Here is a 141,138-nt window from a genome sequence, read left to right on the forward strand (position 1 = left end):
ACAGCAGGGCAGGGTCACACTGAAGTGTAGGAAGAGTAGGCGGGGACTGATAAGGGAAGTCCTACAGCCTGAGAGCCAAGGGACCAGGGAAACCATCTTGCTCCCCACTTTATAGGTAAAGCCACTCGGCCTCGGGAAGCTCTGGGAGAGTTGCCCAGTGTCACACAAGTTAGTGTCAGAACTGAGACCAGAATCCAGGTTCCCCAATGCCTGATAGGGTATTTGTCCCTCTCATCACCCTACTTAACACTAACTCTTGGGTCAGCATGTTCATGCAACAAAAGTGTATTGTACACTGACTGTGTTCCAGCTTGGTGGGCATGAGAGTGAGTGACACAGGTGTGGCTCCATCTGCATGAAGCATGCAGTCCATTCTGGTTGCTACTGCTGTGTAACAAATATCCCCCAAATTTAGTGGCATAAAACAGGGTATTATGGACTGAATATTTGTTTCCCCCCCAGTTCATATATTGAAGCCCTACCCCCCAGGGTGGCTGTATTTGTAGACAGGGCCTCTAATGAAGTAATTAAAGTTAAATGAGGTCATAAGGGTGGGGCTCTGATCCCTTAGGATTAGTGTCCTTATAAGAAAAGACACCAGAGAGCTCTCTCTCTTTCTCTTTCTTGCTCTCTCTCTGCCTTGTGAGGACCCATGAGGAGGCAGCCATCTGCAAGTCAGGAAGGGGCCGTCTCTAGGACCTGACCATGCTGGCACCGTGATCTAGGACTTCCAGCCTCCAGAAAATAAATTTTCATTGTGTAAGCCACTCAGTCTCTGTTATTCTGTAATGGCAGCCTCAACAGACTAATACACAGGGCTTGGCAAACTTTTTCTGTAAAGGGCAAGATGGTAAATATTTTAGGCTTTATGGCCATGTGGTTTCTGTCCAAATTATTCAACTCTGCCATTGAGCATAAAAGCAGCTGTAGCCATGTGTAATAAGTGGGCATGGTGTGTTCCAATCAAACTTTGTTTATAAAAACAGGCAGTGGCCCCTGAGCTGTGGTTGACATGACCTCTGCCTGGCTTCACAAAGCAATAATCATCTATTTTGTTCAGAAATTGAAATTATGATGGAAACAACCTAAGTGTCCGTTGATGGATGAATGAATAAAGAAAATGTGAGACAGATATAGAAATAATGGAATATCATTCAGCCATAAAAATGAATGAAATCCTGCCGTTTGCAACAACCTAGGTGGACCCTGAGGGCATTATGCTAAGTGAAATAAGTCAGACAGAGAAAGACAAATGTAATTTCATCTCTCTTACGTGTGAAATCTAAAAAAAAAAAAAAAGCCCACAGATACAGAGAACAGATTGCACTGGAGGTTGCAGGGGAGGGGGGTAGGCGAAATGGGTGAAGGGGGTCAAAAGGTACAAACTTCCACGTATAAAGTAAATAAGTCACAGGATGTAATGCACAGCATGGTGACTTTAGTTAACAATACTGTGTTGCAGATTTGAAAGCTGCTAAGAGAGATCTTTTTTTTTTTCCTTAATAGATTTATTTTATTTTTAGCTGCGTTGGGTCTTCGTTGCTGTGCACGGGCTTTTCTCTAGTTGCGGCGAGCAGGGGCTACTCTTGGTTGCGGTGCGCGGGCTTCTCATTGCAGTGGTTTCTCTTGTTGTAGAGCACGGGCTGTAGGCACGCAAGCTTCAGTAGTTGTGGCACGCGGACTCAGTAGTTGTGGCTCGCGGGCTCTAGGCGCTCAGGCTCAGTAGTTGTGGCATGTGGGTTCAGTAGTTGTGGCTCGCAGGCTCTAGAGCGCAGGCTCAGTAGTTGTGGTGCACAGGCTTAGCTGCTCCATGGCACGTGGGATCTTCCCGAACCAGGGCTCGAACCCATGTCTCCTGCATCGGCAGGTGGATTCTTAACCACTGCGCCACCAGGGAAGCCCTAAGAGAGTAAATCTTAAATGTTCTCATCACAAGAAAAAAATAATTCTGTAACTCTGCATGGTGATGGATGTTAATTAGACTTATTGTGGTGATCATTTTGCAATATATACAAATATCAAATCATTGTTGTACATCTGAAACTAGTATAATGTTGTGTGTCAATTACACCTCAAAAAGGAGAAAGAAATTGGAATTATGACAAGGCATGGTGGGGAAAGCCCCGTGGGTGGTGTGCTTACAGAGCTGTCAGCTGGGGCTGGCTGTTGGCTGGGAGTCCAGCTGGGGCTGAGGGCTGGAGGGCCCATTTCCCTCCTGGTGAACCTCTTCACGGGCTGCTTGGGCTTCCTGACAGCATGGTGAGATGGGCCCATGCTCCCAGATCTCAAGAGAGTGAGGCAGAAGCTGTGTCACCGTTTACACCCTAACCTTCAAAATCACATTGTGCCACTTCTGCTATACTCACCAGCCGGCCCACCTCCCAGCAGGAGGAGCGTCAGTATCACGTTAGAAGAGAGCATGAAGAAAGGGAGCTCTGGATGCAGATGTCTCACTGTGTAGGGTAAACACAGGCACATTCAAGGAGACAAACGGGAAACTATAGATTGCAGCTCAGGTCTCTGAAGGAAACACATGGGCTTCTGTGGAGGTGAGAGGGAGGCGTTCTTTATATAGGGAAACCAGGAAGGCTTTCTAGAGCTGAAACCGGAAAACTTCCCGGTCCCAGGAAGAGGGAGTGGGCATGGGAAATGGCAGTGCACACCCTGGAGGCTGGCAAAGCAGACAGCTTGGGCTGGAATCCTGCTCAATCAATATCTTCCCTTTGGCCGGGCACTTCCCAGAGCGGGCTTTAACCTGGTCTTTGTGGAAGCCCAGGTCACCTGAGGAGTTGCCGTGGAGTCACTAACGTGTTCACCCCAGAGCCTGGTGCACAGAACCGTGAAATTCCTCATGGTGGTCTGGCTTTTTGTTCTTTCTCCCTGGTTTGTGTTTTGCGATTGCTGGGTGGTACTATGTTTATAGCCTTGGACAGTTTCCTCCAAAATGAAATCAATACCGCCAGCCCTACTTTATGGGAGAATGATTTCCAAATTGCACAAAATGAATGCCTCTAATATCTGCATTTCAGGGAAGAGAGTCTGTCACTGTTGGAGCTAATCTGAGAGGAGGGAGGGTCATGGGGGGGGGCGTGTATTGGAATTGCCTGGGGGAAGGGTGTGCATTAGCCAGAGGTGGAAGGTGCTGACCAGTAATTGCTAGGAACCAATCACCATTTCCCAACGAGATCTCAGTTGCAATCCACTGCTTGTGTGAGGAAGGGCTGCTGAATCAGCAAAAGAGAGCTTGGAAATAAAATGAAAGAAAGTGCAGACTGTCCAAGAGAAACAGCAATTTTACATCAGCAGTGTTGAGGGGAGCAGGCTGAAGGCTGGGCATCCCATGTAGAAAGCTGTGACCTTTGCCGGCGGCTGGGCTTCTAATAACACCACTTCCCATTTCTTGAGCGCCTACCAGGCACTGGGCACCCAGCTGAGCTGAGTTCTCACAGCAAACTGATGGGAATTGCCCAAGCCACACAGCTGCTGGGCCATGGAGGCAGGATTTGAATCTGAATCTTGAGGAAAGTCTGCAGCCCTTTCCCTTACACATTCATGATACCTAATTTTCATTTACACCCAACAGCCATGAGATACTATTTTATATCCATTTAGAGAGACAAAATAAAATAAATGCAGACCTAAGTCTGATAACACCGAGTTTTAGCCAGGGAAGTGGAGAACCAGAAGTGCAGTGCACTGCAGGGTGAGAAGGAAATTGCTCCAGGTGTTCCGGAGAGCCATTTGGCAACTTCCATTAAGTACAAGATGTGCTCAACCCAAGAATTCCACCCCTAGGAGTTTAGAAAAACCTTCCAGAGAGCACAGGGAGGCGCCACCTAGAAGGTGCATTGCATCACTGTAACTGCAAGTCACAAAGCAAAACTGAAAACTCCCTAATTGTCCCTCTGCAGGGGGGTGGTAAAGAGAGGACTGCCCTGCAGGCTGGTGGTCCTTTAGGGAGGGGGCTTTGGTGCTCAAGTCAAGACAAGAAGTTGAGCGTGAACTCTGGGAGAAGGAGGAGAGGCTAGTTTTCCAGTGAGAGCCGGTTTGGCCAAAGGTGGGAACAGTGCTGGCAGGTGGTGTGAGCAGGGCCCCTGGCTAGTGGAGACTTCAAAGTGTAGCTCTTTTGGCGTCCTAAATCTCAGCTCCAAGGCCTGTCTTGCAATTCCTGACTCTGCTCGGCCCGAGTCACCCGCTGTACTCCAACGAGCCCCGACCCTGTGCAGTCTACCCCCGCAGCACTGGGGTGCTGCCATTTGCCCAACACGTTCTGGGAGAGCTGGGAACTCGGGCTCCTGCCTACAGATTTATGGTCCAGGAAATGCATTTCAAATTGGTCCCAGGATACTCGGATCCAGGAATCAGACACCATCTCTTGGGGGTGGGAGGTGGGAGTATGTGTGGACAGAGACCTAATAACGCCCGAGTGGCGATGCCACTTTGCTCCCCCAAAGCGCGACCGCTCCCGGGATGGGGGACTACCTGTTGGCCAGGGCGCGGGGGAGGGACGGAATATGGGTGTCTTTACTCCAAGGTATGTGCGTGTAGCCAGACTTTCTCTTAATTTATGGGGCGGGGCTGATCTCCAAATACCAGTTTTCTAAGGCGAGCATCACCCTTCCCCCAAATGTGGATCCGAACTGCCTGTAAGGAAAAAGGACGGATCATTTGTCGTAGAGAAAACCACCTGTGGTCCGCCAAAAGCCTCTTCAGTCAAGTCAGGGCCAGGCGTCGCAGGCGGGAACCGGGAGCGAGGGGCGAGGCTCGGGGTCGGGGAGCCGAAACATGCGGGGCGCCCCCGGCCCGCCCTGGGCCTGCTGTGCAGGGCTTCACCTCGCGGCTCCCGGGAGGGGGCAGAGAGCGCCCTGGGTGCTGGGCGCCTTCCCGTTACGCAGTTCCTGTCCCTTTAAATCCAAGTCCCGGGAAAGGGGGGCTGGGGCGCCCCGGCTGGACCCCTATTTCCAGGCCGGCCGGAGCAAGAGGGGACGGCGGGCGGGCGGGGCGCCCGGGGCCTCCGCCTGCGCCACGCGCCCTGGACCAGGCGGACCAGCTCCCCTCTCCAGGCAGCCGGCGCGCCGGGGGCTGGGGGCCGGGCGGGGGCGCGCGGGCGGCGGGGTGCGGGGGCGCGCGCGGGCGGGGCGCGGGCTGCGGGCGCGCGCCGCGCCGGCCCGAGCGCGCGAGGCAGGCCCGGAGCGCACGCCGCCGCTGCCGCCCGCCGCCTGCCGCCCGCCGCCGCCGCCGCCGCCGCCCGACCAGCCGCATTGCTGCTGCCGCCGCCGCCCGGCCCGGCCCGCGGCCCCCAATATGGTGCAGCTGCCCGCGCCGCCGCCCGTGCCGCCGCCGCCCGCGGGCCCCGCCGCCGCCCTCGGGCGCCCGCAGCGCGGCAGCTGCAGGTGGGGGACTGCGCCCCAGGCCTGAGCGCCGCTGTCCCCGCCCGGCCTGCGCGGCCAGCCCGGCGGGCTCGCCTCCGAGGGGCACTTGCCTCTGAGGTGGAGCCGTTTGCACCAGACGCTCCTGCTCCTGCCCCCTCCCTCCCCCTCCCCTCCCCTCCCCTCCCCCGCCCTCCTCCCCTCCGGTCCTGTCTCCAGCGGGAGCGCGAGACGCTGGTCAGGCTCCGCGGCGCAGCTCGAAAATGAATAATCGCCCCCAACTGACTTAAATTCCACCGAAGCCGGCGCCGCGGCCGCCCGCCGCCCGGGACCTGCTCGCTGTGTTTTTTGCTTTCTCCATTCTTCCTTAAAAAAAAAAAAAAACAAACCAAAACAAAACCAGCCAGCCAGCCAACCAAGACTCCGGTTTGTTGATCGCCTTTTTTTTTTTTTTTTTTCACCGTTTGCGGGATTTGCAAACCGAGTTACATGCATGTCCAGTGGGGGTAGGTTTAATTTTGACGATGGAGGGTCCTACTGTGGAGGCTGGGAGGACGGCAAGGCGCACGGCCATGGCGTCTGCACCGGCCCCAAGGGCCAAGGCGAATACACCGGCTCGTGGAGCCACGGCTTCGAGGTACTGGGCGTCTACACCTGGCCCAGCGGCAACACGTACCAGGGCACTTGGGCGCAGGGCAAGCGCCACGGCATCGGCCTGGAGAGCAAGGGGAAGTGGGTGTACAAGGGCGAGTGGACGCACGGATTTAAGGGGCGCTACGGGGTGCGGGAGTGCACGGGCAACGGGGCCAAGTACGAAGGGACCTGGAGCAACGGGCTGCAGGACGGCTACGGCACCGAGACCTACTCCGATGGAGGTAGGTGCGCCGGGCGCGCGGGGGCTGGCGGAGGAGGGACCTTCTTCTCTTGCCTCTTCTGTTTATCTCTGGGGAAGTCCAGCTTTTCCCTCCAGAGGGCCGTGGGCACCTGGGGCATTTCCTGGGGCTCCCTGGAGGCCACAGCGGCCTTGGCTACAGGTTGCCCCACTGCCTGGCGGGGGACGGTGCCCCTGTGCTAGCTAAAGGGTGTTGGGGGCTTTCCAGGAGCAGTGCCAGGCCCGGGAGCCGCGGAGCTGAGCCGAGTGTCAGTGCATCGTCCAGGAGCAGGCCGGAAAGGCCAGACTGGGCCCGCGGCCTCCTCCGGTACCCGGCAAGGGCGCAGGGGGGCTGGGAGAGGGCCCCCTCCCCTTGTTGGCAAAGCTCCCTGGGTGTCGGCCTCTGGGAGTCAGGCCCCAGCTCTGCTGCTTGTTTTCCTGCGGTGCCGACGGGCCTCCCTTAGTCCTGATCAACCCAAGCCAATGGAAAGAGAGCGGCTGGGAGAGCTAGAGGCGGGGGCTGCGAACCCAAACCATCACAACAAGGCAATAAACTTCTAGGTGGTTGGACGCGGGCTAGCACTGCCGGAGCAGGCTGCTGGGGGGAGGGAGGGAGGGAGGGAGGCCCATCTGTGTAGCGCGAGCCCAGGAAGCTCGCCTGTCAGTGGCTGAATCATTTTCACCACTAGTTTAGGGGTGCTCTGTGCCTTCATTCTAAGATGCCACCACATTCCCGGCTGGAAGCCAGAGTGCTGCCCGCCTGCTCACCCGCCGCCGCGGCTGTAAGATGGTTTCTGTGCAGGGAGCGCTGGCCAGCTTTGCGGCTGTCCCCCCCTCCCCTCGTCCCAGACAGTCCGGTGTCCACTCCTCAGGGCGTCTGAGAGGCGTGGAGCACTTACTGTTTCTGGAAGCCAGACCCCAAACAAGCCTGCTCTCCGGAGGCTCCCTCCCGCACCTAGGAGCTCATCCTCAGAAGTGGCTCCATGCCTCCCCAGTGATTTTTCAGGCATGCGTGCCTGGGAAAGGAGTGGGGCACAGCGGGGACTTGGGTGCTTCGGCACAGAAATCACGAGCGTACGTGTGGCCTCCTGCTCGCTGCCTCCGAGTGCTACACACCTGCTCCCCGGCCACATCCACAAGTGACGGAGGGCTGGAGAGTAATTATTATTTTGGCTTATACAACCGAGAGGCAGGGTTCGTTTTTCCCCCGAGGGGAGGAGGCGTGGGGGGCAGTTACTTATATAACGCTCTTGCCTGTCGAAGCCGTGGCGCCCCGTCCCAGGCGGCCTCTTCTGTGCTGTTGTTGTTTTCCTGGAGTGGGTTGGAGAGCCTCCCTGACCCTGGCGCTCTGGGGCAGGCTGAGCAGACGGCCCTCCCTGGGTTCTAGGCCGCGGGTGTGTGTGTGTGTGTGTGCACGCGCGCACGCACACGTGCACGCGCAGGCACGGCAAGGCCCAGGCGCAGGTGTGGGTGGCTGAGGTGGGTGGCTGAGCAGCTTGGCGCTCCCAGCTGGGCTCTTTGGGAGCCCGGGGACCGTCGTCACCCAGGGGCTCTGGTCTGGCCGCTAGGCAGATCCGTCCCTCCAGAGGTGCTCCCGGCTGTGCCTGCACCTACAGACTGGAGCCTGGGAGGAGAAGAGCCCCGGTCCCTCTGGAGCTCAGCAGAGTGTCTGAGAGTGAGGTCCAGCGCCCCAGTCGGCCCACCTTCCCCAGAAATCTTCAGTGGCCCACAGAATTCCATGCTCCGTTCCACAGACATCTACTGAGTGCCTAGTCTGAGCAGGTGCTCGGGGCTCTGGGAAAACAGCAGACAGAAAGCTGTGCCCTCAGGGAACTTCCATTTCAGAGGGAAGGGTGGTAATTTCGCTGTGATGACTGGGAGGAGAGGGTCTGATTCTGTGGCTGGGCATGAGCGTGGGAGCAGATGCGTCGTCGTGAGGCGTGCTGCTGTCGCTGGGCGGACATCCTTGGGTCTCTACCCGCCATTCAACCGGCTACGCCGTGTCCACTCCCTAAGGCACTTCCCTCTGCGCCGTCTTGCTTGGGTCTCACACGTTGGAGGGGAAAGGGTCACATCCATCACAGACAGAGCCAGGGAGGCTGCGGAGCCCACGAGACAGGATAGAGCCCCCAGCCTTTGGAGGCAGAATCGAGGGTTTGAACCCCTGATCTGCCCAGGGTGGGGCCCTCTTTCCTCACATCACACCACCTGTATGCCAGCCGAGGCAGGCACGCAGATGCAGGGCGCCAGGCCGACTGCTGCCTTTGGTTGGCAACAGGGCATGATGGAAAGTCGAATTGACCTTTCTGGCCTGGAATAATCAGGCCCAGACATCTGGGTCCACTTTTCTGGAACGTGGTCCCCGCTCCTCATTAGGAAGGTGAGTGTTGAGTGTGTTTGCCCTCAAGCAGTGCGTGGGGTGAGCAGGGCCAACGTGGGGTGTCGCAATCCGCCAGAACAGAGCAGTGGGTCTCCACGCCTGCTCGCAAGTCAGCTGGTGGGCGGGGGTGGGCCACGTTTTGGAGAGGGCAAGTAGAGCCTTCATGAGTTCGTGGTCCTGACTCCAATCCTGCTTTTCCTTTGCACTGGGAATGGGAATATTGGGCAGGCGTCAGCAAAGCTCCCGAACTTCAGCCCAGCTCCCGGTGCTGACTTGGGGAAGTGGTGATTTTCATGAATAATGCACCAACGGCAAATGTAGTCTACATTTGGCTGGAATTGGTGTGGAATCCATTTCAGCTGGGGGCACTTCTGCCAACTCCTCCTCCTCCTCCAGGTTCATCCTCCCCCGGGCGCAAGGCAGGCATTGGCTCACTAAAGTGATCTGAGCGGGCTTCACTGTCTGTCGGGTGACCGCACATGGACGGTGAGGCCTGGGGGGCCTAGGGTGGCAAGAGCACATGCTGTGGAGTTGACATCCATTGGGCTTGAATCCCAGGTGTGCCTTTGCTCTGCTCTGTGACCTTGGGCAAGTTACTTAACTTCTCTGAGCTTCTGTTTCTGAAGCTGTACAAAGGGCTGATAATAACTGTAAAGTAGGTGGAGATTAATTGAGGCGGTGTACACGTCAATGCCAGGAATAGAGTAAGCATTCATTATTATTTAACACTGTTTTATTATTACAGTTCGTATGTGGTGAATGTCATTTACAATGATCATTATTAGAACCAGTAGCCAGACATGATAATGATGATAATGAAAATGATAATAAATGGCAATGTTCAGCACTTACTGTGTGCCGAGCATGTGGCTAGTGTATGTATAATTACAGCACTCAATTCCTGTACCTCTCCGGGCTTGGTTTTCTCCATCCTCCCATTTCCCACATTGGGAAGCTGAGGCTCAGAGGAGCCAGATGAGTTGGCTGATGAACACTGGGCGGCACCAGGATTCACGCTCGGGGCAGCGATTCCGGATCCCATGCTTCTGTGTGGAACACCTCTCTCTAAACTCCCTCGTGCAAAACTACCTCCTTGTTCCTTCCTCTTCCTCCGTACCCGTTCTTCTCCTCTGGGTGCAGCAGAGGAGTTGTAGGCAGACGCACATGGGCAGACACCACACCCAGGCCCTCTTCTCCGCTCGCTGGACCCCTGCTTTGCTGTACAGGTAAATATTTCCTGCTGGGTGCCATGCACACAGGATCCCTCGGACCAAAAGTTACCCCCCCACAAATAAAACCCTCCCACAGCCAGAAAGATATGAGTCATTGCACACACCCGGCCGCTCCCCCTCAGTTACAGATTCCGTTCACCGGCCCAGATCCCTCAGCCCACACGAATCACACACGCCCACAGTCAAAATTCAGATTCCCCGGTGCCTGCGCGCACACACAGTACACCTGTCACCCAGAGATGGTTTCCACCCTGTCTTCCAAAACACAGCCATGTGCACCCTCCGCCTTTGTTCCATTGCCAGGTACTCCAGATTTCTACCAACTCCTGCTCCTGAGAAGCGGCTCTCCCGGTAAAGGGAGGGTGCCAGCCGCAGAGCAGGGCTCAGATACAGATGGGTTGCGGCTTTGTTTCCACTTTAAATACACGTTTAGGCAGTTAATGCCCCCTTTAAGGGGGAAAAACCCTCATCCAAACAAAGTCAATGACCATTGGTCCTGTTTTTTGGTGCTTGGCCAGTAATATGTGAAAAGTAAACTGTTTTGTTTTTTTTTTTTAATCCAAATGCTCAATTTAGGAGGAAGCAGGTCCATGGACACGGGTATTACGCCAGTAGGAACTCATTTCAGAAACAAAAGGCAATTGGAGATAAAAGCGTCTCCTCAGAGAGCCTTTCAGCCCCTCTGGGGAGGGAAAAGTCTCCATGAGGTGAAAGGAGAGGGGAAAGCAAATAACTAGTTCTTTGTTGCCAATAATAGCTGAGAAAGGAGTGTAGCTGAGAACTCCCCCCATCCAGCGCAGCCCTGGAGCGATCTAACGAGCTTTATATTAGGAACCCTGACTGGGCTGGTGAGGAAGTGAGGATCAGCACCCTCCGAAAATAGCCACCCGCCGCCTGGCTAGTGAGTAGCCCTAGCTGACGCTGACGGTGCGTGCAGCAAAGCCGAGGAGAGGGGGCCGTGGGCCCTTCTTTCCTGAGGATGCCATGGAGAGAGGAAGCCCCTGGGGGAAAACGGTGATGGTGGCAGTAGGGTAGGGCCAGGAATGTCTGCCCTTTTGCTTCAAGACTTTTTCTTCCTCATCTTCTGCCAGGCCTCCACAGCTCTAAAGACAGCTAGCTATCAACCATGAGCTGATAATTCTGTATAAAACATTCCTTAGGTCCTTATATGTCAGCAAGATATTAGATTTGTGAGCCCTGGAAGAGAGGATGGTGTTTGTCTGAAATTTCTGCAGTGGTCCATCCCTTCTTGGATTAGCCACTCCCCAGTGTGTAGTTTCCTGGCTTGTGGAAGGTCACGTGGTCGATGAAGGTGGCACTGCAAGGGGTCCTGGCCTCGCCAGACAGGCTCTGTGGGCTGGAGGAAGGGACCGGCTCTCCCATCATTCAGGAGAGGAGCTGCCCCTTCAGCACCTTGGAGAGCGCCCCCAGCAAACTGCCTGGGCTGCCAGGGAGCTCGCCTTGCTCTAATTCCTTCCGGGCATCTCTTCCAGCCAGACCGCGTCTACCGGCCAGTGCCCACCTGGCCCTGACCCCTCCACACTCGGCCACCAGAAGTTTTCCTGCTCCCACTCTGTCAGTGTGTGGGTTCCATGCTCCATGAAACACCACTACTGGGGGTGTTTGTTTTTCACCCAAATCCTATCAGTCTTTTCTGAAAAAGTTGAGTGCCTTCTAGATGTCTCCTGGTGAACCAAGAGAGCATTTCCCAGCTAACAAAGGCAGCTTTGGGGTGGGGTCCTTTAGTAGGACTCATGGAAATAAAACCTGAGGTTTATTTCTGCCTTGGGTTGTGTATGCTCAGTTCCTGTGGGTGTACAGGGGTTATAAGTGCACACCAGGGACTTCCCTGGTGGTCCAGTGGTTAAGACTTCGTGCTTCCACTTCAGGGGGCATGGGTTCGACCCCTGGTCAGAGAACTAAGATCCCACATGCCACTCAGTGTGGCCAAAAAAAAAAAAAAGTGCACACCATAGGCAGCAAAGGAACGATTTTGTCTGTAGCAACCAATGAAAGACTGTTTTGCTTCCGTTCTCTTTAAATGGGCATCATCGGATTAGTCATCTACACCAACCCTGCTCAATCTGTATGCGGCTATTTGAATTTGAATTTAAAATAATTACAATGAAATGAAATTTAGAGACTCGGTGCTTCCGTCACACTAAGCCACATTGCAAGTGCTCAAGTGCCACCTGTGACTCGTGACCACCACACGGGACAGTGCGGAGACAGAATGTTTCTATCATCACACAAAGTCCTCTTGGACAGCGCTGGTGTGGAGTGTAAGAGTCATGCAGAAGGGGCTGTGTGTCTGTGCCGGTCGCTGTTGAGTGTCCAGTCACTAAAATAGTGCCAGCATACAGTGGTCACTCAATAAACACTTGTGGAACGAATCAACTGTGCAAATGCAGTCGTGTTTGGTGATTTCATCCACTGTCATCATTTCACACATCCATGTTGTTGCAAGAACTTAGAACCGGATGTAGACAGTTAAAGCGGAATTTTAAAGCTCTTTAAAGCATTGCTATTATAATTCCCTGGTCGGTTTTGTTTTGTTATCATCTCTGTCGTTGCTCATAGAGACTGCCAGTGTGTTACATGAGTAAGGTGGATGGTGTTGAATATAGTGCATAATAGAGATAATGTCCTAATGCTGCGAGGCATTCATGGCCAGAGACATTTTTGGAGCACTGTCTAATGAGCAGCTTTCGTTGTAAAGTGCTAGGAAAGACAAGCAGAAAAATAAGTACCCTTTCATCTGCACACTTTCTAATGATCCCTTTTCCTCAGCTTGATTCATTCATTCATTGAGAAGCATTTACTAGTTCCTACTATGTTCAAGGCATAAAGACTGAAAAGCTCAGGTCCACTTTTGATGAATCCACCTGGCAATCTTTGCTGAGCCTGACTCTGTGTCTTAGTTCATTTGGGCTGCTGTAACGGAATACCATGGACGGGGCAGGGGTTGGGGGGTTTTAAACAACAACATTCATTTCTCACAGTTCTGGAGGCTGAGAAGTCCCAGATCAAGGCACTGGCAGATTTGGTGTTTGGTGAGGACCTTCTGGGTTGCAGACTGCCACCTTCTCTGTGTCCTTATGTGAGGGGAGGGACAAAGGAGGCTGTGGGGTCTCTTTCATAAAGGCACTAATCCCATCATGAGGGCTCCACCCTCATGACCTAATCACCTCCCAAAGCCTGTACCTCCTAACTCCATCACTTTGGGGTTTAGGATTTCAACGTATGGTTTGGTGGGGAGGGGGGGACACAAAACTGCAGTCTATAGCACTACGTATACAGTACATAGTTTGCAGTAATGTAGGCTGTTGGAAAAAAATAAGCAAATGAAAAATAAAACACAAGAAACAGGAGGACATGACTTTTACCAAGAAGAATATGTAGCCTGTATGCAAAACTAAACTATGTAAGATAATTAGGGGTTTCTTATGCCAGACTTTGGGCATCCCCAATGGAAGTACCACAGGTGAGAGTTCTGAGAAGAGGAGGGAGAGACGTGTGTTTCCTTGAGTGAGCAGCAGAGACGTCCCTGGAGGGGCCCCTGAGCTGTGTCTGAATGACGGTGGGCAGTGTGGCCATTACCCCACGACTGAAGTTGCTGACTTTGCAGGAGGCTTGTTCTCGGCCTCGGCTTTCTCATCTCTGCGATGGAGTCATAATAATTTTTTCCATTTCCATCTCCCACCTTCCCGGGAATGTCAGAGGTGTTGATTGGGATGCAGGGAGGGCTCCCTGGTGCTTTTGGAGACCTCTGAACGAATCGAGGGTCAGTCTCCGCTGCTGGTGCTGTCCTGCCACTGTCTGTTACTCAGGCCGGTGCGTCCCACACGTGAGTGTGTGTGAGGGTCGCCTGGGAGGTGTGCTAAAACAGATTGCTGGCCCCCCGCTGAATTTCTGGGTCTGAGGTGTCGCCCAAGACTTTACATTTCTTACAAGTTTCAGTTGATGCGGATACTGCTGGCCCGAGGACCCCACCTTTAGAACCACAGTGCTGGGCAGTGCCTCTGAACCCCGGCTGCACAGTGGGACCACCAGGGATGGTGTCCCTGGAGACTGTTAGAAATGCAGAAGCTCAGGCACCCCGCAGACCTGCAGGGTTAGAATCCGCATGCTTGCAAGACGCCGGGGTGGTTCTCACGCGGGCAGCTCCGTTTTAGCGCACTTGTCCCGATCTTGGCTGCTCACGGAGTCATCTTGGGTGCTTTGGAAAATGCTAGTGCCTGGGCCCCACCCAGAGACGCTGATGAGGTGGTCTGGGTGTGGCCTGAGTGTTGAGATTCTTTTTTTTTTTTTTTTTAATTATTTATTTATTTATTTTTGGCTGTGTTGGGTCTTCATTTCTATGCGAGGGCTTTCTCTAGTTGCGGCAAGTGGGGGCCACTCTTCATCGCGGTGCGCGGGCCTCTCACTATCGCGGCCTCTCTTGTTGCGGAGCACAGGCTCCAGATGCGCAGGCTCAGTAGTTGTGGCTCACGGGCCTAGTTGCTCCGCGGCCTGTGGGATCTTCCCAGGCCAGGGCTCGAACCCGTGTCCCCTGCATTGGCAGGCAGATTCTCAACCACTGCGCCACCAGGGAAGCCCGAGATTCTTTTTCAAAGTGTCCAGGTGATGCTGACATGTGTCTCGGGTTGACGGCCTCTTGTCCAGAGCAGCCTCAGCCACGTGTCGGAATCACCGGGACGGCTTCAGGGGGGGATCCGTCTGGGTTCCACGCAGCGCTGCTCCAGCCAGGATCTCGGACGGTGGCATCTGGCTTGGGGATGTGATAAAAGTAGGCAGGGCTGAGAGTCGCTGCTCTGGACAGAGTTTTCTAAAACTCTGGGCGAAGTGGCTCATGAAAACGAAAGAGACTGTAGCGTTCCCAAGCACCACATGTAAGTGCTGTTACGTTTCCGCTCTGTCAGCAGTGGCTTCCTTCTCTGTGTCTGTGTCTCCCCTTTGTTTCTTTTTTTTTTTTTAATATTTATTTATTTGGTTGCACTAGGTCTTAGTTGTGGCAGGCGGGCTCCTTAATTGCAGCTCCAGGGCTCCTTAGTTGCAGCTCGCCAGCTCCCTAGTTGTGGCACGTGGGCTCCTCAGTTGTGGCATGCGAACTCCCAGTTGTGGCATGCATGTGGGATCTAGTTCCCTGACCAGGGATCGAACCCGGGCCCCCTCCATTGGGAGCACGGAGTCTTATCTACTGCGCCACCAGGGAAGTCCCTCCCCTTTGTTTCTTGTAAGGATGGCTCTCATTGGATTTTGGGCCCAGCCAAAATCCAGCGTGATCTCATCTCAAGAACTTTAAGTTCATTGAATCTGCAGAGACCCTTTTTCTAAACAAGGGCACATTCCCAGGTACCAGGGTTTAGGACATGGACGTATCTTTTGGGGGACACTCTTCAACCCACTACAATGCCCTACAGGCTTCGGTTTGAACGTGCTCCGAGGTGCATACATGTTAACTAGAATCCTAAAGCGAGGAGATTCCTTTGGAAGAAGGATAATCACTGTTTTTCACATCCACTTTGTCCCAACTACTGGACTGTGCACTTACCATAGATGTTACTTCTTTTAGTCCTTAAATCAGTGCTTTGGGGTAAAGCACGTGCTGCCATTTAAGGGATGATGAGAAAGTAAAGCGTGCAGGGTTCCGTGGCTTGGCGAGGTCGCATGGCCGGGGGCAGTGGGCCTCGGCTGGCCCAGAGCCGCCCTTGGCACCTAGCGATGGCATTTCCCAATGGAGCGATCATTTCAGCGCCCACCCCCGACCCCACCCCATACCTTACTGTTGAGGAAGCTGAGGCCCAGAGGAGCCCAAGGTCTAACAGTGAAGCAGAGAAAGGGAAGGATGACACAGTCTTCTGGACCTGAGCCTCTGCTGGGCCTTTGCCCAGCCACGCATAAACTTGTGGGGTCTCCCAGACCCCTCTGAGAGCATTTGGTAGCTGTGGTCCTCTCCCAGGAGGCAGGCAAGTCCCTGTACTCATGCGATGTTTTGTGGGCACCTCTGGGGGTCGAAGACTCCCTGAGACTTCTGCATGGACCCCGGATAAGAGCCCTTCCATCCTCCACGGCTGTCCAGACGTGCCGAGATCCCACAGCCAGCGGGAAGTGGGAGGAGGGCCTGCGGCGTCCCATAGGCTTGAGTGCAAGGCCAAGGCCCGGAGCGGGCAGCGGGCCTCTCCCCGTCCCTCCTCTCCTGTGAGGGCGCTCCATAGCTTCTCCTGGAGGACTCCTGGGTCCGCCCTTGCCGCCACCATCTGACGCTCTGCCCTTCCTCCCGTCCTGCTCCCCCCCGGCTCACGGCTGTCACTCTCAGGCCTGGCGAGTGTCTGGCCTTGAGCTGGGAGCTGCGCAGCCTTCTTTCGTGTGGTCTCCCTGTGAGAGAAGCGTGACTCCCCCGATTTACAGGTGGGGAGCTGAGGCTCAGGCACGCAGTGGAGACGGGAAATGCTGAAACAGGGCTGCCCTTGCAGTCTCTGGGCTGATCGCCTAACTCCGGCCACCTGGACAGGCTCCCAGGGGAGAGCCCAGGGGCCTGCCGTGGGGCCACCTGACGCAGGTGGTCCCGGGGACCACGCCTTGAGAAGCACCTGTCCCTCCCCCCCCCCACCCCCCGCGAGCCAGCCTCTGCATCAGGGCTGAGGACGGCAGATGGAGGAGGGGAGGCATCTCCAGGGGGGGTGGGCGGCAGCCACACCCTGGGGAGGCTGGGAGGGTTTTCAGCGGGGGAGGGTTTCAGGAACCAAGGGAGGCCAGGGGACCCCTCCCAGGAGTACCAGGCGGGATCTTACCTGGCAGGCCGGTGTCACAAACCCGGGCAGGCTTTGTCGGAGGCTGGATGTAGAAGCAAAGCCAAGGGGCTGTGGGCCGTGCAGCCAACCTGTGTGCATAGCCTTTTCACGGCCCCACCCCTGGCCATTGGGCTGCTTCCTGCTGAGTTCAGAGACGTAGCTGCAGTGGTTGAAGTCCACTTTGGTGAGGACGGTGTGGGGTCTGTGGCTTTGCCAGGCGTGGCGCCCCCCTGCTGGCCCCTCCGGGCCCTCCGTGTGCACACGCGCCTGTGCGCTGGCTCCCGTGGCCCCCACGCTCCAGAGGGCAGAGGCCCGTCTGTCAGGTTCCTGACTGTGGCCCCCGGTACGGCCGCAGCGCCTGCAGCAGGGGGAGGCTGGGGGACCATGGCTGGACGATGAATGAATGACACACCAGCAGAGAGCTGAGGATGTGAAGGGGCAGTCGTGTGGAGAGCGGGAGAACGAGCATGTGGGGAGAACAACACGTGCAAAGGCCCAGAGGCAGAGGCGTGGGCTGCAGCAGAGTGAGGGCAGAGGGTGAGGGGTCTGACACAGCTTCCGGGCCATGGGAAGGACGTTGGATTTTGTCCAGAGGCCAGGGAAGGGCTCTGAAAGGTTTAAGCAGGACAGCAATTCGATCTGATGTTTGTCCTTTTGTAATTAAACGTTTTGTTTCCAGATAATTGTAGATTCACGTCCAGTTGTAAGAATAATACAGGGACATCCCCGAGCCCTCCACCGTGTCCGCCCCAAGGGTAACATCTTGCAAAACTCTGGTACAGTGTTACAGCCCGAATGCCAACATTGATACAGTCCGATACAGAATATCCCATCACCACAGGGACCCCGGCCCTCCTTCCATGACCGCACCCACTCCCCCTCACCCCTGTGTCTCCTCAGCCTCCGGCAACCACTGACGTGCTCTCCATTCCTCATTTCAAGAGTGTTCTACAAATGTGGCCTTCTGGGAGCAGCCTTTGTCACTCGCCGTGGTTCTCTGGAGCCCGTCCAGGCCATTGTTCCCGTCGACAGTTGGTTCCTTTCACTGCTAGCTGTGTTCCAGAGTGGATGGAGCGCTGCCCCGTCACCGTCCAGGGCCGTCTGGGGTAGTTCCCACGTGGGGCTGCTGTGAATACCCGCCGCTGCTAACTTTGACGTAGAGGCTTTGTGTGAACCTGAGTCTTCGTTTCTCTGGGATAAATGCCCAGGAGTACGTTTGCTGGGCCGTGTGGCAGTTGTACGGTTGTGTTTGGATAATCACTCTGGCTGCCGGGTGGGGAAGGAAAGGGGGGCCAGAGAGGAAGCTGGGGGCCCCTGGGAGGCGGTGCAGGTGTCCAGTGGGGAAGGGATGATGGCCTGGGTCCAGGTGGGGACAGTGGGCTGGAGAGAACCAGAACCCTGAGAGTTCAGAGGTGAGCAGAGCAGGCGGGCAGAGTCCGGGACGGTCAGCACCCAGGCACCGGGGACAGAGGGGCCCCTGGGGGAGGGGTGGGTGTGGAGCCAGGTGAGGATGGCGAGGCTGCGGTGGAGGTTGTGAGTCTGGATCTCAATGGGGCATCATACTCTGGGAGGCGGTAGCAAAAGGCAGGAGAGAGGTTGTCCCTGGAGGGGCCCCAGGACTCAGAATCGGCTGAGGGGGAGGAGGGCAGGGAGGGGAGGAGGGTGGAGACAGGCCCAGGGGGTGGGGGTGGGACAGTAGGAGCAGAGGTGGGATGGGGACCCAGCCCTCACTTGTCCCGGCCACGTGGCCAGCATTTTCGTCCGTTAGGACATCTGATTGCCCCACACTCCGTGAGGCCAGGCCCACACAGTTACTATGCCCATTTTACAGACGAGGAAACCAAGGCCAGGGGATAGAGCGACTTGCCAAAGTCATGTGGGAGATTTGGGTTCTGGAAGCCACAGAATCACACAGCACAGGGCTGAGTTCAGACCCCAGATCCTTGGTTACGAGCCTGCGTGGGGCATCTTGAATGTTGTATGCGAGCCCAGGCGAAGATTTCTGAGCTGGCGCCTGGTATGCACAGGTGCTCCATAAGTAAGCTAGTATTACTGTTGTAAACCATTTACAGACACCAGTGGTGGGTGATAGTCCCGGTTCCACGCTTCCTGTTTTCCCCACCTATCCTTATTACATCCTAGAGGTGGTATCAAGCCTGCACCCTGAGGGAAGACAAATGGTATTGTTTTACTGAGACATAATTTACATAAAATCCCTCCTTTTTTTTTTTTTTTTAAATTTTAATTTATTTATTTATGGCTGTGTTGGGTCTTCGTTTCTGTGCGAGGGCTTTCTCCAGTTGCGGTAAGCGGGGGCCACTCTTCATCGCGGTGCGCGGGCCTCTCACTATCGCGGCCTCTCTTGTTGTGGAGCACAGGCTCCAGACGCGCAGGCTCAGTAATTGTGGCTCACGGGCCCAGCTGCTCCGCGACATGTGGGATCCTCCCGGACCAGGGCTGGAACCCGTGTCCCCTGCATTGGCAGGCAGATTCTCAACCACTGCGCCACCAGGGAAGCCCCAAAATCCATCCTTTTAAAGTGTACAATTCACTGCTTTTAGAAGTTCACAAGGGTGTGCAGCTATCACCACAACCTAGTTTTAGAACTTTTTTTTTTGTCACCCACAAGAGAAACCTCGTTATGCATTAAGCAGTCACTCCCCATTGCCCCGCCCCCGCCCCGACCTTGACAACCCCTAATTTGCTCTCTTTCTCTGGATTTGCCTGTTCTGGACATGTCAAATAGATGAAATCCTACACTATGTGGTCTTCCTTGGCTGGCTTCTTTCACTCAATGTCTTCAAGGTTCATCCACGTCCCATGTATCAGAACTTCATTCGTTTTTAAGACTGAATAACATTCCACTGTAGGGATAGACCTCAGTTTGTTTATCCATCCATTCGTTGATGGACGTTTGGGGTGGTTCCACCTTTTGACTCTCGTGAATAGTGCTGCTGTGAACATTTGTGGACACAGTTTTGTGTGGAAATATGTTTTCCATTCTCTTGGGTAAATACCCACGAGTGGAATTGCGGGGTCATATTGTGACTCTTGTGTTTCACCTTTTGAGGAGCTGCCGGCCTCTTTTCCAGAGCAGCTGCACCGTTTTACATTCCCGTCAACATGGTTTGAGGGCTCCAGTTTCTCCACATCCTCTCCACACCTGTTATTATCTGCCTTTTTGATTATAGCCATCCTGGTGGGTGTGAAGTAGTATCTCACTGTGGTTTCAATTTGCGTTTCCCTAATAACCAATGATATTGAGCATCTTTTCATGCGCTTCTTGGCCATTTGTGTGCTTTTGGAGAAATGTCCGTTCAGGTCCTTGCCCACATCAAGACTGTGTTATTTGTCCTCTTACTGCTGAGTTCTGAAGCTTTTCTATGTGTTGCAGATAACCACGGTGACTTAAACTGCAGCGCCTGACTCCTAGCCATCCCCAGGGTGGGCGTTGACATGCTGCCCCCCCCCATTGGATGGTGGATTCCTTGAAATAAATCGTGGGTGCCTTTCTCTTGCCCCCAGAGTACCTAGCACAGTGCCAGGCACACAGCAGGGGCTCAGTAAACGTCGGGACCTCAGCCCACCAGCTAAGCGGCCAGGTGGTCCTGTCCAGTTCTCAACGAGGTGGCTTTGATGGGCTGCATTTAGGGTCTGTTTTACCAGCAGCGAGAGAACAGCAGTGGTATCTGCAGGGAAGCTGGGACCCACACAGGTATTTATTGAGCATGGACTGTGCCGGACAATGAGCTGGCCCCAGGGAGATCAGGGAACCAAGAGCCCCAGGGCGGTGCGTGCATTTGCACAGGCTGGGGACCGTGTCAGTGAGTCCTTTACGTTTAACACTGATGGGATGGAGGAAGCTGGGCCCAGGCTAACAGCTTGGGGCTGGCGGGTGTCTGGGGCATCTGGGAAAGCCTTCTAGGGGAGCGACTTTCCCGCAGAGACCCGAGGATGGCAGGAGTGAGGCGGGTGTCCGAGGCGCTCCAGGAGGAGCATTTTTAAGCACCCAGAGGCAGAGGGAACAGGGCCGCCCCGGAAGCACGGGGGGACCAGCATGGCTGAGGTCAGAGCACAAGGGGCCATGTCTGGGGACTAGACCCCCCGGGCCGTGGGGGCCACGGCCTGACCCTTTGGGTCTGCACAGAACCAACCTGATTGTCCGGAGAAACAAGAGCCAGGAGGTAACCCACCAGGGACCGAGGTCCCAGGCAACAGCTGGGCCGGAGTCTCCCTGGGCCCTGGTGTGCCACGCTGCCCGGACAGCGGCTGTGTCCACAGTGCAGGGCTCAATGTAGAAGAAATTAATCGTGGGTCCCTGAGAGAATGCGGCAGAAATATAGCAGAAGTCAGGGTTTTCTCGGGGCTGGATCCAGGCTGCCGTGTTGACAGTGACCGTGAATTGACAGGCGCAGAGTGTCCTGCTAGCTCGAGGCCAAGCAGGAGGAGGAAAGGACAGGAGTGTTAGTGGAGAGACAGAGAGGGAGGGCAGGGGACAGAGACAGAGACAGAGGAGACAGAGACAGAGGAGGGAGAGAGACAGAGACAGGGACGGGGAGAGGCAGGGCTGGGGAGGAAGAGACAGAGTTGGGGGTGGGTTATGGGGGGGAGGGGAGGGAGAATGAGCCCTTCCTTGCTGTCAGGGGCACACATGTGTTATTTCTCACTCCGCCCCTTGTTTCTAAGCCCAGAGCCCAGCCCCTTCCACACACCTTCCCACAAAATCCCAGCAGCAGCCCCTGAGGATGGCTGTCCTCTAGCCCAGAGCGGCCCGAACCCACCCAGAGCAGGGCCACCCCGGCTGTTCCTGTGCCCCAGGCAGGAACCCCTGCCCCAGCGTCCAGCCCTGTGCCCCCGTCTCGGGACGGTGAGGGGCGCTAAGTAGAACTGGGTCCCCAGGGCACGGGGGTCTCTAGGTGATGCCCGGCAATGCTGCCCATTCACCCGGCAGCCCAGGGCTTGATCCCACTTCACCTGATCTCGGTTTGGCCCAAAGTCCTGAGATGAAAATGCGGGTCTGCCTCAGCTGCCCATGGAGCAGGACCCCCAGCCTGGGGACAGCTCTCCATCTGCTGGGAGACGCCCCCTGCGTCGTCCTGCAGGAGGGGCCCAGGCCCAAGCCCCCTGCGCAGCCAGCTGCGGGAGGGTTGTCAGGGCTGATTCTGAGCCGGAGCCAGTCAGGCCGCAGGGCCAGCCTGGGGGCTTCTGAGTCCCCTCAGCACCCCTGCCCCTCGGGAAGGCAGAGCCGTGCCTCCAAGCCTCCCCGCCCACCCACAGTGGCCAGCAGGGAGGAGTTCCTGTGGAAACGCCCAGAACTCCCTCAGGGTGCAGAGGCCAGCCCCCCAGGAGCACCTGCTTGGATCAATGGGGAGCCCTGGAGCGAGAGGGTGTTAGAAAGAGCCTGCTGTGGGAGTGGGCTTTGGGCGGGCCGTTTGGGGAGGGTCTGAGGAAGGGGGTTCACGCTGGAGTGGGTGTTGTCGGAAAGGGGGGCAGTCCTCTGATGGGGGTCTGACTCATCTACGGAGGGGGGCGAGGATGGAGCTGAAATGGTGAAGGGTGCTTTGGCCTCCTTGAGAATTTGGCACTGTGTGGGTGGCCGGGTGACCTGTGTCACTCCGTGGTGGTCAGAGCAGCCTCGTCTGAGGTCCTGTTTGTGCCCAGCGGAAGGACAGCATAGCCTGGCCGGCCGGGAGCCAGGCCGGTGCCCAGGTGTCCGGGGGCCTTTTGGGGGAGGGATGGGAACTCCTCAGGTCTTCTCACCATCGGACCGCCTCTCCCAGCCACCTTCTGCCCTCAGAGCCACTGTTCTGGCTGCCGTGCCTCAAGGACCCTGGGTGATGGCTGAGGGAAGTTTACGGAAAACCCAACCTCAGGGGCCTGTCTGCCAGGGGCGCAGGCCCTCCTGCCTGTGTGGCCGGGGACCGTGCAGGGCCTAGAAGGAGCGTGGGCCCTGGGCGGAAGCGACGGGGGCGGGGTCTGGCCAGGTTCCCTGAGGCACGGGGTGCTGGGACCTGAAGGAGCCGGGTGAGGGGGTTGCTGGGGGCACCCAGAGACTCTAGTCAGGGTCCCCGCCCTCTCTCAGAGCCCGCCTGGAGATGCCCAGCCCAGCTGCAGCCCCGGGGCTGACCAGGAGTCAGGGTGGGGCTGGGGCAGACGGTTTGGCCAGAGCCCTGCCCTTCCCCAGGCCCCCTGAACGTTGAGTCCTCCCGGGCGGTGGAGGGCGGCGAGGTCTGCTGGCCCGTGGGCCCCGTGTCGGCCCTCCTGCTCCTCCCTCTGCGCTCGGGGTCCCTTCTCAGAGCCGCTCCCTCCAGAGACGCCTGTAGAGCCCGCGATGTCCCTCCTTACCCTGGGGCAGCGGGGTGCAGGGCCAGCTGTCCCCCCACTGGGCCCAGCACAGCTTGGAGCTGCGTCCGTGGGGGCCGCAGGGGCAGCGTGGGGCCCTGGCACGGTGTGTCCTGGGCCCGGTCCACCCCTCGGCTGGCCGCTCTGGCGTCCGGCAGGGTGGGCGTGAGCTTCATTCTCAGCTCTCTGGCCGGCAGGCCTGGGTGTAACGCTGTCCCAGGGCGTCTGCAGCCACCCTCACTGGACGTGCTGTTTCCATGGGTGACAGGGTCACGGGTTTGGCGAACGCCACCGTGGTTTGCTGCCTGCCTCAATCCCAGGCGGAGGCTGGTGAATATAAGGATGTAATTTCTTCCCTCACAATCCCCAAGTCTATCCTACCCTTGGGAGTCCGCAGACCCCAGGCTGGGGGGCCCCTGCACCGGCCCCGCCCCTTGGGAGCAAATGTCACGTCTGAAATCAGAGTCTCCTTCTCCGTGTCCTGGGTGAGGTCCTGATGGGAGCCTTCTCCACCCCATGGGCCACCGGAGCCTCTGGGTGGACTTGGGGGTGTCCTGTGGAGGTTCAGGGCACAGCTTGGAAGCACTCCCCAGCTGTGCGGTCCCCCCTGGGCTGCAGAGCAGTCTTTCTGGGAAGTCCTCATCTGTGGGGTCCCCGTGGAGCCCCGTAATCGTGGGGATTGTTTCTGGCCTTCACAGGAAGTGGAGGTATCCCCACTGGGGTGGTCAGGGTAGCTGTGATGTCTGTCAGGAGGGGGCAGAGACCCCCAGACCCCTCCCCGGGGCAAAGGAAGGGTGGGCCCGCCTCACCCCCAGGCCCACTCAGACTGCAGGGGCTCCACTAACCCGAGGCTCTGTTTTTAATAGTTTGAGGTACAGTTCGCACACCATACAATTCACCCACTTAAAGCATACAATTCCGTGATTTCTAGTATATTCACAGAGCTGTGCAGCCTCACCAGTCAATTTTAGAACATTTTCATCACCTCAGAAAGAAGCCCTGTCATCCATCCCCCCTCCCCCTCCCCCAGCCCCTGGCAACCACGAATCTGGTTTCTGTCTTGCGGATCTGTCCATCGTGGACATTTCATGTAGATGGAATCCTTCACTGTCTGGCTTCTTTCACTCTCTGTAATGTTTTCGAGGTTCATCCATGTTGTAGCTTGACTACGTGCCATGTGAATATTAAGACAGTAATATTCCAGCATACGGATGGACCATATTTGGTTTATCCATCATCCGTTGATGGACCTTTGGGTTGTTTCCCCCTTTCGGCTGTGGTGAACAATACTGCTGTGAACATTCGTGTACAGGTTGGTGTATGGACGTGTGTTTTCATTTCATTCTTTTCATTTTTGAGTATAAACCGAGGAGTGGAATTGCTGGGTCAGGCGGGACCTCTAGGTTTAATTGAGGAACTGCTGGACTGTTTTCCAGAATGTCTGCACCATTTTACATTTCCATTCAGCTTCTTTTTAAGGAATCTCCTGGAAGTTGAGATGTCCTTACAGGCCCTCTACCCCTCACCCAAACCTGGATATTTATTCCTGGACGCGGTGAAGTCTATGTTTGGAGAAACTCCTAATTTCTCAAGCACACCATCTGTGCAGGGCCCAGGACCTGCTCAGTTTCGCCCCCTGCAGGTGGCCCTGCCCACGTTCCTGCCCCTTCCCACCAAGCCCTGCTCTAGTTTCCTTCATGGTGGGGTTCACCTAGTGTCTCTCTGTCCCCCTACATCTCGGGTCCAGGAGGTTTTTTGCTCTCTGTACCCTCAGCCCCTGGCGCTCGGAAGGTACCTGGTAGATAAACAGTCATTTAGAGTAGGGGGGTGTCCCCACGCCGCGGGAAGCGGGCGCTCGGGGAGGTGGTGAGGTGCAGCCCAGACTGCAGGGGCTCCACTAACCTGAGGCTCTGTTTTTTTTTGTTTTTTTTTTTAAATCAATCAATGTACTTTACTTTTTTTTTTTTAATTTTATTTATTTATTTATTTATTTTAATGCTATTCTTCTCTGCTTACATTCTTTTTATGTATGTATGTATGTATGTATGGCTTTGTTGGGTCTTCGTTTCTGTGCGAGGGCTTTCTCTAGTTGTGGCAAGCGGGGACCACTCTTCATCGCGGCGCGGGGGCCACTCTTCATCGCGGCGCGGGGGCCACTCTTCATTGCGGTGCGCGGGCCTCTCACTATCGCGGCCTCTCGTTGCCGAGCACAGGCTCCAGACGCGCAGGCTCAGTAATTGTGGCTCACGGGCCGAGTTGTTCCGCGGCATGTGGGATCTTCCCAGACCAGGGCTCGAACCCGTGTCCCCTGCATTGGCAGGCAGATTCTCAACCACTGCGCCACCAGGGAAGCCCTGAGGCTCTGTTTTTAATAGTTTGAGGTACAGTTCACACACCATACAATTCACCCATTTAAAGCGTTTAAAGAGAGTGACCAGCGGTCCTGCTCTCTGCGTTTCAGGGCTTTGGAAAAAGAGGTGGTGCAGGACCAGCTAGTCCCCAGGCACGCTGTCATTCTTCTCAGAGAGGGTGGACTTGGGGGGGAGGACGTCCATGAGGAGATACAGAGACCCGAGGACGCATCAGGCACCTGGGAGGGGGCTCCATGGGGATGCATCAGGCACCTGGGGGAAGGGCTGCGGGGGGAAGGGCTGCGGGGGGGGGGGGGGAAGGGCTGCGGGGGGAAGGGCTGCGGGGGGGGAAGGGCTGCGGGGGGAAGGGCTGCGGGGGGGGAAGGGCTGCGGGGGGAAGGGCTGCGGGGGGGGAAGGGCTGCGGGGGGAAGGACTGCGGCGGGGGGGGGGGGAAGGGCTGCGGGGGGAAGGGCTGCGGGGGGGGGAGGGCTGCGGGGGGAAGGACTGCGGCGGGGGGGGGAAGGGCTGCGGGGGGAAGGGCTGCGGGGGGGGGAAGGGCTGCGGGGGGAAGGGCTGCGAGGAGACGGCTCAGGCACCTCGGCGGCCTCTGTGGAGCTATAACACGCACCTGGACGGCCTCCTCAGGGATAAAAGAGCTCACAGGCGCCTGGCGTTCATGCCAGGCTGGAGCTGCTCCCGGTGCTGGTACCCGGTCGGTTAGGAGCTGCAGCCCAGCGCGTTAGGAGCTGTTTTACCCCCATTTTACAGACGTGGAAGCTGCAGATAAGTAACTTGCCTGGCCTCACGGCTTAGTGGCGGAGCTGGACTTGAACCCGGGGTCCGGCGGGTGTCCTGCCCACCCCTCTTGCTCCCTCTGCCTGTCCCCTGGAGCAGGAGCCCCACGTGGGCCTCAGCCCTCCCCTCTCCCCCCCGGGGTCCTGCGCTCCAGGAACTGAGGCCTGTGGGGGGTCTCACGGGGGCCCAGGCGGGCCGGTGGTGTGGAACCCCTGCGTGCGGTTGTGGGTGTTAGTGTTTTCCTGCGATAACGGCTCATAGCTCATGTCACATCTCGGAGGGCTCGGTGACCCACCTGGGCCCAAATCCTCCGTCTTAACCTGGGTGCTCGGCCTGCGGCCTGGGCCGCCTTCCTGGCGTGTTTGGTGTGTGTGTATAGCGCGCCTGCCCCTGGGAAGAGCCGGCGGGGGCTCCCCGGAGAGTGTGAGACAGAGGCTGCTGCCTGGGCTGAAGCTGGGAGCTTGACCGTCGCGCAGCTTTTCAGCAACAAGATCGTTGGTCCTCAAAAGACATACCATAAAAAAGAAAACGATTGTTGGTCCTGAAATAAGAATCACCTGCGAGCTGTTAAAACCCTCTGCTGCTCAGGCCTCGCCTCTGACCCACTGAACCGGTGTCTCTGGGTGGAGTGGGTCTCAGTCACTAGTTTTCAAGGTCCTGCGGGTGGTTCTAACAGGACAACCTGGGTTCTTGATCTTGAGTGGCATCTGAGTCACCTGGAGGGCGTTACAGCCCCAGTGGTCCGCCCACGCCCAGAGTTTCTGCTTCAGTGGGCCCGGGGGAGCCCGAGAATCTGCATCTCATCAAGGTCCCAAGTGAGGCCGACGCTGCCGGAGAGCTGCAGCACAGAGCAGCCGTGGCCACCCCTGCCCATCGCGGCCCCCCAGGTCCTCCGCCCGGTCATGGGCTAGACCGTCGCGGCTTCTGATGTGATGCACTTAACGCCGCGCCTGCCGCGTGCCCTGCACCGTCCTGAGGTGCTTTGCAAGTGTGAGCCCTCACTCCCCACAAGCATCCCACGGGGTGGATATTGTCACTGTCACTCTTCACAGAAGGGGACACGGAGACCCAGCAAAGTTAGGTGACTCGGGCCAGCTCTGAAGGCAGTGCAGTGTCGGTCTGACCCCAGGTCCTGGCTCTTCGCCCCCAGGCTGTGCTCCTCTTCTGTGGCTCCGAGAGAGAAGTAACTTTGACCCCATTTTGCAGATAGGTAAGTAGAGGCTCAGGTCAGGTCACCTGTCCAAGGTCCGAGCTCAGACCTGCCTGACTTCCGGCCACTCTGGTCAAGCACCCTCTCCCGTGAGGGGGCTCCCTCGATTCTTCCTCCCATCCCTGCCCTACACCCCCTGCTGCCCCACCTCACAATTATGTCCATGAACCCCTGGCCTGTGAGAGGCCAGCCCTGCAGGCCTCGGGCAGCTGAGTCTCAGCGCCCGCTGGGTGACCAGAGAGGGGAGCATGGGTCCGGGAAGGGTGCTCCCCGGATGGCGGGATTGGGAACCCTGCGTTCTATTCCTGACTCCCCTGTTCAGGCCCAGAGGGAGGGGCATGAAGGGTGAACAAGGGTGGTCCCTGCTCACTGAGGCCCGACAGGATATAGGGCTGAAACTTGGAAGCTGGAGGGAGGGATGCCCAGGTCTCCAGAGCCTGCACCTCGAAACCGTTCACACCAGAGAGAAGACAGTGCTTGACATCAGTGGGGTCCAAAGGAGCAGCCGGCCTCCTCTGAGCAAAACCCAGGGTTCTCCCGACGCCCGGGGCCAGCTCCTGGGTGTTGGGTGCAGAGCTGCGTCCTGAAGGGACCCTCCTTCAGGATGAGTCACCCTGCCATTCTGAGTGAGGACCCCCAGGCCAGCGGGACCTGGTGTAGTTGGAACTGCAGGCTGCGTTCTTGGGTGCTGACCCCTTTGTTTTTCGGTGGGCAGTGGAGAGGGATAGTCCCAAACGTGGGCCTGGGAATCTGGCACACATGGCGGGGGTCCTAGCTGAGCCGCTTCCGTCAGGACTTTGGGCAAGTGACTTAACCTCATCACGCCTCAGTTTGTTTCTATCTGTAAAAGGGGTACAGTGTCTCCCTCATGGGCTCTCTGTGGGAACTGACTGGCTTGGACCTGCTGTGAGCACTTGGCAGGGGGGAGAGGAGCCTCTGCCCTCCCCGGGAGGTCAGGGCGACAGGCGAGCAGAGGGGGTCTCCTCAGGGAGTGCAGCTCAGAGGGAACCAGGCTCCCAGGGGAGAGGACGCTGACTTGGGGTCTACAGACCAGCCACTTCTCCGACTCATCCTTGATGTGTACCCATCAGCCGACGGTGCCAGGTGTGGGCCTCCCCTCTGATGGGGACCAGGGGGCATTGGGGCTGGCCCCCACATCCCCGTGGCTCCTTCCAGCTCTGGGGACAGCTGAGTGGGGAGGTTCAGATCTTCGCCCCTTCCTGCTGTGTGGCCTTGGACAAGTCACCTTACCTCTCTGAGCCCCCTGTTGTGATGACAGCTCCTGGCCCTCCGTGGATGGTGAGAGCTCAGCAGATGTCAGCCGATGGTGTCCCTGGACACCGTGGCTGTGGTTTCTGATTGCGCTGCCCTGGAAGGTTTTCCGGGTGCCTGCAACTGAGAAGGCAGCCAGTGTGGGGAAATTCTCAAGATAAACTTTAAAGGGTTCATTCTTCGGAAGTTAGGTCTGTCTCTTTTTTTTTTTTTTTCTGATGTGGAAAAGACCTTCCCTTTATTCATAATCACCAAAACTTAAGCAACAGGGCTTCCCTGGTGGCGCAGTGGTTGAGAATCTGCCTGCCAATGCAGGAGACACGGGTTCGGGCCCTGGTCTGGGAAGATCCCACATGCCACGGAGCAACTAAGCCTGTGAGCCACTATTACTGATAAATAAATTAAAAAAAAAAAAAAAAAACTTAAGCAACAAAGATGCTCTTGAGTAGGAGTGGATGACAGTATGGTTCAGGTCCACAGAAGACGCAGAGGCCTTAAGTGCGTATTACAAAGTCAAAGAAGCCAACCTGAAAAGGCTTCATACTATATGAGTCCAACTCTATGACTTTCTGGAAAAGGCAAAACTATGGAGACAGTAAAAGAACACTGGTCGCCAGGGGTTGGGGGAAGGAAGGATGAATAGGTGGAGTGCAGAGGATTTGTAGGGCAGTGAAACTCTTCTGTGTGACACAGTCATTGTAGGTACAGGTCATTACATTTGTCCAGAATCACAGGATGGGCAACACCAAGAGTGATGATGTATCAGCGTTGGCTTATCGACTGTAACAAATGCACCGCACTCATGTGTGTCTGTACCTGCACTCAATTTTTCTGTAAACCTAAAGCTATAAAGTCTAATCTTAAAAAAAACAAAACAAAACAAAAAAAACCCACTAAACCTTCCCAGGATGAACGGATGAGGAGAGCAGAATGCCACCGTGGAGGTGGGCATACCTGGATGGCACCCTGGTTTGAGGCCAGCTGCGCCTGAATCCCCTCCCCTCTGGGCAGCACAAGGATGAATGTGGGGCCCGTATTTGCTGGTCTCCATGGTGTCTGCTTTTGCTCTCGACCCCTCCCGGCTTTGGGGTGGCTTCCTGGCTGGTGACCTGGTCTCAGCGCGGGAATGGCCATCATCTGCGTGCGATGCTCATGGCCTCTCCGGTCACTTTCCTGCCTCCAATCTAACATGTCTGATGCCTTCTCAGGGAAGCTTGTCCCCTCCGTCCCCCCAAGAAGGCCACCGACCTGCCACTTGGGCCCCCTTTCTGGCTTTGCCACCAACCTGCTAAATACTCGGGCTGGGCATCTACCAGACCAGCGTCCTCTGTGAGGAGCAGGGCTTTCCCTCAACACCCAGGTTCGGACCCCGGCCCCCATGACGCACAAATCCTGAGTCTTAGTTGCTACAGCTGGAAAAGCAAGCATAACATCACTATCGTGAGAATTTTCTCATGAAAGTGTTTCTTCCCATCCCTCTTGAAAATTTTTAATTTTTATCAAGATGATGTGCCCACAGTTTAAGATGTCAATTAATGCTAAAAACAACAGTGTTTAGAACAAAGCCCCCTCCCTCTACTGCTTCCAGAACTACAACTTTAAACTCCTTCAGCTGTGTCTTCAGAGACTTAACTCCAAGTTTCTACATCTGTGTGCTTACTGCTTTCTTGGTTTACGATCACTTTTAGCTGTTATGTACTGACTTCCTACTATGGTAGGTGAAGATTCTCAGTCTTTTAGAACCACCTTTGTCTTCCCTTTCTTAACCATTCCAGCATTGTTAGGTCAATTCTTCTGTTAAATCCATAGCTCTCATTATTAAAAGACTGGAGTATTGCTTACTGCTGAGGCAAGCAATGCACTGATTCTGTATACACGCAAGTATTGATACTTTACACGTGCAGCTTGAGTTAGTAATCACCTCATTTTTTCAAATACATAGTTCTCTTTAAAACAGTGGTTAATTCGTTGCCCAACTTCCAAATGCTCAGAAAAATCTCTCTCAATGCTGCGTTTTGCATGAAACATCCACCAGATTCTCTCTCTATATATACAGTGTATACACATTTTTTAGATTTATGTATTTTCCTTCAGTGTTTGCTGGAAGATATATACAGTTGACCCTTGATCGGTGTTGGGATTAGGGGCTCCGACCCTCCATGCATTTGAAAATCCATGTGTAATTGATGGTCAGCCCTGAGTATGTGTGGTTCTACTGTATCTGTGGATACATCTGTGGATTCAACCATGAGTCATGTAGTACTGTAGTCTTTACTATGGAAAAAATCCATGTGTAAGCGGACCCTCACAGTTCAAATCCGTGGTATTTTTGTGTAAACATATACAAAATTGCTCCTGGAAATTCCCTTTGCCACCTCATGTTTGTTGGACAACCCCCCCGCCCATGTCTTTCCTCTTCTGTGATTTTCTCCCTTATTTTGGTGGAGTACATCCTGCAGTAGCTTCCTGAGAAAGGATGCATGGAAGATAGTTTTTGTGGCTTAATGACTTGATAAATTGGTTGTATATGTAATTCTAGATTGAAAGTCATTTTTGTTCAGAATTTGGGTGGGGGCCATTTCCCCCTGAGGTCTAGGTCTCGGTGTTGCTGTCAAGAGGTCTCATGCCCTGCTGACTCTCAGTCCTTCGTGTGAAGTCTGTCTTCTCTGGAAGCATTTGGGATTTTTGCTCACTGAGGTTCTGAAGTTTCTCTTGACTTTGTATGAGAATCTTTCCTTCATCGTGCAGGGTGTCTGTGAGCCCCTTCAGCCTGGACGCTCACATCCTTCAATTCTGGGACGCTTTCCCATTTTACATCTTTGGTAATTTTCCTTCCTTGCTTTCTGGAACTCCTAATTTATAGATTTGGGGCCTTCTGGATGACTCATGAATGACTCTAATTTTCTTCTCACTATTTCTCACTACTTTGCCCACCTCTTTTTGTTCTAGTTTCTGAAAGGTTTCCTTGGATTTATCTTCCAACTCACTTATCAAAATTTTTATTTTACCCATCACACTTTTAACTTCCAGGAGCTCTTTTTCTTTTTTTTTTCCTTTTTTATTGCCTTTGATTCTCATTTTGAGGATACACTACCTTATCTCTATGAGGATTTAATGTTTGGCATCTATGTCTTCCACACCCTGCATTTTTCATGATTCCCTCCAATTTTTTCCACATTTATTTGTATGTTTTGGTCTCTTTCCTCTTGGAGGCTTTCTCCAAGTGTCTGATGACCCTGGGCTGTTCACTTATTGCAGTAAGGTACCAGAAAGCTGACTGAAAGTTCTTTGCAGGCTTCACTGCTGGCCTGATCCTGTTTCTCCAGAGAAATTCTCCCCATCCTGCCTGGGTGTAGGAATTCCAGCCGCCAGCACCTGGGTGGGCCGGGGAAGCGGGCAGGGTCTCTGTTCCAAATGAAGACTTCCTCCTAATAGTCCCAGGTCTGGTCTCATGCCTCCCCCCATGCTCCTCACCTGCCTGGGTCCCCTGGGGCATGGTTTCCTGGTTCACGCAGAAACTTCCTGTGTCACGCAGGAGGGGAGAAGGCTCTCTTTTTAATTCACGGTTGATATGTTCTCGGCACCTGGCTTTCTATCTTTTCTCTAGATTTGTTCTTCTAACTTTTAGTTCTTATTTATGTAGTTGGTAGGTCGCCTGGCTGGAGACTGAGAATCCTGTATTAGTTTGCTAGGGCTGCCATAACATAATGTCACAGACGGGGGCGCTTAACCAGCAGCTACTTATTCTCTAGCAGCTCTGGAGGCTGGGTTCGGGCTCTTCTGAGGCCTCTCTCCTTGGCTTGCAGACGGCCGCCCTCTTGCTGCTTCTGCACGTGACTGTCCCTCTGAGTGCACTCCTGGTGTCACTTACAGGAACACCAGTCATACTGGATTAAGCTTTCCCACCCCGCCCCACCATGGCCTCATTTTTTTAAATATGGTAAAATACACGTAACATAAAACTTATTATATTAACTGTTTTTAAGGATGTGGCTCACTGATATTCAGTATATTTATAATGTTGTGCAACCACCATCACCACCATCCATCTCCAGAAAGCTTTTCATCTTGTAAAACTGTACCTCTCCACACCTGTTAAGCAATAACCGCCCTGCCCCCCAGCACCCACCATTGTGCTTTCTGTCCGATTTTTAACTACTCCAAGAATCTCATCTGTAGAATCATACAGTATCTGTCGTTTTATGACTGACTTAATCTCACTTAGCATAAGGTCTTCAAGTTTCATCCAGGTTGTAGCCTGCGTCAGAATCTCCTCCCTTTATTTAAAAAAATTTTTATTTATTTAATTTATTTTTATTTTTGGCTGCATTGGGTCTCCGTTGCTGCGTGCGGGCTTTCTCTAGTTGTGGTGAGCGGGGGCTACTCTTCGTTGTGGCGTGCGGGCTTCTCATTGCGGTGGCTTCTCTTGTTGCAGAGCACAGGCTCTAGGTGCGTGGGCTTCAGCAGTTGTGGTGCATGGGCTTCAGTAGTTGTGGCTCACGGGCTCTAGAGCGCAGGCTCAGTAGTTGTGGCACACGGGCTTAGTTGCTTCGCGGCACGTGGGATCTTCCCGGACCAGGGCTTGAACCCGTGTCCCCTGCGTTGGCAGGTGGATTCTTAACCACTGCACCACCAGGGAAGCCGCCTCCTCCTTTTTAAGGCTGAGTAATATTCCATTGTGTGGATGGACCGCATTTGGTTTATCCATCATCTGTTGATGGACACTTGGGTTGCTTCCACCTCTTGGCTATTTTGAGTAATGCTGCTGTGAACGTGGGTGTACAAGTATCTTCTTGAGACCCTGCTTTCAGTTCATATGGGTACATACATGCCCAGAAGCAGCCGTCAAGTGACAGATGGGTTCAGGGAAGGAGGGAGGGGTGTATCGGGTGCCAGGAGCCGAGGAGCAGCGACCTTGTCCTTGCTGAGGGAGGAGGCCCAGCTGCTTCTGTCCGCGGCTCCTCTCTCGTTTCTTTCTCTGCATCTTCGGGCAGGTAGTAGTCACGTGAGCTTCACCTTCTCCCTCCTGGGAGTCCAATGGCATCACCTTGTCAGGGTCCCAGCGACCCGGGGGGAGAGCATGCTGGCCAGGGGCAGAGTCTGACCAGGGCCTAGTCACCTGTGCCCCCAGGCCAAGCCAGCTCAGTCCAGTTGGGTGGGAGGTTTCTGGACGGGAAGACTTGGGCCATGGCATCGGCACCTGGGCGTGTGAGCGCCGTGTAGGGCCAACCAGGAGAAGGGGTGGTTCAGCCACCTCCAGCCTGAGCCCCCGTCTGCTGCGGGCTCCAAGCCGCTCCCAGGAAGAGCTCCCCCATCCAGGGCTTGCTCTCTGGAGGTCACCGCATCTGGCCACACTGACCTGGCCCTCTCCGGGACGTATGGCAGAGGCTGCATTGTCCCCAGGCTGGTCCCCTGGGCTCTGTGGTGAACGCGTTGGAATAACTTCAGCGGGCGGGCGGGGGCTTCAGAGGAAGAAAATAAAAGCGTGCGAGAGGCGTGCGGGGCCCTGGGGAGGCACGAGGGACTTGGCTAGAGCCAACTGTCCACATTGCCCAGGATGCCGGCTCCCGGGGCCGAGGCCCAGATCTCCGCTGGCTGAGGGGTGCGGGGCGGAGTCGGCTTTCGGACTTGGACCCGGTGGTGTCCCGAGCCAGACAGCGTCGGTGCCCACAGTGTGCCTGGAGCAATGGTCTCGGTGGCCCTCAGAGTGGGTCCCCGAGCACAGTGTTGGCCTCACCGGGGAGCTTGTCAGGAATGCAGAGGCTCTGGCCATTCCCACCCGGCTGGGTCAGGAGTTCGGGGGGGTGTTAACTCGCCCTGCGATCAGGGACACTGCCACCACCCAAGCCTGAGACCCGCTGGTGGTCACATCTCGTTTGCTCTTCCCTACGAGCCTGGGTCACTCCAGTTGGCATCTTACAGGCCATGTTTAGGGAGGTCGGGCCTCCCTAAGGCCCACTCAGATCTCCTGATTCTGGGTTCCGGGTGATGGGGACAGAGGGGTCGCCCCTCATCTTCATGGCGATGGACACGTGAGGTGGCAGTGGAAGTGGCAGAGTCCCTGAGAGGGTCACCTGCGTGCAACCCTGCCCTCCCAAGCTTACCTGGAAAGAAGCAGGGGCGCCCCCTTGACGGTCTGTCTGCGTCTGGGCGTCTCCCGGAGAGGGGCAGCCACGGCTGCGGGGCCCGGGGTCGGCGGGGTGCAGAGTGCAGACAGGAAGTTGCCCCTGCCCTGGGGGCTGCACCAGCCCGGACAGACCCCACAGCACTGCAAGGCTGGTGCCCTGTCGGGGCCGTGCGTAGTCTTCTCTTTGCGCAAGGCTGGCTTCTGTCTTTCCACATACAAGCTGCTTGGGGTATAAAACAAAACAGTGGATTTAGTCTTTTGCAAATAACCAGCCGGATTCAATGGAACCACCATGGGGAATCAGGGCCTTGAATTCAACCCTTTGTCTGGTGGCCCCAAACAAGAAAGAAAGAGGGGAGGAGAAAAGACTCTGGCCCAGTGGAGGCCGGCCCAGAGCCTCCCTTTGGGAGAAGCTGTCTCCTCGCTGAGGGCCTGCGTTCTTTCTCCTGCTCTGTACCAGCCCTTTGCTATCAAGCGGCGGGGCCCAGCTACCCCGGCAAGTCACAGCAGAGCTGATCTGGAGCGTATTTCTGTAATATCAAAATCCATTTTTCTTACTGACTTCAGCTCTAAAATCAGAGGTGTGTTCTGACTGGGAGGAAAAGTGCAAATACAATAAAACTGCAAGCTGCAAGCAAGGACAGCACAGCTGCCCCGTCATGCCATGTGCAGGAGGCCATGCCCACTGCTTTATGTGCCTGGGGGGTGGGTACAGTTATCACCCCCATTTCACAGGTGAATAAACTGAGATCTGAGAGGTGGAGTGAGGTCCCCCAGGTCGTGGGTGAGTGGAAAGGCCCAGCTCTGGACTCAGGGCTCCTGACTTCTGGCTCACACGCTGCAAGCTCTACTCTCCCGAGACTCCAGAACTGCCAGGCAGGCTGGCCCAGCAGGGCCCCGTTGGCCTCAGGAGTTTGTTTCGAAGCCCTGTGTCCCTCACGCTACTCTCAAACCGCCTGGAACTGGACCAGCTCGTCTTCTAGCTTGCTTTGGGATTTGAAATTATATATTTCTCGCCGCTTCCATTCATTTTTGTGTACCAACCATTAACCAGCTTGTCTTTTGTAAGGGACCTGAAATTCACATAACATACAACTGGCCATTTTAAAGTGAACAGCTCAGTGGGAGATAGCACATTCACAACGTTGTGCAACCACCACTTCTATCTAATTCCAGACCGTCATCTTCATCACCCCAAAAGGAAACCCCGACCCCGTTAGTGGTGACTCCTGTTCCCCCTCCCCCAGCCCCTGGCAGCTGCCAACCTGCTTTCTGTCTCCATGGATCTATCTGTTGAGGACATGGAGTGATGTATGTATTTTGAAGCAAAGACTGGCTGTGTAGCTAGCTCCTTTTCCTCACCATTCGCTCTTGCCTGGGCACACCTTGTGTGCACATTTCTGACCCTCTCCAGCCTCTGCTAATCTGTTCAGGGACCTCTGGAGTCACGGAATTCAGGAATAATATGCCGAGCAGTTCTTTTCGCGGATGTGGAAACAGACAGACTCGGAGGCCGTGGTTGGTTCTGGTCACTCAGGTCTGCAGGGGCGCGGTGTCGAGGCTTGTGGAAGGCCAGGGTGGCAGGACCCGGGAGCTCGGAGTGGGAGGGAGGCTCCAGCCCCCATCTGGGACCCTTGTTCTGCCTGCTGCATCTCTCAGAGAAAGCTGGTGCTTGCCTTTGTCTCCGTGTATGTGATAGACTCTGCGTTCACGTCTGGAAGGTGGGAACGATGCTGTCCAGCTTGTAGGGACGTGGTGTGGTTTCCGTGATTGGGCACGGGGTGGCCTGCTTCCCAGCACCTCCCCGTGATCACCCCTTTATCTGACGGAGGGAACGTGGGCTCTCATTTTCTCAGGGGTGGGGTCCGCCGCACCTCGCAGGATGCCAGCTGTGGCTCCCAGCCTGGCACCCTCGGGACGAGGTGGGCAGGAGCTCACTGGGTGCAGAGCCCGGGTACGGGGAGGACCGCGAGCCCTGGGTTTGAATCCCGCCCCTTTGGCTTCCTGGCCGCTCTCTGAGCCGCAGTTTCCTCACCTGGGGGGTAAAATGCTGTTCACCCCTAAGGGTTTTTTTTGTTTTTTTTTAATTACTTATTTATTTTTGGTTGCGTTGGGTCTTTGTTGCTGCGCGCGGGCTTTCTCTAGTTGCGGCGAGCGGGGGCTACTGTTTGTTGCGGTGCACGGGCTTCTCATTGCGGTGGCTTCTCTTGTTGTGGAGCACGGGCTCTACACGTGTGGGCTTCAGTAGTCGTGGCAGGCAGGCTCAGTAGTTGTGGCTCACGGGCTCTAGAGCACAGGCTCATTAGTTGTGGCACACGGGCATGTGGGATCTTCCCGGACCAGGGCTCGAACCCGTGTCCCCTGCATTAGCAGGCAGATTCTCCACCACTGCGCCACCAGGGAAGTCCTATCCCTAAGGTTTTGATGATGATGATGAATATTAGTTACCGGTAACTGAGCATTAACGACCTTCCAGCACTTTACACGGATTACATGGATTACCACGTTTAAGCAGCACAGCCACCTTCCCTGTTTTACAGATGAGGAAACCGAGGCACAGAGAGTTAAAGCAGATATTCCCAAGGGCACAGATCCAGAAGGGGTCTAGCTGGGATTTGAACCCATGTCTGCTCCACTCCTAACTCTTCCCCGTGCCCCCATACCCACGGCCTCCACCAGGCTGTCTGTGGAGCTCCTGTGCGTCCTTAGCTGAAAGCCCAGCCTGCCTTGAAGGGATGCAGGGGTGCTGGCAGGGCGGTGGGCTGAGTCTCTTCATGCAGGAGCGTCCTCAGCTTTGGTCGGGGGGGCACCAGTGAAACCCAGGGTGACATCTTGGGAGGTCCCAGCTGGGGCATCTGGATCCATTCAGCAAATAAACATGGGACACCCAGTTAAACTTGAATTTCAGATCATCAGTCAGATCATTTCTAGTATAAGTATGTCCCATGTAATATGTCTCTAAAAATTACTTGCTGTTCATGTGAAATTCAGATTGAACTGGGCGTCCCGTGTTTTGTCTGACAGCCCTGTCGCCAGCCCACAAGTGGGAGTGGCAGTAAGCTGGGGGTGAGAGGTCCCTGTAACAGCAGCCCACGCCCAGCTCGCACTGGCCACAGGGAGACCACTGTCCAGACAGACGGGTCTGGCCTTAAAGGGCCAGCTTCCCACAGGCCACCCACCCCAGGCAGGGGAGGGGCCGTCCAGGACCGAGAGGCTAGTCTAGGTTCCTTCTCACAACCCCAAGTGCAAGCCCTGGGTCTCTGCCCCAGCGTGGGCAGCTGCAGCCTGAGGCAAGAAAAGCTGTAGGTTGGGGGGGGGGGGTGAGGAGGGAAGAGGGTGGGGAGCCCCGCTCTGCGGAGTGTCATTTAATTTGCATAACTACCTATGGCAGGAGAAATTTAGACCCATCCCATGAGAGTCACACAGCCTATACGTAGAGCAAGAATATGGGCCCAGTGCTGCTGCTTTTGTTTTATTATGGTAAAATACATAGATAACTGGACTTCCCTGGTGGCACAGTGGTTAAGAATCCGCCTGCCAACGCAGGGGACATGGGTTCGAGCCCTGGTCTGGGAGGATCCCACATGCCGCGGAGCAGCTAAGCCCGTGTACCACAACTACTGAGCCTGCGTGCCACATCTACTGAAGCCCGTGCGCCTAGAGCCCGTGCTCCACAACAAGAGAAGCCACCACGATGAGAAGACTGTGCACCGCAACAAAGAGTAGTCCTCGCTCGCCACAACTAGAGAAAGCCCGTGCGTAGCAACGAAGACCCAACGCAGACAAAAATAAAATAAAATAAATAAATGTATTTTTTTAAAAAGATACATAGATAACATAAAACTTGCCACTTAAACCATTTTTCGGTGCACGGTTCAGTGGCATTAGTCATACTCATAATGTACAACCATCACCTCTATCTATTTTCAAGACTTTCCCGTCACTGCAGACAGAAACTCTGTACCCATTAAGCAATTATTCCCTGCTCCCCTCCCCCTGCCCCAGCCCCACCGTCTACTACCAGTGTCTCTGAGTTTGACTCCTAGGTATCTCATATAAGTGAAATCAAATAGGGTGTGTCCTTTTGTGACTGGTTTATCTCACCTAGCAGAGTGTCCTCGAGGTTCATCCACATTGTAGCAAATTGCGGAACTGCCGTCAGTTTGAAGGCTGAATAATGTTTCATTGTTTGGATGGACCACATTGTCTTTGGCTGTTGTGACTAATGCTGCTGTGCACGTGGGTGTGCAATGTTGATTCTTTTGGAGATACCAGGCCTGCCAGTTTTCATGCCTTAAGGTGTCCTTGCTGAGTGGTCTTCTCAGCTCTTCTTGGATGCCTCCAGCAATGGGGATCTCACTACCTCACAAGGCAGCCTCGTCAGTAGCCAATTTGTAGCCCGGATCTGTGTCCTTGTAGCTGCCCCTCATGGGCCCCATGAGCCCTGTTTGGAGCTGCTCACCCAGGATGTGTTTCTTCCTTCTTCTCTTCCACACCCCTCCCTGTCTTCCCAGGTTGGGCCTGCTGCCCACATGGCCTGGGGAGCTCTGCAGGTCACTCCTGACTGCATCAGACTCTGACTCCTCCCTTCCCCCTCCCCGACCTCTAAGAGAGAGAGAACAAAATCCAACCGTGGGAAGCAGGAGGGAAGGGTCTATAAAAACACTATCAGTGGCAGGAATCATAAAAGCACCTGTGGTCTGATGGTCTGTCTGCCTCGATGTAAACCTCGCCGAGTTGCCCCAAGACAGGGCAGACCGTGGCGGCTGCGTTGCCCTCCCGCCCTCAAGCTCACCCTCTCCTGTGTCTCCGCAGGGACCTACCAGGGCCAGTGGGTCGGCGGCATGCGTCAGGGCTACGGCGTGCGGCAGAGCGTCCCCTACGGCATGGCAGCGGTCATCCGCTCGCCCCTGAGGACCTCCATCAACTCCCTGCGCAGCGAGCACACCAACGGCGCCGCGCTGCACCCCGACGCCTGCCCCACTGTGGCCAGCAGCCCGGCCGTGTCCCGGGGGGGCTTCGTGCTCGTGGTGCACAGCGACTCCGAGATCCTCAAGAGCAAGAAGAAGGGGCTGTTCCGGCGCTCGCTGCTGAGCGGGCTGAAGCTGCGCAAGTCGGAGTCCAAGAGCAGCCTGGCCAGCCAGCGCAGCAAGCAGAGCTCCTTCCGCAGCGAGGCCGGCATGAGCACCGTCAGCTCCACGGCCAGCGACATCCACTCCACCATCAGCCTGGGTGAGGGCGAGGCCGAGCCGTCAGCCATCGAGGACGACACCGACGCCACCACCACCGAGACCTACGTGGGCGAGTGGAAGAGCGACAAGCGCTCGGGCTTCGGCGTGAGCCAGCGCTCGGACGGGCTCAAGTACGAGGGCGAGTGGGCTGGCAACCGGCGGCACGGCTACGGCTGCATGACCTTCCCCGACGGCACCAAGGAGGAGGGCAAGTACAAGCAGAACATCCTCGTGAGCGGCAAGCGCAAGAATCTCATCCCGCTGCGTGCCAGCAAGATCCGCGAGAAGGTGGACCGGGCCGTGGAGGCGGCCGAGCGGGCGGCCACCATCGCCAAGCAGAAGGCGGAGATCGCGGCCTCCAGGTAGGAGGGCAGGGGGCGGCGTGGGGCGGCGTGGGGTGGTTCTGCGTCACGGGGCCTGGTTTGGTTGGTTGTGCTGCCCAGGTTGAGGCCTACACTGGTGTTTCTCAAACTGTGTGCCCTGTGGAACCCTGGGGTTCCTCAGAGGTTCCCAGAGGTGGGGCAAGGAAATGGTTGATCTGAGGGGGTTCTGGGTCTTACAGCCTCCCCTCAAAGGGAGCAGACCTCCCTTCCTCTCTTTTACTTGTTGTATATGCTGGTGTTTAATGTAAAACATTGATGGATAAAGATGGTGGCCATTCTGCTTGGTAACATGCATAGGACAGCTGCGGGCTGAGGGAAAGATGTGCTGCCTCCACGGCCGCACTCCCAGGTGGGCATGGAGTGCCCAGTGCTGCAGGGACGTGGGAGCAGGGTGGAAGCTGTCCCGGCCACCCCAGCCCGAGGCCCAGATTCTCCATGGGCCCTGGAGTTGGCACCAGCTGGACAGACCGGCTGTGGGCACTGGCCCGGGGGCTCACTTGAGGCTTGGCGCTGTAGGCCGATAGCTGTCCTGAATGGGATGCAGGACTTACTGCGTTCAGGGTTCAGCGGGGCCACCAGGCCCTAAGTGGTGGGTCCAGAGCTGACCATTGGCGGGCTCCGTGTTGGATGTTGAGGTGTCTTTGGTGTTGGTACAGGGGTGGGGGCTTCAGAGCTGGAAGAAGGGGCCCTGGGTCCCCCTGGGAAGCACAGAGGTAAGTGTGTGAGCCTGGGTCTGCCCCACTCGGCTGTGGGCAGCAGGAACCGCCAGCCACAGCTTGAAGGAAGCTGCCCTATTGCAAGCCAAGGCCCCCAGGTGGCCATGCTCCTGGGTTCTAAGGAAACAGTTCCTGACTTGAGTTCATCGAGAGCTTCCCACCGCTCTCCACTTTCCTGGGTCAGGGTAAGGCCCTCGGGTCCGCCCTGAGAGTCGTGGGGCCTGGGACGGGGACCTGGGGTTGCTTTAAATGCCTTAGGCTGCCCGGGCAGGAGGTGTTCAGGAGGACAGACGCTGAGTCTTTCTGGATGATTCTGTATTCCCGGCCAGGGGCAGGCCTGGAGTCATTCCAGGGAGACACCCGGCTCAGTTACAGCTCAGGCCTTCCCAGCCTTGTCACTAATAAAACTTTAGCTCGTTTGGTTCTGGTTTCCAGTGACCTTTGATCCACACTGAAAGAACAGAAAAGGTGGCTGTGGTTTGCCGGCAGAATATCTGCGGCTCCCATCTGAGGTCTTGGAAACGAAACCCATTCCAAGAAGCTGAAGGGGAGATGGAATTACTACCTTGAATGTCGGGGTCCTGCACCGCTCTGTTCACCCCTTCCTACTCCCCCAGAAGTGGTCAGGCCCGCGATGAATAGGAGCAGCGTTTATGACTACTCATCTGGTATTTTAAGATCAAATTTGGTTCCATAGTTCCTTCTTCCGTTACCAATGTAACGCTTGCTCCGTGTGGAAAAGGCGGGGACCAGCAGCCTGAGGGCGGGTCTCACGCGTCATCCAGAGACTCCAGCTGGCGTTTGGCGTATTTCCTTCCTTCCAGTAGTGCATCTGTTTGTCACCTTTGTGTCTGGTTGCCTCATTGACCTCAGTGGACCCAAGGCACTTGACAGGGCGGGGGGACAGTGTCGTCAGAAATTTAGGTGCTCATGAGGCAGAAGCACAAGGATATCATGGACAGTATTCCCCGGAATTGACTTTAAAGTCCGACACCCAGGCGAATTTCTTGGGACTGGGGACATGGGACACATCTGTGAGAGGTGTTTTCTGACACCTCCCACAGAAACTGCAGGGGGCTGGTCTTCATGAGAGAGTCCGTGGAGGTGGTGGTGTGGGTGGAGCTCAGCGCCAGCTCCCTAAGGAGCCCCACCTGGGCCAGGCTTCCCATCTCTCACCTGTGAGATGAGAGTGACGGCTGCCCGCCCGCCGCAGAGGCCTGGGAACTTCCCTGACAGCGGCTCCGTGTGCTGGGTGCTGGCTCGCTGAGACGTCCAGCCTGGGGCCGTCACTGCTGAGCAGCCCGGGGCAGGTGCTCACTCTCTCTGGGCCAGGTTCCCTGTGGAAGGATGGGATGGAGCGACGTGCAGTGCCCTCAGCGTGTGTGGGGCCTGGCGTGCGCCGCTGTCACCCTCCCGGGCGTCCCCTGAGCTGGGCCGGCCCCTCCCCTCCCGCCCCTGGCCTTGTGGGGAGGTGGGTGTGATCCCAGCCTCGCGGCTTCGTGGTGCCCGGGGTCAGCCCTCGGAGGTGGGAGGGGACAGTGTCCTCGGTCACCACGGCAGGGATGAGGACGAGCCTCCACTCCAGGCTGTGGTGGGAGCTGCACTTCCTGTGTTTTCTCGATGAGCTTAGATTTGAGAAAAAGAGAAGAAGAAAGGAGGAGGAGAACCAGAGGGGGCTGTCCTGGAGAGTGAAGCCAGTGGATGCAGGCGGGTCAGTGCTCCGGGAGCCCCGAGGCCCACCCTCCACCGCAGTGTGAAAGTGGCCACGGCAGCCGCCTGGGGCTGTGGAGCGGCTGGCCCCGGGCGGGCTGCGGTCACTGTCACAGCCAGGTTCTGGCCAGGCGCGGGGAGCTGCGTCCTCGGGCCCCAGCCGCGCTCGGTCGCTAAGCCGAGTCAGTGAGAGACGGTTTGGTGTGTGCTCGTCATGATGCCTGGGACCCTCCCTGGAGGGCGGCTGCTGTGAGGACAGGGACACAGGCTTTCCTGGGAACCGGGGGTGGCACGGAGCTCGGGGCCTGAGAGGGGGACCCGATACCTCCGTTTCAGGGCGGACCGCACCCGTAGCTTCCAAGGGCCGGGGCTGCAGCCTGGTTCCCAGCATCCCTGCCCCCAGTGTGCGCCGGGATCACCTGGGGGCAGACGCACAGGCAGCGCCCCCCAGAGATGCTGAGCTCCTTGCTGGGGATGCCACCTGGGCTTCAGAGCCCTTTGAAAGCTCTCCAGGTGATTCTCAGGTGCCCTCGGCACCCTCAGGAGGTGTGTAAAATGCAGATGGCCGGGCCCCACCCCCAGAGCTGCTGCCTCAGCAGAGCTGGGCGGGGCCTGAGAACCTGCATTCCTGAGGAGCCCCCGGGATGCTGGTCCGGCAGGCCTGCCACTCTTGTATCTCCCAGGAGGCCCCAGGGAAGAGGAGACGCGCGCAGACATGCCCGTGAGCAAAGGCGGGAGGAGGAGGAGGGTCCTGCCCCGTCAGGGGCAAAAGTGGGAGCCGGGCCGGAGGGGAAGGTGTGCCAGGTGGGTCGGTCTGGGCGAGGCAGACGGCCTCAGAGCCCCTGCTGTGCCCCAGCTGTGACTTCCTCTCAGCATCGTGTCTGTGCAGGAGCTGGTTTTGAATGAATGAGTGAATAACTGCTTAGGCCCCACCCCCTCTCGTTGTCAGGGGCCCCGGCCACCTCCTTTGGTTCTGGGTCCTGGAGGCATGGCCGTGGCCACCGCGGGGCAGGGGACGATCAGGCCAGGATCCCGAGAGGGCTGAGGGTCCCTTCTTGCTTCTTGGTGTGCCCGCAGATTCTCCAGGGTGCGAGGCACACCCCGCCGGGGTCCAGCAAGGCAGCGTCTCCTGGCAAAGTTCACGGGAGAGAACTGCGAGTTCCTGTGGGTTTAGTGTGTCTCGGGGCCGGGCCCGACCTCCCGCAAACATGGGCCAGTCCTGAGCCGGGCACGCTGTCGCGCCTCGTGGGTCACCTGGCTGCACGGAGGGGAGGAGAGGCAAACCCCCCGCCCCAGGGTCCTGCGTCGTGGGGATTATGTGACAACTCGCTGCCCCAGCTGGACACCCTGCAGGTACCAGGTTTGCGCCCGAACGTGCCCTTTCAGGGGGGCAGGGGCTGGATGGTGGAACAGAGGCTCATGTCCCCCCCGCCTCTTGGCCTGGTGCCCTCTGGCGCTACACCCGCAGCCTGGAGCTGGGAGCCAACTCTGCTTCCCGGGAGTGACCTCTGTGCTTGGGGCTGAGTGGGGAGCAGGTGCAGGCAGGGCGGCCGCGCTGCTCCAGGATCTCTTGCTCCCCGAGGGGCGGGCAGCCCTGGACGGGCCGGGGTACGGGGGCAGGAGGTGGGGGCAGCGGGGCACCCGCTTCTGCGCGTTGAGGCCGCTGGGCGGTCGGCGCGGTCGACGGCGTCGTGGCCCCAGGCCCGCGTGCGGCCGTCAGCTGACGCCCTGCTTGTGATGCTTTGCTGAGTGACCAGAACGGCGGCGGGTGGAGCTGGGAGGGACCTTGAGCAGGCGTTTAGGTGTGGAAGATGACAGCTGTTGGCACGTGCGCAGCCGTTCCTCTCTGCCGCACCCACGGCGGACGTGGCTAATTGACGGCTCAGAATCCTCACGCCAGGCAGTCCAGCCCTTCTGAAGGTCGGAGGTCATCCCTGCCAGCACGGTGGGAGAGGGGACCCCGCGGGCCGCGCGCCTGAGAGCCGGGCCCCCGTGCCAGCAAGGCAGCGCCCGGGTCCCAGAGCCAGGCCGTGGCCCAGGCGGGACCAGAACTCACATCTCGGGCGCTGCCTACCGCCCTGTTCCTGTTCTTGGCCCCTTAGACCTGCGCCGGATTCTGGGGACCCTAACTGTGAATGGGGGGTGCTGGCTGGCTTCCTTAAAGTGCTCTCCAGATACAGCCCCGCCCCTGGGACAGGCAGGGCTTGGCGTGTGAAACCTCGGGTGAGGCCTACTCGGGGAAGGGCTTCCAAATCCGCAGTCGCTTTTTTGGGTTTTTTTCCCCCAATTATTCCACATAAATGTATTGAATGTCAGGAACTACCTGAAGCATTAAATACAAAGATAAGTAAGACATGGTTCCAGACGTTTAGGGAACTTACAGTCTACAAGTTTAACATTTATATTAGCAAATATTCTGCTGACTTCAAGAAGGTCTGGTCTTGGTTTTAAAAAAAAAGAAAGAAAAAGGATGTCATTCTTTTTCTTATTGTAATGTTGCTCTCGGCAGTCGCTTTTTTTATGCCCGGCCCTGAGTTGGCATCTGTCTGGGCCTCAGGGCGACCTGTTTGCTTTAAGCTTTCTGCTGTGGCTTCTCTGCTCCTGTGAATGATGGCTCTTCACCAGGCTGTCCCCAGAGCCCTGGGTGCAGGGGGACAGCGCACAAGACCCCCTGTGGGGTCTCCCAGACCGGGAGGGTGGATTATTGCCCGGAGATTGCCTGGGGCTCTCTAACTGGGGCATCTTTCCATCTTAAAGGAAACAAAATATTGGAGGAACTGAAAGTCGGGGGGGGTGGTAGTGGTGTATTATTGTTTTAAAATATGTACCTATCATTCCTTGTTAAAACGTTGAGTCATATATCCCTGTAAAAAATGTTAACGCAACAAGGCAGCCCGGTATCAAGTGACCGTGTCCCACAGTGGGCTGTCCATCTCCTTAGAGGGAATCACGGTTTTTTCCACACGTGTACAGGTAAGTGTGTCACACCTACATGATTACCGGTTACAGTGATGGAATTGTACTCGACTTGTTTCATAGCTTGTTTTTCTTTTCCCCTCACTTTTATCCGGGACCGCTTTCCATGTCAGGTATGTTTCCTTAGCAGCTGCGTCATATTCCATGGTGTGGATGCACCACAGTGGTCCAGCTTATTCTGCTAACAGACGTTTCGGATGCGTCCCATCTCTCAGTCTTACAAACAAGGCTGCAAAGCCTGTCCCTGTCCTCCGCGCCCCCCCCACCCCCCGTGCTGCTGGCAGGGGTCTTTCTCACCACGATGCCCCAGAGCAGGCATGGCTGAGTGACATGTGCATTTAAAGATTGTAGAAGCTGCTGCCACATTGCCTGGCAAAAGGCTGCACCCGTTTACCTTGGCTGGGAGGGAGGGCTCCAGGAGGAGGAGGTGGGGTGACCTTGAGTGACTGCTGTGTCATCGAGGGCTTTCTCCCTGCAGTAGGCCAATAACAGCCCCCCAAAGCATCCACATCCTGAGAACCCCTGGAACCTGTGGGTGTGTGACCGTCTGTGGCAAAGGGGACTTGGCAGATATTATGTTAGGATCTTGAGATGAAGAGATTCTGCAGGATTATCTGGGTGGGGGGCCCAGTATCATCACAGGGGTCCTTAGTAGCGGGTGGCGGGAGCTCAGAGTCAGGGCTGTGATGATGGAAGTGGAGGTTGGGGTGATGTGGCCACGAGCCAAGGGGTGCAGGCGCATCCAGACTCTGGAAGAGGCCGGGAAACATCTCCTCTGGAGCCTCCAGAGGGAACCAGCCCTGCGACACCTTGATTTCGGCCCATAAGGCAGGCTCGTATTGGACTTCTGACCCCCAGATCTATGAGATAGTAAATGCATGGTGGTTCTCAGCCACTGCGTATGTGGTGAGTTGCCACAGCTCCGGAGGAAACCCATAGGCTCCCGGCTGTAGCCGAGGGTGGGGTAGATCCCCGGTGTCCCCCTTCTAGACCGGGCACGCCTGTCCCCTTCTCGCTCCCACCAGGCAGCCTGCTCCGCAGCCGCGCTTCCAGGTCCTGCAGATCTGGGCTCTCTGCGGCTTCCTGCCTCCGGGGGAGGGCCGGCCATGTGCCAGGAGAGGCCTTCTGGTGGGCGACAGCCATCTGTTCCGGCTCTGCCCTCCCAACATTAAAAAAAAAAAAGGAACAGGAGAGACTGGGGGAGTGGGGTGCTAGGTCCTGAGAAATGCCTGCGTTGGGGACCAGCCCGAGGGCTTCCTGGGGGTGAGAGCCTGCTGCCTCTGGGGCCACGTGTGCCCCAAACTCGGGCTCCATCCCGGAGATCCGGGAACCCTTGGCCTTGGGCCTGTGTCTCGCGTCTGTAAGGTGCTTCCCGGGGCCTGGCAGGTGTCGGCTTGGGGTGCCAGCTTCTGCCCACACCTCTGTCACCTCCGGTCTGCACGCGTGGGCCTGGGGATTCGGGCTGTCAGATGGGATTAGGATCGTTGCCCGCTTTGCTCTGTGCCACTTGTCAGACAGAACGCACAGAGCCTCTCACTCACCTGCAGGCAGCTTTCCCACCTGGCATCAGAAGGGCACCTGGGGTGACATGCCGTGGCCCTGGCCCGGGGTTCTGGGGCTGTTGAACCTACCTTCCACTGAACTCACCCCTTCACAAGAGAAGCTGTTGTCTCTCACACGGCCCTGGAGAAAGGGGTTCCCAAATGGTCTTGGTGAGCTGTCCCCAGGCTTGGTGACAGCAGGGATTTTTTCCTCTAAATCTAAACCCAAACCCTCCTGTTACAGCCGGAGCCTCTTTCTTTCCCATCTTTGAGGGAAATGGTAAATGATTCCACTGTTAGTAGTGCTGTGGCCTCAGGCAAGGTGCATAAACTCCCTGGGCCTTCACTTTCAACTCTGTAAAATGGGTTGAAGAGAGAGTGTGCCTGGCAGGGTCATTGTGAAGAGTGACACATCACCAGGAAAGACGGGACACCAGGCTGCCTTTGTTAGAGCAGGCGGGGGTGGGGGATACAGGGAAGACTCCCCTGCCCTTGACTCCTGGACAGCCGTGGAGCCTCAGTTTCCCCACCTGAGTGAAGGGGCTCCCTAGGTGCAGGGACTGCCATATCCACACTGGTCAGATCTGAGGAGTTTAATTTGAGGGTTTTTTTTTTTTTTTTTTTTGGCTGCGTCGGGTCTTAGTTGCGGCACGCGGGATCTTCATTGAGGCACGCGGGATCTTTCTTTGCGGCGCATGCGCTTCTCTCTAGTTGTGGTGTGCGGGTTTCCTCTTGTTGCGGTGCGTGGGCTCCAGGGCGCGTGAGCTCTGTAGTTGTGGCGTGCGGGCTCCGGAACGCGTGGGCTCTGTAGCTGGCGGCACGTGGGCTCTAGTTGTCCCGTGGCATGTGAGGTCTTAGTTCCCTGACCAGGGATTGAACCTGCGTCCCCTGCATTGGAAGGCGGATTCTTTACCACTGGACCACCAGGGAAACCCCTAATTTGAGTTTAAACTGAGGCGTTTCATCAGATGGAAGTTCAGTCCAGCCTGTGGTAGGTTACCTGTTTGTTCCGCATTCCCCATGCCCTTGGCCATGTGACTGTGGTCCCTTCCCACTGGAGGCTCGGCCCCGGGCTTTGTTTGGCCCGTGGGACCGGCCTGGAGTGACGGAGGGCCCGTGGGACCGGCCTGGAGTGACGGAGGGCCCATCCCAGGCTGAGGCCCTGGGACGCTCGGTGTGTTTCTGCTCACCCCCCTTGTACTTCTGCCATCGCCATGACAACACACCCTGGGAGCCCCCATCCCTGGGGGTGAGGGACACTTGGGAAGACCTGATGCACGAGCAAGAATAAGTGATTATTTTAAGCCACCTACTTTGAGGGGGCGAGGTTGTTAAACAGCGTTGTTTGGCATCACTGACTGCCACAGCCTTCAGTGGGTGGTTCTGGAGGGAAGAAAGGAGTGTCTTCACTGGGCTTATCTGCACACACCATGGGCTCTGGGCCACACTGGACCATTGGTCCTTTTTGGAAACACTCGTGGTCCTTTATATGAGTGTCCTGGGGCTGCCGTATCAAAGTGCCTCAAACTGGGTGGCCTAAAGCCACAGAAATGTTCTCTCACAGTCCTGGAGCCAGAAGTCCAAAGTCAGGGTGTTGCAGGGTTGCAGGCCCTCTGGAGGCTCTGGGGGAGGGTCCTTCCTGCCTCTTCCAGCTCCTGGGGCTCCAGGTGTCCTTGGCTGGTGTCCGCATCCCTCCAATCCCTGCCTCTGTGTCTGTCCTCCCTTCTTAGAAGGACACGTCATTGGATTTAGGGACACCTTCATCCAGTGTGACCTTATCCTAATTACATCTACCAAGACCCCATTGCAGATAAGGTCGCACTCTGAGCTTCCAAGTGGATGTGAACCTGGGGCATCTGTGCTCTGCACAGCTGCACCACGGCCGCTGCTCCTGTGGTCATGGATGCCTTTCTTCCTGCTGCTTCACCTCGACTCCTGTAAATCACACCTCCTGCCTCTGGAGTCAGGCCTGCCCTCCAGAGGGCTTGGAGCAGAACTTACTACTCTCCTGGGTAGCCCCTCCCCCGCCCCCAGTAGTTGTGTCTTTGGGTCTCAGGGTCTTACGTGCTCGTGGGTCATGCCCCAAGCTCAGAGGCACTGCTTTTGCTTTCCCAACTTTTTCTAACCATGAACGTCTTCCGTGAGAGGCTACCTTATCCTCATCTAAGACGTGTGTGTGTGTGTGTGTGTGTGTGTGTGTGTGTGTGTGTGTATGTGGACTTTGCAGATGGTTTGGCGGGATGGAAGGGGGTTTCTTTGGTCCCTGCTTGCTGACCAGGCTGTTCGCACAGTGCCCAGCCTCTGCTCCAGCAGGAGCTTCAGGCTTTGTCTGCTGTCAGCTTCCCCCACCCCCGCCGCCACCCCAGACTCTGCCCTGGCCTCCCTTTGCCTCTCCCAAGACCCATTGATGGGCTCTGCCAGGTGGGGGGTCATCTTCTCCCAGCCCGTCTGGTACCCGGAGAAGTCATACCACGTGAGCATGGAAGTTACGGAGTTGATCGTAACAGCAATGAGTCAGGAGGGAGAAACGGAGGGAGAAACGGAGGGAGGAACGGAACAGGATCGGAAATGGGAACATCTCATGCGTAAGCACCTCTCTGAACTTAGTTTCCATTGTTAAAAGACCTATATATTATGCATAATGGAGCCCCTAAATGTATATATTTTAGGGGATTTTGAAGAGTCATCTTGACCACCTGAGGTTTTCTCCAAACCTAAAGTCTGTGTAAAATGCAACTTGGCTCTGTTAATCAGGACTCTGCTGCAAGCTATAGAATCGTAGCTCAAATTAGCTCAAGCAGAAAGGGACTGTAGGGGGCTTCCCTGGTGGCGCAGTGGTGAAGAATCCACCTGCCAATGCAGTGGACACGGGTTCGAGCCCTGGTCTGGAAAGATTCCACGTGCCGTGGAGCAACTAAGCCCGTGCGCCACAACTACTGAGCCTGTACTCTAGAGCCCGCGGGCCACAACTACTGAGCCCGTGCACCACAACTACTGAAGCCCACGTGCCTAGAGCCCATGCTCCACACAAGAGAAGCCACTGCAGTGAGAAGCCCACGCACTGCAACAAAGAGTAGACCCTGCTCACCACAACTAGAGAAAGCCCACGTGCAGCAACAAAGACCCAACGCAGCCATAAATAAATAAATAAATAAAATAAATTTGTATGAAAAAAAAAGAAAGGGACTCTATTGGCTCCCATTTCCTGGGTTGGCTTCAGGCACAGGTGGATCCAGGAGTTCAGATAATGTCAGGGCTCTGTCTTTCGTTCCCTCTCTTGGTTCTGCTTTCCTCTGTGTGATAATTTCACTCTCCAGCAGGTTTTCTGCATGTGGTGGGAAAGGCCACCAGGTGTGCGTTCACATAACCCTTAGAGTTCTCGATCCCGGCGGGAAAGAGAGACTGTTTTCTCCCAGGGTCCATATAGCGATGATGTGGAAAGGCTCGGATTGGCTCTGCTGGAGTCACCTGCCTACTTACTACCCATGAGGGATGGAATTTCCTGATTGGCCAGGCTGGGTCATGTGCCCACCTCAAATGTGAGGACGGTGGTCAGAGGATGGACATCCTGATACCCCACCAGGACGTGCAGTGGGGGAGGGATGGTCCCTAATGGGGGGCGCTGGGCAAACCATCCAACTTCAGCAGGGAGCAGTACCGGTTCATGTTCTCACGTCCGTGTGGAAAGTAGCAGTGTCTCAACCACTCTTCTTTCTACGGAGACATATTCACATACCATAAAAATCCCCCTTTTAAGGTGCACAACTCAGTGGTTTCCAGTGTGTTCAGAGTTGTACAACCGTCACTGCTGCTTTCAGAACGTTTCCATCACCCCAAAGGAAACCTGCACCCCTGTGCCAGCCTCCCCCAGCCCCCGGCAGCCACAAATCTACAATCTGTCTGTGGGTTGCCTATTCTGGACACTTCATATAAGTGGAATAATACAATATGTAGAATACGTGGTCTTCCATTTCTGGCTTCTTCATTCAGTGCAGTGTTGTCAAGGTTCATCCCTGTTGTCGTCTGTGTCTGAGCTTCATTCTTTCTACGGCTGAGTAATAGTCATGGTACAGATGGACCCCATTTTGTCGATCCACTCACACGTTGATGGACATTTGGGTTGTTTCTACTTTTGTCTATTATGAATAGTGCTGCTGTGAACGTTTGTGCACAAATTTTGGGGTGGAGGTATGTTTTCAGTTCTCGTGGGTGGATACCTGGGAGAGGAGTTGCTGGGTCGTATGGCGATTCTCGGTCTAGCTTTCTGAGGAGCTGCCCCACTGCTGCACGCGGGTTGCCCCTTTTACATTCCCGTCAGCACCGCACGAGGGGTCCCACGTCTCCGCATCCTCGCTGACACTCGTTACCATGCGTCTCTGATGCTCGCCGTGATGCTGGGTGTGGAGCGGACCTCCTCGTGGTTCGGATTGCATTTCAAGCATCTTTCCCTCCGCTTGTCGGCCATCTGTGCATCTTCCCGGGAGAGCTGTCAGCAGCTTGGATTTTTAATAAATATTTGTGTCGTCTTCCCTGTGGGCTGTGTTTGTTAGCTGGAGGCACCCGCCCCGTGGGGCTGAGCTGCCCTGTGCCCTGGCGGGGCCTCTGCAGGGCGGTGCTCGGGAGAGCTCTGGGTTGGGTTCGGCCGGCACTGGGGGAGGGACCCCTTCCCCAGCAGGCTGCTCTGCACTGACCCGCCCGACTCGGAGCCCTCGGCCGTCAGTGCTGTCCTGGGGGAGCAGCGGGGCCACCCTGGGGACAGACCTGACTCTTCTGCAGTTGTCACCAGGGAGACCAGGTCCCTCCTGCCCCGAGGCCCTGGTGAGCTTATCTTCTAGAGGAAGCAGGGCCCTATCCCCACCCCCGCCCAGCTTGGGTCCCTCGGGGACGAGACTGAAGCTGCTCAAGACCCTGCCCCCTCCCTGAACTTCAGGTGCCGCCGAGCTCCTGGGACCTCGCAGGAGCATCAGGGACGCTGGAGGGTGTTTGTCGCTTGGCCTCTTTGGCTCCCACACCCTCTCCCTTGAGCCCCCATCCCTGCCCTGGGCTCCTGGGATGGGGAGGCAGTAGAGCCCCAGCTCTGCGTCTCAGGCCTCAGTGCCACACCCCAACCCCAGGGACTGGTGAGAGGCCACGTGTATGGAAAGTGTAGCACAGTACCTATTGTGGGGGGCTTGTGCTGGGGTGAACGGTGCCCCCCAGAATCCATGTCCACCCAGAACCTCAGATGTGAGCTTGTCTGGAAATAGGGTCTTTGCAGGTGTAGTTTAAGATAAGGTCACACTGGATAAGGGTGGGCCCTAAATCCAATGGCACGTGTCCTTATAGGAGGCCATGTGAGGACAGAGGCAGAGATGGAGGGACACAGCCACAAACCAAGTGTCACCTGGACCCCCAGGAGCTGGAGGGGCAGGAAGGACCCTCCCCCAGAGCCTCCGGAGGGAGCGTGGCCTTGTGACCCCTGGGTTTCAGATTCTGGCCTCCAGACTGTGAGAGAGTAAATCCTACTGTTTTGACCCACACGGCATGTGCAGCAGCCCAGGACACTGTACCTGCCCATACGACCTGTGTGTCGTCTCCTCGGCTGTAAGGGGAGCTGTCACACCTTCGCGGGGACCCAGGGGCTGCCCGGCAGCCTTTCCCTTTTGACTTGGGCACATTCATCACTTCTTCTCCGTTTGGAAAACTGCCTTGAGTGGAATTTTCCTGAGGAAATGAGGAAACGTGAACAAAACACGGCTTCGTTCCCTCCCCATCCTGCTGCTACTTGTGCCGCCTGACTGTGCAGGGCTGGCTCTCGGCCCTCCACCGAGGTCCCCTCCTTCCTGGGTGCACAGCTGGGGGCGTCTCTGGGCTCCCCCTGCAGTGGGGTGGCCGCAAGCCAGGCGGGAGCCGGAGAGCAGGTGCAAATGAGCCTCCGCTCTGGGCCCTTGGCTCCGTCCCTATCACTCACTCGGCTTCACCACAGTGTGGCCCAGAGCCGGTGTTGACCTGAACTCTGACCCACCCCTCCCCCAAGGTTACTTTTGAAGAGAATTCCGGACATCATACCCTTTCATCTATGAAAATTAAAATAATTTAAAAAAACATAACCTCACTATCATCCCCCCCAAAAAATAACACCGATACCTAATATTAAAATCCAGCCGCGGTTCTCATTCTGCTGGCTGCCTCATTCTTAATTAGTTTATTTATTTAAATCAGGACTGAAATAATATCATACGTTATAATTGGCTGATATGTCCCTGGTCTCTTAAGCTGCAGGTTCCCTCGCTGCCTTTTTTTTTTTTTAATTTTTAATTTTTATTGGAGTATAGTTGATTTATAATGTCGTGTTAGTCCTCGCTGCATTTTTTCCCTTGCAGTTTGTTTGTTGAGAAAACCAAGTTGTTTGTCCTGTAGAATTTCCCACAGTCTGGGCTTTGCTGAGTGCCTCTGGGGGTGGGCTTAATAGGTCCCTCCGTCCCGAGGATTTCTGAAACTGTCCTGAGGATTTCTGAAACCGGTAGTTAGACCGAGGGGTGTGATCTGGTTCTGCTTGCTTGTTTGTGTAAGAATGTTTGCTGGGTGCTCTGAGCAGCTCTGAAGATAGCAGGACATAAAGGCCGTCCTGCCTCTGGGTGAGGTCGCTGGTCAGTTGTGGCCATTGGCGGGTCATGTTTCAGGAACACCTGGTTTTGGCTCTACATGAACAAGAAATAAGCATGGGTTGCGTCTGAGCTGTTACCCATCGTTGGGCCTGTTTGTTACAGCACTTAGCCCAGCCTGACTGATACACTGACTGCTGAGCTGATGCCTCTCCTGCTGTAGCATGTGTGTGTGGGAGGGTGGTTCCATCCCTGCCCAGGCAGCTGGCTGGACCCCAGAGCCCCAGGCAGTGAGGGCCCCTCCCCGTGTGGCTCATCTCCAGGCAAGCCTGGTGCTGGTCCCTCTGCAGCCCTGCAGCCCTGCGCGTGGGCGAAGTGGTGATTGCCTGGCTTCCGCCTGCCCAGAGAGGCAGCTGCTGGGAGGAGGGAGGTGGGGCTCTGCGCCCCCAGACTCTGAGACAAGACTCCCCTCCCGCTCCAGCGTGGGGGAGCCTTCCCTCACTCTTCCCTCAGCCACTTGTGATGTTACGATACACTTTCTTCCTCTTTTTACTCAATTAATGAGTCAGATCGAAACACTGCCTCTAAGCCCCACCGCCCACGGGGGCCACTGCCCAGGGTCTTTTTTCCCGTTCACACAATGCACGTGCGTGCGTAGAGGAGGCATGTCACGTCGCTTCTGTAATTCCAGAGTCACTCTTTATTCACAGACCCTTTTTGAACATTTCTGTGTGATACACACACCAGCTAGAGGTACTCCTTCCCCGGAACAAGCTGCCTTCTAGGGTGTTCTTGATGTAGGCTTTAAAATCGCGTGTGGATAGTATCCTATCTTTGCAAAGAAAAAAAGACTAAAAGTATACATTCATGAATGTATACTGAAAGTATACATTTAGATGCTTGGCTCTTGGCCGTGTGGCTTGATGCCTGTGACTTTGACGAGCCCCTTACCGCCCCTGGGACTCCCCTGAGGCGGGGGTGGGGCGGAGACCTGCCGGCTGACGGCTCAGAGCAGGTGATGCGGAGCAGGGGCGGGGTCCCTGCAGCAGGGGTCACGGGCCCTGCTGTCCTCCCCTATCCTCCTGGCACAGGTAGGGACCCAGGAAGCCCATAGGGAGGGCTGGAGTCTGCAGCCACAAGCCCCCTTGAGTTGGCCACCCGTCCCCTCCCGGGACCTCGAGGCTGTGACGCTGGCACCAGCTCCCCAGTGAGGCTTTGATGTGGGGTCTGTGGGGCCTGCGCTTCTCGAAGCTCATCGTGGGGAGCAGAGGGGTCTGGCAGTCGGGTCCAAGCCCCTGCGGTATCCTCTGTAACCTCAGGCTTGGTTGTCAGACGGGCCCCCCGATACCCACAGAGGTCCCGCTCGACCAGCCAGGAGGCTGGTCTTGTGGGACCAAGTGTGGTGGCAAGTGTCGCCTGCGTGGAGACTGACCCAGCTCCGTGGAAGGTCTCCACCAGTGCAGAGAGGGGATATCGGGACGGGGGCGCAGGACCCCTGCTCCACCACGCCTGCCTCCGGGACCGGGCACAGCGGCCTGTCCCTAGTGCCTCGTGTTGGGTCACCTCTGCAGTGGGCAGAGGGGCACGTCAGCAGCTGTAGGCTCAGCAGCCTGTTCTCTCTGCCCCAGTGCTTCCAAGCCTCGGGATAAAGTCCAGATCCCCAGCTGGATGACAGCCCTCCTTGTATGCTGGCCCTGTGACCCACCGCCCCGGCTGCAGTCCTGCGCTGCCGCCCCACCACCCTCTGGGCAGCCTTCCTCTTTGCACACGCTGTTCCTTCTGCTTGGAATGCCTTAGCTCCACCCAGCCACCTCCTATGCATCCCTCAAGACCCAGTTCAGACGCACCTTTCTGAACTCATCCCCAACTCTGAGAGGGGGTCAGCTGCCCCCTTTCTGTGATCCCCAAACACTTTCTCTTCCCCTCTGTGTTGGCATCTGTCTGGTGGTGCAGGAGTTTTTAATCTATTTGTTGGAATTGTGAGTTCCCTGAAGTTATGACTGTTTCCTTCTCAGTACCCAGTAGGTACAGGAGCGAGGAGGGGAAGGAGGGGATCTCTCTAATAAAGAGGAACGCGTCTCAGTAATACATGTTGGGGGCTGTAGGGTCGGACCAGCCGTGGTAGTCCGACCTCATGTGAGCCTTCACTCTGAGCTTGTTTCCCCATCTGTACGTCAGGCATGATGATAGACCCACTCCTGGGGCAGCTGGGATGGACCGGGAGGATGCCTGTGGAATGCTCAGCACATCCTTGCCCCCAGGAAGCCCTCAGGGATTGCTTTTCCACCTTGGGATCCTCGGGGCAGTGGGAACTCACAACAAGCTCGCTGAACACTAACTCAGGAGTCAGAGGAATTCTCCTGCCAGGCTCTGGTCCTCTCACCGCCCACAGACACTGTTCCTCGGGTCCTGGTCACTGCCCCGCCCTCTCCTTGTGGAAGGGTGACCACACACGTGGACTGGTCACCTGGGACATTCCAGCAAGGATTTCAGATAAATCCCTGCCCTGGTTTGGCTCCAGGAGAACCCTGTCACTGCAGGCGAGCTGTTCTTTGTTGCCGAGCACCCAAAGGGCGTGGCGAGTGGGTTCCTGTCGCCCACCTTGGACAAAGGCTGTGTGCCACCAGTTTGCCTCGGGGGTCAGAGGGGTGGCGCCTTGGGGATAGGAAGGGCTTGTGGCCTCGTGTCTCCGGCCTCGTTGTGGCCCTGCTCCTTCTCCTTCAAAGTCTCACTATTCCGTACGAGGCAGGAGGTGGGGACCCCCATCGCAACATCCCCTGCCCATCACCCCTGCCGAGCGCGTGAGCTTCGACACAAACCCATCACGCACAGGTGCAGACCTGGCCTCAGGCCCGCCAGCCACCTTAGCAATGTTACCTCTCCTTGCTGAGCTAGTTTCTCTGTCCGTAGGACAGGAATCATTTGCTATTTTTGTTTTGATTTTCATTTCCCATTTCTCTTCAACAATCATAACAATTCCCAGGGGTGATAGTCAAAATACTTGTCAACCAATCAGCACAGCGCCAACCAGCATCCCGACAGCTGCACGGAGAACCAGGCACCGGTCCCTGTCCACACTGCTGCTCGGCCCGCCTCCGAGGCGGTTCTGGGTTAAATGAGGAGGGAGGCAAGTGCACACAGTACGCTGGCCCAAGCGCACCTGGAACCTCGGCTGCTCTTCTGCCGTCACCGCCCCCCACGCGTTCCCTTCTACCACCGCCTGGCCAACCTCTGCAAGTTGACCTGAGTAGGGGCCGCCATGGTCGGGGTGTCACCCATGACAGTGGAGCCTGGATAGTGGGTCTCTCCAGGGTTGCCAGCAATACCAAGTTAACCTGTCAGGGTGCCCTGACCATGAACTTGCTTCCCCGAGCTGGTCAGCTGAGCGGGACACAGCCAGGTGCCCTGGGGTCTCTATGCCCCGTCCTCACAGGCCCTCAGGGTAGCACAGGAGCCCGTGCGCCTGTTTCACAGCTGAGGAAACCGAGCAGCTTCCGTGCTTTGTGCCTCTCTCCCCACTCCTGGCATCTTTGTCCTCCTCTTTGCCTGGTGTCTTAGCTCAGAATGTGTGACAAAATCTCACAGACCGAGGGTTTACGCAAGACGCAGTTTCTCCCAGTTCTGGAGCCTGCAGAGTGCAAGGTCAAGGTGCCTGCGGGGTTGGCTCTGAGCCTCTCTCCTTGGAGCGGGCGGTACTGTCTCACTGTGTCCTTACGTGGCCCGCCCTCCACGCATGCAGAGAGCTGTCTCTCTTCCCCTCATCATAAGGACACCAGTTCTATTGGATTGGGGCCCCACCCTTATGACCTCATTTATCCTTAGGTACCTCCTATAAGTCCTGTTTCCAAATATAGTCACATTTGGGGGGTAGGGCGGCTTCACATTTAAATATCAGGGGGTACAAAGTTCTGTCCATGGCACCTGGTGTGTTAGGAAGGAGGCCAGATTGACAAGACCCCAAATAACAGTAATTTAAGGTCTAATACAGGCTGCAACATGGATGAACCCCGAGGACATGGTGCTGAGTGACAGAAGCCAGACACGAAAGGACAAATCCTGTCTGACTCCATTCATGTGAAATACCTAGAAGAGGCGAATTCATAGAGACAGAAAGGAGAGTAGAGGTTCCCAGGGGCCATGCAGGGGGGTGGGCAGTGACTGCCTGTTACTGGTACAGGGTTTCTGTGTGGGGCGGTGAAAAGGGGTTTGAAATAGATCGTGGTGGCAGTCGCACGACACTGCGGATGACACCACCGCCGCTGAGCTGCACGCTTCAGACGGTTGACGTAGCAGATGTTACGTATAGTTTGCTACAATAAAGAAGCTCACAGCGGCGCAAAGGAGATGCTTATTTCTTGCGTGTAACATCCGTGCTGTCCCCTCCAAGGTGCACATGGCACTGTGCTCACACCCCATTGGCCAGAATGTAGTCACATGGCCACCCAGCTGCAAGGGAGGCTGGGAAATGTAGTCCTTATTCCAGGTGGCCATGCACTGCTACAGGGGAGTGGGGCCAGTGGTTACTGGAAGGGCAGCAGCTGTTCCTGCCACACCTGGCCACAGAACGGCCATTCTTGAGGACCTAGGTGAGCCCTGGGGGCCAGGGTCCTGCGGCGTGTCCTGTGCTGCCCTGTCTTGGGGCTGTGGGACCTGGCTTTGTCCACCCCACCTGCCCTAGACCCCTCACTCTTTGGGTGCAGGGTGCTGCCCGTTTGTTGACTGGTGTCTCCGGGGCCAGACGAGAGCCTGGCACCTTGGAGACGCTCAGCAAATACTTTACGAATGAGTGAGAGCAAGTGAAAGTCCGCTCCTGGGGTCATAGCCGTTCAATAGCCGAGCCAGGATTTGAACCCCAAATGCAGCATCCGGGTGGAGACTTCTGTGTTTGCCTTTTGGGAAGAGCATTAGGACAAGGGTTCCATCTCTATGTCTCCGTCTCTCCACCTGTGGACTCTGACACAGACCCAGGGCGTAACGGGCAAGGGAGGACAGTGAGAAGGAAGACTTGCAGCTGACCCCACGTGTGGGCAGTGGTGGCGGGGAGGTGGGGTGCAGGGCTGTGCTCCCGCCGTGGGGAAGTTGAACAAGCAGCCGGCCTTCCTGACTGTCTTCCTTCTCAGGCCCTCTGCATGGGGCCTGCTGGCGGGGTTTATGTAAGGGAGTCTGAACCCCAGCCTGGTGGGCGGGGCGGGGAGGGGTGGCTGGGGGCCGGGCTGGGTGAGGGCCTGGAGCCACAGCGTCTGCCCCCTCAGCCCGGCTCCTGCCTTCCCGGCTCCTGCCTTTCCGACTGAATGCGCCCTTGTTAGCTCTTCCCGGCAGGAGGCCTGACTGCGGAATAATTACATGAAGTGGCGGAACAAGGGCACGATCACCGGCAGGGTGCCACCGTGTCTGCGACCTCGGTCATCACTGGTGCTGGCCGAGACACCCGGCCAGTCGGGGGACCCCAGCCCAGGCTGGAGACAGCCCGCCCTGCGTCTGGGGCCTGGCGCTGGTTTGCAGGACCCCTAGCCCTCCTCTCCCTCCCCCAGCCCCTCCTCCTCCCCCTTCCCCAGCCCCTCCTCCTCCCCCTTCCCCAGCCCCTCCTCCTCCCCCTTCCCCAGCCCCTCCTCCTCCCCCTCCCCAGCCCCTCCTCCTCTCCTTCCCCAGCCCCTCCTCCTCTCTTTCCCCCAGCCCCTCCTCCTCCCCCTCCTCCAGCCCCTCCTCCTCCCCAGCCCCTCCTCCTCCCCCTCCCCAGCCCCTCCTCCTCCCCCTTCCCCAGCCCTTCCTCCTCCCCAGCCCCTCCTCTCCCTCCCCCAGCCTCTCCTCCTCCCCCTCCCCAGCCCCTCCTCCTCTCTTTCCCCCAGCCCCTCCTCCTCCCCCTCTTCCAGCCCCTCCTCCTCCCCCTCCTCCAGCCCCTCCTCCTCCTCTCTTTCCCCCAGCCCCTCCTCCTCCCCCTCTTCCAGCCCCTCCTCCTCCCCCTTCCCCAGCCCCTCCTCCTTCCCCAGCCCCTCCTCCTCCCCAGCCCCTCCTCCTCTCCCTCCCCCAGCCTCTCCTCCTCCCCTCCCCCAGCCCCTCCTCCTCTCCTTCCCCCAGCCCCTCCTCCTCCCCCTCTTCCAGCCCCTCCTCCTCCCCCTCCCCAGCCCCTCCTCCTCTCTTTCCCCCAGCCCCTCCTCCTCCCCCTCTTCCAGCCCCTCCTCCTCCCCAAGCCCCTCCTCCCTGGGTCCCGTCGGGTCCCAAAGGTGGCAGCCCCATCCAGCTCTCCCAGGTCTCTTCTCCTGACACCCCCTTCCCCCCCCACCTCCCCGCCCCCCGCCAGCCACACTGGCCCCTGCAGCCAGGCTCTCGGGTTCTGCGCCTCCAGCTGCAGGGCCCCTGCCTGCTGTCCTTTACCTGAGCCCCGGCGCCCCTTCTCCAGGGCCTTCGGGACCCTCTCCAGGCCGAATGAGGTGCCCCCTCTCAGAGTCGCCACTGCCCGTCCCTCCTGGTGTGTGAATGGCCTTGGGTGGGGATCAAGTCTTGGCGTCTTGGGTAGGACAGGGTCCCCCATACTTCACGCCGTAGGGTGTCAGCCAGGCTGGCCTGGTGAGAGGTCACGGGTGTGCCGTGGCCCCTGTGGAGGAGAGGCCTTCCCGAGACCCCCAGGGGTGTGTGGGCGCCCAGGCCCCGGTCCTGCGCTCACTGCTCTGAGACACGGGGCAAGCGCCCGCACATCTCTGAGCCTCGGTTTCCCCGTCTGTGAAGTGAAGCTGCCACAGGACCCGTCCCGAGGCAGTGGTAGGGGCCGAGGGGGTGGTGCCACGGTGCTGGCCGAGCCCTCAGCTCCCAGGAGGTTGGGGGCTGGGTTGTTAGTGTTGCCCGGGAGAACTTTCTAGACCAGCGAGTTCCCTCCTAGGAGGCCTCTCCCTGGAGCCTGACTCGGGGGACTGAGCCTTTCCCCAGAGCAGCCCTGGGTGCCTTCTCGGCTGGATGGAGGTCTTCAGGGTCGAAGGGGGCCCCGGGAGTCGCTCCCAGGACTCTGCTCTGCAGGTGGCTGGATGTCCACTCGCCCGTCCCCGGGCTCCCTGCAGAACTGGCCCCTCGGCCCTGCACTTGTCCTCCTGTTTCCCGGCAGCCCTCAGTCTCCCCGGGTCCTGGAGGGGAGGCCACCAGCTCCCAGGAGGGTCTCCACGCCCCCTGCAGACACCTCTTCCTGGATGCGCCCATGATCACATGTCAGGTCACCTCCTGAGCCTCGCTGTCCTCGCCCACAGGATGGGACGGCGGAACCCCCCCCACGGGGCGTCCTGGGCACTCAATGGCGAGTCCTCATAAAGCTGGAGGGAGACGTCTGGTCTGGGGTCGCCCGGCTGGATGTCAGCTTCGGGGGAAGCCCACGTCCTCCTGGGACACACCCGATGGATCTCCTGGAACTCACCGTAGTTTATCTGAGCCTAGTTTTCCCATCTGTCGAATGGGATAATAATAGTACCTGCCTTTCAGAGCTTAGAACAGTGCCGGGCACGGAGCGGACTGACAAAAATGCTGTCTCATCCCCCCGCCCCTCATCAGCACAACAGCTCAGAGTGCGATGGGATGGGGACAGTTACATCTGCGTTGCGCTGGCTTCTAGAGAAGATGAGCGTTTCCCCATTTCCCCATGTATGAACGTAGGCTCCTGGCCCCCGAGGCGGCAGAGCCCGGACTTTGCTGCCAGGGGAGCCTCAGATGGTTCATCACGTGTGGAGGTTTCAGATGCCTAAATTCTGGTGGTTTTAGGCCTTGACCTGTCACGTGCTCACCAAGGAGCTGGCAGGACATGTGACTGTCACAAACGTAACGTAAATAACTTTACACCGCAGAACAATCGGTTTCTTCGTAACATCACGTCTTTAACTTTGTGTGTTTAAAACCATCCTGAAACAGGCCGTGGGCTTCCCCTGCCCACCGCTGGCCCAGAGGAGTTGCAGACGGCCACACCCTGTCACTGGGAGGTGCCTGGCCTTGAAGTGCTCCGTCCACCTTCGAGGACCCCGGGGGCCAGTGGGTTTTGTTGGCAGTGGACTCTGCATCCCCGTGAAACACAAACCAGGGGAAGAGTTAGATTTTTGCCCCTCTATCTGATTTTGCCAGGCTCGTGTCTGATTTCTGATACTGTCGGCTAACAGGCCTGGGTTAATTTTACGGCTGTTGGTGGTGGAATTGGGCACTGGCGTCTTTGGGGGTTTGTTTTAGGGCTGAGCTCCTGTGGGGTGGGTACAGCAGGAGACTCGGGGGCCTCAGACCCTCCTTTGCTGACCCCCCCAGCGGCCTCTCTGTGGTCCACCTGGGTCTGGCCCAGGGTGCGCCGAGCCCACTGAGGGTTGGGCCGTGTACAGCTGTCTCCAGGGTCAAGGTCGGCTAGTGGGTGAAGAGTATTTGTACATTCAGCCCTGCCCCCAGCGTTTGCTATGAAAACATGAATTTGCTTAACATGACTGATATATTAGGGAACAGTCTGAACATAAGACAAATCACCTGTTTTCTCACAGTTTCATCCGCTAGAAGCCCTGGTGAATGCGGACATCCCGCTGAACCGAGCCACAAGGGAACGCAAAAGCGTAGACACCCCAAGCCCACTGTGTCGGTGCTCCCGGGTGTAAAGCCCCTGGCCCCGCGTCGGGCACACCCACCCCACCCGCGCCCCGTCCAAACTCCGCGTTTGTCACGTGCAGAGGCACTGTGGTGGGTGTGTGTTTGCCCACTGAACGTGGGAAGCGGTGCCGTGTGTACTGCTCCCATCTTTACGTGCTCCCCAAGCCGGGTCTGGCAGAAGCCCCTCCTCCATCCTCACTCTGTGGCCCCGGACGTCTGGGTATAACTGCCTCGGTCTCACCGAGCCTGGCTGTGTCCCAGGGCCTCGTGTGGGTGACTCACCTACCCGGTAACCGGCCCACTTCACAGATGGGAAGACGGTGGGCGGTGCTCGGTGGCTGAAGGCCAGGCCTGAGTCTCCTTCACCGTCTGTCCCCAGGTGTCTGGCTCGGTGCCACCACCTGAAGACACAACAAGATCGGACCAGCAGGTCCTTCCTGAGGGCCCCGGGTAGGGCTAGAGACAAGTCACCGGAGCCAGTGGTTCAGAGCTGCAGGTGCAGCAGGATGAGACTCTGTCGCCTCTGGGGCCGCCTAGTGGACAGACGGCCGTCACTGAATAAGTGACCTCGGCGGAGGCTGGTGGCAGGCGGAGAGGGAACGCCAGACTCAAACCCCCTAAGCGAGGGCCGCCTGCCCTTGCTGTCCTCACGGTGCCTTGGTGACAGGGGTGTCATGGGCCGTGCTTCACACGTGGGGAAACTGAGGCCCCGGGGGCCCTGTGATTTGTCCAGGGTCCCACCTGGTAGCCAGCATAGCTCTGTGAGGCCCAGGTCACGGCAGGGTCCGCCTCGCCCCCTGCCCGGCTCGGATGTCTGTCCCCAAGCCTCCACTGCTCAGAATTTGAACACCTCATGAGCGGGAACCGTCCCATCTCTGCTCACCTAGGTCCCGCCTGCAAACAGCCAGCATGCAGTGGTTGTTTCTTGCAAGATAAACCTGGGAGCTGTCGCCCCAAGCTCATGCCTTTGACGTGTGGGCGCGTGAGGAGCCGACAGGAAGTAACGGGCTCACTGCAATTGGCTGCACTAGAACCTTCTTCCCTGGGGAGCGCTCAGGGACCCCCGCCCCGGACCCCGGGCCAGCGCTGCCTGGGACCTCCTGTCTCATCCTGGGTGCTGGTCCCGCAGGCCGGGGCCGGCGGGGCTTTGGTATCTCCCACCTGCCCGTCTGTGTGGAGACCCCTTTCTCCCTGCAGGCTGTGGGAGACCCCTTTCCCCCTGCAGGCTGTGTGGAGACCCCTTTCTCCCTGCAGGCTGTGTGGAGACCCCTTTCCCCCTGCAGGCTGTGTGGAGACCCCTTTCCCCCTGCAGGCTGTGTGGAGACCCCTTTCTCCCTGCAGGCTGTGTGGAGACCCCTTTCTCCCTGCAGGCTGTGGGAGACCCCTTTCTCCCTGCAGGCTGTGTGGAGACCCCTTTCCCCCTGCAGGCTGTGGGAGACCCCTTTCTCCCTGCAGGCTGTGTGGAGACCCCTTTCCCCTGCAGGCTGTGTGGAGACCCCTTTCCCCTGCAGGCTGTGGGAGACCCCTTTGCCCTGCAGACCCCTTTCTCCCTGCAGGCTGTGTGGAGACCCCTTTCCCCTGCAGACCCCTTTTCCCCTGCAGGCTGTGTGGAGACCCCTTTCCCCTGCAGACCCCTTTCTCCCTGCAGGCTGTGTGGAGACCCCTTTCTCCCTGCAGACCCCTTTCTCCCTGCAGACCCCTTTCTCCCTGCAGGCTGTGGGAGACCCCTTTCCCCCTGCAGGCTGTGGGAGACCCCTTTCTCCCTGCAGGCTGTGTGGAGACCCCTTTCCCCTGCAGGCTGTGGGAGACCCCTTTCCCCCTGCAGGCTGTGGGAGACCCCTTTCTCCCTGCAGGCTGTGTGGAGACCCCTTTCCCCTGCAGGCTGTGTGGAGACCCCTTTCCCCTGCAGGCTGTGGGAGACCCCTTTCTCCCTGCAGGCTGTGGGAGACCCCTTTCCCCTGCAGACCCCTTTCTCCCTGCAGGCTGTGTGGAGACCCCTTTCCCCTGCAGGCTGTGGGAGACCCCTTTCTCCCTGCAGGCTGTGTGGAGACCCCTTTCTCCCTGCAGGCTGTGGGAGACCCCTTTCTCCCTGCAGGCTGTGGGAGACCCCTTTCTCCCTGCAGGCTGTGGGAGACCCCTTTCCCCTGCAGGCTGTGGGAGACCCCTTTCTCCCTGCAGGCTGTGGGAGACCCCTTTCTCCCTGCAGGCTGTGGGAATGGTCTCCCGTGAGCCCCTGGCATGGAGCCTTCACCACGCCTTCCCCTGTGGCTCTGAGGCCTGGACCCCACCCACGGGCTGGTGGCGGCGGGGGCAGGAAGCTGGGGGCGGAGGGCAGGGGCGGGCGAGGCTCACCGGGCGGGACTCGGGGCCCCCCGCAGCTCGCTGACCTCTAAAACTGTCCCCTGCCCGAGTCCAGCTTGCGCACATGTCCCGCCCAGCCCAGCTGGCGCCTGCCCACCACATCCACGTCCCTCCCTTTGATGAGGCCGTTTAGACAAAGCACCTCGTCTGTTCTCCAGAATGTCCCGTCCCCAGTTGGCATGTTGGTCATCATCGGCTCCGTCCTCGGCTTTGAAGTCGGATCTAATGGCTGACCCTGACCCCAGGCAGCCTGTGCAGCACCAGTGTCCCGACACCTGCGTGGAGAACCGGGTCCTAGCCCTTGGTGGTGACAGCTGGGGGTCTAGGACCAGGTACCCCCATCTCAGGGCCTCGGAGATAAAGGGGTGAGACTTTGACCCACAAAGTTCCCCTAGATCAGTGTCAGCACGCTTTTCCTGTAAAGAACAAGACAGTAAGTATCTTGGGCTTTGCCGGCCCTGTGGTCTCTGTCATAGAATCTTCTCTTTTTTGTAAAATCCTTAAAAATGCAAAAGCCACTCTCAGCTCCAGGCGTCGGCCACATTTGGCGGTGGGCTGTAGGTGGCAGCCCCCTGCCCTAGGCCAGCCCTCTGACTCTGTCTGTAGGCGTCGTGCTGTACTCCAGCTCGACAGGCACTGGGCCACAAGTGGAGTTTTCGGGCTCCATCCGTCCTGCTTTGGGGGTTTCTTTTCTTCGGCTGTGCATCAGCGAGCAGAGCATGCCGGCCCCCTGTTTCCTCCGACATTGGTTCCTTGTCCTTCCTCCGTCCGCTCCAGGCCCCTCTGCCTTCAGCTGCACTTCCTCCGGGAAGTCCTCCTGATCTCCGTCCCAGCCTCAGCACGTTTGCTGCCTGAATGCTTGAGAGCTTGGCCTCAGGTGGAGCTGACCTGGCACTTGGAGCTGGCCTTGCTTCTGCAGTGTTGCCTTCTCCGGTGTGGAGCTGACCTGGACTTGCGGTTCCACCGAGGCCCGTCCCCCATACAAGCACTTGAAGGCGGGTCCCACGCTCACACACTTTTCAGGAACACCCTTTCCGGTTCTTCTCAAGTGGTGGGTGAGCACGGCTGAGCCTTCATCCCACTCGGATACACAGAGGAGGCGATAACATCTCCCGTCTGTCGTGCGAGGGTCGGGGGAGCTTGACTCCGTGCAGAGTGCCCCGTCAGGCTGGCCCTGCCCGGTGTCCAGGGAGAGTCGGAGCTGCTGATCGAGGCGGGCGCTGCTCGAGACAGGACGGCCCCGTCCCCTCCCTCCCTGGCGCGATGGATGCTCAGTCTTCTACAGAGGTCTTTCCGTGGCTGGCGCTGAGCCCCCCGTGCCCTCAACAGTACTGACCAAGGAGCTGGACTCCAGTGCCACCTCCTTGCCCTCCTCCGCAAGGAACGCCGGCCGGGACCGGGACCTGTACGCCTCCAGCGGGCTCCGTGCACTCGCCCAGATCGGGCCTCCAGGGAGCTCCAGACACCTTACAGACATCTCGTAATCCTCTCTGAGGTCCCGTGAGGTTAAGCTCGTGCAGCTCTGCCTTCGGAGAACCGAAGGAAATTAGTAAGGCAATCTCTCCCAGCTTCTCCAGCTGGACACAGGAGTGTTGAGACGCTGCTGGCCGCTGCCATCTCGTGCCAGATGGGACAAGGGGTATCCGTAGTCGGGGGAGGTCTGCTCTGGGCCCTCCCGGGGGTGCCATCGTCTGCAGCGGGGGGTGCGGGAAGCAGGAGGTGCAGGGGTGGAGTCGGCTGAAAGCCCCTGGTCTCCCCTCCACACCTGCGGGAAACCTGGTCAGGTCCGTGGGTAGAGGATTCCTGATCCACAATGCCCCCTGCAGAGTGGGGCTCAGCGCCCAGAGCGGGTGTCTCGTCTCCCCAACACCTGACTCGGGAGGGGCTGAGAAAAGGAGAGACTGGTTACCGTCAGGCTAAAGCTTGCGCCCAGACTGGTGCCGCATCCGAGTGGGAAGGCGGGCACCTGAGCTGGGTGGGCAGGATCTCTTCTCCCCGCTCCCCACCGCCCACCCCCCCCCGCCCCCCGCCCAGCTGCTTGTCTGTCACCTGAGGCAGGTTGTTGAACCTCCCCTGTGCCTCGGCGTCCTCGTCTGTAAAGTGGGTCATCCTAGCACCGGGCGCTGGGAGGGGGAAGTGCGGGGCGTTGGGCTGCTGGCGCCAGGAGGCAGGATGTGTGAGAGCCACCCGCCCGGGTGGAGGGGAAGCCAAGCTGGGTCAGGCAGAGGGAAAGCAACAACGGTCGTGGCGATAACAGCAGCTCATCCGGGGCACGGCTCTGGCGCCTGGCCCCGCGGAGGGCCTGCCTGTGCTCCCTCTCTGGATGAGGATCTTACATTTAGGGGCTCTGGGGCTCGGAGAGGCTGGAGCCACGTGCCGGCGTCCCACAGCAAGGGTCCGGCTGCACGTGGAACTCAGCCCCGTGTCCTCTGGCCCAAGCGCCCGTGTCCAGGAGGCCATGGGAGTTGTCCCTTTAGCCCATCTCAGCCCTTCCGGGGTGGAGATGGGGAGGCTTTCTGCAGCGGGTCAGGGAGGGAGCGAGGCCCATCCCATCGCCAGCAGCTGGTTCCTAGGAGCCCGAGGCCCTGACCCAGCTCGCCCTCACTCTGCGGGACCAGAAGGAATGACAGGACAGGGTTGTGAGGAGGGGTGTGAACGGGCACGGGTGGGTGACTGCTGCACCCACGCGTACCCAGCTGCAGGGTGGTGGCCTCGGGGGATCTGCCAGGAAGATGGCACTGCCTCTGAGTGGCCTTTGTCTCCACTCCTCCAGTTACTGCGGCCCTGGTAGAAGTGAGCCCGTGTGGAGCGTCCGCGGGGTGTCGGCAGTGGAGGGCCCTCCCCGCAGGCCTGGGGGCACGGAGCACGGCCCCTGACCAACATCCTGCTGCTCTCCAAGGCCCCCCAGGGCCCGGCCTGGCCTGATTTTGTTTATTCTATCGATCAGCGCCTGTTGCTTCTGCTGTGTGAACAGCCAGGTGCTGGGATCCGCGGGCGGACCCCGGGTGAGGGTCCGTCCCTCACACACGGCGCCGTCCCCCGGCCAGCCTCCCCCCGTATTCCTCCTATGGCTCATGACCCCTGAGCCGGCCGGGTCACGGCAGTTTGGTGGGAGATGGGGCAGGCCACCTCGAGGTTCCTGAAGAGCCTAGGCGGCCAGCAGTCCTGGGCCCAGTCCAGACGTCGTGGACAGACTGGTGCCTTATTAAACTGAATACAACTGAGTTATTTCAAAGTCCAGGTTTCAAGCAGGGCATTAAGTAGGCAAACCAGAGAACAGGGACACACTTCCAACTGGCTTCTAAGTAACATGGACTCGATGGGGAGGGGCCTTTCATGCTGGAGAGCGAGACAGCGCCCACCCCTGCCCCGGCCCCTCGCGACACCCACCCTGTCTGGGCGCGCAGACAACCCCTGGGAAACGCGGTGCTGGGATAGGCCGTCTCCCACTCGCTCAGTGGGTATATAGGCTACTTGTGGGGCGGCAGCTCGCCTGCTATTCCTGGTGTGCGGGGGCTTGGGGTGTGGGGTGAGGGAGGAGGAGGGGGGCGCTCGGTCTAAACATAGACCACAGCCTGGGGGGAGGCGGCAGGAGGGAGGGAGAAATGATGTTGGAAAGTCGACTCTTTAAGAGACTTGCGTTTCTAATGAGCGGGAGCCTGTGGGTTGCCTTGGCAACTGGGGCGTGCCTCTCCCCATGCCCACGCCCACCCCCCTGATCACAGGCCCTTCTCTGTGGGCTTGCCCGGCTCAGACTGTGGCTGGGCTTCTGGCTGGAGGTGGTCAACGCACCAGCCGTGCCCCTGGCAGGGCCCTGCCTGCAGAGGCCTCAGTGTTCTCACCTGCAAAATGGGGTGGGGGATGGCTGTGGCAGCCTCAGAGTTTCCTTATGAACAGTGCTACAGATCAACAAGGAAACCCACTCCCGAAGTGCAAATTAAAACTACAAGGATATATACATTTTTTTAAATATTTTCTTCTTAATAAGTTTATTTATTTGTTTATGGCTGCGTTGGGTCTTTGTTGCTGCGTGCGGGCTTTCTCTAGTTGTGGCGAGCGGGGGCTACTCTTCGTTGCGGTGCGCAGGCTTCTCATTGCGGTGGCTTCTCTTGTTGCGGAGCACGGGCTCTAGGCTTGCGGGCTTCAGTAGTTGTGGCTCGTGGGCTCAGTAGTTGTGGTGCTCGGGCTTCGTTGCTCTGCGGCATGTGGGATCTTCCCGGACCAGGGCTTGAACCCGTGTTCCCTGCATTGGCAGGCGGATTCCTAATCACTACGCCACCAGGAAAGTCCCAAAACTACAAGGATGTTTAACGAAAGAGAGAGGAAACTACACGGATATAATACTGTTTCACCTGTCAGCTTGGGAAGGAACAAAAAAAAGGATTCCCGCTGAATTGGAGATGTGGGGAAACGGGCACCCGCAATTCTGGAAACGTGTCCTGAAGATGGATTTGTGTGTGAGATACCAAATGCACAAGGATGTCATTGGACCTTGATTTGTAAAAGCAGAAAATGGAGAACAGCCTACATGTCTGTCAGCAGGGCAGGCTCAATGTATTTTGGCACAAAATCCATTAAAAAGAACAAGAAAGGCCTGTTTGCTGGTGTGGAACAATCTCCAAGGTACAGTGTTAGGTGAAAACGACAACAGAGAAGGCAAGAGGCAGAGCCGAGTGGGGCGAGCTGACGTCTGCGTCCAAACTTTCTAGCGTGTGTGAGTGTGTGAGGACCGGTGTCGTACACGCAGTGCAGGTTCGTGCAGCCATTGGAAACAGTATGGAAAACAGTGGGGAAGTCATAAGCAGAGGTGTTCAGGATATACTAAAGGCAAAAACGAGTCACAGGAAGAAGTATGTAGAGTGTGACCCCGTTCGTACTTCAGAAATCAGATGAGCATGCCTGTCAGTACAAGCCTCCCCCACTACCCGAAAGCAGAGCGCTTCTGTGAAACTTCTCCTGAGCCAGAATGGCATAAGGCGAAGAAGCCATGACCTCAGGACACGTCTGGCTGTCGGATGCCCAAAAAAGTCTGGACACAGCACAGATACTGACACGCTTCACAGCTCTGGCGGCCTGACGCTGAGATGCTGAACGTGGGCCCCTGGGAAGGGGCTTGACGGGGCCCCTCTCGCTGCAAAGCAAACACTGAACGCTGTTTTCGATTTTCTCTTCTTCTCATAAGCACGAAAATCGTCTTTCAGTTATGGAAAACAGGGATGAGCGTAGGTCTTTTGTAAAAGCAAAGTGGCATAAAGTGAACTTTTGAGAAGCAAAGGATTCCCGTATGTAGAAAAAGAGCTGGAAGGGCGTCGACCAGAATTAAGAGTAGCTACTGTGGGGTGTTGAGTAGATGGGGAAAAGGTTGGAAGGGGAATTTACATTCATTCTCCACAGTTTTTATTTAAACCTTTTTTTTAAAAAAATAAACCTATTTATTTATTTTTGGCTGCGTTGGGTCTTCATTGCTGCACGCGGGCTTTCTCTAGTTGGGGCGAGCAGGGGCTACTCTTCATTGTGGTGCGGTGGCTTCTTGTTGCAGAGCACGGGCTCTAGGCATGTGGGCTCAGTAGTTGTGGTGTGCGGGCTCAGTAGTTGTGGCTCGTGGGCTCTAGAGCACAGGCTCAGTAGTTGTGGTGCACGGGCTTAGTTGCTGCACGGCATGTGGGATCTTCCCGGACCGGGGCTCAAACCCGTGTCCCCTGCATTGGAAGGCAGATTCTGAACCACTGGACCACCAGAGAAGTCCCCATCATATCTATTTTTAATGGTCCGTTTAGCAGGGTATATATCTCTCTCCTTCCTTCCTCCCTTCCTCTCTCTTTCTTTATGGCTGCGTAGGGTCTTCGTTGCCGCGCGCGGGCTCTCTCTAGTTGCGGCGAGCTGGGACTACTCTTCATTGTGGTGCGTGGGCTTCTCATTGCGGTGGCTTCTCTTGTTGGGAGCACGGGCTCTAGGAGCATGGGCTTCGGTAGTTGTGGCACGCGGGCTCAGTAGTTGTGGCACGCGGGCTTAGTTGCTCCGTGGCATGTGGGATCTTCCCGGAACAGGGCTCCAACCCGTGTCCCCTGCATCGGTAGGCGGATTCTCAACCACTGCGCCACCAGAGAAGCCCCTAAACCTTCTTTGAAAGAACACACGTGTACACACATGCATGCGTGTATATGTATAGTATATATTTTTTGAAAGCCACACTAGCCGGACGGTGGCAGGCTTGAAGCCCACCTCCTCAGGGTCGTCCCCAGCGCCGCCCCAGCGCCCCTGCACGCTGCTCGGCCCCCCGCCCTGGGCCTCGGCGCTCGCTGCCTCTTCATCCCGGGACTCTTGGCCGGGCCAGCTCCTCCTCGCCTCTCAGGCCTCAGGGAGGCCCGTGTCCCCTCCAGAGCGTGGCCAGTGCCCACTGCTCCGTGGTCGTGTCCAGACCGGCCTCCTCATCAGGACTTCCGCCTGGTCGGGGCAGGACCTGCCCCTGTGTGCTGAGTCCGTGGTGTCCCCGCGTGTCTGGCACGTGGTCGCACCAGGTCAGGACGCCAGGAGCAAGTGGACAAGTGAGCCCAACAGACCTGCTCTCCCAGCGGGTGTCGGTGGTGACTGAGCCCTGCTGTGGGAAGGCGTTTCCGTGTCTGGGTTGAGTTTTCTACCCTCGTCTCTGTCGTTTTCTGTTTTGTTCCAGGAGGGTGGTTTTCTAGACTTTTATGTATTTTCATGGCAAAGGGTTTCTTTTAACTCGGAAAAGAACAGCACAGCAAAGGAAGTTCAGAGATGGCCAGGGCACCGCGGAGAGCAGGGAGGGGGCTGCGGTGCTGGCCCTGCCCCCAGGTCACCCGTCCCACCTTTCCCAGCACCCACCCCCGCTGCACCCGATTCACATGCAGCTGCCTCTCCCCTGCCAGCCCTTGGCCCTTAATTCCTCCTTGAAATACTTCCATCAGAACAGCAACGAAACAGAAAGCAGACTGGCAGCAGGCTGGCAGTTGCCGGGAGCCGGGGAACAGGGAGGGAGTGACGCTAATGGATATGAGGTGTCTTAAAGGTGATGAAAATGTAAAATGGGAGTCATGCGGCCATCGCCATAACCTAAATATACTAAATACCCCTGAGCTGCACCCTTAAATAGGAGGATGTCATGGTATGTGAATTACACCTCAGTAAAGCTGCTCTTTAAAAAGCCTCATCTACAGAGCAGCCACTAATAAGGAAAACTGGGCTGTGTGCTGTCCACGCCTTATCTCAGGAGTCTCTACCGAGATCCCACAAGGATCCTTGTTACTATAGCTTCTTCAGTTGAGGAGACTAAGGCCCAAAGAGGCATGGCCTGCCCCAGACGAAGCAGCCAGTGGGCAGGAGGCTGGATGTCAACACTCACCCCTTCACCCCCATCACACCTTCCTGGGCCATGACGCCGGTCCTGGGAAGCCCGGAATGCTCCTGGGGGTGGGAGGGGGTCAGGACTGCTTCCTGGGAGTGATATTTGGCCTGGGATCAAAGGTCCCACAGAAATGGAGCATTAATACCCCATAGTAGGTTAAACGGTGGACCCCAAAAGATCTGTCCAGCTGGAACCTCAGACTATGCCCTTATTTGGAGTAAGAGTCTTTGCAGATGTAATTAAAGCTCTTGACATGAGATCATCCTGGATCAGGGTGCCCTAAATGCAGTGATGAGTGTCCTTATAAGAGACAGAAGAGGAAAGACAAAGAGACACAGGGAGAGGCCACAGGAAGACGGCGGCAGAGGCTGGCTGCAGCCCCACAAGGAATGCCAAGGACTGCCAGCCCCGCCGGAGCTGGGAGGCAGGCCCGGCACAGAGTCTCCCCTGGGCCTTTGGGGTGGGGGGGAGGGTTGGACTTCCCACCTCCGGAGCTGGGAGCGAATAAGTTTCTCTTTACGCCCCCAGTTTGCGGTCATTCGTTACGGCAGCCCCAGGACCCTTCTACAGATCCCGAGGCTGCTCCCTGGGCAGGGTCTCGGTGTCGGGCACAGGTGCCTCCTGGCCTCAGATCCTGCCCCACGCCCCTGGCAGCCGGGGCCTTGCTCATCTGCAGCTGGTGTGCGGGGCACTGGCGCTGCACGTCCCTCTGTGACGGCCTTTTGACCCCCATCTGTTTCTGTGCTTGTGAGTGAGCCTCGCTGGACCCGCCGGTACACTGGACACCATTTCCTTCTTCACTTTGAGTTTTTCTTCCTCTGTCTTTGAAGATGTTTTAGTAGGAAAAGAAAAGGGGGGAGGAGGTGGGGGAGACCTGGCAGGAGGCAGAGAGGCTGGCTGTCCTGGTTTGATCCAGAATGTTCTCCGGCTCTCTGGGCTGCTCCAGTCTTTGATGTTCAAACTGGGTCTGACCAAATGAAATACCCTTTTCAGGGACTCAGGTGGGGTTCAGGCACTACAGACCCCTTTCCCCCGACCCCGAGTTTCCTGGCTCCGGTAGAAAACCCCATTGAAATAGTTGCAACAAGGGACTTGTTTTGTATTATACTGTTCTTTTTTGACTTTAATCATTTTGGAAGATATTGCCAGTCGCCTGCCTTACTTGTGTGGATCGGCTGAGGCAGTGGACGGGGGCGCGGACAACAGATTTATTTCCTCCCAGCCCTGGAGGCTGGATGGCTGACATCAAGGTGTCGCCAGGTTGGTCTCAGAGACTCTCTCACCGGCACGTACACGGCTCTCTCCTCCCTGTGTCCTCATGTGGTCGCCCCCCTGTGTGTCTGTGTCCTGGTCTGTCTTCTTCCGAGGTCACTGGTCATAGTGGATCAGGGCCCACCCAAGTGACCTCATTTTAACTTGATTACCTCCATAAGGAGACTCTACTTCCAAATAAGGTCATGTTCAGGGGTACCGGGGTTAGAACTCCAATGTGTGTATTTGGGGGAACACAAATCAGCCTGTAACATACATATATTCTCGGTAATGCTTAAAGATCTTCCCAGGATTGAGAAAGAAAGAACCACACTTTTCAGGCAGGAAGAGAGTCCACCTGCCCTTGGGGGCCGAAAGCCCCGCATTCCCTGGGGCGATGCTGGGTCTGTCCCTTCGTTTCCTTGGGCCTCGGTTCTCTCACCTGTGAATTGGGTCACGTGGCGATTTGACCCCCCGCTCCGGTGCTCACCGCAGCCCCCTCCTGTCCTGCGTCACCAACGTCCCCATCGGCCAGCGGGCTCTGGTCGGCGCCTCTCCTAGTGAAAAAGCCTTGATTCCACAGCTGCCCATTTCCTGCCCCATCTCTGCTCTCCTCCACGGCCCGAAGGTGTGGACAGGGAGAGATGACATGGCGGTGGGGGGGGGGGACATGAGGTCCTGAATGGGGAACCCAGGGAGCAGCTGACGGGGCCACACGAGGCCCTGATATGCAGCTCCTGTTCGGTGGTGTCAGGAGTCTGTGTCCTCCCCCGCCGACCTGTCCCAAGAGCCCTGGGCTCTGCCACCACCTCCCAGGGCCCCGGGCAAGTCGCTCCACCCCTTGGGCCCCAAGTTGTCTTGTCTGCAAGATGGGGGCCTTGTCCACCTCGTGGGGCCCTGGGGCTGAAGGGAGGGTGCACATGAGGCCGATTTCCGGTGGCCACAGTGTGCGGTGGCTTGAAGTGGGGTCTTAGTTCCCTGACCGGGAATTGAACCCAGGCTACTGCGGTGAGAGCACCAAATCCTACTCACTAGACAAGCAGGGGCTAGTGGCTGCAAGTGGGACCCCGGTTCTTGTCTTCTTTGAAGAAAGAAGTCAGCAAAGAGACAGAAAATTTGTGAAACAGAATGTTTATTAGAAGCAAAGTACACACAGAAATACACAAGGGTGGGCTCGGAGAGAGAGTCGCGTGCTTTTGGGGTGGTTCAAATTGCTCATATGGGGGCAGTTTTCCGGGTTTTCTCTGGCCAGTCATCTTGCTTTGTCTGGCTTCATGTCCATATTTGGTCTGACCAACGGCCCTGCCAGATGTGCACCCATCTTTTACCCAAGACGGATTCCAGCGTGAGGGTTTCTGGGAGGTTGGCAGGACATGTTATGGGCTGGCACCCCCTCCCTCCTCTGACCCCTGAGGAAGGTCTCTGCACATGTGTAGTGGGGGAGGTCTCCTTGACCCTAAGAATGAGCCCAGCTCCTCCCTCCTGCCTGCCTTACCATTATCTTGCAGTGTCAATAGGAGACAAAGCCCAGCTGCTCACCTGGGGCCCAGCTATCTCCTGTCTCAAGGCGAGACAGCGCAGGGGTCCCACTCTGCCACTGCTGCCCATGTGAGGGGCTCGGGGCTGACCGGGTTGCCTTTAGCCTTGTCACTGGGGGAGCCGCCGTGACCATGACCGTACTCTCTCACTCACTCACACGGTGGTCTCGCGCATCTCCGTTTATGCACCGTTTATTGGGACGCACGGCTCCTCGGCTGGAAGGCAGCCCTTCGTGAGGATCTAACGATGTGAAAGCAAAGGGCTAACACACGAGCCCTGCCTGCGACAGGAAGGCTTGTGTGCTTTTCCCGCCTCTGTTCCCCTCAGTCCTGGCTCTGACCCCTCAGCTTCTCCTCAAGGGAAGCACAGCTCTCGAGTCTGCCCTGGACACGCCTGCCCGCCACAAGCCCCATGCAGGGTCGGGGACAGTAACAGGCCTGGCACTGCCCTCGAGGCAGCCTTGCCAACAACAGTTAGAATGAAAGGACCCTTCAGCAGGCGTGGCCGGGGCTGGGGCTGCCCCTCAGCCCAAGCAGTGCCCGCCTCCATCCCCCCGCAAGTGGGCTGAACGGTACCATCTAGAGGACACGTCCACCCGGAAACTGAGAGCAGCCCTCCTGGGAAGACGGTCTTTGCAGATGGAAGTGAATGAAGGATCTGGAGATGCAGTCGTCCTGGATGAGGGTGGCCCTGAGTCCAACAACTGGTGCCCTTACAGAGGTCAGGGGACCACTGTACCAGAGAAGATGGCCACGTGAAGACGGGGTCTTAGAGCAGTGTGGATCAACCTCAATTAAGCTGTTATAAAAACAGAGGGAACAGGTGGTGGTTACGAGGTCCAGACACCATCGCCAGCATGACCTGCCAGGAAGACAGCATGAGCGCCGGAGGACAGAGGCCGGCATCCCCTTTGTCCGGGGGCTGTGGGGACGAGAGATGGACGTGGAGCCGGGTCACGGCCGCGGGCAGCACGGGCAGGGCCGCGGGCTGTCGGGCAGACTGGGCCTCGTCCCTCCTTCCTTGGGGCCCCAAGAACCTCTGGGCCTGTCGAGGAGACCTTGGCACCGAGTGCTTCACGCCCAGCCTGACGGCCCCAGCTGGAATCACACGTGGGGTTCCTGAGGCTGCTGCGGGACCCTGCAGGGCCGTCAGGAGGAGGAACAGGGCAGGTGGGACCCCGTGACACCTGACTTCCGTTTGGAGCCTTTCCCCCTAAATGTGCCCAAAGCACATCTGCACCTGTGAAAGACGGTCGTTCACGTGGCCAGAGAAACGTGTGTACCTGTCCCATCCTCAGCCCCAGCCCTGGCCCTACAGCGCACCCAGGCAGGCGTGCAAAACCGCTGCTTCCCGAGCAGAGGAAACCTCCCCAGCTGTGCCCAGGTGTGCCTGTACCTGCTGCTCCCTGGGAGCCCCGTCCCCGCAGCGCAAGCACGACCTCTCGCTGCCTGCGGTAGTAACCTGGGGCTGCTGTAACTAACAGCCGCAAGCTGGGGTCCTGAAAGCAGCTGTTTATTCTCGCAGTCTGGAGGTTAGGAGTCTGAGGCCTAGGTGTGGGCGGGGCCGTGCTCCCTGCCGAGACCCCGGGGGAGGGTCCTTCCTGCCTCTTCCAGCTCCTGGGCGCCCCGGTGTATCCCCCCCAATCTCTGCCTCTGCCTTCATATGGCCTCTTCCCTATGGAAGGACGTGTGTCATTGGATTCAGGGCCACTCTTATCCAGCGTGACCCCATCTTAACTAATTACATCTGCACAGACCCTATTTCCAGATAAGGCCACGTTCACAGGCTCTGGGTGGACGTGAACTTGCTGGGGATGCTATTCACCCCAGTACAGGCCCTTCCCAGGCAGATGCTCACAACAGCCTGTGTCACTCACCCTCTGGATCGATCACTTATTGTGGACTCGGGGCACCTTTTTGAGCTGGAAGAGAACTTGGATCCTCGATTGGGCCGAACCAGCGAAGGGACGTGGATGCCCAGACCCTGTGCCTCGGTTTCCTCACTTGTCAGCAAGGAGCGATCCCCACACCGACCTCAGGGTCGTCACGGACGTGGAAACGAGCCGGACTGCTGGCCGCCAACAGGTGTCACGACGCAGCGTGTGGACAACTCCTCACCCCGGGCGTCCCAGCACGCACACAGTAGGCGCTCAACAAGTGCTGAATTGAATCTGGATGTGAATGGCCGGGAAGGGGGCCTCTCTTCGGAGATCCCCAGGCCTGTTTTAGCCCCTTGGCGACCAGCACTGGTGACAGCTGCCTGGAGGCTGCGTCCCCTGAAAACCAGGATGGGGTATCACACACCCGGCTGGAGGAGGGGGCTCAGGTTGGAGGAGAAACAAGGAACAGGGCTAGCGGAGAAAGTCAGGTGTGGATTGGGTGGGGGAAGGTGGCGGCCACGAGTGGGACGGCACGCCCCGACTTGGGCAGAAGAGAGCTGGAGGGCCCGGGGCGGCACTGGGGGCGGGCACACCTCCATCCGGTGCAGGAGCGCGTTGAGTGGGTTCACCACGTGTCGGCAGAGTGCAGAGGGCTGGCTGCAGACGTGCAGTAGCCGCTGGGCAGGAGCGGTCAGGGCAGACCTAGGCTCCCACTTTCCTGCAGTGGTTCTCAGAGTGGGGCCCCCAGACCACCAGCAGCTTCACCCAGGGGTGCTAGGAATGCAAGTTCCCGGGCCCCGCCCCAGACCTGCTGAGTCAGACACTTGGAGGGGCCAGGCCATCTAGGGTTTTATCACACCCGTTGCCAAATAAGGTCACATTCCCAGGTTCCCAGATGGACAAAGTTTGGGAGGGACACAGGCAGGTCACTGCACACCCCGCCCGTCCACCCATCTGACACGCCTGTGGCTTTGTCTCATGCAGCCCTGTGGTTGGCTGTCCATCCCCTGCACTGTCTATGGGAGACGGTGTCCCACGTTGGAGGGGGCTCTGCCCGCCTTGCCCCCTGGTCGGCAGGAACGCAGGGCCCTCCTCTCAGGGAGCCGGGGGTGCAGGCGCTGCCGGGCATGTGGGTGGAGCTGCCGTCAGGAGGTGGGGGCCCGGGGGCTCGCAGGCCGGCTCACAAAGCTGGCCCGGCCCTCCTTGGTGTCCCCGGAGGGACCGGTGCCCACGGGAGCCGTTACCTGGCTGCCGGCCGAGTCCTGCAAGTCTCACTTCAGGGGAGCCTTCGCGATGCCTTGGGAGGTTTCTTCTCTATTAAATGCAGTCGCCTTGATTTAATTTTATTTTAGGGTTGCCGCAGCATGTTCTTTTTATATACGTGTGAACGTATATGTGTAAATATACGTATGATGTTGGGGAATTAACGTCCGTGTGTTTTTACTAAGCAAAGCTGCAGGAACCAGATCATGGCCCCTTCGATCCCTCTGGCTGTGTGTGTGTGTGTGTGTGTGTGTGTGTGTGAGGGGGCGTCCTGAGCAGGCGGGCGCAGCGGGCCCTCCTCTCTGGGAGCCAACAGTCAAGGGTCGTCCAAATGGGGACCAGATCTGGGGGGTGGGGCTCAGCCACACCCACCGCGCTGGCTTTGGGGCCCGGGCCCAAGTCAGGTGTCCACGCAGCCACCTGAGGGCGGCGACCGGCTCTCACTGTCCAGCAGGGAGGGCCTCCCTAGGAGCAGACCAGCCCCGCCCGGAGCAGTCGGCTGGGCAGGAGGTGCTTTTGTTTTTACTTCCGAGGGTTCGGGACAAACAGGGAAGCACATACTGTGAAAGCTGGGCCTCTGTCGGCCTTTTGGTCAAACCCCTCCCCGGAGAGGCTGTTGTGTCTGAGCCACGTGTCCATCAGGGACAGAGGGGACAGCACACGTGTGTTTACATGCGTGCCACTGGGACGTGTGTGCAGAAATGCGCTGGAATGATGCCTGTTAGCCTGACCTTTGAAGGGATTTAAGCTGGGTTCTTCGACGTGGGCGCTTATTTAGGGAATGTTCGTGTCCTTCCTCTGAGCGAGGAGCCATCAAACCCACTGCTTCCAAATACACAGACCCTCGCTCACGTCCCTGTCCCCGTAACTCTGTCCGGCGCGCTGCACTTGGCCGTCGCTCTGAAGGCTCTGACCACCCGCCGCCCCCCCAGCGTCCCCGCAGTCCGGCCCCGCCTCTGTCGGTTGTGTTCCTGCCGCCCCATCCCTCGGGGGGGCGGGGTCGGTCCTACCTCTTGGTCCAGAGCCCCGTCTGGGCTCCACAACCATCGGCACTTGTCGCTTTCAGAACAGTAGCCGTCAGGCGTAGGGACCTGCTGTTAGCAGGCGCCAGGCAATGGTCCTCGGGGGGGCGAGGGGGGGGTGTCGGCCCCAAGCCACCCAACCTACACGGACCCGCGCGGGCCCCTCCCAGGCCCACAGTGCTGGTCTCTGGGTCATTCCAGCCTTTTGCACTTGGCACTGAACTCACCCTGCAGGGCCCCACGTCCTGCACTGGGGGTCTTTACAGGAAGCCCCCCCACACCCCGGAAACCTTGAGGCCCAGAAACTTCCTCCAGGCCCAGAGCCCGGCCCGGCCACCTCTCTCCTGAGCCAAGGGTTTGACTTTGTCTGGCAAGTGCCCTGAACGGCATCAACGCCGTTCCGTGCTTGCCCTGGCCCCTGGGGAGCTCAGAGCCCTCTAGTGCCCACTCTGTACTCACCCCCGGCTTCCATCCTCCCTCCTGACCTTAAGATGCTCCGCCATCAGTGCACGCGTCGGGCTGCTCTTGGAACCGCTAGGTGGCGCTGGGGGCTCTGAGCAGCTCCTGCTGCTTATGTCTCAGCACAGAAAGAATTCAGCCAGAGGCAAAGCGACAGATAAGAAGTGATTTACCAGAATAAGGCACTTGTGAGGCTTACAGGTGGGCGGGCGGGAGGGTGCTGTACCCAGAACTTAGTGGGCTAGTTTTATAATCAAAGGAAAAGTGAGGGAGGCGGCAGGGAGGGTAAGGACCACCTTCTTCCTCATTCTTGAGTAGACGTCACAGTTCCATCCTCTCCGACGTCCGGCAGGGGAGTTTTCTTGTCTCTACGTGGTCAAGCCAGGACTGTCATGGCACAGTGGAAATGAGCGAAAAGGTGGTAACATATGCTAAAAATGGTAAATCATCTCAGGTTTTAGTACGTCACCTTTTCCTTATATTTTTGTTTTCAGTGCCCACACAGGAGCGTGTCCTAGGAATCATTAACTTACTGAGCTCACTGGGCAGGATGTGGGTCTCGTGGCGCCATTGTTTTATTGTTTGGGGGCATGTCTCATGCTCCTGTTGCATAGTTTTGTTGCTAAGTAAGCCTGCTTGGTTTTGTGGTTAAGCAAACCTGCTTTCTTGAGTGATCATTAACTCACAGGGTCTCCCATACTTTTTTCTTTACTTATAATCCCCTAGTGGGATTAACTATTTAATCACCTACTTTGTCCCTTTACTCTGTCCCTATCGCTCTTAGGGCTACGAGACAACTGCTTCGATGATGGGGGTGCCTGGGGACGCGACAGCCCTGTCCCCCTCAGCCACCCCGGACCTCCCGTCCTCACAGCCTCCTCACTCGGGGCGCCTCCACCACTAGGTACACGGCCCTGACACGTTTACTTCTCGGGGTTCTGTTGTCTGTGACGGAAGCACACTGCACCCCAAGGGCTGGGCCCGTCCCAGACACGGTCTCCGAGGGCCTGCAGGAGGCTCAGGGTGGATGTCACCAACTTTAGGGGCGCCCCGTCTGGTCAGCCGTGATGCTCATTTGCCAGCTGACGACCCCTGGTCCCCAGGATCAGGGGCAGCACAGCGTGGCGGGGCGCTTGGCTCAGACCCCAGGAGCAGCCCAGGACTGGCCCCGCCGCGTGGCTGGGAAGTGGGGTGGGCGCCATCTGTGCAGCAATGGGAGGGGCTTTGTCAACGCTGAATTGTGGCTCAGACCCCTGGTGCTGGGGGTGCAGGAGGGAGTGACTGCCCTGGGGATGGGGCTCTCTCTGGGGTGGTGGGAAGGTGCAAGAATTAGAGATGGTAGCTGCATGGCCTGTGGACGTGCTGGACGCCCCTGACCCGGGACCTCCCAGGTGGTGCACCTTGTGACGTGCGTTTCACCCCAGTCCACTCAGTCGTGCGTGAAACGTCCACAACAGGCAACTCTACTGATTGCCTAGGGCTGTTGGGGAGGCTTTGGGGGAAACGGGGTGATTAATAAAGGTAATGGGGTCCTTTGGGGGTGGTGGAAAGTTCTAAAATCGGCTGGGGTGATGGCTGTACAGCTCCGCGAACAGACTAAAAACCACTGAATTTATGCTTATGCTTTAGAGGGGCGAGCTGTACACTCTGAGTTATATCTCAATAAACCGTTACTACCAAAGCCAAACCCATGGTACGTTCTGGAGAAACCACATCATCCAGCAGAGGCGAGCTCGGGCCCACGAGCTGGTTCTGGGCTGAGCTGGGGCCGTGCCGTGACAGAGTGCTTCTTGGCTACGGAAGCCGCCCTGCGGGAAGGGAACCAGGTCGACCCGTCCGGGGCTGGCCATGTCCAGACCAGCGTGTTTAGGCTTTGGGACCTCATGGGATCTAATGAAAGCCGTGGACCCCCTGCTTGCGGGGGAAGGAGAAAGCACGCAGAGCACCTTGGGTACAATTTCAGGGGATGCCCTGGGTCTCCGAGTCGGGGTGTCTGTGCTGGGGCTGCTCACCGGGGTCCCAGCCCAGCAGATGGGGCAGGAGTGGGAGAAGTGGTGGGGAGTAGGCTCACCCGATGGGACCCCCACGCAGCCGGACACCCTGCCATCTGTCCTTTCCTCTCTGTCCCCGATGTTCTGGCCCCCAGATGGGCCTTGGATGACCGTGGCCTCACACTGGCCATCACCAGGTCTGACCTGCACCCTCATTTCTGACGTGACACTGCCGGTGCTTGAGATATGTACGTGCCTCTACCAGCCTCCAACTCAGGGCTGGACAGGAAAGCCCCTCTGTGCCGTAAACTCGTGGATGTGCCGTTAGGGACGCAGCGGAATGCACTGGCCACGGGGGGGGGGGCACCGTGTGGGAGCCTGTGGGCTGCAGCCACGGTTTATCAACTTATGTGTTAACAACTGATAAACTAAGTATTCATAATTTGTGTTTTATTCCTGGCTTTGCCCCCCTGAGGTTCCTGCCCCTCTTCTGCTGGAATTATAACCGCGGAGTTCCCAAGGAATCTTCTACAAGGCGGTGCTTCTCAGCTTTCACTCCGAGGGGCACGGGATGCAGCCACACTGACAGTTGTCTTTCCCTATTTCTAGGAAACCACGCAAAGGATAGGATTTGCTCAACGCTGCGCGTTTGCACATAGGTTTCTTCCGACTTTGGGTCCTGCTCCCAGGCGATGCGGCGGGTGGCGGGTGGCAGAAGCCTGGAGCCCACTTGCTGCTCCGCGTGCTGGACTCACGTTCGCGTGATGATGTACATGTTGTACGTGTGTGTACGTCATACGTTGGTTTTCTTCTTGTAAACTCTGCCTGGTTAGCACAGTGGCATTTTGAAAAAACAGAAGCCAGTGGCTCACGAGGAGTGAGGGGCCTCCAGGTCAAGCCCGTGGAGTGGGTGACAGGGGCAGGGGGGCAGGCTGCCCTCGTCTCGGGGGAATCAGTCGTCGTCGCCTCGGCTTCCCCGGGGGGAAGCAGGGCCTCTGGAGCCAGGACACCCAGCAGGAAGAAATGGAAACCGCAGGCAGGTGAGACCCTCAGATGCTGGGTGCTGTCCTGCTTCAGGCACCCAGTCCTGCCCCCTGAAGGGTCTCACACGGACTCAGCTGGGGAGGGGCAGCTGAGCGCTGGGCGGGAGGTTGTGCTGCTGGAAGTGTCAGGGCGGTGTCGTCGGCTCATTTGGGTTCGCGGCCCCCATGTCCACCCTGGGGTATGCGCCCCACCCGAGGGCAGTGGCGTCACTAGCTGTGTCCATCGCCCCCACCCCCAGCTGCCAAGGGGTGTCGGGCCTCATCCCGGGCCACAGACTTGCCTTCTCTCGGCACCTGGAGACCAGGGCTCAGACTCCTCCACGCGCACGGGGCTAGTGACGCCAGCTTCCAGGGGACAGGGTTTGGGGGGAAGGACTGCTTGGCCGGGGGCCCAGGTGCAGGGCGCTGGGACGAGCGAGGCCCCTTCACGCAGGACGGGGGAGGCCAAGCAGGCACCAGGGGCAGGCCAGGGCGGGACGTGCGGGCCGTACTCCTCCTGCCCTGCGCCCTCTCCTGAGGGCTGGCTGGTCTTGCCGTCGAGCCTGCCCCTTCCTGCCCAAGGCTGGCCAGCTGCTCACCCTGGAGTGTGGCCCGCTCTGCCCACGGGTGGGTGGGGGGGGGGCGCACAGCTGCCCCCAGACCGTCATCTCTAGTCGGGTCCACACGGAGCACCTGCCCGTCCCTGGAGGTTCAGAGATGAGTCAGTCATGGGCTGCGGTCTCTAGCCTGTAGCCGGACCAGGGGAAGGAGGGAGCCTCCTCACGGCAGGACCTGGGCTCACCTGGATGAAGACTCATCCCAGGCTAGGTAGGTCCAGCTCTCGCTCGGGTGCGGTCTGCTCCGTGCCCAGAGCAGCTGGTGGGCACCCTGGCCTGGCTGGTGCCTGGGGACGTTTGCCGAGTGAGTGAGGTCTCGGGCACCCTGTCCTGGCCCCTCTGCTGCAGCCGCCCCCCCACCCCGTGCCTTCACCGCCCTCCCTGTCTCTCCTGCCCAGGACCTCCCACTCCCGGGCCAAGGCCGAGGCGGCCCTCACCGCGGCTCAGAAGGCCCAGGAGGAAGCGCGCATCGCCAGGATCACTGCCAAAGAGTTCTCCCCTTCCTTCCAGCACAGGGAAAACGGTGAGTCCCGGTGCCGCTGGGGGCAGGGCAGCCGGGGGGGTGCCAAGTAACCTCCGACGGTTCTGCCCACGGCCGCCATCAGCCCGCTGCATCCCCCCCGAGACTCTGTGTGCGCTCCTCCCCCCAGGGTTATGCTAGAACCTTCTGTGACTGCTGTCCGACGAGGCTGCTGCCCGCCATGCAGGGACTGCGGCCACGGGTCTGCATCTTTAGCTGCACCTCGCCTCACCTAATCCATCAGTAGCCACGCGTGACTGGCAGTGGCCGAGTTGGTCAGCACAGCTCTGGGGCGCGGGGGGGCTCCCGCCTGTCCTCGGGGGGGGCTGGGGGGGCTGGAAGGAGCTAGGAGCCACTGCGCGTCAGCCAGATCCGAGACCCTCGTCCCCCCTTGGCGGACGGGCCTGAGGGAGGCAGGGAGGCTGGAGCAGGGGGAGTACTGATCGGAGAGGCCCGCTGAGGCCGCGATCCTCCCAGCCCGACGCACCACCCCACCTGGGTCAGGCTCACTCCTCTCAGACTCACGCTTCCCAGAGCGAGTGGAAGCCTCTCGAGGTTTTGGGGTGGAATGTGTTCTGGGCCCACCCCCTGAGCTCTCCTCCCAGAGCCTGCAGTTCTTGGTCCTGCTGGTAGGATTCCTGCCCTTTGGCGCAGCCTTGAGAACCCCAGGACCCAACATAGGGAACAGAAGCATTGGAATTCAGCCACAAACAATCCAAGTCCTGCCTTGTAGAACGTCACCTAGCAGGAGATGTTTCTTTTATTGTCAGGAGGGGTCTGCAGGGGTGGGACCTCAGACTCCCCGAGCAGGCCAGGCCAGCATGCTCTCGGGCCTTGGGTCACCCCTGCAGCTGGGGGCGTGGACCAGAACGACTGTCCACCCCGCCCGTCCTAATCTGGTCATCCTTGAAGTGCCCACAGAGGGGAGCTGGGGGGTCTGTTAGGGGCCTTGGGAACACTGTCCTCCCACTTCCTTCGCCCCACAGCCTGCTGGTGGGCAGTGAGTGCCCTGGCTACCTGCCACCATAGCCCAGTCCTGGTCCCCTGCCATCCTCAGGTGAGACTGGGCCTCCACCCAGAAGGTCCGAGTAACCCACCTCTGTGCTCCCCGTCTCCTCCCTGATCCAGGGCTCGAGTACCAGCGGCCAAAGCGTCAGCGTTCCAGTGACGACATCGAGGTCATCTCCACCGGGACACCCTTACAGCAGGAGAGCCCAGAGCTGTACCGCAAGGGCACCACCCCCGACGACAGCCCCCTGCAGAGCTTCCCCGCCAGCCCCACGGCCACCCCTCCACCGGCCCCCGCCTCGAGGAACAAGGTGGCCCACTTCTCCCGGCAGGTCTCGGTGGACGAGGAGCGGGGCGGGGACATCCAGATGCTCCTGGAGGGCCGGGGAGGGGACTGCGCCCGGAACAGCTGGGGAGAGGAGAAGGCCGGGGGCTCCAGGGGCGTCCGCAGCGGCGCCCTCCGCAGCGGCCAGCCCGCAGAAGCCTTCCGGGCCCGGGGCCCAGGCCACAGGCAGCCCAGCAACCCCAAGCCCCGGGAGCGGCGGACGGGGTCCCCCACCACGTTCTCCTGGACTTCCCACCACCGGGCCGGCAACCCCGGCCCGGGGAGCAGCAAGCTGCTGGAGCTGGACGAGGAGAAGCTGAGCAGCTACGAGATGGAGATGAAGCCCCTACTGCGGATGGACTCCTACGCGCAGGAGGTGCACCCCCCGAAAGGACGCTACAGCAAGGGGGGCGCCGAGGACCGGGGCTTCGGGGCCCAGAGGCTGCGCTCCACGGCCCAGAACAAGGAGCACGCCAGGCCGGCCTCGTGCGCAGAGCCCGCCGTTCAGAGGCTGGAGAGCCTGCGGCTGGGGGACCGGGCGGAGCCCCGGCTGCTGCGCTGGGACTTGACCTTCTCTCCGCCCCAGAGGTCCTCACCGGTGGCGCTGGAATCAGACGAGGAGAACGGGGATGAGCTCAAGGCCGGCACGGTGAGTGGACGCCAGCGGTCTGGGGGCTGAGAGCCCGTCCCCCTGGGTCTCCCCCGACCCTCCAGCTCTCAGGACCCTCCTCTGCAGGAAGCCCACACAGGTGCGGGCTGCACTGCTTCTGATGGGTCCACGTGAGGGCTACTCCCAGGTGCCATCTTTTCAGCAAATGCACTTGGGTGGTTTTGGAAGCTCCCCAAAAGAAACGGGACAGCATGAGACCCCACCTTTGCCCCCAGACCTCCCCCTGCTGCCTAGGACGGTCCTCACCTTGGAGGGACGTCCTGTGTCCTGGAGGGAAACACAGAGACCAGAGCAGGCAGGACACACACGGGTCTGGCTCCCACGTGGGTGAGAGGGACAGAGTCCGCCAGGCCTGTGGGATCAGATGCGCGGGGTGGGGCCGTGACTCGGTTTCCTCAGGCCCCGTGGCGGGCGCTGGGTCTCGCTCACGGGTGAGGACCACGCCTCATGGGTGAGACCCGCCCTAAGCACACTCCTCCAGTGGAGGGCGGGCAGTGTTGAGGAAAGAACAGAGGTCCTGGGCCAGGCTGAGGGCTGGGGCACTCGCACCCAGGAGGGACCTCCTGGCCGGCCCTTGGCCCACCAGCTCCCACTCCCCGCTCCCTTGACCGAATGGCAGCGGGAATGGCCCGTGAAACGCCTTCTCAGCCCCACGGCCCAGCACTGACGCCCTGTGCAAATGGCCATCAGGCCCCTCACCCGCTGGTGGGGCACAGCGTGCTCAGCCCCATCTGAACACGAGGAAACCGAGAGCCTGCCTTGCGGGGCATCCCCACGGGGCCCTCTGGGACTCAGTACCTGCCAGGCGGACCCCGGGGCCGAGAAGCTTTCTGTTGGAAGGCGGCTCTCGAGGCCACTGTGAGCATCCGCCTGGGCGGTGGGCTAGCTCCTGTGACGCGCCTGCCCTCTCTGAACCCAGGTGCTCCCGCTGGGACCTAGATACCAGCTCTATTCCAGAAACGCATGTGGTGCGCGTGTGGGTATTTTAGGAAGCCGAATGATGGGCAGGGTGGGAGATGCAGGAAGGGGTTCTATATTTAGCCCACTGAACCGTGTTGTGGCTTTAAAACCTCTTCAAGCGCGTCTTGGGTGCTTTAAAACAATGCTGCTTTGGGCAGCGGCACGAGCACGTGGCCACCTCCAGCCGGGCATGTACTCACCGCTGAGTGGTTCCACGGGAGGGGGCTTCCAGCAGAGGCCCGGGGTGGTCGGGGCGGCTGGCGCCCCTCATCCTTGTCCAGCACCATGGCCTTGGCACCGTCACTGCAGAGGCTCAAGGACGGCAGGTCTGGGGGGGAGAGGCTGTGGTCTAAGCACCAGGTGGGCTCGTGCCCCAGGAGAGCGAGGGGCTCCTGGCGGCTGCGCAGCTCCTGGGCAGTTGTTCACTGAACTGAGAGAGCTCTCCCGTCGCCAGGTCTGGGGCCACGCTGGGCGGGCTGCCCCTGGCGTCCCAGGTGTGCAGAGCTCGGGTGGTTATGCTGGGACCCAGGCGCGCAGGTCTGAAAGGGTCAAAGCCCCAAGGACTCCACACTGAGAAGCTCGTGGGAGCCTCTGACCGCTGCCTGAGCCTTCTGTTCCCCCGGCCCTCTGGGAAGCCCTAGTTTCGCTCAGGAGGAGGGGGTGTGGCCTTGGGCTCACCTCCCCTCTTCTGCTTCCGTTCCAGGGCTCGGCGCCTATCCTGGTCGCCATGGTGATCTTGCTAAACATCGGAGTCGCCATTTTGTTTATTAACTTTTTCATCTGAGGAGATTGTCGCATTAGCAAAAGCAGCTGGTGTACAAACGGGGGACATTAAAAGCAGAACGACAGAAGGGAAGGCTCGTAGCTCGGACACCCAACGACAACTTCCTGGTCTTCTCACAGAACCACGTGATTGGGTATTCCTCACAGTTTGCCTTTTTTTCTGGGTCATGTTTTTTGGATTTGCTTGTGTAACAACGCTCCGCTGCGTGGCGTGGCAGAAGGAGGCCGGCACGCCGACCCCCCAGCTTGACGTGGAAAGAGAAGGGGTCCCGGCAAACCAATGGCAGAAGATAGTCACCACCGTCGTCACACCCCCGTCTGGGACGTGGAAAAGGAGGCAACCAGAGGCAGAGCCCCTGGAGCGTCCGGCGGCTTGCGAGGTGGCTAGCGGGTGGGAAGCCCGGGCGTGAGGCACGGGAGAGGGCGCCCGCTCCGGCTGGCAGCGGCCTGGGCCTTTTTCTACTTTAAATCTGTGCTGCACACTTACTTAGGGAAGCAGAGACCTGCTTTCTCTTCTGCCCATGAAACGATCACAACCCAGCCCTCTGGCGCTGCCCCGACACTGCGTCTTAAGGCAAAGTCCTTCTTTTCCCCAGTCTCCCCCCACCCCCAGACCCCAGGGCTGCTGTGCTGTGGGCATCCAGGGGGCTGGCGCCAGGGCCAGGGGGCCAGGGAGCAGCGCGGGCGTGGGGGAAGGCCTCACTTGGACAGCCTGCCGTTGGGCCTGGGCTTGGAGCACGTGGCGTTTCTGCGCTGAGGATGCAGGATGTGCGGCCAGGCTGTCAGATGTCCGCGGCCCTGACGGCCCTCACACGATGTCGTCCTCCCTCAGTGTCACTGAGCCCACGGGTTTTCACATTCTTGTCCTGTGCCTGCCTCGACTTCCCTCACAGATATGCATATTTCTTCCAGATGCCTCATCCATACTCTGGAGCTGGTCGGGTCCCAGGACAGGAATGTGGTTGAAACCCAAGTGGCTTGACAATTCCTGAGAAATCATGACATATCCATCTCCAAAATATGCAACATACCTTGTTTCAACCCAAACCAGGTTCCTGGTGTGTCTGCCCTCCCTGCCAGCGTTGTCCCACTGTCCAAACAAAAGAATAAGGTCCCGGACTGTCTGGATGCCCCGTGGTCCCCGCCATGGAGCAGCCCCAGCCACGTGCATGGATGTGTCTGTGGGGCCCGGGCCCGTCCAGACGGGGCCCCTGCACCCACGCCTGGGAAGGTCCTGGGCACGGCCGTCCGTGGACCCTGCCTTGCTTTGCTTATGTTCAGCTGTTTCTCTGCTACCTTTGAAGCAGATTTCTTTACTACACTGCACTGGATTGCTATATTTTTAACCAGAAATAAACTAAAGATTAGAGCATGTTCCCGTTAAATTCAGTTTTTTTTTTCTGTTACATACCCCCTGTTCCTTCTCACAGCTTGGTTGCGCTTGGGGGTCTTCTTTCAGGGCGTGGGGACACAGGAGAGGGAGGGAGGATCCATAGGAAACACATGGCTGATGATGTTACTTTCTAAAAGGATATTTCACGTTTTTGTACATCTTACTCTCCGTTCCTTTTTTACAACCGCGTGGCTGCCGCAGCCCTGGAGGGAACCAAATAAACATGCCTGCTCTTCGCAGCTCTCTGCGTCGTCCATGCTGGGGTGTGTGTCTGGTGATTCCATCTGCAACGCTTTGTGAAGATGAGAAAGACTTCTGTGCATTCCAGTAACTGCATGACACAAAATGGTACCTACACAGGCAGGTTACATACTCACATGCACACACCCTGAGGTAACATAGCTACATAGAAAAGCAACAGCACAAATGCCCGTCATCTGAGGCAAGCAGTGGCTTCAGGGCTGGGGGCTCCCATGGGGCTGGCCGGCGCCCCATCACTTGTCCGGCTGCCAGTAACACAACTGAGAACCAGAGCAGCACCCACGTTACTGCCATTTCCCTACACCCGGGTGAATTCTGAGTGGATTCCGCGGAGACCACGACGTACTGCGTCTGAGAGGCCCTAAAAGCTAGTTTTTACCTGGTTTCCAGACCAGGCTGCCCCGCAGACAGGCCTAAAGCTTTCGCTCAGCCTGGCCAGCCTTTCCTACCTGCCGGAGGCCCGGGTTACTGACAGGTGCGCCTGTGAGCTCCCTCTGGGCCAGGCTGGCTGACCCCGCTCCTGCCGGGCGCGTTCCTGGTGGACACACGGGACAGGGCAGGAACAGATGCTGGCGCGAGGCCCTAGTGGCGCAGAGCGCTGACAGGTTTTAATTAATCCCAGAGCAACCTCGTGAGAGTCATCTTCTCCCCTAACAGCTGCTTCCGTGCTTGAGATGTGAAAACCAGAGGCTGAGATTGAGTTACCTGCACTGAGCCGGGGAGTGGGGGACAGGCCGCCCCCCCGCCGCCCGGCCATCCCCCACCCCCAGGCTGGGAAGCTGCACCCGCACCTCACCTGCGAGAGCGGGAGAGGACGCTGCACAGGGTATGCGACACCTGCACCCGAACGACTGACGAGGAAGATGGTGTCCATGCAGAAAAGCTCAGCATGGCCACAAAAACGCAATGCCCGTGGCTGAAGCCGTTCCAGGGGAGGGCTGAGAGGGCTCCAAATACAAGGACTGTCCACACCCCGTCTAACAACCATAAGCCCATTTCTGTTAGACGCCCTCCGTGTGGGGCGTGTGGGAGGATGACAGGTGCTTTCCTACACGCACGAAGCCCACGGCTCCCCCGGGGTGCACCGAGAACGCAGTGCGGGTCCCACAGACTCCCGCCGGGCCCGGCGAACATCCAACATCCAGCCTGGTCATCAGAGTGCTGCCTTTCATCTCAAGAGTCCCACTTTGGACAGTAAGTTATACAGCCGCCCCACTTAAAAACCGAAGGGCGTTCCCGAGAGCCCAGGGGAGAGACCCAGGTAACAAGCCCAAGACGCTATGGACCGCTGGAGCAGACGAATATTCGGGAGAGTGAATGAAATGAACTGTTTCTGTTTTTCACCCTTTTTTTTAGCTTGGGTACCATCCCCCGGGTCCTCCAGGCGTCCTGGGTGGAGCCCCCCCCCCCCCCGGACCGAGCTCAGCTCAGCCTTCCAGGTCTCGTCTCCAACGCTCCGTGCCTTCCGTCCCAGAAACTTACCGTAAAGGTGCCTCCCAGACGTCACGACCTCTCTTCTCACTGCCACACGGGCCGCCCACCCGCAGTCCACCGACAGCCTCCAGCTTGTCCTGTCGTGACATCGAGTCAGCACCACGACAGAGTCACTGTTAATCTTGCCAGGGACGAGGATGTGCTGCTGGTCAGTTACGTAGGGGGACCGAGAGTCCAGAGGAGGGCGCAGGAGGGAGCGGGAGCCAGGCTCGGGGCCTGGTCAGTCTCGCTCTCCTGCCCAGGGCTGTCCAGGTGTCAGGAAACGGGCAGGAAGCAAAGACTGAAAAACCACCAGTCCCAAGTGCCGACTAGTGTCACTAACTCAGCCTTCAAAGAAGAAAAAGTGCAGTTGCCTTTGTGTAAAACCAGAGAACGAAGCTGCTCTTGTACAGCATGTCCACGAGCCCGGACAACATGACCTCAAGGACGTGGACCACCCTCGACGGTGGGTACGAGGCGCCGGGCACCGAGATGCTGGGGCCCGTCCTCCAGCAGGGGCTGCCGGGCACCCAGGGGAACAGCAGGAAGGAGACGGCCGCACGGAGGGGGGCCCAAAGCAGGTGGACACCCCTGAGGACGATGGAAGCAATGCCAAACGCTCCCCAGAACCGGCACACGCGTTAGCACAGACGCAGCTTCTGGAGTGTGCTTCCACCCCAACGTGGAAGCGCCTGGGATGCAAACAGGCAACACGTTTTGTCCCAGGTCGTCCCACACCTCCGGGAAGCGGGCGCCCCCGGGGGTGGGCCACGGTGCGGACGCAGCCAGCCCCGGGCGAGCCTCGGTGAGCAGGCTCGGGCCTGGGCCCGGGGCAGCACCCCTCTCGCACCCCCCAACACACACCCCTCACGGCAAGCCGGGGCTCACACGGCTACCACATGTGCACACCCTTCCCGTCCTGCCTGTCACAGGTGGGTGCAGGTCTCCAGGTGCGCAGCCACTGCCTGGCAACACGGCGACAGCACAATCCCAACCCTGGAGGCCCCAAGAAGTGGCCGAGACGGGCCTCGGCTGGACCCTGCCCTCCACCCGCTGGCGGTTCCTCGTTCAGCCCATTTCAGTAACTCACTCCACGCCTGCCAGGACGGTCAGACAGGCACCAGGCTCCTCCTGAGAGGTCAGCGCTTGACACACCCAAGGCAGGCGTGAGAATTCCTGGTCCCTTCAGAGCAGAGCACGCTGGTATCCCAGGGCCTCCTGCGTGTGGACCACAGAACAGACCGAGGGTTTTCCGGCAGGTATTGTGTTCAACCGTGACCAAGAGACGGGCCTGGCCCAAGGGTCCCCCCTCTGAACGCCGTCAACAGGACCATCAGGCAGCCGACTGCCGCTCAGTGAGTGACTCCCACCCCACACCAGGCCCGCAGAGGGCAGGGACGGGGCAGGAAGGGCCGCGCTCCACTGCCCCAGCAAGGGCTTCCCAACACTGGGGGCAGGTACAGCGAGGAGACGGGCGTGAATGCAGGGGGCAGGGGCCCGCCTCCCCCCGTGCTGCTCCTGCACCCCTGGGACCCCCAGCTCTTCCCACTGGGCCTCTCGGGAGCCCAGCTCCAGTGACAGCAATGCGGCCTGCACTCACCGCCGGGCCTGCTGCGTGGCGGTCCGCCCCGCGCTGCAGAACTGTGGCTCACGTGTGGGCAGATGTGCCCCTGATGCTGATCTCATGCTTCCCTGACAATGTCCTCCAGCGGGACCCTACTTATGGGTACCATCCGCCATCTCCAAAGAAATGCCCCCTGACGTAGCCTGGCTGAAGTAAACCCACACGGTCCGTTCCGTGCAGGTGGGCCCTCACTCCAGAGGCGAAGCCACTAACCTGACACAGATGCCCTCCTGTGCATTCTCTCACACATCGGTCTCAACCTGCACTTTCTTTTCTTCCTCCTTATGTCCTGGTACATGTAAACTGTCTGTTAATACAGGCAATCGTTTTGCACATTGACAAAAAGGCAATGTCGACTGTGTTCTGATTTTTCTCACTGATGAAGCGGTTAAAACGTTACCTTTGCCTTTCTTCCCTTGTTTTAGCTGGAAAAATGGCTTGGTTGCTTCCAAAATGAAAATAACTTTCCTTAACGAATATAACTGTTTAAATCATACCATTACTACATTCTTCACTATCCGCAAGTGAGGGACACTGTCGAGATTAAAGAAAAATTTCGCTCCTTTTAGTAATAAACGTCACCATTATGGAAGTTTGGTAACTTGCCTCATCTCGTTATAAGTCAGTGTCTTCACTGCAAATTCCTTCTATTGCCCACGTTTTGAGATGAACACACACAAATTCCTTCTCACGGAACCAGGTTTATGTTACCCGACAGCGTCCGTCTATCGTATTTGGAGGGTCTTACGACCCTGAGCAGCAGAGCTCCGAGAGCAGGGATCTGAAATGCACCCCCTTCCCTCGCCAGCGCTGCCCCACTGGGCGCCGGCCCCTCACCGACCCGGGAGCCCACCTCGCGCCTGCTCCCCTCCGCCAGCGAACGGAGGACACAGAGGCGACTCGCAGAGGCACGCTCTGCCGAGGGACCGCCCAGCAGCGTTGCTCCAAACCTACCTTAACTTTCTTAAACTTCGACAGCCATGTGTCTCTTGGGGCGGTTACTCTTTCTTCCCAACTGGAGTCTCTCTGACCTCCACACCCTCCCGACACACGGGGGTCTTTCCAGGCCCAGCTCCGCAGATGAGAGCCCCCTCTCCGCACCCCCATCCCTGCCCCAAGGCCCAGCTCCGCAGACGAGAGCCCCCTCCCCGCACCCCCATCCCTGCCCCGAGGCCCAGCTCCGCAGACGAGAGCCCCCTCCCCGCACCCCCATCCCTGCCCCGAGGCCCAGCTCCGCAGACGAGAGCCCCCTCCCCGCACCCCCATCCCTGCCCCGAGGCCCAGCTCCGCAGACGAGAGCCCCCTCCCCGCACCCCCATCCCTGCCCCGAGGCCCAGCTCCGCAGACGAGAGCCCCCTCCCCGCCCCCCCATCCCTGCCCCGAGGCCCAGCTCCGCAGACGAGAGCCCCCTCCCCGCACCCCCATCCCTGCCCCGAGGCCGGGAGCAGCCCGCCCCTCCAGAGTTCTCGGCTCAGGGCCCCTGCGCTCCACGCGCTGCCGTGGTCCCGGTCCTGACCCAGGTCCAGGAACAGAGAGCGCCCCCGCTCTGCTCCTGCACAGCCTGCCGGCCAGGCCTGGCACTGGCTGCACCCGCGTGGCTCCTCGGCCCCAGACGGCTCACGTCCAGGGGGCTCCGAGGTGAATGGCTGGGCCGACCAGAGCCTAGGTCACCTCGGCCCCAGCCCCGTGGCCACCAGCTGCGCCGGTCGGTGCCTCAGCTTCCACTGGAGCCCGTGTTCAGAGCCCCGACGACCAGGCCTGGCCTCGGACGGATCTTCCACAGAAGTGCAGGTGACCGTGCTCTACACTCTGGACCCACGGCCTCCACACAGCTTTGCTCTCCGACCTAAGACGCCCGGGAAGGCAGCAGCGAGCAGAGGCGTCGCACGCCCACCCGAGCTGCAGCCACCGCGCTCCTCCCAGGCAGGACCTGCTGTCCCCCCCGGGCCACACTCCTCCAGCGGAAGCTCCGGGCACACTGTCACACTCTCATCCCCCACACACGGCGGGGGGCGGGGGGGGGGTGTCTGGTGGGGGCGTTCCCTAAGCGCAAGTCTCTCTCGTGTCACCTGGCCGGTGCCTGAGCGGGGCCTCAGGAGGGCCTCCTCTACCCCGCGAGGACAGCGAAGCAGCCGTCTCCCCGGCAGCCCCGCCCAGCGTCGGGTCCCCCAGCGCGTTTCTACTGTCACGGAGCACTGACTTCCTGCCTGCACCCACTTGGTACAAAAACCGGATGTCACACTGAAACAAACACCACTGTCACATGCTAACAAACACGCCACAGACGCCTCTGTGAACGGCAAGGATTTCCGAGCTCGCTAGGTGTTTCCCTTGATTTCTGCTCAATTCAGTCCAACCCCAAGGAATCACCGCCTTAGACCAACCCTGTCAAATTATCTGACTAAGCCTGACGCCGTCAGCCAGCTGAGCTGCTCCTGGGAAGCGGGGAGAAGGCACAGCTATTCACACTCAAACCCCACAAAGCCCTCCAGGGGCTCTGGTGTGGTGTCCGCAGGAGTGACGGGGCCAGCTGGTGGGCACCAGCGAGACAGGGGCAGAACCCGTCCAAAGGGGGGCAGTGAGGGGGTCTTACCAACAGGTCAGCAAACCAAGGAGCAGGCAAGACGGACGTCCACTCAAGGCCCTCGCTGACCCTGAATACAGCTGTCACCCTGCTGTTTTGGCTCCAGCAATGCAGGGAACAGAGGCCTGGGGCTCTGTGCCGGCCGTCCAGGCGCCAGGAGCGTTCGGTTCAGCAAACCAGCTGCCGGCAGGCAGAAGCGGGGGCAGTGCACTGGCCGCTGCCCGCCCTGGGCACCCCGCAGTCCTGCAGCGTACGCCCACCTCTCCCTGCCACTGTCCCACTGAAGGGATGCTTTAATCACGGGGGTGACACAGCAGAGGCAGCTCCTTGTGTGGAGCTTGGGCTTTTCTTCCTCTGTCACTCAAACGGCGTCCTCAGCAACAACCCCGTGGACAGGACAGCAAAGCAGAGAGCAAAACAGAAGTTTCTTCAGGGGGTTGTCATTTCTTTTTCAACTTGTTTGATTCCAAACCACCCTCCTTGGAGTCTCACCTGCTTGCAGGCTCCTCTGTAATAAGAGCGGCCCCGGCAACAGAAGCCTGCGTTGGGGCCGACACTCTCCCAACCACCTCCTCCCAAGGCGGCAGCCGAGAGAGCGGGAGCTGTACGCCTGGGCCTCGCATCGCGAGCACGCAGGGCAGGTACCGGGAGGGCTCTGGGGCCCCCGCGGGCCTGCCGTGGCACCCGGCCTGGCTTTGAGCCCTGCCACCCTGCCCCAGCACCCACGGGGAGCCGCAAGATGCTGAAGCTGGAGCGCCTGCCCTTCCACCTCACACAGGCTGCGTCTGCCCAACCCCAGTGACTGGCACCCCCACGGGCTCTGCCAGGCCCCGTACCAGAGGGAGGCTCTGGTGGGCAGGGGCAAGGAGAGAGCTTCCTATTTCTGATCCGCGTGCAGTCAAGCGGGAGAAGTCTGACGAGTGAGGTCACACGGCCAGAGGTGCGGGGGCCGAGCACGGCGAGAAAGTAAGTGCTGGTTGGGGTGAGGGGCTGCTTCTGGGCAAGTTGGCCTCAACCTTCCACTGAAGCCTTCCCGGGCCCGGGCCCGCTCTGCTGGGGTGGGTGCGCCTACTCTTCACTTCTAACTTCCAGGTAACGAGCAGGATGACCCGCCCAAGGTAATGATGGGTCGTTCGGCCCGTCACTGAAAACTAAGAATCCTGCCTTCTTGTTATTGATGGTATTTTAGATGAAGATGAATTCACCTGGTGTGAATTCAAAGCCCAAGCTCTGCCCCAATTACATAAATGAAGAGCGGCCTCCTGCCATTAACCCTGGAGCAGGCACCAGGGAGCGCGCCCACGCACTGCAGACCCAGACGTGCCCGGCACGGGACGGCGAGGCCGCGTGGGGACAGTGGGGCCCGCCCTCTGGCTGCTTGTCCTCTTCTGTTGCTGTCCGAATGACGACCTTGAGCCTGAAGGGGAGAGGGGCAGAGCACAGCTCCACCACCTCCTCCCCAAAGGCGGCGAGCGGCCAGAGGAGCTGGGCACACGGCACTGCAAGAGACCCCAGGCAAAGCCACGTGGCAGAGCGAGCAGACCAGCCCACAACAGGTGCTTTATTCTCCAGAGAACCAAGAAAATGCGTACAGGAGGCGGTGGGCGGCTACCGATAATTTTTAAAAATCAAAGAGTCAGCTGAACATGCAGGCGGGCAGAACCTGTCTCCTAGTTTTGCAGACGGGAACCCCACAAAGCCCGCAGCGTTCCACTTCACGATCAAGGTGCCGCCTGCCGTGGAGGCAGCTCCCCTCGCCCTCATCTTGGCCCCGACCCAGCCAGAGGCCCCGCCAGAACCACCAGGGCCCGGTGGCTGCACGGAAGACCACCTTGGCGGCGGCAGCCCCCTGCCAAGTCCAGTTTATTTTAAACCGCACGCAGCACACTGCGGTTAGACTGGGGAACCCGACCCCCGCAGTCTAAGCTCTGGCTGGTGTGCGGCTCAGGCCGAGGCAGCAGAGAAAGCCGTGGCCACAGCCCGGGCGGCTCTCAGCACTCTCCTTCCGGGGCCCGGCGTCGTCCCGCGCCAGCTTCGCCCACTACTGCTCAGTCCTGGGCAGGGAGTCTGCGAACGGCTCACCGGGTGCCGCCGAGGGGCGTTGCTCTTTCGTGGGGAAGGAGGGGAATAAGAAAGAAACGCGTTCAGTCGCGGAAGGAGGCCTGAGTCCTGACGGAACGAACGCGCTGTGAGCACCCGGATTTACACGGAGGACGTCACGAGGCCGTTACGACCCTGCTTAAACAGCAAGCGCGCAAACGTACTCCAGACACAGTTAGAAAAAACACTTCAGCTGGCCTCAGGAGCACACCCACAGCAAAGTCAAATTTTAACAGAAGCTTGGTAAAATTGTACATTCCCTCATCACCGATAAAAACGAGGGCTCCGGCAGAGAAGGGACCTGAGCTGCGCGCCCTGGGGGGCCCGGGCCCGGCCCCGCGGCACACTCACCCCCGGCCTCCGCGCCGCCGGCCTCGTCCTCCTCGTCCTCCTCATCCTCCTCGTCCTCCCCGCCGCCCTCCGCGCCCCTGACCTCGTCGCTGTCCTCCTCCGAGTCCGTCTCTTCCAGCCACTCCTGAGATTCTTTAGGCAAAAGCGAAAACCACAGAGTGTCAGCACGGCCAGGGCACCGGGGAAACTGCACACGAGCCGCGGCCGCCCCGAGGAGCCCACCTTCCGCCTGGACACGCGGATGTGAGTGCGGGGGCCCCGCCCCCAGCGCGTCTGGAGCTCGCGGCAAACATCACATCCCCACACGTCGAGGCAGAGACAGGCAGAGTGAGAAGCTGCGCTCCAAGACAGCAGCCGTCTCGCACAGCCGCTCAGGGCCTCTGCCCAAACGTGTGGATTTTAAGGGATTTCAGCCTCAGACCCAAGGACTGAGCAGTGAGCGAGTCGGGTGCAGCCTGTGGTGCGACACGGCAGCGGAGACGGGTGGGCCGCGTGTCTGCTCCCGGGCGCACACGCGCACACACGCACCGCGGGGAAAACGTGCGTCCAGTCCGCTTTGCCGGGGCAGGTCCGAGGCTCACGGGCGGTGTCGGGGTGAGCCCGCTCCCTCCCCCAGGCCCCCTGCAGGGACGGCCATGCACAGACAGGCCCCCGGGCAGCAGGGCCCTACCCCCTGGACTGAGGGCATGGGAGGGGGCAGAGCCGTGCAGCACTCTCGGCGGGCGCAGGGCGGACAAGCTGGGGGCTCCCGAGGCAACTGCAGAGGTGCCACCCCCTCACCTGGATCCACCTCCACCAAGACCGTCCACTCCTCCATCTTGTGAAGGTCGAGGCAGTACAAGTCGCTGAGGGTGACCTGGCGGTCGCCAGCCTCAAACATGCCCCCATAGAGGTAAAGGCGCCCGTGCTTCGCGGCCAGCATGGCGTTGGAGCGGGGGCTGGGCTCCACCGCAGGGACACCCGCCTCGTCGGGGCCGTCGTCATCGTCCTCGTCGTTGTCGGACTCAGGCCGTCCTGCCGGGCCCAGGGCAGCGAGCACCTGCTTGATGGTGACCACGGTCCCGTCCTCTGCCACCACCTCTCTGACCACCTCCAGGGGCTCCTGGGCCCCAGTCCCCTTCATTTCCTGCTGGTTGGCACCCCCGGGCTCCCCTTTTTTGCCCCGCCTGCGCCTCCTCTTCTCCACCTTGGGCCCCTGTTGATAAAGAGCAAGGCAGCGCGATTCAGGATGGGGGGCAGCGAGCACCCGACAGCCAGAGGACCCCCATCCACTCGCTGGGGCTCACCCCGGGGACCACACCGCCCCTGCCTGGTGTGACCTCTCAGGGGAACGGGCGGCAGACACCAGCCCTCACACGCTGCCCGACTCCCCTCAGAGGTGCCAAGGGACTTCAACCAGAGCCAGTCTTTGCCACGGAGTGGACCACCCACCCTCCTGTGGCCACAGGGCCCTGCTTCTGAGGTCCCTGACCTGATGAAGTCCCCAGGGACGTCAGTCCCGGGAGAGCAGCCACTGTGCCGCGTCTCTCGGGCTGGTGCCAGCAGCAGGGGCAGAGGCGACCCGGTCCCTGCTTACGGTGACAGTAAAGTTGGTGGCAGCTCCACAGAGCCTCACAGACAGAGTGACCGGGGAGGTCCTGGGCATCACTGACGGAGGTGACAGCCGGGCAGGCCCTGCACTGGCTGCAGGTCTGGGGCCCACGCTACCTTCAGCTGCCCCGCGAGCCAGCGGTTCCTGACGGGGTCGTAGAAGTGCAGGTCGTTGAGGAAGTGGCCCTCCAGGCTCTCCTCCTCCTCCTCATCACACACACCTCCAAACAGCAGCGTCTGATGGTTCGGGGCCACAGCCACCGAGAAGCCGGACCTTGGGGAGGGCTTGGCTCCGGAAGGGTTGACCCGAGCCCAGGCCCATCTGCCTGATGAGGAGAGGAAATGGGGAGGGGGGGCCTGCAGAATGCCATGGCCGTCGTTCTGCGCCTGCGGGTCCAGCGCACCCTGGAGGCCATGCCTCCTCCTCAAGGGTCAGGCTGCACTGAGGTAGGGAACCTGTCCACACACCCTCCCAACACTTGCCCAGGGGCGCCGTGCAGCTGTGATGTGAAGGCAGGGGTGAGGTAGAGGCGGGCGCACCAGCTCTGGGGGATCCTGTACACTGTGCCCTCGGGCGGGGCCCCGACCACGGACACCCCCAGAACCTCCCGTGGGCCACGCACTGTGGTCCTTCCCTCTGGGCGGGCGCCGTGTTTACGCAGCAACCCTCAAGATGTGGCCTGGCACGAAACATGTGGGAGTCTTCCCAATATGTCCAGAAAAAGAAACTGGGATGTTTTTTCTTTAATGAACATTTTAAAAAAGAGAGAGAGAAGCAGCCAAGAGCAAGCCTTCCCTGGAGGCGCAGCCCGAGCGGCACGCGTTAGTGGGCCACAAGGTCACTCACAGCAACCAGCATCTGAACGTTTAAAGAAGAGAAGAGAATAAGCACCAGCGTGCCCTGTACGTGGTCGGGGGAGGTCGCTTTCCCTGCCGTGCCGGATGCGTCTCAGGACACACCATGTACTTTTCACTGGGGGCCGAGGGCCTGACGGCCAGACGCGGGGGCTGAACACAAGGGCTGGGGTCCCACTGCCTAGAACACGGTCCACTTTCAAGTTCAAGTGCGCTGACATATAAAAGGGGCTCTAAACCTTGGCTCCCACGTCCCCATCAGTCACCGCAATTCGGCGTGGTTGGGACCTGAGAAACGCCTTGTACGTGACGTTTCTGCAGCCTCTGCTTGAAGAATGTCACAGCGGGAAAGAGGAAACGTTCCTGCCCAGCAGGCCTCTCGTCTTACGGAGACGGGTCTCACAGGGGCCAAGAGGCAGCCAGGACCAGACGGGTCCCATCCGCTCAGGCCCCTCTCCCATCACGTGCACCATGCAAACTAACCACCTCCCGACTTCTGAGCTTTAAAAATGAGCGCTGGGAAGCCACCTCGGTGTCCATCAACAGAGGAACGGATATAGAAGATGTGGGGTGTGTGTGTGTTTGTGTGTGTATACACACAAACACACACACACAAACACACACACAATGGAATATCACGCAGCCATGAAAAAGAATGAAACAATGCCATTTGCAGCAACATGGAGGGACCTAGAGATAATCATACTAAGTGAAGTCAGACACAGAAAGACAAATACCATATGAGATCACTTATATGTGTAATCTAAAAAGATGATCCAAATGAACTTATTCACAAGAGAAACAGACTCACAGACAAAGAAAACAAACTTATGCTTACCAAAGGGGAAAAGCAGGGAGGGATAAATTAGGACTATGGGATTAACAGGTACACACTACTATGTATAAAATAATTAACAAAGACCTTCTCTATAGCACAGGGAACTCTACTCAATATTTTATAATAACCTATAAGGGAAAAGAATCTGAAAAACAACAACGTATGTACAACTGAATCATTTTGCTGTACACCTGAAACTAACACAACATTGTACATTAACTATACTTCAAATAAAAAAAAAAAAAAAGTGGGCATTTCAACCCCACAAGATGCATTCCAAAAGTCTACGTCCTAACATTGAGCAAGAACAAATGAGAGATGACACAGAGGCCGTGGCCCCACCCCCAAGAAGGGAGCTGTGGATGGACTGACATCACCTGTGTTTCTAACTCAGTGCGTCCTCAACGCCCCAGAGGGGACACGGGGGCTGTTCATGGAGTGCCCCACCAGCCCCGCGACCCTCTGCCCGCTTTCCACAGCGACACATAGACCAGCCACGTGGTCTGTCACCTGCACGGCGCATGTACCTTCTCTTCCCTCCTCAGCCTTCAGCAGGAACATGTCGGAGTGCTGGGTACCTCTGTCCACGTCCTTCCTGACTCTCTGCGAAAGGAAAAGGGAGCCATGACAAATGCCACGTGCTGTGCCAAACCACGCAAGGCCCCCCAAGCTCGTGGTCCTGTTTTCCATGGGGGTGACTCTCCAGCCTTCAGACCAGCCTCAAAATCTGAAACACAACAGGTTCCATCCAGACTGCATCCGAACGGACAGAATAAATGACCACAGGCTGGGGACACCCCGGAGCTCCCCTCTCAGAGCTTCCTGTGGCTCCAAGCCGAGCCCTGCTCTGGGTGGGCGGGGTCACCGCAGGGACCCTCCTATCATTACACAGCCACCCTCCATCTCCAACCCCTGTGCCCTCAATTCCCATCGCCTTCCCAATAATGGGATTCAAGCTTCGGTGCGAGGATCCAACGAACGCCGTGTGCAGAAGCCAGCACAGCCATTTACAGAGCTTTCCTGAGCTGTGGACAGCACGGCCCGCTTCCACCCCGGTCTGCTGCTTCAAACTAGGCTCACGACCCTGGGCAGACCACACACTTTACCCTCCCGAGCAGCACCCCAGTCCTCACGCTGCACCTTCTACCTCAGTGTAGAAGGGTCTAGAGAGCGACCTGGAAAACAGCTCTCCTCAGTGGCATGATCTCGGCAATTTTAACTGCTTTGTCTTTGTCCCTCAAATTCCCTATTTTTAATAAACTTTTAACTTCAGCATAGTTTTACATTTACAGAAAAACGGAGAAGACGGTACCGAGAGTTCCCGTGCACGCTGCGCCCTGTGTCCCCTTATGGTTAACATCTTACATTAGTGTGGCACATCTGCCACAGTTAAGGAACCAATACTGACAAATGACTATTAACTGAAGCCCACAGTTTATTCACATTTCCTTAGTTTTCCCTAATGTCCTTTCCCTGTCCCAGGACCCACGTTACACGGAGTCGTCATGAATCCTTAGGCCTCTTGAGCCGTGAGGGTTGCTCAGACTTGCCTTGTTTTTGGTGACACTGAGGAGGGCCAGTCAGGTGTTTTGTAGGGTCTCCTCTACCGGGACTCGTCTGACACCATTCTCACAATTGGACAGGGCTGTGGGTTTTGGGTGGTGGATCCCAGAGGTCAAGTGTCCTTCCCATCACATCCTATCAAGGGTGCATGCTGTCACCAAGACCCATCCCTGCCGACGTGGACCTTGCTCGCCTGGCTGAGGTGTGTTTCTCAGGTTTCTCGCTGTCGAGCTACTGCCCCGCCCCAACTTTCCAGCCTGTCCTCCTTGGAAGAGCGTCAGTCTGCGCAGCCCCCTCTTCAGGAGGGCGGAGGGTCCACCTCTGTGTGGAATGCTGCATGGAGCACTGTGCCTTTTCCCCGTGCATTTAATCTATTCAATCGCTGGTTCGCGATCGCGTGGGCTCATGGATATTCGGGCCCCTGTGCACTGCAGTCCGACACGACCTTACTTACTCTGTTGCTCAGAGTTCCAGCCCAGTGCACTGGGAACCCTTTCAGGCGGCTCCCGAGCCGCTGATGCACCCCATCAGCGCACGTTTCTTACACGCGCTTCCTTGGGCTCTGGCGCTACAAGCAGCTCCGGGAGCACCTTGCACACTTCTTGCCCCAATTCCAGAATCGGCTACTTCCCTGAGAAGCCCTGGTTACTTCGTGGAGATGGTCCTAGAATCCAAGATCTGGGCACAAGGTATGCTGACTGCTGCTGGGTGGTGGTGTTTTGTTCTATCAGCCGACAGAGCCAGGGAATACGTGTGCACAATTCATTTTGTTTTGTTTAACTAACGAGTATGTATTGTGTTTACTGTAAGGGGGGAAAACCTATTTTCCTTTTGGAAAACAAACAATCCAATTGTCTGTGGGCCGGACATGTGACCTGACCGTCCTAAAACCAAGGAGGGCCAACGTCAGTCACGCGTGGGAAGCAGCTGTCTCTAGGAAGCGAGAGCTAGGTGCATGCCTCCTCTGTTCTCCTCTGGAAACAGGTGCACAATTCAAGCGATGCAATCACAATTACTGAGACTGCATACTCCTCTTTTCCAGCAGGCTAGCAGGGGAAGTGGCTGCCGCTCCCACGCCCACCCTTCCAAGCCAAAAGCCCAGCACTCTCAGGAACTAAATCCACACAAGGGGCTTCCCTGGTGGCGCAGTGGTTAAGAATTAGCCTGCCAATGCAGGGGACACGGGTTCGAGCCCTGGTCCAGGAAAATCCCACATGCCGTGGAGCAACTAAGCGCGTGCGCCACAACTACTGAGCCTGAGCTCCAGAGCCCACGTGCCACAACTACTGAGCCCGCGTGCCTAGAGCCCGTGCTGCGCAACAAGAGAAGCCACCGCAATGAGAAGCCCGCGCACCGCAGCGAAGAGTAGCCCCCGCTCGCCGCAACTAGAGAAAGCCCGCGTGCGGCAACGAAGACCCAACACAGCCAAAAATAAATAAATAAAATAAATAAATTTTAAAAAATAAAAATAAATCCACACGAGGCCTTGCCGGCTGGCGGCACACTGCAGGAATTCAGTGCCACCTGCTTGTGTTACAAACTTGACCGCAGCCGGGCTCCAGCCCTTCCCTCTCAGCCCCCCGTCCTCCTGCACCTGCTGGCATCCATGGCACTGCTCCGCCGACAGCGACCATCTTTCCTTAGAACCAACGAGCTGAGGGGAACTTGCATGCCGTCACATTTAAGTACACCCTGCGAGGCCTGTACGCCAGAGCCCTCCCTGAGAACGCCGCTCTGCCTGCCCGGGGCCACGGTTTCCACACAGTGGCCGGCGTGGCAGAGCCCGGGGCCGGGGAGGCAAGGAGGCTGCAGCCGCGGGCTCCCCCCGAAGCACGCAACTCCCACCCCACCTCCCCTTCCTCACAGGGTGCCGCGAGGCTCGGGCGCTAGTCCCTCACCTGGTGGCCTGCGCCGCCCTTCAGTAACGCGCCTCACACTGGCCAGACGCTCAGTCTCCTCGCTGGACTAGAGGGGGACCAGAATGCGCGTGAACCTCCGGGGCTGTCAGACTCCCCCAGGCGTGCAAGGCTCTGAGCAGGGCCTCAGCTCCTCCCCAAGGGGGGGTGGACGTTAACGCCACGGAGCAGCGACGGGCGTGCACTTGACACAGCATTCCTTCCGCTGCTCGCACATTTCTGTCTCATACGGTATTAACGGCACCCACAGACATCTGAGAGAGACGTGTCCCAAGTGTCACAACACTACGCTGCTCCTGCGGAGGGCGTTCTCACCCAGAAGAACCCCAGTGTCACACCCACGTCTTTCACCAACTCTGGTAAATGCCCCGTGAGTGCAAACAGAGCAGCTTCTCACTGCCATCAAACGCCGAAGGCCTGGCGAGAGTGGGCCCTGCATTGAAGGCCCTCGGATCATTCCCCGGCGGCCCGTGTGGCTGCAGAAGGGCAGCGTTTGGGATTGAAGCGGCGTCAGCGTGACAAGGGCTTGCTGCTCATCATCCTGCTTTGCTCTGAGGAGCATCTACCGCGATAAAACATCAGTTCTGGGCACCGCGCGCGGCCTCTGAGGAGCGTCTACCGCGATAAAGCGTCAGTTCTGGGCACCGCGCACAGCTTCTGGCGACAGCCGCCTGTTTCGCGGGGCCCTCCCAACTGTCACGCGCCTAGCCATGCCCCAGGCAGGTCACAGCCACAAATCCCAAGCCAGTTTTCCTTTCCAGAACGAGGGCTGGCGGCTGGCTGAGTGGGGGTGTGGCAGGGTGGAAGGAGGTGGCCAGGGCACCTCCCTGCCACAGCCATCACTTATGCTGCGTGTTTCGGGGGCGTGTGGGTGAGAACGCAACGTGGCTGTAAAGAACCTTAGTATGTTCGCACAAGAGCAGATCACCACCACCTCTGTCCATTTCTCATTCAACAGAAAGGACTGTTCATATTAATCTAATGAACTATTACTTGAAGTTTTCATCGCTGGTGAAACTGAAAAGGCAGCAGACAGAAGTCACTCTGCATCCCACATGCGCGTCTTACCTGTTTCGAGTAGCCCCCGTAGATGACGACGCTGCCCTGGGCAGTGACGGTCATCTGGCAGCCTGACCTGGGTGTGGGCCCCGTCCCGGACGGGGACAGCCTGCTCCACGTGAAAGCGTCCAGGCTGAAGGCATACAGGTCATTGTAATAGATGTAATCTCTGTTATAATATAGGAACACAAACAAAAAGGCGATGACATGAAAAAGTGAACTTGATTTAAAATAAAGGTACATTTGCTACCATATGTACTAAGTTATTGGTTTAATTAAAGTTTAAATTCATAGAAAAGGACAGCAAGCATATGCGAGTTTGCATTTGAAGCTAGAAATAACACTGGCCCAGAGAAGCACAGTAACACGCTGGGATCCGAAAGTCTTTTCACTCTGAAAGTTACGCAGTTTATACAATCACAGTCTTGCAAACAATTATCTTAGTTTTCTATATGTGTAACTTTAAGCGGGACAATGAACTATGTACCAATACCCTGCATACCTAGAAGGGAGATATTACAGTTTGGCAAGGGCTGTGGAGACCCCGGGCTGTGGAGACCCCGGGCTGGGCAGAGATGGGGCAAAGCATTCCTGAAACTCAGAGAGGAGAACTCCTGGAGCCCACAAGCCCGAGCAAAAGCCAAGAGGACATGGCTGAGGCATTCCAAGAGGCACAGTGGCCCTGCCCTGCTCAACGCTCCTGGGACTTCAGTGTCAAAGCACTAAAAACAGAGATGGGGCCTTGAGGAGGGAGCACATGTGTGAGGAAAGCAGCGGTTCTGCCACAGACACAGAGGCAACCGTGTGTCCTGACGGGAATTTCACAGGTGGCCACGGGCAAAGCCAAGGGGCCTTGGGTCAGAATTACACGGAAGAATGAGAGATGCTCCCCAGCTACTCCACACGGAGAGCTGGGCCCGACGTTCGCAGGAAGAAAGCATGGACACATGGAAGGAGCGAGCAGCCCCACCAGTCGGACGTGATTCCTGACTCTCCTGCTGCACTCAGATCACCCAAGTCTGGCGCCCCACAGCCAACATGCAGGTCACTGTGCTCCGCCGGAATGCCATCCAGAGCAGGGCACTCGGAACAGGATGAGCCACGTGAACTCCCCATCAAACGCATCCTTCCGCAGGAGGAGGGCTTTTAGTAGATGAACTGAGGAACCAGGGGCACAGTTTTTAAAAGACTTCACCACATTCCACAGTTTTCTCAGATTTCACATTGCAGATTTCCAGGAAAAAAAAATTCTATTCTGCACGCAAAGTAAATAACTGTCATTGGGTTTTAAAGGTCAAACTGTACTTTGTTTAATATGGATGGTGACCACACAGATATCTGTTTGAGGAACTTCAACTTTTCTATATGTTTGAAATACTTCATAAAAAATAATTTTAAACAAAGTAACAGATAATAGCTTTGAAAAACGTTCTGAGTTTGAAATGGTTCCAAGTTACAACCACTGTAAACCTTGACTCATTTTGTAACCTGTGAGTCTCAGGAGAAGGGCCTGTGTAGACCCCACTCACTGTCCTGCACACAGCAGGTGCTGAATTAACACACTGACGTCGCATGAACCCCCGTGTCTGCAATGGCAAACAATTATTTGCTTTGTAAAGGGTTTTAAATGTAAACAACAATCTTTTAAATATGAATTTTAAAAAACAGAGCAGGCTCTCTTCTCCAAAATGGCAAGAAACCAAACACCTGCAGGTCAGGAGATGGACCAGGGGCAGGAGATGGACCAGGACAGAAAACCAGGGTGTAGGCAAGAGACAAACCAGGAGCAGGAGACGTGACCAGGGGCAGCAGATGGACCAGGGCAGGGAGCCGGGGGTTGCAGCACGACAGAATATGGGAGAACTGAACATCCGCAATCTTTGGTCGAGGACAAGTTCTACTACTTAATAGTTATCTTGGTTTCCTCATCTTTAACTTGAGATAATAACCTGCCCTCCCAATAGCTTGGTTTTTAAGTGAATTCTGTAAAAACCACTTGGTGAACTTTGTGACGAGACATGAAATTTAAGCACTATTATACCCAGACTATGCCTTTAAGGATGCAAAATCATTCCTTGTTTAATTTGAATTCGACTTTAAAAATCTCCTCCCAAAGCACTTAAGGATTATACTCTGGGAGACCTTCAAAATGGCAGAAGAGTAAGACGTGGAGATTCCCTTCCTCCCCACAAATACATCAGAAATACATCTACATGTGGAACAACTCCTACAGAACACCTACTGAACGCTGGCAGAAGACCTCAGACCTCCCAAAAGGCAAGAAACTCCCCACGTACCTGGGGAGGGTAAAAGGAAAAAGAAAAAAGAGACAAAAGAACAGGGACGGGACCTGCGCCAGTGGGAGGGAGCTGTGAAGGAGGAAAGGTGTCCACACACTAGGAGCCCCTTCGCGGGCGGAGACGGCGGGTGGCGGAGGGGGGAGCTTCCGAGCCACGGAGGAGAGCGCAGCCACAGGGGTGCGGAGCGCAAAGCGGAGAGATCCCCGCACAGAGGATCGGTGCCGACCAGCACTCACCAGCCCGAGAGGCTTGTCTGCTCCCCCGCCGGGGCGGGCGGGGGCTGGGAGCTGAGGCTCGGGCTTCAGAGGTCGGATTCCAGGGAGAGAACGGGGGTTGGCTGCGTGAACACAGCCTGAAGGGGGTTAGTGCGCCATAGCTAGCCGGGACGGAGTCCGGGAAAAAGTCTGGACCTGCCTAGGAGGCAAGAGACCATTGTTTCGCGGTGCGCGAGGAGAGGGGATTCAGAGTGCCACCTAAATGAGCTCCAGAGACGGGCGCGAGCCGTGGCTATCAGCAGGGACCCCAGGGACAGGCATGAGACGCTAAGGCGGCTGCTGCCGCCACCAAGAAGCCTGTGTGCGAGCACAGGTCACTATCCACACCTCCCCTCCCGGGAGCCTGTGCAGCCCGCCACTGCCAGGGTCCCGTGATCCAGAGACAACTTCCCCGGGACAATGCACGGCGCGCCTCAGGCTGGTGCAACGTCACGCCGGGCTCTGCCGCCGCAGGCTGGCCCCACATTCCGTACCCCTCCCTCGCCCCGGCCTGAGCGAGCCGGAGCCCCCGAATCAGCTGCTCCTTTAACCCCATCCTGTGTGAGCGGGAACAGATGCCCTCAGGAGACCTACCCGCAAAGGCGGGGCCAAATCCAAAGCTGAACCCCGGGAGCTGTGCAAACAAAGAAGAGAAAGGGAAATCTCTCCCAGCAGCCTCAGGAGCAGCGGATTAAATCTCCACAATCAACTTGATGTACCCTGCATCTGTGGAATACCTGAATAGACAACGAATCATCCCAAAACTGAGGCGGTGTGGACTTTGGGAGAGCAACGATATATGTATTTTTTTCCTTTTTCTCTTTTTGTGGGTGTGTATGTGTATGCTTATGTGTGTGATTTTGTCTGCATATATCCTAGGGTTCTGTCTGTCGGGTTTTTTTGGTTTGTTTAGTATAGATTTTAGCACTTGTTATCAGTGGTGGATTTGGTTTTTGGTTTGGCTGCTCTCTTCTTTTTTTTAAATTACTTTTTAATTTTTAATAATTATTTTTAATTTTAGTAACTTTATTTTATTTTATTTATTTTTCTTTCTTTCCTTCTTTTTTTCTCCCCTTTATTCTGAGCCGTGTGGATGACAGGGTCTTGGTGCTCCGGCCGGGTGTCAGGCCTGTGCCTCTGAGGTGGGAGAGCCTAGGTCAGGACATTGGTCCACCAGAGACCTCCCAACTCCACATAACACCAAACGGTGAAAATCTCCCAGAGATATCCATCTCAACGCTAAGACCCAGCTCCACTCAACAACCAGCAAGCTACAGTGCTGGACACCCTACACCAAACAACTAGCAAGACAGGAACACAACCCCACCCATTAGCAGAGAGGCTGCCTAAAATCATAATAAGGACACAGACACCCCAAAACACACCACCAGACGCAGACCTGCCCGAGAGAAAGACAAGGTCCAGCCTCATCCACCAGAACACAGGCACCAGTCCCCTCTACCAGGCAGCCTACACAACCCACTGAACCAACCTTGCCCACTGGAGGCAGACACCAAAAACAACAGGAACTACGAACCTGCAGCCTGCGAAAAGGAGACCCCAAACACAGTAAGTGAAGCAAAATGAGAAGACAGAGAAACACACAGCAGATGAAGGAGCAAGGTAAAAACCCACCAGACCAAACAAATGAAGAGAAAATAGGCAGTGTACCTGAAAAAGAATTCAGAGTAATGATAGGAAAGATGATCCAAAATCTTGGAAATAGAATGGAGAAAATACAAGAAACGTTTAACAAGGAACCAGAAGAACTAAAGAGCAAACAAACAATGATGAACAGCACAATAAATGAAATTAAAAATTCTCTAGAAGGAATCAATACCAGAATAACTGAGGCAGAAGAATGGATAAGTGACCTGGAAGATAAAATAGTGGAAATAACTACTGCAGAGCAGAATAAAGAAAAAAGAATGAAAAGAATTGAGGATAGGGGCTTCCGTGGTGGCACAGTGGTTAAGAATCCACCTGCCAGTGCAGGAGACATGGGTTCAAGCCCTGGTCCGGGAAGATCCCACATGCCGCAGAGCAACTAAGCCCGTGTGCCACAACTACTGAGCCTGCGCTCTAGAGCCCCTGAGCCACAACTACTGAGCCTGTGTACCATAACTGCTGAAGGCCGGCACGCCTAGAGCCCGTGCTCCCAACAAGAGAAGCCACCACAAAGAGAAGCCTGCACACTGTAATGAACAGTAGCCCCCGCTTGCGGCAACTAGAGAAAGCCCACGCGCAGCAACAAAGACCCAACACAGCCAAAAATAAAAATAAATAAAATAAAATAAATTTATAAAAAAAAAAAAAAAGAATTGAGGACAGTCTCAGAGACCTCTGGGACAACATTAAACGCACCAATGCACCAACATTCGAATAACTCCACCAACATTAGGGGTCCCAGAATAAGAAGAGAAAAAGAAAGGGACTGAGAAAATATTTGAACAGATTATAGTTGAAAACTTCCCTAATACGGGAAAGGAAATAGTTAATCAAGTCCAGGAAGCACAGAGAGTCCCATACAGGATAAATCCAAGGAGAAACATGCCAAGACACATATTAATCAAACTATCAAAAATTAAATATAAAGAAAAAATATTAAAAGCAGCTAGGAAAAAACAACAAATAACATACGAGGGAATCCCCGTAAGGTTAACAGCTGATCTTTCAGCAGAAACTCTACAAGCCAGAAGGGAGTGGCAGGACATATTTAAAGTGATGAAAAGGAAAAACCTACAACCAAGATTACTCTATCCAGCAAGGATCTCATTCGTATTTGACAGAGAAATTAAAACCTTTACAAACAAGCAAAAGCTAAGAGAATTCAGCACCACCAAACCAGCTTTACAACAAATGCTAAAGGAACTTCTCTAGGCAGGAAACACAAGAGAAGGAAAAGACCTACAATAACAAACCCAAAACAACTAAGAAAATGGTAATAGGAACATACATATCGATAATTACCTTAAATGTAAATGCATTAAATGCTCCAACCAAAAGACAAAGACTGGCTGAATGGATACAAAAACAAGACCCATATATATGCTGTCTATAAGAGACCCACTTCAGACCTAGGGACACATACAGACTGAAAATGAGGGGATGGAAAAAGATATTCCATGCAAATGGAAATCAAAAGAAAGCTGGAGTAGCAATTCTCCTATCACACAAAATAGACTTTAAAATAGTCTATTTTATTTTACACGCTACATAATGATCAAGGGATCAATCCAAGAAGAAGATATACCAACTGTAAATATTTATGCACCCAACACAGGAGCACCTCAAGACATATGGCAAATGCTAACAGCCATAAAAGGGGAAATCGACAGTAACACAATCATAGTAGGGGACTTTAACACCCCACTTTCACCAATAGACAGATCATGCAAAATGACAATAAATAAGGAAACACAATCTTTAAATGATACATTAAACAAGATGGACTTAATTGATATTTATAGGACATTCCATCCAAAAACAGCAGAATACACTTTCTTCTCAAGTGCTCATGGAATATTCTCCAGAATAGATCATATCCTGGGTCACAAATCAAGCCTTGGTAAATTTAAGAAAACTGAAATCGTATCAAGTATCTTTTCCGACCACAACGCTATGAGACTAGATATCAATTACAGGAAAAAATATGTAAAAAATACAAACACATGGAGGCTAAACAATACACTACTTAATAACCAAGAGATCACTGAGGAAATCAAAAAATACCTAAAAACAAATGACAATGAAAACACGACAACCCAAAACCTATGGGATGCAGCAAAAGCAGTTCTAAGAGGGAAGTTTATAGGAATACAATCCTACCTTAAAAAACAAGAAACATCTCAAATAAACAACCTACCCTTACACCTAAAGCAATTAGAGAAAGAAGAACAAAGAAACCCCAAAGTTAGCAGAAGGAAAGAAATCATAAAGCTCAGATCAGAAATAAATGAAAAAGAAATGAAGGAAACAATAACAAAGATCAATAAAACTAAAAGCTGGTTGTTTGAGAAGATAAACAAAATTGATAAACCATTAGCCAGACTCATCAAGAAAAAAAGGGAGAAGACTCAAATCAACAGAATTAGAAATGAAAAAGGAGACGTAACAACTGACACTGCAGAAATAAAAAGGATCATGAGCGATTACTACAAGCAACTATATGCCAATAAAATGGACAACCTGGAAGAAATGGACAAATTCTTAGAAAAGCACAACCTTCCGAGACTGAACCAGGCAGAAATAGAAAATATAAACAGAGCAATGCCAAGCACTGAAATTGAAACTGTGATTAAAAACCTTCCAACAAACAAAAGCCCAGGACCAGATGGATTACAGGCGAATTCTATCAAACATTTAGAGAAGAGCTAACACCTATCCTTCTGAAACTCCTCCAAAATATAACAGAGGGAGGAACACTCCCAAACTCATTCTATGAGGCCACCATAACCCTGATACCAAAACCAGACAAAGATGTCACAAAGAAAGAAAACTACAGGCCAATATCACTGATGAATATAGATGCAAAAATCCTCAACAAAATACTAGCAAACAGAATCCAACAGCACATTAAAAGGATCATACACCATGATCAACTGGGGTTTATCCCAGGGATGCAAGGATTCTTCAATATATGCAAATCAATCAGTGTGATATACCATATTAACAAATTGAAGGATAAAAACCATATGATCATCTCAATAGATGCAGGGAAAGCTTTTGACAAAATTCAACACCCATTTATGATAAAAACCCTCCAAAAAGTAGGCACAGAGGGAACTTATCTCAACATAATAAAGGCCATATATGACAAACCCACAGCCAACATCATTCTCAATGGTGAAAAACTGAAACCATTTCCACCCTGATCAGGAACAAGACAAGGTTGCCCACTCTTACCACTATTATTCAACATTGTTTTGGAAGTTTTAGCCACAGCAATCAGAGAAGAAAAAGAAATAAAAGGAATCCAAATCAGAAAAGAAGAAGTAAAGCTGTCACTGTTTGCATATGACATGATACTATACATAGAGAATCCTAAAGACTCTACCAGAAAACTAGTAGAGCCAATCAATGAATTTGGTAAAGTGGCAGGATACAAAATTAACACACAGAAATCTCTTGCATTCCTATACACTAATTTTGAAAAATCTGAAAGAGAAATTAAGAAAACACTCCCATTTACCACTGCAACAAAGAGAATAAAATACCTAGGAATAAACCTACCTAAGGAGACAAATGACCTGTATGCAGAAAACTATAAGACACTGATGAAAGAAATTAAAGATGATACAAACAGATGGAGAGATATACCGTGTTCTTGGATTGGAAGAATCAACATTGTGAAAATGACTATACTACCTAAAACAATCTACAGATTCAGTGCAATCCCTATCAAACTACCACTGGCATTTTTCACAGAACTAGAACAAAAATTTCACAATTTGCATGGAAACACGAAAGACCCCGAATAGCCAAAGCAATCTTGAGAAAGAAAAATGGACCAGGAGTAACCAGGCTCCCTGACTTCAGACTATACTACAAAGCTACAGTAATCAAGACAGTCCGGCACTGGCACAAAAACAGAAATACAGATCAACAGAACACGATAGAAAGCCCAGAGATAAACCCACGCACATATGGTCACCTTATTTTTGATAAAGGAGGCAAGAATATAAAATGGAGAAAAGACAGCCTCTTCAATAAGTGGTGCTGGGAAAACTGGACAGCTACATGTAAAAGAATGAAATTAGAACACTCCCTAACACCATACACAAAAATAAACCCAAAATGGATTAAAGACCTAAATGTAAGGCCAGACACTATAAAACTCTTAGAGGGAAACATAGGCAGAACACTCTATGACATAAATCACAGCAAGATCCTTTTTGAGCCACCTCCTAGAGAAATGGAAATAAAAACAAAAATAAACAAATGGGACCTAACGAAACTTAAAAGCTTTTGCACAGCAAAGGAAACCATAAACAAGACGAAAAGACAACCCTCAGAATGGGAGAAAATATTTGGAAATGAAGCAACTGACAAAGGATTAATCTCCAAAATTTACAAGCAGCTCAATATCAAAAAAAACAAACAACCCAATCCAAAAATAGGCAGAAGACCTAAACAGACATTTCTCCAAGGAAGATATACAGATTGCCAACAAACACATGAAAGAATGCTCAACATCATTAATCATTAGAGAAATGCAAATCAAAACTACAAATGAGGTTATCACCTCACACCAGTCAGAATGGCCATCATCAAAAAATCTACAGACAATAAATGCTGGAGAGGGTGTGGAGAAGAGGGAACCCTTTTGCACTGTTGGTGGGAATGTAAATTGATACAGCCACTATGGAGAACAGTATGGAGGTTCCTTAAAAAACTAAAAATAGAACTACCGTATGACCTAGCAATCCCACTACTGGGCATATACCCTGAGAAAACCATAATTCAAAAAGAGACATGTACCACAATATTCATTGCAGCACTATTTACAATCGCCAGGACATGGAAGCAACCTAAGTGTCCATCAACAGATGAATGGATAAAGAAGATGTGGCACATATATACAATGGAATATTACTCAGCCATAAAAATAAATGAAATTGAGTTATCTGTAGTGAGGTGGATGGACCTAGAGTCTGTCATACAGAGTGAAGTAAGTCAGAAAGAGAAAAACAAATACCGTATGCTAACACATATATATCAAATCTAAAAGAAAAAAAAAAGTTATGAAGAACCTAGGGGCAGGACAGGAATAAAGACGCAGACATACAGAATAGACTTGAGGACACAGGGAGGGGGAAGGGTAAGCTGGGACGAAGTGAGAGAGTGGCATGGACTTATATACACTACCAAATGTAAAACAGATAACTACTGGGAAGCAGTCGCATAGCACAGGGAGATCAGCTCGGTGCTTTGTGACCACCTAGAGGGGTGGGAGGGAGACACAAGAGGGAGGAGATATGGGGATATATGTATATGTATAGTTGATTCACTTTGTTATACAGCACAAACTAACACACCATTGTAAAGAATTATACTCCAATAAAAATGTTAAAAAATAAAAAAGAATTAAAAAAAAAAGAATTATATCCCCTTTTCTCAACTAATGAAAATATTTTTTGTTTGTGAAAGAAACCTGAAACCTCAACTGAGCCAGATCGACACCAGGATGCCTCAGCTCGGGTAGGGAACAGGGAACACAGCAACGCTCACTCCCGCTAACGTACCGAGCGCCACTCTCTCCACATGTATGTGCAAGGACTTATTTTCATGAGCCAGTGAGTATCGTAAAAAATGTGTGCCAATGGGGCTTCCCTGGTGGCGCAGTGGTTGAGAATCCGCCTGCCAATGCAGGGGACGTGGGTTCGAGCCCTGGTCTGGGAAGATCCCACGTGCCGCAGACCAGCTGGGCCCGTGAGCCACAACTACTGAGCCTGCGCATCTGGAGCCTGTGCTCTGCAACAAGAGAGGCCGCGATAGTGAGAGGCCCGCGCACCGCGATGAAGAGTGGCCCCCACTTGCCGCAACTAGAGAAAGCCCTCGCAACGAAACGAAGACCCAACACAGCAATCAATCAATCAATCAATCAATCAATCAATTTAAAATGGAGATTTCTAAAAAAGAAAAAATGTGTGCCAATGGAGTCACACTGAGAAAAGTGTGCGTGCTGCCACCACCACGAGTCGATAAGCATGTTATTTTTTAAAGGATCAGGGAACAGAGGAGCACGTGAAACGAGGCGCCGGCGAGAACGCCACCCACCCACCTTGCCTGACTCGGCCCAGGTCAGAGGCAAAGCAGCGCTCGCGCGGCCTGCGCCAGGCACCAGGGCAGCCTGGGTGTCTCACCCAGAACCTTAGCGTTTTACGGCAGTGGCAGGAACTAACCTGTTCACCAAGTGTCTTATTTCTCTGGACTCAACTAATAAGGCCACTCAGGAAAGTATCAGTACAGATGGTGGGCTTAAAACCCCCGGAGAACAGGCCGCCAGGCTGGGCACACAAGCTCTGTGGCGACACAACCAGGCACAGGAGACCCGGATGCCCCCTCAGGCCCCTCTGCAGGATGCAGGCTGCCGCACGTTCCCCATCGGGCGGATTTTAAAGTGACGTTAGCCTCGTGGTTCTCAAAGTGGGGTTCCCTGGCCAGCAGCAGCAGCATCACCTGGAGCCTCAAGAAATGCAGATCCTCAGCCCGATCCCAGGCCAGCGGAGTCACAAATCAGGGTCTGAACAAGCCTTTCAGAGGGTTCTCAACAGGCTGAAGCTTGAGAGCCCATCTTAGATAGGACTGGCCACATTACTTGCAGGCCTTGGTGCAAAATAAAACTGTGGGAACCTCTGTTCAGTAATTATGAAGAACCCCACGACAGTGACAGCAGAGCATTCAACCAAGCTCAGGGCCCTCCTCTGCAGCTGCCCAAGCCGTTGGCCCTGGTTTTAAGGGGTGGGCAGCACTTCCATGTGTATTCAGAATGGTTCTTCCCATAAGGAGCCCACTCCTGACTGCTCCAGCAAAGATGATCCTCCTATTTGTACTGACCTGGTACTCTCATGGAAGCCACCGAAAAGGATTAACTGTCTCTTCCAGGCCACCATCCGATGTCCACTCCGTCCTGAAGGACCGCCTGGTGATCTAAAATTGAACAAAAAAAAAAAGAGAAGCTTGGCAGATGGCGGAAGAGTAGGACGTGGAGCTCACCTCCTCCCACAAACACACCAAAATACATCTACAAGTGGAACGACTCGCACGGAACATCTACGGAATGCTGGCAGAAGACCTCAGACTTCCGAAAGCACAAGAAAACCTCCACATAACTGGGTAGAACAAAAGGAAAAAAAAAAAAAAAGTGAAAGGAGTTGGGACAGGACCTACACCCCAGAGAGGGAGCTGTGAAGGAGGAAAGGTTCCCGCACCCTGGGAAGTCCACTCATCGTCAGGGAGATCAGCCTGGACAGACGGGGAGCTTTGGAGCCTCCGAGGAGAGCGTAACAGCCAGTTTGCGGACGGCAACACGGAGAGTGCCCTGCACAGACAGTCGGTACAGCTGCCCTGCACTCCCCAGCCTGAGACACTCATCCACAGGTGCGGGGGGGTGGCTGCGTGCTGAAGCTTGGGCTTCGGAGGTCAGACCCAGGGAGAGGACCAGGCCTGGCACATGGACTGTGGCAACTGAGGGTGTGCTCGGAAGAAGCCTGGGCCTGTCAGAGAGGCAAGGTGCCATTGTTGGGGGGCATGGAAGGAGAGGAGCAGGACCACCATAAGAGCTTCCTTCCTTGTGCACGTGCTCTCAGTCAACCAGACACACGAGCTCTGGGCTGGGTGTGAGCCACCACCACCATCATGGGCTCCAGAGGCAGGCATGGGCCATCGCCACCGCTAAGACACACACAAGCAGACCCGAAGCACTGCCCCCCACTGTCCTGGGAGTGCACGGGCCGCCACCACGAAGCCCGCGAGCAGGCCCCAAGCGCTGCCCCTGCTGTCCCGGGAGTGCATGGGCTGCCGCTGCCACCACAAGACCCACGAAGAGGTGCCAAGTGCTGCCTGCACTGTCTCGGGAGGGCACGGGCCACCACCACCAAGAGACCCGCCAGCAGGCGCCAATCACTGTCTCTGCCCTCTTGGGAGCATGCGGGCCGCCACCGCCACTACGAGAACTGGGAGCAGGGGCCAATCACTGCCCCCGCCGTCCAAAAGCCTCAGGGGCCGCCGCCACTGCGGGGAGACCAACAAGCGGGCGCTGATCGCTGCCCCCGCCACACCAGGAGCGCACATGGGCCACCGCACCTGCACACCCCATATCAAGGGGATCATGTCCAGCATACGCTGAGGAAAGAGGCAGCAAGCATCCAGACTAAAAGCAGCCCCTCAATGCCAGACAAGATGGCAGAGTAGAGGATCGAGCTCACCTCCTCTCAAGAAAACACCAAAATCACAACTAACTGCTAAACAACTGTCAACAAAAAAGACTGGGGGGCTTCCCTGGTAGTGCAGTGGTTAAGAATCCGCCTGCCAATGCAGGGGACATGGGTTCGGGCCCTGGTCTGGTAAGATGCCACATGCCACGGAGCAACTAAGCCCGTGCACCACAACCACTGAGCCTGTGTTCTAGAGCCCACAAGCCACTACTGAGCCCATGTGCCACAACTACTGAAGCCCATAAGCCACGACTACTGAAGCCCGTGAGCCACAACTACTGAAGCCCGCACGCCTAGAGCCCGTGCTCCGCTACAAGAGAAGCCACCACAATGACAAGCCCGTGCACCGCAAGGAAGAGTAGCCCCCACTCACCACAACTGGAGAAAGCCCACGTGCAGCAACAAAGACCCAACTCAGCCGTAAGTAAATAAATAAACAAACAAACAAATGTTTTAAAAAAAGACCAGAAGCTACCAAAAAAGATATTTTACACCCAAAGACAAAGAAGAAGCCACAACGAGATGGTAGGAGGAGCACTTTCACAATATAATCAAATTCCATACCCGCCAGGTGGGTGACCAGCAAACTGGAAAATAATTATATGGTAGAGGTTCTCCCACAGGAGTGAGAATTCTGAGCCCCACGTCAGGCTCCCCAGCCTGAGGGTCTGGCCTCAGGAGGAGGAGCCCCCAGAGCTCTTGGCTTTCAAGGCCAGCAGGGATTGAGTGCAGGAGCTCCACACGACTGGGGGAAACAAGAGACTCCACTCCTGGAGAGCACACACAAGATTTCGTGTGCACTGGGACCCAGCACAAAGAAGTGACTCCACAGGAGCCTGGGATAGACCTACCTGCAGGTCTTGGAGGGTCTCCTGGGGAGGCAGTGAGTCAGCTGTGGCTCACTGTGGGGGCAAGGACACTGGTGGCAGAGGCCCCAGGGAATATGACCGGCGTGAGCTCTCCTGGAGGTCGCCATTTTGGCACCAAGACCTGGCCCCACCCAACAGCCAGCAGGCTCTAGTGCTGGGATGCCTCAGACCAAACAACCAGCAGGGGAAACACAGCCCCTCCCATCAGCAGACAGGCTGCCTAAAGTTGTACTGAGCTCACAGTCACCTCTAAACACACCTCCTGACATGGGCCTGTCCACCAGAGGGACAAGACCCAGCTCCACCCACCAGTGGGCTGGCTCCAGTCCCTCCCACCAGGAAGCCTGCACAAGCCCAGGACCAACCTCACCTTCCAGGGGCAGACACCAAAAACAAGAGGAACTACAATCCTGCAGCCTGCAGAAAGGAGACCACAAACATAGAAAGTTAGACAAAATGAGATGGCAAGAAATATGTGCCAGATGAAGGAACAAGATTAAAAACCCAGAAGAACAACTAAGTGAAGTGGAGATAAGCAATCTACCTGAAAAAGAATTAGAAGTAATTACAGTAAAGATGACCCAAGATCTCAGAAAAAGAATGGAGGCACAGACCGAGAAGATACAAGAAATGTTTGATAAAGAGCTAGAAGATTTGAAGAACAAACAGATGAACAACACAATAGCTGAAATGAAAAACACACTGAAAAGAATCGATAGCAGAATAAATGAGGCAGAAGAATGAATAAGTGAGCTGGACAACAGAGTGGTGGAAATCACTGCCACAGACTAGAATAAACAAAAAAGAATGAAAAGAAATGAGGACAGTCTCAGAGACCTTTGGGACAACATGAAACACATCAACATTCACAATATAGGACTCCTAGAAGGAGAAGAGAGAGAGAAAGGGCCCGAGAAAATATATGAAGAGATTATAGCCGAAAACTTCCCTAACATGGGAAAGGAAACACTCACTCAAGTCCAGTAAGTGCAGAGAGTCCCATACAGGATAAACCCAAGGAGGAACACGCCAAGACACATATTAATGAAACTGACAAAAATTAAAGACAAACAGAAAATATTAAAAGCAACAAGGGAAAAGCAACAAGTAACATACAAGGGAATCCCCATAAGGTTTCTTCAGCAGAAACTCTGCAGGCCAGAACCGAGTGGCATGATACACTTAAAGTAATGAAAGGGAAAAACCTACAACCAAGAATACTCTACCCAGCAAGGCTCTCGTCCAGATTCAAAAGAGAAATCGGAAGCTTTACAGACAAGCAAAAGCTAAGATAATTCAGCACCACCAAACCAGCTTTACAACAAATGCTAAAGGAACTTCTCTAGGCGGAAAAGGCCACAACTAGAAACAAGAAAATTATGAATGGGAAAGCTCACCAGTAAAGGCAAACACACAGTAAAGGTAGGAAATCACCCACACACAAATATGATATCAAAACCAGCAATCGTGAGAAGAGGAAAATACAGATGCAGGATATAGGGAATGTGTTTGAAATTAAGAGACCAGCAACTTAAAACAATCTTGTATATATTCACTATATAGACTGCTTTACCAAAACCTCATGGGAACCACAAACCAAAAATCTACAATAGATACAATAGACACACACACAGAAAAAGCAATCCAAACACAAGACTAAAGATAGTCATCAAATCACAAGAGAACAAAAGGGAAGAAAAAAGACCTACAAAAACAAATCCAACACAATTAACAAAATGGCAATAAGAACATACATATCAAGAATTACCTTATATGGAAATGGTTTAAATGCTCCAAACAAAAGACAAAGACTGCCTGAACGGATACAAAAACAAGACCCATATATATGCTGTCTACAAGAGACCCACTTCAGATCTAGGGACACATACAGTTTGAAAGTGAGGGGATGGAAAAAAGGTATTCCATGCAAATGGAAATCAAAAGAAAGCTGGAGTAGCTATACTCATATCAGACAAAACAGACCTTAAAATAAAGACTGTTACAAGAGACAAAGAAGGACACTACCTAATGATCAAGGGATCAATCCAAGAGGAAAATATAACAATTGTAAATATATATATACACCCAACATAGGAGCACCTCAACATGTAAGACAAATGCAAACAGCCATAAAAGGAGAAATCGACAGTAACACAATAATAGTAGGGGGCTTTAACACCGCACTTACATCAATGGACAGATCATCCAGACAGAAAATCAGTAAGGAAACACAGGCCATAAGTAACACGTTAGACCATCCAAAAGCAGCAGAATACACATTCTTCTCAGGCGCGCATGGAACATTCTCCAGGATAGGTCACATGCTGGGCCACAAAGCAAGCCTTGGTAAATTTAAGAAAACTGAGATCATATCAAGCATCTTTTCCAACCACAACACTATGAGATTAGAAATCAATAACAGAAAGAACTTAAAAAAAAAAAAAACACAAACACGTGGAGGATAAACAACATGTTATTAAACAACCAATGGATCACTGAATAAATCAAATAGTAAATAAATAAATAACTAGAGATAAAAGACAATGAAAATACGGGAATCCAAAACCTATGGGATGTGGCAAAAGCAGTTCTAAGAGGGAAGTGTATAGCAATACAATCTTACCTCAGGAAACAAGAAAAATCTCAAACAACCTAACTTACACCTAAAACAACTAGAAAAAGAAGAACGAAACCCAAAGGTAGTAGAAAAAAAAAATCATAAAGATCTGAGCAGAAATAAATAAAATAGAGACAAAGAAAACAATAGCAAAGATCAATGAAACTAAAAGCTGGTTCTTTGAAAAGATAAAATTGATAAACCTTTAACCAGACTCATCAAGAAAAAAAGGGAGAGGGGTCAAATCAATAAAATTAGAAATGAAAAAGAAGTTACAAAAGACACCACAGAAATACAAAGCATCCTAAGAGACTACTACAAGCAACTCTATGTATGACAATAAAATGGACAACCTAGAAGAAATGAACAAATTCTTAGAAAGGTACAACCTTCCAAGATGGAACCAGGAAGAAATAGAAAATATGAACAGACCAATCACAAGTACTAAAATTGAAATTGTGACTAAAAAACTTCCGACACACAAAAGTCCAGGACCAGATGGCTTCACAGACGAATTCTATCAAACATTTAGAGAAGAGTTAACACCTATCCTTCTGAAACTCTTCCCAAAAACTGCAGAGGAAGAAACATTCCCAAACTCATTCTATGAGTCCACCATCACCCTGATACCAAAACCAGACAAAAATACCACAAAAAAAGAAAATTACAGGCCAATATCACTGATGAACACAGACGCAAAAATTCTCAACAGAATACTAGCAAACCAAATGCAACAATACATTAAAAAGATCATACACCACGATCAAGTGGCATTTATCCCAGGGATTCAAGAATTCTTCAATATATGCAAATCAATCAGTATGATACACATTAACAAACTGAAGAATAAAAACCATGTGATCATCTCAATAGATGCAGAAAAAGCTTTTGACAAAATTCAACACCCATCAATGATAAAAACTCTCCAGAAAGTGGGCAAAGAGGGAACGTACCTCAACATAATAAAGGCCATAGGCCATAGATGACAAACCCACAGCTAACATCATTCTCAATGGTGAAAAGCTGAAAGCATTTCCTCTGAGATCAGAAAAAAGACAAGGATGTCCACTTTCACCACTTTTATTCAACATAGTTTTGGAAGTCCTAGCCATGGCAATCAGAGAAGAAAAAGAAATAAAAGGAATTCAAATTGGAAAAGAAGAAGTAAAACTGTCACTGTTTGCAGATGACATGATACTATACATAGAAAATCCTGAAGATGCTACCAGAAAACTACTAGAGCTCATCAATGAATTCAGAAAAGTTCCAGGATACAAAATTAATACACAGAAATCTCTTGCATTCCTATACACTAACAATGAAAGATCAGAAAGAGAAATTAAGAAAACAATCCCATTTACCATCGCATGAAAAAGAACAAAATACCTAGGAATAAACCTACCTAAGGAGGAAAAAGACCCATACCCTGAAAGCTGTAAGACACTGATGAAAGAAATCGAAGATGACACAAACAGATGGAAAGATATGCCATGTTCTTGGATTGGAAGAATCAACATTGTCAAAATGACTATACTACCCAAAGCAATCTACAGACTCAGTGCAATCCCTATCAAATTACCAATGGTATTTTTCACACAACTAGAAAAAATTTTTTTTAATTTCTATGGAAACACAGAAGACCCCAAATAGCCAAAGCAATCCTGAGAAACAAAAACGGAGCTGGAACAATCAGACTCCCTGACTTCCCACTATACTACAAAGCTACAGTAATCAAAACAGTATGGTATTGGCACAAAAACAGAAATATAGATCAATGGGACAGGATAGAAAGCCCCAAAATAAACCCATACACCTACAATCAGTTAATCTATGACAAAGGAGGCAAGAATATACAATGGAGAAAAGACAGTCTCTTCAATAAGTGGTGCTAGGAAAACTGGACAGCTACATGTAAAAGAATGAAATTAGAACATTCTCCAACACCATACACAAAAATAAACTCAAAATGGATTAAAGACCTACTGTAAGGCTGGATATGATAAAACTCTTAGAGGAAAACATAGGCAGAACACTCTGACATAAATCACAGCAATATTTTTTTTGGATCCACCTCCTAGAGAGTAATGAAAATAAAAACAAAATAAAACAAATAGGACCTAATGAAACTTAAAAGCTTTTGCACAGCAAAGGAAACCATAAAAAAACAAAGACAACCGACAGAATGGGAGAAAGTATTTGCAAATGAAGTGACTGACAATGGATTAATCTCCAAAATATATAAACAGCTCATGCAGCTCAATATCAAAAAAAAAACAAACAACCCAATCAAAAAATGGGCAGAAGACCTAAACAGACATTTCTCGAAAGAAGACATACAGATGGCCAAAAAGCACATGAAAAGATGCTCAACATCATTAATTACTAGAGAAATGAAAATCAAAACTACAATGAGGTATCACCTCACACCTACCAGATGGCCATCATCAAAATATCTACAAAGAATGAATGCTGGAGAGGGTGTGGGGAAAAGGGAACCCTCCTACACTGTTGGTGGGAATGTAAATGGTGCAGCCACTATGGAGAACAGTATGGAAGTTCCTTAAAAAACTAAAAATAGAGCTACCATATGACCCAGCAATCCCACTCCTGGGCATATATCCAGAGAAAACAATAATTCAAAAAGATACATGCACCCCAGTGTTCACTGCAGCTCTATTTACAATAGCCAGGACATGGAAGCCACCTAAAAATCCACTGACAGAGAAATGGATAAAGAAGATGTGGTACATATATACAATGGAATATTACTCAGCCATAAAAAAGAATGAAATAATGCCAGTTGCAGCAACATGGATGGACCTACAGATTATCATACTAAGTGAAGTAAGTCAGACAAGGACAAATATCATATCACTTAAATGTGGAATCTAAAAATATAATAATAATACAAATAAACTTATCTACAAAGCACAAACAGACTCACAGACTTCAAAAATAACTGATGGTTACCAAAGGGGAACGTGGAGGGGGGAGGGATAAATTAGGAGTTTGCAATTAACATATACACACTACTATATGTAAAACAGACAATCAACAAGGACCTACTGTATAGCACAGGGAACTCTACTCAATATTCTGTAATAACCTATACAAGAAAAGAATCTGAAAAAGAATGGATATATGTATATGTATAACTGAATCACTTAGCTGGACACCTAAAACTAACACAACATTGTAAATCAACTATACTCCAATATATAAGAAAAATTAAATTAAAAATAAAAAAGAACCACTTTTTACACCAATTTATTCTGTAAGCACTTACTGGGTACCATCAAATTTGACCACAAGCTACCAAAACCATCCTGAGTATAACTAACTATTATAAACTCTAGAATAGAACAGGAGAAAATCTCTATGACCTTGGAGTAGATACAGATAGACGCTAACAAACTGTACTCCATCAAAATAAAAATCTTCAGCTCTTCAAAATAAACCACTAAAAAATAAAAAGGCAAGTGATGGACTGGGAGAAGTATTTGCAAATATACATCTGCAAGTGACCTGTATGCAGAATATATAAAGAATCCTTACTACCTTATCAGTAAGATAAACAACCCAATAAAAACACAGGCAAAAGATCTGAACAGAAAGTTCACAAAAGATATGAAAACAAAATTCACAAAAGATAGAAAAATTATATATAGACATACAAATGACTAACACAAATATGAAATGTGGTCAAGGTCATTAGATGCCAGCTGTTTCATACCAGAAGTGAGCTCCTCCCTGCACCCCGCGGGGGGCCTGAGACAAGAGACGGCACCCAGAGCTGTGAGGCCGGGAAGCACTGGAGCCCGCTCCCCCGCCCCCTCTCTGCTGTGGGGAGGGTGAAAACGGGACAACAGCTTCTCACAACCGCCACACACAGACTCAGCACACAACCCAGCAATGTGACACCAGACATTTACTCAAGAGAAATGAGAACACAGGTGCACACAAACACCTCCACGTGTTCACAGAAGCTTTACTCCTGACTGTCCAAAGCTGGAAGCGGTGGGAAGTGCTCCGAGTAAACAGATACACAAGGTGTGGTGTGTTCATCAGACAGAACATGTGTCGGCCATAGAAAGGAGCCATCTACTGACACACACCACGACGTGGACGGTCTCAAATACATCATGAACAAGGGAAGCAGGGAGACGGAGGAGCACGGACTGGGTGATTCCACGTGTATGAGATTATAAAAAGGCAAAATGAATCCCTGGTGACTGCAGCCGCCTGGGGCTCGAGGTTAGGGAACTGACTGCAAAGGGGCAGAAAGGAACATTCCAGGGTGATGGAACGTTCTGTCTTGGGTATGGGGGTGGCTACACAGGTATATATAGTTGCTGAAATTCATTTAACTGTACACATAAAAGGTATACATTTTATAGAATGTAACTGTATCTCAATAAAACAGATATAAAAATACACAGCAATAAAAAAAAAACCACGAAAAGGGACTTCCAGCTTCTGGTTCAGCATATAAGGAGCCTAGAAGTTGCTACTCTGTCCTATAAAAAGCTAAACAGACTGAAAAATCCACAGTTCTTGATCTGTGAGAGAGGTGAGGACACAGGGAACACTGCTGCCCACAGACTGGAGAGACGGGCAGTGACACAAGAGTTGTGCTCGGGGCGGGGGACACACACACAAGCAGAGACCCCAAGAGGAACCAGTGCTGCGGTAGAAACTAGGGTAGAAACCCCTAGTTCAGCTGAAGGCTCAGTGCAGACAACCCTGAGAGTGGAAAACTCCAGGTGGACCGCATCACTAGGGTACCCACAATATTGTGAGGTTTACCTCCAGGGGCTCGACCGGAGTCCCACAGTAAATATCAGAGAAAAACCCCCTCGTGCTTCTGGCAGGGGGAGAGGAAAAGGAACCACTTTGAGGGACATCAGAGCCCTGTTCTTAACAAGGCCGGCCCTCGAGGGAAACTAGTTAACCATAGCCTAAGCTGCTGCGTATTATCAGAGGCAAAATGACCTGGAGGAAGAGAAATACCCACCTCCAGCCCACTCCAGCCACCCTGTCCCACCTAAGGGGATGGAAAAAACTGAGAAACACTGGAGAAGTTCATGGTGCAGAGGCACAGGCGTCACTAGAAGACCTAAACACAATCAAAGGACTAGTGACCGCTTCCCCTCCCTCCTCATCACCAGCGACCTATTTATAGCAGTTCCTTTCACAGATACATCATGTCCCGCAATCGAGAAAAAATTACAAGGTATACTAAAAAGCAAAAAACACAATTTGAAGGGACAAGCGTCAGAACCAGACATGGCAGGAATGCTGGAATTCTCAGACCAGAAATTTGAAACAACAATGTTTAATATGCTAAAGGCTCAAATGGACAAAGCAGACAGCATGCAAGGACAGATGGGCAATGTAAGCAGAGATGGAAGTCCTAAGGAAGAACCAAAAAGAAAGCCTAGACATGAAAACCACAGTGACAGAAATGAAGAATGCCTTTGATGGGCTTGTAGTTAGACTGGACACAGCTGAGGAAAGAATCTCTGAGCTAGAAGATATCTCAATAGAATCCTTGAAAACCAAAAAGCAAGGAGAAAAAGACTGGGGAAAAAAAAAGCACAGAATATCCAAGGACTGTGGGACAACTACACAAGGTGTAATGTGCATGTAATGGGACTATCAGAAGGAGAAGAGAGCAAGGAACAGAAGAAATATTTGAAATAACACTTACTGAGAATTTCCCCAAATTAAATTCAGACACCAAACTACAAACCCAGGAAGCTCAGAGGATGCCAAGCAGGATAAATGCCAAAAACTACACCTTGCTATATCATTTTTAAATTATAGAAAATCAAAGATAAAGAAAGTATCCTGAAAGAAACCAAGGGAAAAAACACCTCACCTACAGAGGAACACAGATAACAATTACATCCAACTACTCCCCAGAATCCATGCAAGCAGGAAGAGAGTAGAAATACTGAAAGTGCTGAGAGAAAAAACCCAGTCACCTAGAATTCTGTACTCTATGAAAGTATCCATCAAAAGTGAAGGAGAAATAAAGCCTTTATGAGACAAATAAAAATGGAGAGAATTTGTTGCCAGTAGACCTGCCTTACAAGAAATGTTTAAGGAAGTTCTTTAGAGAAAAGGAAAACAATATAGGTCAGAAACTTAACTGATCAAACAGGGAACAGGCTGTTTAAAATAATAATAGCAACAATGTATTCAGTTATGTTTGCTTTCGGGCCTGTGTGCGTGAGTGTGTGTGTATACATGTATACGCCTCTGAGGAATATATATTTCTGTGTGTATATATACTCAAATATGTGTACATATAAGTGAAATGAATGACACAATGATACAAGGAATTGGAAAAAGAAATTAGGGTTATCTTGTTCTTACAAGGTACTCACAACATCTGTGAAGTGGTATAGTGTTATCTGAAAGTGGACTTGGATTAGTTGTAAATGTACACTGCAAACTATAGGGCAACCACTTAAAAAAGTAAAAAAAGAAGTATAACTGATATGCTAAGAAAGGAGAGAAAATGGAATCATAAAATCCTCTATTAAAACCACAAAAGGCAAAAAAAAAAAAAAAGAGTGGAGGATAAAAACAAGAACAAATAACAAGGGCAACACATGGAAAACTATAACAAACATGATAGATACTGTATCAGTAATCACTTTGAATGTCAGCGGTGTAAATGCACCAATTAAAACACAGAGACTATCAGAGTGGATCAAAACACAAGACCCAATTACATGTTATCTACAAGAAACCCACTTTAACTATAAAGACGTATATGGATTAAAAGTAAATGGAATGGGGGCTTCCCTGGTGGCGCAGTGGTTAAGAATCCGCCTGCCAATGCAGGGGACATGGGTTCGAGCCCTGGTCTGGGAAGATCCCACATGCCACGGAGCAACTAAGCCCGTGCGTCACAACTGCTGAGCCTGCGCTCTAGAGCCCGCGAGCCACAACTACTGAGCAACCCCCACTTGCCACAACTAGGGAAAGCCTGCACACAGCTATGAAGACCCAATGCAGCCAAAAATAAATAAATTTAAGTAAATAAATTTAAAAAAAAAAAAAGGAAATGAAGAAAGATATACCATGCTAACAATAATCAAAGGAAAGTAACAGTAGCTATATTAATTTCAGATGGGGCAGACTTCAAAGCAAGGAAAGTTGTCAGGGATAAAAAGGGCATTACATAATGATAAAGGAGTCAATTCTCTAAGAATACATAACAATTTTTAACAGGTATGCACCTAACAACAGAGTGTCAAATTACATGAGGCAAAACTAACAGAATTGCAAGGAAAAACAGATGAATCCATTATCATTGCTAGAGAATTCAATGCCTCCCTCTCAAAAATGGACAGATAAGATACAGCAAGCAGAAATCAGTAAGGATATGGTTGAACTCAACAACACCATCAATCAAGTGGATAAAATTGACATCTACAGACTACTTCATCCAACAACAGTAGAATACACATTTTTCTCAAGCTCACAAAGAACACTCACCAAGTCAGACCACATTCTGGGCCATAAAACACATTGTAACAACGTTAAAAGTATAGAAATCATATAATGTCTACTCTTAGACCACGAAAGAATTAAACTACAAATCAGTAACAAAAAAAAATAACTGGAAAATCCCAAAAAGGTAGAAATTAAACAACACACTTCTAAATAACACATGGGCCAAAGAATTATTATCAAGGGAAATTTTTAAATATTTTAAGTCAGATGGAAATGAAAAGACAACTTACCAAAATTTGTGGGATGCAGTGAAAGCAGTGCTTAAAGGGAAACTTATAGGGTTGAATGCACATATAAGAAGATCTAAAATCAGTAATCTAAGTTTCCACCTTAGGAAACTAGAGAAAGAAGAGGAAATTAAACCCAAAGTAGGCAGAAGAAAAAAAAAGAATTATAGCAGAAATTAATGAAATTGAAAACAGGAAATGAATAGAGAAAAAATGAACAAAACGAAAAGCTGGTTCTTTGAACAGACTGATAAAATCAATAAATCCCTAGCCAAGCTAAGAAAAAAAGAGACAGGATACAAAGTACTAATATCAGAAATGAGGGCTTCCCTGGTGGCGCAGTGGTTAAGAATCCGCCTGCCCATGCAGGGGACACGGGTCCGAGCCTTGGTCCGGGAAGATTCCACATGCCACGGAGCAACTAAGTCCATGCGCCACAACTACTGAGCCTGTGCTCTAGAGCCCGCAAGCCACAACTACTGAAGCCCACGTGCCTAGAGCCCATGTTCCACAACAAGAGAAGCCACCACAATGAGAAGCCCACACACGGCCGCTTGCTGCAACTAGAGAAAGCCCGCGCACAACAATGAAGACCCAACACAGCCAAAAAATAAATAAATTTAATAAATTAAAAAAAAAAACCAAAGACCCAACGCAGCCATAAATAAATAAATAAATAAATTTATAAAAAAAGAAATGAAAGCAGGGACATCACTACAGATCACGTGGAAATTAAATGAAAATAAAGGAATACTGTGAACAATTCTATGCCCACAAATTTGATAGCCTATATGAAATGGACCTACATGAAATGGACTTCCCTGAAACAACTGTGTGTCAAAATCCACACAAGAAATAAACAATCTGAATAGACCTATATCTATTAAGTAAAAGTAATCAATAATTAATAACCTTCCAAAACAGAAAGCCACGAGGCCCAGATTGGTTCACTGGTGAAATCTACCAAACATTTAAGGAAGAAATTATACTAATCCTCTACAATCTCTCTGAGGATAGCTTCTATCCTCTATCCAGCATTACTCTACTGACAAAACCAGACAAAGACATTATAAGAAAACTACAGGCCAATACCTCTTGTGAACATAAATGTAAAAATCCTCAACAAAATATTAGCAAATTGAATCCAAAAAATATAAAAAGAAGTATACACTATGACCATGTGGAATTTATCCCGGGTATGCAAGGTTGGTTCAAGGTTTGAAAATCAATATAATCCATCACATTTGACAGACTAAAAAAGAAACATCACATGATCATATCAACAGTTGAAAAAAAGCATTTGACAAAACCCAATACCCATTCATGATAAAAACTCTCAGTAAACTTGGAATGAAGGGGAACTTTTCCAATTTGATAAAGACCTACAAAAGAACTACAGCTAAAGTCATACTTAATGATGAGAAACTTGAGGCTTTCCCACTAACAGCAGATACATGGTAAGGATATTCTCTCTCACCACTCCTTTTCAACTTCGTACTGAAAGTTCTTGCTAATGCAATAAGGCAAGAAATGGAAATAAAACGTATACATGTTGGGAAGAAAGATAAAAACATCTTTGTTCACAAATGACATGATCATCTATGTGGAAAATCCTTAAGAACTGACAGGAAAACTTCTGGAATTAGTAAGCATTTATAGCAAGGTTGTAGGCAACAAAGTTAATATGCAAAAGTCAACTGCTTTCCTATAAACCAACAATGAACAAGTGAAATTTGAAACTAAAAGCAGTATTGTTTACATTAGCACTACAACATGAAATACTCAGGTATGAACCTAACAAAATATATATAAAATCTTTATGGGGAAAACTGCAAAATTCTGATTAAGAAAATCAAAGAAGAACTAAGTAAATGGAGGGACATTCTGCATTCATGGATAAGAAGACTCATTATTGTCAAGGTGTCAGTACTCCCCAACTTGATCTATAGATTCAACAGTCCCAATCAAAATCCCAGTAAATTATTTCATTGATATCAACACACTAATTCTAAAGTTTATATGGAAAGCCAAAAGACACAGAATAGTCAACACGATATTGAAGGAGAAGAACAAAGTTGGAGGACTGATGTTACCTGACTTCAAGACTTACTATAAAGCTACAGTAATCATGACAGTGTGGTGTTGGTGAAAGAGTAAACAGGTAGATCAATGGAAGAGAATAGACAGCCCAGAAATAGAGTTCCATAAATATAGTCAACTGATCTCTGACAAAAGAGGAAAGGCAATACAATGGAGCAAAGACAGTCTCTTCAACAAATGGTGTCGGAACCACTGCACATCCACATGCAAAAGAATGAACCTGAACACAGACCTTTCGCAAAAAATACTCGAAATGGATCACAGGCCTACGTGTAAAGTAACTGATAGATAAGCTGGACTTATAAACTTAAAACTTCTGCTCTGCAGAAGATAGTATCAAGAGAATTAAAAGTCACAGTCTGGGAGAAAATATTTGCAAAAAACACATCTGATAAAGGACTATTATCCAAAACACACAAACAACTCTTAAAACTCAACAGTAAGGAAACAACCTGATGTAAAAAGAGCTGACGTGGTCACCCGGGCACACTCACCAGGTACCTCTGCCCACCTTGTTTTGCACTGGTGCTATCTCAATCTGGCTCTCCCACCTATACAATCCAACCACTAAGTCAAGGCTGCAAAAGATGGTTACAACCTGAGCTGCCCAGTCCAGCACTTCTCTATACAAGGCATTATTCTCCATTTATTTCCACAAAGCTTTCCCGCAAACCAGGTGCCCTAAAAAAAATACAACACAAAGACTCTCAAAATGAAAGAGAAGCTTGAGCTGCCCAACCCAGCATCTCCCCACTAGCAAATCTGAGATGAACATTTCATCACATACTGCTATGAGGACCTCCAGGACCTTCCCTTACTCCAACCTAGAACAAATTCCATTCTTCTCACCTTTCTTGAAATGCTTGATCATCCTAGTCTCTCTCTCCTAATGCCCTCAGCTTATTAACTTCCCTTTTAATGTGTCATTCAAACCAACCATGGTACTCATCCATGGGAAGTCAACCAAAAATTACCAGTTCCATATTCCTGAAGACTATATCCTGCTAATCTGATCTTTAAGCATCAGTCTTGGAGTAGCCTCACCATATGCAGATGACTACCGGCATTTCAACTTACTAAATACTTCTCTTCTACTAGCAAGGGCAGCTTCTTTAAATGCTACATTTATATGCAACCTACAAGGAAAACTTATCCCACTTCAATTTCATCTTGCTAGATTTGGTCCACAAAGATAATTTTGGATGCTGAATTGCCAACCAATTTATTTGCTTTTCTTCCTAGTTTTTTTTTTAAATTTATTTATTTTTAATTTTTTTTTTTTTTTTTTTTTGGCTGCCTTGGGTCTTCATTGCTGCGTGCAGGCTTTCTCTAGTTGCAGTGAGCTGGGGCTACTCTTCCTTGCGGTACACATGCTTCTCATTGCAGTGGCTTCTCTTGTTGCAGAGCACGGGCTCTAGGCGCACGGGCTTCAGTAGTTGTGGCGCATGGGCTTAGCTGCTCCACAGCATGTGGGATCTTCCCAGACCAGGGATCGAACCCATGTCCCCTGCATTGGCAGGTGGCTTCTTAACCACTGTGCCACCGGGAAGTCCTTTCCTAGCTGTTTATCACCCACAAATCTAGTAAGCATGTTTTCTTTTCCAAATTCATGATAAAAATCCCAGACGGACGAGGTTCCGAAGGAGGGTCTGCGCCAGGCCACGACACCACCGCCGCAGGTCACGCCGTCACGGGGCCCTGACCCTGCCTGTGCGCTCTGCACGGTGAGAGCAGCGCTCTCCTCGGAGCCGGCCCCACTCCACAGGCTGAAGCGGCTGGCATGGCTTTTCCATGTCCCGGGGCTGGGTGCCTAGGAGACAAGGCACAGTGTACAGCGGCACAACAGAGAAGGTGAGTGAGAAGACCACCACCGTGCTGGGCAAGCAACAAACCCCCCTTCTGAGAAACTGTCTGTTACAATACTTTACACGTACAACCTGGGAAACAGGTTTTCTTTTCAAAAACTAATAGGTTTGCTTCCAATTCTACTTCAAAAAAGGTACACAGGAGAGCCCAAAACGCTCCCCATGTTACTCCAGTAACCGTGAATGTAATGGCCCAGTGACCTATGGAAGCAGCACCAGGGAGCCAAGTCATCTCTAGATGACTCCCCAGAGCCGAGACGGCCAGGTTAGGGCCTCCTGCAGCCTCTGGCCACAAATCTGATGGGTGTTCTGTCCTTCGGTGAGCCAGGCATCAAGGACTCAATTAACTTTCTGTGGCAGCAGCCAAGTACCACTGTGTTTTGTAACCAAAAAGGGAAATTTTTTCTATAAAAAGACTCCATATACCCCTTTAGAAAATAAAGCCACCCAAAAAAGCCCGTTTATATTTGAATCTCCAACAGGCACTTTTCAACTGCCGTCACTCCTAAATATGGAGTCTTAAAAAATTAACATGTCCTACTCAGCCAGCTCTATAAGCAGCGCAAAAATACATGTGTACTTTCGTGGGAGCGAGTGCTTCCAGCACATGTGAGCTGCGTGCAGAGCAGCGCTGCGGCAGGGCACACCGCCACTCAGCATCACCCAGGCCCCTTCCAGCCAGCGGCTGCGGTGACGTTTACAGAAGATGCACACGCGTCTGATAGCGCCATGGGCTTCGGGTACAAACAGAGTGTTAAGCACTCCGTATGCAAATGCTTCCCTGAGTTATCTGAAAGTTCACACCTTACAAAAGATACACCATAGTACCATGCTGTTCCTGAGATATTTACTGAGCAAAGGAAAAATTTCTCTCACAATCCCAGAGATTCAAGGCCACACAGGCCGACCTGACGGGGAACTTAGTCTAGTGGCCCATCCTCAGGAAAGGAAAGGGCCCTCCTCCAAGAATGGTTCCGATGTGGCCAGAGCAGGAAACGCAGGCAAGAGCATCTCCCCCTTCATCAAACAGGCCGCCTTCAGAATTCAGCCCCACTTTTCCAAGTACCACTAAACAACAAATTTGGAGCTTAGTAAGTATTTACTCACATTGCACAGAATAACTAGTAGCAGTCTCTAGAATCCAGGCAGCCTATCAAACTGTGTCCTTCTTTTACTTTAACTATTACTATTAGTAATGAAACCATTTGTGGACTGTTTACATAATAATAAACCTACCACAGTGGAGTCCGCGCTGTGAGAGACTGAGCAGGTGGGCAAATGCTGAGTCCTGCCTTTGGTGTCCAACTGCCCTCAGACTCACACAGGTGCACATACACTTAGACATAGCCCACTCTCCTCCCCGACCTCCTGGAGGAGATGCAGCGGGGGACGGGGAGAGAGGCTGTGTATGGTATAAAAATAAAAACACGATTAGTAGACAGAATCTGTGTTACCAAATCAGGCCGTTTTTTTTTTTTTTAAATCAGGTCAGTTGTGCAGGCACGTCCCACCGAAGACAGACACTGAAGGGAATCTCAAAACATCTGTTAAAGTTGGTCATACTCGTCCAACGTAAATCAGGAGGCTGTGCTGACACTGAAGCTTTGGTCTTCTTGACGTTAGTAACGCTACGAACTTTTCCTACGAACTTTTCATTTTCCAACTGTTATAATGTCAATTAAATGCTGCAAGAATGGAGAACGTGCATAAAGGAAGACAATAAAGACTCCTAAGGGTCTGCTCATTGTAAACGTGCTACAGAAACACAAGAAGGGCAAAAATGAAAGACAAAGCGGATGCCTGGGAATCGATCACCCTGCCCTCCCACGAGAAAAACTTGCTTAAAAGCCAACAAAGGGACTACATATACCAGATACTGATTTAACTCTGCCTCTGCTGGCCTTTACTGTTATGTAACCTTTTCTCGGTCTCAGTCTCCCCAAATGTAAAACTACCCCCATGGGAGTGAAAAATGTTTCCTAAAAAATGAATGCAGAGAATTCCCTGGTTAGGACTCGGCGCTCTCACTGCCGAGGGCGAGGGTTCAATCCCTGGCCAGGGAACTAAGATCCCGTAAGCCGTGCAGCATGGCAAAAAGAATGCAGAGTGCGGGGCCAAGTCCTGGAGGCCGAATAAATTCGGTTCACAATGACCTCTTCCTGCACTTTTCCCATGATTTGAGCTCACACCGTGTGGATTCCCCCAGACTCAGTGACCTTCCCCAGAAATAGCAAAATCAGCCTTCATTTTGGCTGAAGCGCCTTCCCTTTTCTTTTAGGTCAGTAAGAAAAAATTACAGAGGAGAACCTGCCAGCAGTCACCCTCTCCCAACAGCAGCCATTGCGTCAGCCTATTAATAACCAAGCCCAGTTCCCAGCGGCAGCAGCTCCAAGGCAAAACCCCACATGCTGTAACCCAGCCCCCAGGATCGATAGACTGACTTCAGTAATTAGTCTGCCTGCTTCCGTGGCTACGCCGGGCCTCGTCAATTAAGCCTGCACAGCCCTGCCAAACAACAGTGGGGTGACGCTTTCATTTTGGAATAAGTAGTAAATTACAAAAGCAATACCCACACTGCTTTTCATTGTTAAGGATCTAAGAGGCATTTTACATGAGTTCTCTTACTTCTGAAAAGGCAGCCAACGTTTGTTTTCACATTAGTGAATGGTGCTCAAAATAAGCATGAGACACGCCAGTAGGCGAGGCCTCCAGCTGTGATCCAGGGCCGCCTGGATCAAGGTCACTAAGGGGGGTGGGGAGGGGTTACTGTCAAATGCAGATTCCTGAGCCCCGTTTTAAAGCGGCTCTGAATCAGACTTGATGTTTGGGGGGATGAGGGCAGGAACATGCATTTTCAGAGCTCCCTAGGCGCTAATCGGCGCACGAAAGTCCAAGAATCACCCAGAGAGGCATCCTGTCAGCTCTGAGCCATCTCCCCAGGCTGACAAGCCTCCCAGCCACTCCACCACCGACTCTTGCTGTGAAACCTCGTAAGTGCTTTAAGACGCCCGCTCCAAAGTGCAGACAGGGCAGCCACCCCGCGGCAGTGTGTGCTACACTGTGAAGCGAGGGTGGGCCCTGCGAACAAGTAAGAACTGCCCCAACCAAGACACCTGTGCGCTGCAGACAGCTGTGCCCACACTGCCTGGGGAGAAAGTCAGACCCGGGGACAAGGCTCCAGGAACACACGCCCTCTGACTTTGAAACTCTACCTCTGGGCCGGTTTAAATGTTACTGAAGGATAAAAAAATAAACCTAATTGAGACTCCTAAGAGAAATGAAATGTTCCCGACTGGGAAGGCTAAGGATTAGACAGCTGTCAATTCTCCCTAGGTGAAATCTACAAACTGCAATCCAATCGAAATCCCATTGGAATGTTTATAAAACAAAACTTGAACATTCTGAAGCTCTTATGAAAAAAATGAGTGGGGCTTCCCTGGTGGCACAGTGGTTAAGAACCTGCCTGCAAATGCAGGGGACACAGCTTCCAGCCCTGGTCCGGGAAGATCCCACATGCCGTGGAGCAACTAAGCCCCTGCACCACAACTACTGAGCCTGCACTCTAGAGTCCGCGAGCCACAAGTACTGAGCCCGCAAGCCACAACGACTGAGGCTGCGCACCACAACTACTGAAGCCCGCGCACCTGGAGCCCGTGCTCCACAAGAGAAGCCACCGAAATGAGCAGCCCGCGCACCTCAACGAAGAGTAGCCCCCGCTCGCCACAACTAGAGAAAGCTCGTACGCAGCAACAAAGACCCAATGCAACGAAATATAAAAAAAATTTTTTAATTAAAAAAAAAAAATGAGTGCATGACAAATTTTTTAAGTAAATGAGAAAAACCTTCCTGCTATCCAAATAAACCACAGAGCTATAGCGATTAAAGTGGAGCGATACTAGAATAGGTGGGAAGAGAAGATCAAGGAATCAGAAGAAAACCCGGAAACATCCAGACCCTTCTGGACTGTGTGTGTGCACGCACGTGTGCCTGCACCGGCCCTGTGGCCCAGTCTGCAGGCACACGTGCATGCACACACACTCAGGCACATGTTGCTCTGCATCTTAGCTTTCTGTACACATATTTTTGTACAAGCTTTTTTGTACAAAATGAGAGGGAACATTTCTTTAGAGTATATTCCTAAAAGTGAAGACGGGGTCGAGGGGCAGGCACAAGCAACAGGATGCTGGAACGACGGGTGCTGCCAGCCGACACTTCAGCCAGCGGGAGGGACCCCTGCTTGCCCAGCCCTCGCCGCCTGACAGTCCGACCTTCCGTGTGAGCCACTCGTGGCTGCCGCTTGCTGCTCGCTACTCTACACAAAGTCTCTATTCTGAACATGAGCTCGCTTCACACTGTAAACCTGTCACCATTCCCACACTTTCCTGGTGGCATCATTCCTGACAAAAACCTTAACATTCCCCATGGTCAGACAGTCACCCTCTCGTGGCTTCCGGTGTGTGACTCACTTACGGAGCCTTCCCTGAGACGTGCTTGCTCCCTACACACGGTGGCTGCAGACACTGTAACAGCAAGGAACGGGCCACACAGGGCACACCTTCCTCGCTGGTCTCACAGAACACGCTGGGGCAGGGCGGGGGAAGGGCTGCGGCTGTGCGCACGCCCAGGCACCGAGCCCAGCGCCCACGAGGACAAAGGGGAACGGAGGTCGTCACCACACAGTATCTCTCGCACACCGCTTCTGATTTCTTGCATCCCACCAGGGGCCTTAAAAGCAGAGCCAGCCTCAAACACAACGCATCTGGGAACCGTAGGCACGTGAAGCAGCGGTAACTGAACCGGGCTGAGCAGCAGAGACACAGAAATTCAGCCGGTCGATTAAAATCTCCCGGCAGACAGAGTAAGAGGAGAAGCCAGGGGCAGGCCCTCCGCCCCCCGACCTTCAGCCCCGCAGGGACCGCGGGCTCTGGTGAAACGCACCGCCGCACCCTGGCCGCTGAAGAGAGCAGCTCAGCGCAGCTCTGCCCGGCTGCCCATCCCCCACCGAGAACCAGAGATGATGGCCCAGGAGGTCGGCTCAAAAAAAAGACGCTGTAGACAAAAAAGACAAAAAGTAAGCGCTTAACCCCTTCCCTGCCACACCACTCTATCCAGGCTAGAGCAGGGGGGCTGAGAAAGGCAGCTCAGTTCTGCCTCTGCACCTTCACATTAGCATTTAGTAGGTCCCCCAGTATACCTTTGGGAATTCTCCCACTTTAATTACAATCAGCAAAAAAGTAATGCGAGACCTGCTCAAGAGGAACAACTTCTGACTTCGGACAGAGGCCTCGAATGCCGAGCAAGCGTAACCAGGCCCATAACGCCGGGACACAGCTCAAGTCGCGCAATGAGGCGGGGCTAGGGACAGCAGGCGAGGCGAGCTCTGCAAAGGGCAGTGACCGCATGTCACTAGTGCCTCCCTGCTTCCTCGGAGCGAACACCTGCAACACCTGTCACGGAACCGGAAAGATCTGAAGGCCACGAGAAAGCACGCGCCACAACACAGCCCAGCAGGCCACTGCGGGACACCCCACAACATGCCGCCACCATCAACACCAGGCCCCACGGGTGCTGCTTCCTCACGGAGCCATTCACCGTCCCTCACCCATACGTTACAGGCAAAAGCTACCAAAGCTGACAAACATGCAACGAAAACATCAAGAACCAATTCACCAGAAGTGAACAAAGAAATAACAACTGGATTTTGTAAAGAATAACTGAAGCAAAGCAAGAAAGACAAAAAAGGGTACATGATCTGGGCCTGAACACTCTTTAAATTAAGGGGAAAATGAAAATGACTAGGTCTCGGGCTTCCCTGGTGGCGCAGTGGTTGAGAATCTGCCTGCCAATGCAGGGGACACGGGTTCGAGCCCTGGTCTGGGAAGATCCCACATGCCGCAGAGCAACTGGGCCCGTGAGCCACAACTACTGAGCCTGCGCGTCTGGAGCCTGTGCTCCGCAACAAGAGAGGCCACGATAGTGAGAGGCCCGCGCACCGCGATGAAGAGTGGCCCCCGCTTCCCACAACTAGAGAAAGCCCTCGCACAGAAACGAAGACCCAACACAGCCAAAAATAAATTAATTAATTAATTAAAAAAAAAAGAAAGAAAATGACTAGGTCTCAATATATACACAACAAAATCAATTTTTAATGTGAAAAGTTCTTAGTTGCCATGCGTTTCCCAAAGCAAGCAAGAGAAGGAGATGCAAGTGGCGCTCGGGAGAGCACACCAAGGCTCACCCTGGGTCCAGCTTTACTAGGATTGCTCTCCAGAGCTTCCCCGGCAGCTTGGCGAGCTTGGGAATGTCTGAGCACCTTCCAATCACCCTCACGGTCAACTCTTTACACTGAGTCTAACGCTCCAGGCTGGAAGCCGATCTGAGCAGGCCGACAGCCGGGTATTCACGGGCTCCTAAAAGGCCCCTCAGGGGACCACGGAGCACACCCTCCAGGGATCTCCCTCGGATGCAAGTCCCGGGACCTGACAGCAGTCCTGAACCCCCCCGAATTCCACTCCGCTGAGGCGGGGAGCCTGGCGGCTGCTTTAACAGTACAAAGCCAGTGCCCCAGAGCCGCGCGTGCACCCCACGAGGGCAAAGCCACTGACTCCACTCTCAATCCGTTGTGCTACTAGGCTTCTTCTTGTACATAATTTATACGCAGACACACCGTCCGTCTCTCTACAGAGTCAGGGGTGTGGCTCTGCCCACGGAGACTGCAGGGGTGAACGTGACAACCACAGGTCAACGTCACCGACAGAAGCTGGAATCGAGCATCAACGATGGCCGAGCCTGGTTTATTGAACAGTGACGTAAAGCCTCCCCTGTCCTTCCTCTTAAAAGCTCCACTATTCCTATGTCAAGCAGACCTAGCCAGATACTTCCTCTCAGTGACACGGCACTCCACTGGCAGCAAGCTGAAACCCAGAGCCTCCTCTGGACCGATAAACAGACAGGAGAACTGCAGCAAAACATGATCATCGTTGACGCTGACGAGGGGAGGGAGGACCAGGAAAATGAGCCCGGATGCGGCGCTGGTCCCAGAGACCCTGGCAACGCCTTCCACGAAGCCAGATGTCAGGCAGCCGGCACCGGGCCGGGCCACTCCGCGAAGGGGAAGCTCTTCCCTCACTTTGGTTACCAGCCAGGCTGGTCTCCCAGGCGGGCAACCACGCTCCTTGGAGCCCTGGAATTATCCTACAAGAGCCGATCCCACCACCGTGAACCCCAGACGCTGGCACGGGACAGGAGCGGGCCCAGGGGTCATGCTCCTCACCTTACCTGACTTGCTCCCATGTCTTGGTGGCCAAATGCAGGACCCAGAGGTCCCTGTAGTGGTAGAACTGCTCTCCATCGGGAGAGGCAAACTCCCCGCCAAAGATCCACAGCTGTCCGCCGCCCTGGGGCACCACCACAGCCTGTTGAGAGAATGGCGACAGGTCAGGGCACAGCCATACAGCTCTCAGGTAAAACCGGAGCCCCTCCCCCAGACCCCCCGGTGCCAAGCCCTGACCTCGTCTTCAAATGCCTGCCCCATCAGGTCCTTCTCGTGGCCTGCCCCTCTGTGGTTCTGCTGAAGGCCCAGGGCTCACAGGCCACGTGGGAACCAGGCGGGACCGCCTGGGCTGGCAGAGCCACACAAGCCACTGATGGGCCAGCCCGCCCTGAGAGTCACCAGCCCTGGGCCCAGACAGCGAAGGAGGCAACTGGGCCCGTCCTTCACACCAAGGGGGTGCGGGACGGGAACCTGTTGAGGGGCCATCTGGCCAGAGGCTCACAAGCAGTGCCGACGGCAGCAGGCACACTGTGGCCGGGGCAGGGGAACTGGGTCGGGGGCAGCTGAACGCCAGGTGCTCCAAAGCAGCCTGTGTGAATGCCTCCTGCCCTCGCAAACCGCCACGGACAAGCACACACTGAGTGGTCAGACGGTGGTTCCCAGGAGGCCCACCCCCGGGCACCCTCCGAGCACCCTGGGGCTTGCACTGCAGTGCGGTCCTTCTCTTAATTAAGCTTAATGCTGCAGAACTGCGGCTCCATCACCGATGCAGCTCCTGCCCTGGACTAACTGGAGGGTCCTGGTGACACACTTAGGGTGATGTGCCCCCCCCCACCATCTTCACTCAGTCTTGTGCATCCTCTCAGGACTGACCTATCAAGAGACAAGCCAGCTTCCTAGGACTCTAAAACCCCAGTAATTATAAAGAAAGAAACTGATCACTTCAAATCTTTAAACCAGACATGAGGATTAGCTCAGGCCCAAACCTAACACATTTTTTTGAGCTTAATGAAGTTTAGGTAGTACTTTCACGCTACGCAATACA

At 54.8% G+C, this 141,138-nt stretch overlaps 3 protein-coding genes and 1 long non-coding RNA gene across 6 annotated transcripts in view; 1 reads left to right on the forward strand and 3 right to left on the reverse strand.

Moving 5' to 3' along the window:
- The first annotated feature begins 5,602 nt into the window (after positions 1–5,602).
- On the forward strand, positions 5,603–87,799 carry JPH3 (junctophilin 3). The gene is made up of 5 exons (XM_036833182.1): positions 5,603–6,244; positions 39,560–40,337; positions 83,646–83,770; positions 84,896–85,749; positions 87,434–87,799. The coding sequence occupies exons 1-5, from the start codon at positions 5,863–5,865 to the stop codon at positions 87,512–87,514; spliced, it is 2,220 nt and encodes a 739-aa protein (XP_036689077.1). The 5' UTR covers positions 5,603–5,862; the 3' UTR covers positions 87,515–87,799.
- LOC118884964 (translation initiation factor IF-2-like) lies at positions 82,062–87,487 on the reverse strand. 2 transcript variants are annotated; one of them, XM_036833187.1, is made up of 3 exons: positions 87,409–87,487; positions 86,931–87,058; positions 82,062–83,333 (listed from the first exon to the last, which is right to left on the reverse strand). In XM_036833187.1, exons 2-3 carry the CDS (start codon positions 86,999–87,001, stop codon positions 82,862–82,864), a joined length of 543 nt encoding a protein of 180 aa, XP_036689082.1. In that variant the 5' UTR covers positions 87,002–87,058; positions 87,409–87,487; the 3' UTR covers positions 82,062–82,861. The 2 variants fall into 2 exon arrangements, with proteins under 2 accessions (XP_036689082.1, XP_036689081.1); XM_036833186.1 differs by having other exon boundaries at positions 86,931–87,421.
- A 568-nt stretch (positions 87,800–88,367) lies between the features above and the next one.
- LOC118884965 lies at positions 88,368–93,242 on the reverse strand. The gene is made up of 3 exons (XR_005017413.1): positions 90,650–93,242; positions 88,925–90,144; positions 88,368–88,501 (listed from the first exon to the last, which is right to left on the reverse strand). It is a non-coding gene; the product is annotated as an uncharacterized LOC118884965 (long non-coding RNA).
- Positions 93,243–96,376: 3,134 nt separating this feature from the next.
- KLHDC4 (kelch domain containing 4) overlaps positions 96,377–141,138 on the reverse strand; it is a 65,616-nt gene continuing 20,854 nt past the window's right edge. For both annotated transcript variants that reach the window (XM_036833184.1, XM_036833185.1), the window contains 8 exons: positions 140,099–140,235; positions 116,234–116,326; positions 105,130–105,289; positions 101,110–101,185; positions 99,007–99,215; positions 98,080–98,494; positions 97,300–97,431; positions 96,377–96,954 (listed from right to left, as the gene is read on the reverse strand). In XM_036833184.1, the coding sequence (XP_036689079.1) occupies positions 96,890–96,954; positions 97,300–97,431; positions 98,080–98,494; positions 99,007–99,215; positions 101,110–101,185; positions 105,130–105,289; positions 116,234–116,326; positions 140,099–140,235 (1,287 nt within the window). In that variant the 3' untranslated portion in view covers positions 96,377–96,889. The remainder of the gene's footprint in view (positions 96,955–97,299; positions 97,432–98,079; positions 98,495–99,006; positions 99,216–101,109; positions 101,186–105,129; positions 105,290–116,233; positions 116,327–140,098; positions 140,236–141,138) is intronic.

The sequence above is a fragment of the Balaenoptera musculus genome, chromosome 19 (assembly GCF_009873245.2).
Source record: "Balaenoptera musculus isolate JJ_BM4_2016_0621 chromosome 19, mBalMus1.pri.v3, whole genome shotgun sequence".
In the NCBI taxonomy this organism is placed as follows: Eukaryota; Metazoa; Chordata; class Mammalia; order Artiodactyla; family Balaenopteridae; genus Balaenoptera; species Balaenoptera musculus.

Bases quoted from the DNA above. Each gene is read 5' to 3' on its own strand.
- JPH3 (XM_036833182.1), top strand. From the start codon at position 5,863: ATGTCCAGTGGGGGTAGGTTTAATTTTGACGATGGAGGGTCCTACTGT. The intron at 6,245-39,559 runs GTAGGTGCGCCG...GTGTCTCCGCAG, and splicing joins CGAGACCTACTCCGATGGAG to GGACCTACCAGGGCCAGTGG. The intron at 83,771-84,895 runs GTGAGTCCCGGT...TCCCTGATCCAG, and splicing joins CTTCCAGCACAGGGAAAACG to GGCTCGAGTACCAGCGGCCA.
- LOC118884964 (XM_036833187.1), bottom strand. From the start codon at position 87,001: ATGAGGGGCGCCAGCCGCCCCGACCACCCCGGGCCTCTGCTGGAAGCC. The intron at 83,334-86,930 runs GTGAGTACATGC...CTGAACCTCCAG, and splicing joins TCCCGTGGAACCACTCAGCG to GGACGGGCAGGTGCTCCGTG.